This window comes from Lacerta agilis, chromosome 11 (genome assembly GCF_009819535.1).
Source record: "Lacerta agilis isolate rLacAgi1 chromosome 11, rLacAgi1.pri, whole genome shotgun sequence".
Lineage (NCBI taxonomy): Eukaryota > Metazoa > Chordata > Lepidosauria > Squamata > Lacertidae > Lacerta > Lacerta agilis.
This window is the reverse complement of record NC_046322.1, coordinates 15,967,333-16,090,712: the sequence shown is the minus strand read 5'-3', so window position 1 is coordinate 16,090,712 and position 123,380 is coordinate 15,967,333. Positions and strand designations below refer to the sequence as shown.

At 44.2% G+C, this 123,380-nt stretch overlaps 1 protein-coding gene and 1 long non-coding RNA gene across 3 annotated transcripts; one reads left to right on the top strand and one right to left on the bottom strand.

The window, feature by feature from the left end:
• Window positions 1-2,764: 2,764 nt before the first annotated feature.
• RAI14 (retinoic acid induced 14) lies at window positions 2,765-89,580 on the bottom strand. Of its 2 annotated transcripts, XM_033164685.1 has the most exons (18): window positions 89,321-89,580; window positions 77,930-78,008; window positions 37,111-37,241; window positions 22,984-23,072; window positions 21,839-21,903; window positions 20,493-20,550; window positions 19,382-19,452; window positions 17,318-17,424; window positions 16,077-16,255; window positions 15,231-15,259; window positions 13,020-13,109; window positions 12,380-12,466; window positions 10,842-10,902; window positions 9,479-9,597; window positions 7,436-8,974; window positions 6,582-6,731; window positions 4,282-4,347; window positions 2,765-4,011 (listed from the first exon to the last, which is right to left on the bottom strand). In XM_033164685.1, the coding sequence occupies exons 2-18, from the start codon at window positions 77,963-77,965 to the stop codon at window positions 3,910-3,912; spliced, it is 2,979 nt and encodes a 992-aa protein (XP_033020576.1). In that variant the 5' UTR covers window positions 77,966-78,008; window positions 89,321-89,580; the 3' UTR covers window positions 2,765-3,909. The 2 variants fall into 2 exon arrangements, with proteins under 2 accessions (XP_033020576.1, XP_033020577.1); XM_033164686.1 differs by lacking the exon at window positions 13,020-13,109 and having other exon boundaries at window positions 89,321-89,579.
• On the top strand, window positions 89,556-100,893 carry LOC117055243. Its single transcript, XR_004427590.1, has 2 exons — window positions 89,556-89,635; window positions 100,821-100,893. It is a non-coding gene; the product is annotated as an uncharacterized LOC117055243 (long non-coding RNA).
• The last annotated feature ends 22,487 nt before the right edge of the window (window positions 100,894-123,380 follow it).

Here is a 123,380-nt window from a genome sequence, read left to right as displayed (position 1 = left end):
GCAGGGCCTGTACTCACAGGTGCTGCCATTTTAATTATACTGCTGTGCCCCAGATGTGCTTATGACAAGGTCTAATGGCAACACAGGCCTGTGAGACTGTAATTTTGCTTAGTGTTGCCAGTGGGCTGTCATCAAAGTCCCTTATGGACTCCCAGAGGTGATGAGCAATATGGAGTGGCATCTAAACTCACTGGGGCTGCCATCTAAGTTATCAAAGTTCTTTGCTCTACTACATGACAAACTTGTGGCAATAGTATTAATTAATATAGAGCATGCATCCGCCACAAAAGCCAACATCCACGATGTGAGAGAAGACACCAGACACACCAACAAGCTTACATCTAAGCTTGATTTCAGATTAAACCCCTGAATCACCACAGCATAGCCATTTTATCCAACTCCGTTTCCCATTTTAATTATGCCAACCAATTTCAGGAAAGGGGCCAGTGTGGTGCTGGTGATTTAAGTGTGCCCGATGGGGGCTCAGCTCCACTCTATTGTGGCACCCAATTGCCCGCCCTAATCCTCCCTCAGCCCAAGCTGAGCTATGGGAGTTGTGATTGTCAATGGTGGGCCCTGGCATTTTCCCCAGGTGCATTGCATACTTACACCTGGTCTGCTCCAGAAGGTTGAGTGGGGAAAGAGAACCCAAGGAAGGGCCTCTTCAAAGCAGCAGCTGGGGGGGGGGGAGAGACCAGTTCCAGGCTAGCAATCCTTTGGAAATGAATTTAAAACGAAACTGCTAATTATATGGATGCCGTTCTACAAATCCATGGAGCAACTGCACTTGGAACAGTGTGCCTGGTTCTGGTCGCCTCACATCAAACAGGATATCAGAAAAGGGCAACCAAAATTGTCAAGGGAGTGGAGAAAGGTTACAAGATTTGGGGCGTATTGTTTAGAGAAAAGGTAAGAGGAGACCTGACAGAGGTCAATAAAATGATGCATGGCATGAAGAAAAGTAGATAGGAAGTTTTTCTCCCTCTCACATGGCCTTCCAGTGAAGATGGTGGATTCAAGACAGGCAAAAGAAAGTGCTTCCTCATACAGCACACAAACTATGCAATTTGCTCCCACTAGAGGCAAAGATGGCCACCAACTTGGGTGGCTTTCAAAGAGGATTCGACAAAATTCATAGAAGATAAGGCTATGTTCTCTCCCCACTGTCAGAGGGAGTGTGCTTCTGTACACCCATTGCTGGAAGAGAGTTGTAGTGTTCAGGTTGCAGGCTTCCCATGGGCATCTAGCTTACCACTGTGATAACAGGATGATGGGTTAAGTGGGCCATTGCCCTGATCCAGCATGTTGTTCTTATGTTCTTTAAATATTTGAGTTTCTTCCCTTGGGTTCACTACAACGTCCCAATCGCCGATATATTTTGGAAAGCAGTCTATCTGTTTGCTGGGCATTCAGACACCTCTTAACAGTTTCTGACATCAAAGAGCAGTTTTTCATCTATGGTTGGATAATAAAATTGGACACCCGTTTGAGTTTAGATGGCAGACCGAATCTTTCAAAACTGCAGATATTTATTTTTGGTTTCTTAGAATACCCGAACAAAACTGAGTACAAGGCTGCTAGTACAAGCATATTAGGCAAAAATAAGAGGCAGATTTTTAAAAAAGGAAAAAAAAACTGTTTATTTGCGGAATGAAACGTTTGTAAAATTACATACAAAGGACAATCACTAAGCTATAGTGTACAATTTCCAATGTTCCACAATGATAATTGTAATAAATACACATAACAAAACAAGGTAAAAGCTAAGGTTTTTTGTCAGGCAACCTACAAAATGGTTCCTCAAGTTTTATACTTGGCAGCATTTCTTGGCATATTTTAGACCTGTTATTTTTTTAATCTTTTTGTAAGTACTGCAGCAAAACTTTCACATTTCTTTGGAACTTTTTAAAAAAGGTATCTAACTATGAAATATTGTCCAAATTAATAGGTATTAGTTAAACCAAGGAGACTCAAATAATAATAATAATATTAATAATATAAAGACCCAGGAGATCCTATGCTCTTAATCCATTTAAATTTGGCTGCTGTATAAAATGATAGGCTACTATTTAATGCAGCCTTGAGTCCCTAGGTGCTGGAAGACTACAACCCTCATTATCCACAGCTAAAATGGCAATGATCCGTGTATGTTGGGAAATGTAGTCCTACCACACCTGTAGCCCCTCAGGCACTGAGTAAACTGCCTGCCTATAGACTTCACTTATTGAAGAGCTCTCGGAATCTCTGCAGCAGATAATAGGAGTAAAACCATGCTGTAAGTTGAAGACACATGACAATCAAAATGGTTATTCCCTTTAGGTACAATGTAAGTTGTTTAGGCTTCTGGGTCTCTCTGACACACAAAACCGCTGTTGCAGCACATGTATGGTATTCCCAATTCTTCTTAAAGTCTTTAAAGAAGCCCCGCCCCCCCTGATTCTTATAGGAGTACTCTTGCAAACTGATTTAAAAATTTTGAAAAACTGCTATGGCACATGGCTATTTATGTGCAGGTCTCCAGCAAAAAAAGAATAATCCCCCAGAAAGTTGCAATTCTCATGGTAGGCTGGGAGATGCCAAAAATCTGGTATGAAAATGGTTGGTGAAATAGGATAATCACACACTCTATTGCTGGACCCATTCTATCCATACCTGAGTGTTTATCACATACAGAGTTATAAGTGTTTTCTTTTTCTGCTAAAGGATTTGTAGGTATGAAAGCAATTTGCAGGAGCACTCCTATGTCATACAGATGTTACTGCTCTTGAAAATGAAAAACGCAAGATTTCTCTGTGCTTCTTGGTGTTACAACATTTGGCAAGAAAGCTAGTAATCCCTCTCTTGTGCAGTATTTGGGCAGTTCTGCTTCAACAGAGCCTTTTCCCAGGGGATTGGGATACCTCTGCTGCATTTTACAACAGCTGGGCGAAGGGGGGAGAGAGACAGAGAAAAAGGCCTAAATCGTTTGGTATTAAAGGCTACTGCAGAAAAAGTGTTAAACAGGCAAATGGCTTTAATTACAAAAAGACATTTCTAAATTTGAGGGCCAGTAAAAATATATCATAGAGGAGATCTTTTACAAAAGTGAGGTTAGGAACCGTGAGACAACAGTGCTCACTGTAAACATCATGAGTTCATTCGGATCCCTTGTTTGTCGTTTGGAACGCTGGGTTTTCTTCCTCCTGAGCTCCATAGCCAATAGCACTGCAAGGATTTGCATAGATAGCTTGACCTACTGTTTGATAAAGAAACTAGGGTTTTAGCAGAATTAGCCGTGTTTGAAATTCATTAACCTGCATGTTTATGTTTTACGTTATCGAGTTAGTACACATCACTGGTCTTGTAGTATGTAGGGGCCTACATGCTGTGGGCCCTGTCTTATCAAGGAGGTGCCCCCTGCCACACCTTTCAATTAACAAGGCCAAAGGAATTTCAAAATCAGAATTGCATCTACTGTTATCCTGGACGTTGGAGGGTCTTAAAACCTATGAACTGGTTTGTTTCCCCCTCTTTAGATAACTAAGAACTGAAAAATCCATTGCTTCCCCCACCTCCGGAAGATGCACTTATCCAAAATGCAACACTGCAAGCCGAGACTTCCAACGGCTTGCACCAAAGGAAGCTCTGAGCCACTTTCTAATACTGTAGGTCAGACTTTGACCACCCCTGATTTAAAGTAATGGCAATTTACAGAGAGTTGTATGTTTCTGTTCCAATACACAAAAATAGCACTCTGGGAACTTTAGGTTGGGGGCAAGGGGAAGACATGACAACACATTAGCTCATAATACATAAAAATAAAGAAAGAAGAGTGGCAGAGACATGTGACAGCTCCCTCCTGGAGGTGGGGGGGGGGAATGCCTAACAAATCTCATTTTAAGGCAAGTCTCAATCTCTACAGCAGCACCATTAGGGATCAGCAAAAATCGTTTCACTTTTCTTTTGCGATTGACTCTTGCACATTGTTAAGATCTGTTTGAGCACTTTCTGGACGTCCTCATCCATTTGGCCCTAGAAAGAAATGGAGGATAAAAATATATTAGCGGCCTGTTCAAAACATCGGGTGGGGGGGGAGCAGGCTGGGAAAGGATGACTTTAAGAGGTGCTCTTAACATGTGCCATGTTATAAGACACCCTCCCTCACACAGAAGGGAATGCCTTTAAGAGGTTGCACTGGCTGTAGTGTATGCACACACTACTTATTTGCTTTAGTAATATACAGATATAATCTACTGAGTTCTTTGAGCAGGCAAGGGCAATTCCTGAAGAAGGCTCTCTTACCTGCACAGCATACAGCAGATGTGTCCTGTAAACAGATACTATCTCCTGGTGTTGCTTCTTTGTTTCCTGTAAACAAAGGTAGAGAATAAACACGCAGGTACTCTTATCACACACTGCATTGTTAAAGGAGTAGGGGGTTAGTTTTAGGGCAAGGGGATGCTGGTTGCTGTAATGCAGAACACAGCATTGATTCACAGGAGTTCAGGTGGTGGCAAACTTTTGCGTCCAAGCTGGTGGGATAAAATACACTTTGCGTGGTGAGAGCTCTATGGTCTCTTCTCTATCGCAAATGGTACAGCTGTTTCCCCTTCCGAAGCTTCCCTTAGTGCTTGGTGTTTTAGAATACAGTGGTGCCCCGCTAGACGAAAATAATTCGTCCCGCGAAAATTTTCGTCTAGCGGGGTTTTCGTCTTGCGGAGCGGCAATGGGAGCCGCGCTCCTCAAAACGAATAAAAAAAAAAAAGACGAAATTTTTTCGTCTTGCGAGGCAGCCCCATAGACTTTTTCGTCTAGCGGGGCAGCCTCCCGCTAGACGAATGCTTTCGTCTAGCGAGTTTTTCGTCTAGCGAAGCATTCGTCTAGCGGGGTACCACTGTACAAATCCCATAAACAGTAACAAGCACAGATGTGCTGCTGAGAGTTGTAGTTCAATGCATCTGGAAGGTACCAGACTTTCGAAGGCTGCCACAGCTACTCTCTGCACCTACAAAGGGTTCCAAACTTACTTAAGCAATGGTGCTAGAAGTTTCTAAGTGAAAGTGGAAGGTGAAGCAGCTCCATCCATCCCATTCCACTCCTTTGTTGCAAAACATCCCCATCTAAGGGATATCACACTACTACAATATAAATACTGGGCTTTGGCCCTGTATACCTGAAGGAGCATCTGCACCCCTCATTGTTCAGCCCAGACACTGAGGTCCAGTTTCTGGCAACTGCCCTGTGGCACACCCTCCCATCAGATGCCAATGAAATAAACTTTTATCTGACATTTAGAAGACATCAGAAGGCAGCCCTGTATGGGGAAGTTTTTAATGTTTGCTGTTTTACTGTGGTTTTATAATTATTGGAAGCCGTCCAGAGTGCCTGGGGCAACCCAGTCAGATAGGCAGCAAACAAACAAACAAACACATACATAAATAGTTTGATCACTCTATATATCTATTTACTATAATTCTCTCCCCCCCCCCAACTTTCCTCCAAGGAGCTCAAGGTGAGCTCTCTGTTTACCTTCACAAGTAGATTTGGCTGACTGTTTCTGACCCATCCTCACCCAGCGAATTTCATGGCTGCCTTATCTGAACCTTGGTCTCCCAAGTCTTAGTCCAGCACTCGTAACCACGACACCACATTGCCTCTCTAGAGCAAACTCTACATATGGACCCAATGCACTCCTGGTGTGATTTCCTTACCTCTGATCCACCAAGTTGGGTATCAAGGCAGGAACTCAGCGCTAGAGAAGGAAACTGCAGTGGCTGCAGCAACAGCAACTCAATACTTCTGTTGCAAGTTGTCTCAATTAGATTGGGGGCCGGGGTGGGGTGGAGGCTTTATGTCCTAGATGTCGTTCCGTGTTTCTCAAACCGGGGTCCCCAGCTGTTGTTGGACTAAAGCTCCCACCATCCCTGTCCACTGGTCCTGCTAACTAGGGATGATGGGAGCTGCAGTCCAACAACAGCTGGGGATCCCAGCTTGAGAAACACTGTTATGCGGTGGTTACGAGTGTTGGACTAGGGCTTGCGAGACCTTGGTTCAAAACCCCACTCAGCTATGAAGCTCACTGGGGGACCTTGGGCCAATCACTGCCTCTCAGCCTGACCTACCTCATAGGGATGTTGTGTGGATTAAATGAGGAGGCAGGGCACAGCGGGGGACCATGTGTGCCACCTTGAGCTCCTTGGAGAAAAGGGTGGGATATAAATGCAATGAACAAATAAGCTTAGAATATTCCCTGAAATGCTGCTTGCTCAGAGAAAACAGAAACCTTATGGAATCTGGCACTTGTGCCATGAAAGAACACCACATTCTATTGCAGATATAGTAACCAGGGTCTACTGTGCACTCACACTCAATTTACATTGCTGTAATGGGCCTACATTCTCAGAAATGCACTCCAAAAATTCTACATGCAAGCTCCTCACAACTGATTATATTTTGGGGGGTGGGGATACAACAAGGGTGAAATCTCTGCACCACTTTAAACGACTAAAAATATAGATAACACCCACTTTCCCACCTCCTGTCAAACCTTGGCAGATGCAGAGAGCTACTTATTTGCACAATTACATAATCTATAAACTTACAGTCAGCTGGTTCTGTAGTTGCTTGATTTGTTGTTGCAATAGCTCCAGCTGTTGGCTTTGTCTCTTGGGTGTGCCAGTTGAGTAGGAAAGTTGGGACAGGCTGTTCAGTGCTTCCTTCAATTTACTAACTTCCTTTGTCATGTCCATTATCTGGTATGGGAGGAAAGAACAGGGGACAGCATGCTAAAGGTTGGAAGAAAACACAGCTTCCCAAAAGCATTTGGCTGAGAAGAAGAGTTTGGATTTGATATCCCCCTTTTCACTACCCGAAGGAGTCTCAAAGCGGCTAACATTCTCCTTTCCCTTCCTCCCCCACAACAAACACTCTGTGAGGTGAGTGGGGCTGAGAGACTTCATAGAAGTGTGACTAGCCCAAGGTCACCCAGCAGCTGCATGTGGAGGAGTGGAGACACGAACCCGGTTCCCCAGATTACGAGTCTACCACTCTTAACCACTACACCACACTGGCTCGCCTTACTTAACGCCAACCATAGGTTTGTTTGTTGCTTCAACCCTGGTAAATGATTCCAAACATGCAGTGAAACTGCCAGAAGGCATGTTTAAGGAGACACTGGTGAGACCAACTCATGCTTGGAGTAGACCCCTTGAAATCAAGGGAATTAAGCCCACTGACTTCAATGAGTCTACTCCACACTGAATATTTCGCCTTTTACTCAGATTCATGGGCTTTAGTCTTTTAGCCTCAGTTTGCCTTCTGTGACCAGAGGTATGAGTGGGCATACCTCTGCATGGCAACTGTTTTTGATCTATGATGCTTTCTTATTGTTCCAAATGTGCTCACCCAACCCCCAAAAAGACTGAGGACTCCTGCTTAAGGCATCAGATCTACCAACCTTCCTGTCTTTATCCTCTTCTAGTTTCGAGGAGCTCTCAGAGGCCTTTTTCATTTCAAGCAGCTCTTCTTGAGCTTGATGGTACTGATGAAGCAGCCTTTTGACTTCCTGTTCCTTGGCTTCAAGGAGAGTCCGGAGGCTCTCTTTCTCCCCTTTCACTTGTGAGATTTCCTTCCTCAAATGAGCAAGATCTGCAGACAGATTTTCCCTCTCTTTTGTCAAGTCCTTCACTTTGGACAGCATGGAGTTGACTTCTCCCTCTGAAGTAGATCGGAGCTCTTCATACAATGCCCTGGGCACCATAGCTTCGCAGACAGCAGCTTCTTCTTCCAAGAGCTCCCTCTGCAGTCGCTGCACCTCGCTTTCCTTGTGCAGAACCTGCATTTTGAGCTCGCCAATTTCTTCTTCCATTTCCTTCAGCGAAGCCCTGAGAGAAGTGACCACCTGGAGATGCTCCGTTATGGAGACAGAGTTCTTTTTCTGTGAATCAACCAGGTTCTGGAGCTGGGTTGCTTCGCTCAACACTTTTGCATACTGGGCCTTCATTTCCAACAGGGCACCCTCAGTTTGCTCTCTCTGCAAGACGGTGACCTCCATCAGCTTCTCGTGTTCCTCCAGAGGTATGCATCCTGAATTGGCATCCTCTGCAACACCTCTTTTCTTGCAGTCTTCAAGTTCCGCCTGGGCTTCTTTGTACAGCTGAGAGAGCTTGCTGACCTGCCTGTTCAACTCTGTGATCATTTGGTTCTTTGCATCTCTCACCTCCTCAGCTTCCTCACCATGCCCAGACTCCATCTGGCCTCTCAGCTTCTCTTGGAGCTTCCTGATCTCCTCCTGTCCCTCCTTGTACCTCTCAATCAGAAGCGCCTTCTCCTGGTTGATGTTCTCAATAACCAAGCAATAGGAGCTCCTCATCTCTTCACATTCTTCTGCTGACATCGTGCCGGCCGCATCCCTCTCTCTCTCCGCCAGCTTCTCCTCCAGCTCTCTCACTTTTGCTCGGAGCCTCTCGCCTTCTTCTTGCACCTTCTGTAGTTCTTCCTTCAGTGCCTCGACTTCCTCGCACGTGGCCCTGAGCTCCTGCAGGTCCACCTCTTTGCTTTCGGAAGCCACCAGGCCTAGCTTCATCTGCCTCTGGACGTTCAGGACTTCCTTCATCGCTTCTTCATACTTGCTTTGGGTTTCTCTCAGTTTCTGGTTGAGGTCGGAGCCATTTTCGGAAATGTCAGAGCTGTTCAGCAAGCAGAGGGTATCCAGTGTTCCGGACTGAAGCTGCGTCTCCAAATGCCGCCTCTTTGCTTCTGAGCTGTCCAGCCTCTTTTGTACCTCCTTTAAGTTGTCTTGCAGCTGTCTGATTTTCACTTCGTTACTGCTGGCCTCTTCCTGAGCTTGTGCTAAGCTCAGTGGAGAGCAGCTGATCTCCTGAGCTGCTGCTGCCGAGCTCTCACTTAGCCTGTCCGTTGAGTGATCAAACTCCGCACAGGTGGAACGAGAAGAATCCAGTGTGGCATCCAGGTCTTCTGTCTTGAGTGCACGTGCCTGTAGAGACAGCAGATGGCAGTATTTAAACAACTACTTTTTTTTTGTAAACTCTTGTTGTCTTTTCTCATAATAACTTATCCTTTTTGCAGAGATTTGAGAAATAGAGATGGCTGCAACAGGAACAAATTAACAGAAGGAACAAAACAAGATTGCATGCATGCACCAATTTCCAGGAGAGCACTTGCATCTTTCAAAGATCGCAGATTTGATTCTAATGTCATATAATGAATTTCAAACCCTCTTCCCTCATCTCTCAAGCAAAGCCCTCTTTGGGTATTCTTTTCTCCATGCAATTAATATGAACACTGTACGGAGAGAAAGCAGGGCTGTCAGGGATGCACTTTCTGCTGTGAACTGCCCTGAGATCTATGGATGAAGGGCAGCATACAAATTTAATAAATAAAAATAATTGGGGCATGTCTACATGGAGGAGATCTGCATGAGCTGGAGCCTTCTGCAAACATGCCCCCAATGTGTTATTGTTATGGTGCTAATACATACCTGTAATTTTTCTTGCAGTTTCTTATTATGCAAGGTCAAAGATGCAATTTTTGCTTGTAACAGTAAAAGCAAGTCTTGCTGGTCTGTTTCTGAACTTACATCCAATAAACTATCAGCACCTTTAAAAGTGAAACAGAAGGGGGGAGGAGAGGGAATACAATACAATTTATCATTCTAGGCTTTCAGTCAACACATGGTTAAGCAAATCTGGAAAGGGAAGGGAAGTGGAGGGAGGAGCGAAAAAGAAAGCAAAGGAATACCTCTACTTGCTAGTCTCTTTTTGGTGAACTAGCCTGCAAATTTTCAAGTTAACTATTGGACTAGGGATGGTGAACCTTTCCCCATTCTCTTGTGGTATTCTGTTATGGGTTACGTGCTGGCCGTGGGTGGGGCTCCCCCTTCTCCCTCCCTGCCCAGTGGTTGCTACTGAAAAGGATCTGCACTGATCTCTTGCAGAGAATGAGCTACGGGCTCACAGCTGTGTCACTCTAGGTCTTGAGATTTCTATGGTGAAAATCCCATGGGTAATGAAAGTTAGCCTTGGAAATCAGTTTCAGACCAGAACAGCCAATAATACCTCCAGAGATGTGCACCTGATTGTGGAGGCGCTTGTCTATGGAAACTTAAGACTCTTGTGCCAAAGGACACACTGATTGATCAAACGAACACAAAAATCTTTGACACTGAGAAGGTCACCTGTGTAAAGCTACTTATGAATTTTAAAGTAGATGTTATTTATCCACCTGATTGGGAAAACCTTGGGGCATGAAATTGCTGGGTAGGGGTCAGTGGTTGGCACTGGATGGCACTGCCTGGCTGCTGTTTTGTTTATTCTGGGGATGATCTTAAATGGAGGTTTTTAACGTTGTAACTGCCTGGAGACTTTGGTGAAGACAAGCATAAATATTTTAAATAAACAGCGTTTCTACCCCTTCCTTCTTCCAAGGAACTCAGGATGTTTTATCCTGACACCAACCCTGTAAACTTGGTTAGAATATGAGCGTGTGCATGAATGGCTGGGTCCAATACCCCTAATAGTTAAGCAATTCCAAGTGGGACCCCCCTGGTCCAAAACAAAATGCTACTTTTGTACACTATGCATAGTTTTTTAGGAAGATGGTGGAGCCTCCTTCCATGGAAATTTCAAGGCAAGGTGGGTCAAGATGTTGCAAGCATGCTTGAAAAACAATGGGGCAGTGGTTCAACACTGTAAATTTTACAATCCTAGCAAAACAGACCATGATGCCAAATGGCAACTTTCTATGAGAGAAGGCACCTTTTTTTGGTTGGTAAGTTGTTTGGTGTGGGTGAGTAAGGAAGGAGGAAGTGACAGGCCAGCCAAAACATCTGTCTTACACCATACCTGCAGTACTATCGCTCATCCCATCCTTGCCATCAGAGTGAATGGCACTGATTTCATCCTGCTGAAATGCAAAATACATAAACATTTGTTTAAAGAGAGGGCTAACAACATGGCACTCTTCATCAAAAAGCACAAATACTTGCACATCATAATCCCGCCACCCTGTGAAGTAACGGCCAATACATTTTAGTCAGGAACTGTCACTCAACTAGAGCTTTCCCAGCTTTTGGAATAGTTAAAAGGCAGGTGTTTGATTAAAAGCAAGCAAATACATTTCCCTATCAAAGGTGAACTTAATGGGCTGTATTCAACCGAATTCAACTGTACACCCACCGTTGGCCCTAAGTTAGTCATGCGCATCAGTTTCAATAGGTATCCTGAACGCAAGATGTTCAGGGCATTGAAACTAGCCTGGTAGGACATGGGCAGCCAGTGCAGATGTTTCAGCAGAGGTATCACATGCTATTGGCTGTCTGCCTCCATCAGCAGTCTTGTGGTGACATTCTGCACCAGCTGGAGTTTCCAGACCAGGCCCAAGGGCAGCCCCACATAGAACGCATTGCAGTAGTGCAGTCGGGAGGTTACCAATGTTTGGACTACAGTGGCCAAGTTAATCTCAATCCAGAAATGGACGTAAAAGGCACTCTTCGTTCCTAGCTGACAAAAGGCACGTCTATTGCTTAAACAACTGGTATGTTCTTTGGTTTCAAGAAAACCACTGGCGGCCTAATAACACAGGATGCTAAATGGGTCACTTGGGAGCAACACAACTGTCTTTTATTAAACAACAGTACTTTTAGGGGGGAGGATTATTCTTTTATTTTTGTCAGGACCACAGCATGGGGGGAAAGAGGGAAGCCTCCCCCTGCTGATGTGCTGCAGCCCTAATATTGACTGCCTCCCCAAAGCTGCTATTTAATAATAAAATAATAATAATAATAATAATAATAATAATAATAATAAAACAACTTTTATTTGTATCCTGCTCTCTCCCCGGCCGAGTCTGGGCTCAGGGCAGCTAACATCAAATATATAACATTGGTATAAAATCAAACAATAATTAAATTACCTCCTAAAAACAAGTCAGGATCAAATTAAAATCTAATTAGATGGCTTTCCGCAGGATTAGGGTTGGGAAGAGTAAATGTTCATCAGGCCCAACTGTTTACGCTGTTCTTATATGGGCCTGTGAGAATGCTGGGAGGCCTCTTTCATACTAGTTCTTATACAAAAAGAGAAGGTGAGTCAGGCTGAGCCCTGACCTGGCAGAACAACTTCCGTCTTACAGGCCCTGCGGAAAGATGTCGAAGACCTCAAAAAAGCAAGACGCAACACCCAATGATACATTTCACATCGCAAGCCCCTGGGCTTTACTGATTTTCAGCTACACTTCCCTTTGGAGAGCTTTAGGTCACAATTGTGAAGCTTTGCCCTCCTTCCTTGGGGTGATGAAATCTTTTTGTCACCTTAAGCAACTCACTACAAACACACAGGGTTTACATATAGCCAAGAAGCAAGAGTTGAAAAATGGAGTATACCTTGGATCCGTGCTCAGCAAATGAAGACTGGCCTTTCCCAGACACTGGGGTTGAAGTTGTTGAATGTGGAGAGGACAGGTCACTAAGCTGCAAAAGATGAATGCATTTCAGAGACACAAGCTGCCTCTTGCTAGCAGAAGTCATCGCTCTCTGTTAGTTCAATACAAGCAAGACAACACGGAAGTTGTCTTTAGCTAGCGGCAGCCATGCAGTCAGACAATCACCCGAGCAACGTCTCAGTTTAATATTAAACTTCTTGTTAAGATGCTACGTGCTCCTCATGTGCAAAGCTGGTTTGCATCCGTCCAGGGGGAATCTTAAAGCTGATTGTTAAAAAGCAAGACTGTCACAGAGTTTAATGCATGTAGCACCTTTATAAGCCCCACTGCTCTAAACTTAGGATCTGGTCATATTCCCAATGGCCCTCCTGCAAAGCATAACCAAGATGGGTTTTCAAACAACAGACCGTCCTATTTCTATCCTTATGAGAATTTGCCCGTGATACATGAGACGCACATTTTTAAAAAAGGATTTGCACAAAGCAAATTTAACCAGCTCTATTCCCGACAGGACATTCCTCACCCGCCCATCCCCGTCTAGACATTGCAAATGTGTTCAAGTTGGACTTAAGCTCTTTTACCTGGATAGGACTGACAGGAGGTGGTGGTGGGGCTTTGCGTTTTTTTGGAGTTCCACTTCTTTCGGAACTTAATCTACAGACTTGGTCATGCTGGAAGTGTCACAGGCCAGAAAAGGGAGGTCTGTTAGTTTGGTTAGTAAGGTCTGCGTTAAAAAAAAGTTCTTCTTTTTTTCTTTTAAGGTACAAGAGATTTTTTATTTTTTTAAAAAAAGCATTCATGCCTCAACTCATTCAAAGGTACTTCCTTTATATGCAGGGATATTGCACATGCTCGACCCTGAGCTCACCATGCCCTGTTTTGCAACATGCTTCATTACATTAGATGGAGTGAATAAAGCGAACCCTTTCCCATGGAGCAGTGATCTCAAAATGCACTGCTCTTCACAGCCTCAAGCAATTTGTTAACATTTCTCCTAAACGCCTCCCCCCCCCCCGGGAGAGAGAGTTTTCCTTTTCCTTTTCCTTTTTGTTTACTTCTATTTCAGGGTCACTCGTGTTCAAAAAATTGTTTAGAGCAGTGGTGAGGAATCTGCCACCCTCCAGATGTGGGACTACAACTCCCATCAGCCTCAGCAGGCATAGCCCAAAGGTCAGGGATGATGGGAGTCGCTGTCCCTGGTTTAGAGACCTTTTAGACCTGCCCCCAAACTATTTTTTTTTTTTTTGCAACAAGTAAACACCCTGTGAATGTCAAAATCATCTGCACCACTCACTTTCCTTCTCTACTTCTTGATTTGCCTGCATGCCACTCAGATCATCTGTAACTGCTAAAATCCATAAAAGGGGAATTCACACTTGGGCCCAACTGGGTGCTCAGGTGAACATCCCTTTCCCCCTCCCTTATTATGGAAGGTGCAAATGACCACTGAAGCAACAAAGCCATTTTTTCATGCTTACTCTTGCCAAGCAATTCCTTAAAACCCACAAGACTCAGTTAGCTATTTCAAGGCATCAGGAGGCCACACTGAACTTGTTCGGATAAAACAGTAAACTATGGTTTGGCATTACATGTGCTGGCTTGGGGCAGTCATGAAATCAGAAACTTTCGCTTGTGATTTCAATTAACCACAGAGACTCATTAGAGCCAACCAGGAACTATGGTTAATCTTAACCAAACAGCAGAGTTAGGGAAGGGCTAGAGTTGCTGAACTCCAATTCCCATCAGCCCCAGCCAGCATGGCCATAGGTCAGGGATGGTGGGAGTTCTAATCCATCAACATCTGGAGAGCTACAGGTTCCTTATCCCTGGTTTTGGGGAAATCAGCTAGCATTGTGCAAACTATGGGCTGAAGTTGACTTGTTTCCCTACGCCTTAATTAAAGTTAACTACAGATTGCCCTATTTCAGATGTAACTAGTAACTGAGGTTAATTTTAAAAAAAAAAGGAATCAAAGGCTTTTGAACTGCTCCCCATGGCTGTGTCAGAAGAAGGGAGGGAAGGAGTTGCTCATAAGCTCAAGGATTGTTCATGTAATGCCAAACCACAGTTGAACATTATGTCCAAGTGAAACCAGTGTGAGCCTGTTTCTTTTGAAAGTGAGTCAGTTTCCCACGTCCACCATTAGACCCTAGCCTACCATTGGACCTGCAGCTCTGACGCAAGGCTGTGTGTTAACAGCAGCCATAGAGTGGTTGGTGAGCAAGCAGCCCATGGTGCTGGGGGAGGAGGAGGCTGTAATGCTTCACTGTGCTATTCCCCGCCCCCCAATCAAAATTGCTCCATGGTGGAAAACATATAGGTACCTTATGCATGTCTGCATATTTACCCTTATGGGCAAAGCAACTTTGGATTGGAGGGGGATATTCAGGGAAACGGTGCACAGAAAAGCATTAAACCTTCTCCCTCCAGTACTTCAACCCTCATCTGATTTGCAACTGCTCCATAACTATTAACTTATTTTAGGGAAATGCTGGAGATTCCCATCACAGACATGTCATAACAGAGCGAGTTTGGCCCTGTCTTTACAAAGGATATGGGAACATTTGGGTTGGAGATGAGAGGAGACAGCCATCCCACCAATACCATACAGATATCAATGAAAGGGAAATATCTATTGAGTTTACTAAAACTGCATATGCTTCTGGAATCTCTTAACAAACCAAATCACTTCCATTATTACTTTTTCTAAGCCTTTATTTCTTTTTTTCAGATCTTGAGGCTAATTGTTATTATGGTAATAAAGCATTTCTGATTCTTTTTTTCCTTTTTACCTGCTTTGGCTTTGTTGGTGACTTGACATCTGTAGATGAAAAAACAAAACATTGCCATTTAATCGAAAACCTGAGATAACTTCTTTCTGCTGAAGAAATTTCCATTTGGATCCTAAACTCACAGCTATTTAGGAAGCAGGCCCCTTTCTTCATATGGATTCAGATGCAAATAAGAATACTTGAGATCATAGGCTGGGAACTGGGCATTTACTAAGGACTAATCAGCTAAAGCCAATACATCTTTGAAGCCTAGCCTTCTTCCACAATGTAATAATCTTTTTTTGTGCACATAGAGACATGAGGGCACTTTCAAACAAGCAACCCACTTTGGAGAGACCCAAGATGGCACATTCCTCTGACAGTCCAAAGACCAGGCTGTGTGCCAAGCTCAGTGCTCGAAGCAGCTCTACCAAGGGTGGTAAAACAGAGACTAGGAGAATGGACAGAGTAGCTCAGCTGGTAAAGCATGAGACTCTTAATCTCAGAGTCATGGGTTTCAGCCCCATGTTGGGCAAAAGATTCCTGCATTGCAGGGGGTTGGACTAAATGACTCTTGTGGTCCCTTCCAACTCTACAATTCTATGAGTCAGCATCCTGTCTTCTGGCATAGACAGTCCAGAAAGTTTGAGTAAGAACCTCATGCCTCCCCAGGTAACCCCTACAGCAGGGGTTGGGAATATGTGCCTGCCCCCCAAAGATGCTGATGGACTCCAACTCCCATCACCCCCAGGCAGCATGGCCTATAATCAGGGATCACATAGTCCAATATCATCAGGGGGTGGGGCACAGGTTCCCCATCCTTATCATAGGGAATCCTACCACATAATTTAAGAAGTGTAGACATACCAGCTTCTTGAACAATTTTCAACTGAAGGAGATTCTGAATCCCTGTATTTTCAGAGACTACAGCATAATGCAGGGCATTGTGTCCAAGTGCATCCACCAGGTTTATGTCTGCACCTTTTCGGACGAGGACTTCTGCAATGCTGAGGATTCCTGCTTCGCACACCAGCATCAGAGCCGTTCTAGAGCAAGTTGGCAAACAGACAATATAAGGAGGAGCCACGGGCATGAGAGTAGCAAAGCAACAACACCCCCTCAAGGTTGTGAGTTTGCTATCCTTTCGTTATCCTACAGGAGGCGAGTGCCTACAGGTTCAAGCAGCAGAAGAAGATTGGGCAGTCAGTTGAGTCCAGGAAGTGAAAAAAGCTGACAGGCATTCCTCTGATAAGATGACACTTTGCTACTCCTGCAGAAAGTAATGGTCATTGTGCCATCAACAAAATTTGTCCTGACTTGAATTTACAGCATATCTATAACTTGATCTACAGTAAGAGATCACTGCAAGACAGGGGAGGCACCTGAGAGTGAACCAATAAAGCTTTCCCTAATGGTCCAATAAGAGGTTGAGCCATTTATGCATGCTGCAAAGGGCTGGATGAGGTCAAGTCCCATCTAGCCCAGCATCCAGCAAACAGATGCCTTAAGGGAAGCCTGCAAGCAGGACCTGAGTGCAATGGCACTCTGCCCAGTTTTGGCTCCCAGCAACTGGTATTCAGAAGCATACTGTCTCCGACAGTAGAGATATGACATAGCCAGCAGCTACTGGCGGACAAGATCCCTGTTGACCATATAGCCACACAGAATTCTGCTTGACTGTAATTTTGCCAGAAGAGGGTTTTTTTATTTCTTTTGGCAACAGCAGCCTGTGTCAACCCAGTCTAGAATTTTGTATCTCACTGTAACCTGCCTCTGGATGGAGAAGAGGCTTAATGAGTGCTTGCAAGCAGGGGAAAACATCAAAAAGGATACAGCTTTGACAACTTTATTAGGCTGTGCCTCAAGATGTCAAACGCTGCAAAACAGCTTCTCTGAAAGTCACAGAGAAATCGGTGACTTTAGAAGAACCAGAAAAACATGTCATCTCTTGCATGGCTTTTTGTTAGCTTTCAAGCTAATAAATATAACCAAGAAGTTCAGTGACAGCTTAATTGGACCTAAACCACAACGTAAGATATTTAGTGGTGAAGAATCTAAAAACCTGATCTCTGAAAAAGTTTGTGAGTACTAAGTAATTTTATTTGTACCTTCCATTTTTGTCTCTGGAATTGATGTCTGCTCCATGCTCCAGAAGGTATTTGGTTACTTCAGTGTGGCCATTTTGTACGGCCAGTAACAAAGGTATATTCCCATCCTAGTTTTTTTAAAATAAATAAAAAGGAGGTTAAACACTATCAGTTATTCAGTAGATTTAAAAAAGATTAACTTCAAAGAATGTAACCCTTATGGGAAAACAGGTCGCTGTGTGCAACATCCTTTAACAGGTGCTCAAAACCTTGCTATCCAAGGGACAATAGACAACAGCTAGCCATGCAGCAGTGCATGTAAAACCCCACTGCATTACCTTTGTTGAGTTCTGAGCTCCTTTTACTCATAGGCTCAACACAGCGCCTATAAGCCCTTTGCTGCTCTCAGGATCAGAGTACAGTGGTACCTCGGTTTATGAACTTAATCCATTCCGGAAGTCCGTTCTTAAACCAAAACAGTTCTTAAACCGAGGTGCCCTTTCCCTAATGAGGCCTCCTGCTGCCGGTGCCCTTCCACTGTTTGGATTCCGTTCTTAGACCGAGGTAAAGTTCAGAGGTAGAAACCTGTTTACAATTGTAAAAGAATATTTAATAAAAGTAGGTAAATAGGGGGAATGTGAGATGCTAAAGAAATTATGTAAGGATGTAAGGAAGTCAGTTGGGGGAAGTCGAAGACTTGAGAGAGTCAAAGTATATGTGATGCCAAGTGAAATTGTTAATTGTTTGGTTTTAAAAATGAAATTCAATAAATATTATAATAGACCGAGGTAAAGTTCTCAAACTGGGGCACTACAGTGGTACCTCGGGTTACATACACTTCAGGTTACATACTCTGCTAACCCAGAAATAACGCTTCAGGTTAAGAACTTTGCTTCAGAATAAGAACAGAAATTGTGCTCTGGTGGCGCAGCAGCAGCAGGTCACATTAGCTAAAGTGGTGCTTCAGGTTAAGAACAGTTTCAGGTTAAGAACGGACCTCCCGAACGAATTAAGTTCTTAAGCCGAGGTACCACTGTATTTCCAGTTTTGCGGAGTTTGTAAACCGAATCGCTCTTGAAATGGTACCACTGTATATGATTCTAAGCACTCAACAAACCAAAACTCTAATTTCACTGAATAAGGGATGGCCAGGAACCAAAATACCAAAGAGACTTTGGTAAGTGTTAAACTTTGTGCATAATGGGATGTGCGTGGAGGAAATGGGAGAAGCCAGCTACATATGGCTCCCTCCCCGCTGAACTGTTTCCACTCAAGCTGGTCAATGCAGGAACAAGTGCCTGAGGTTACTCGCTTTCCTCACAGGAAGACTGTCACATGGAAGACGGAGCAAGCTTGTTATCTCCTGCTCTGGAGGGTAGGGCTCAAACCAATGGCTTCAAGCTACAAGGAAGGAGATCCAACGAAACATCGGGAAGAACTTTCTGGCAGTAAGAGCCGTTTGACAGTGGAATGGTGTCCTTTGGGAAGCTGTGAACTCTCCTTCCTTAGAGGTTTTTAAGCAGAGGTTGGCTGGCCACCTGTCATGGTTGACTTTAGCTGAGATTCCTGTATTGCAGGGGTTGAACTAGATTACCCATGGGGTCCCTTCTAACTCTACGATTCAATGATTCCAAGCCTTTCCTACAGTGTAATAAAAAGCTCAACATTAGGCATGCACACCTGCTGTACTTTGAGTGCTGGTGCAGAATCAGAGAGCAATATAAAAGGCTCGTTCATACCTTATATGGGAGATAAATTTGCTACTTATTCACTGCATGTTTCTGGTTAGGACTGTCATGTCTGAATGGGAAATGATATACGTGGGGACATGTGGAGGGGAGGTGCAACCGAGCAAAGTGCTCTGGCTCATGTAAATGTGCTGATCAGGCCTCGCACTCAGACCTCACGCGTGCTAACTGGAAGAAATACAGTGAACAAAGAGGAAAGTCATTTGCTGCAGACAAGAGGGAATCTGCCCTGCTTAGAAGATTTAAAAACGAGGTTTCAGAAACTGAAGTACACTGCATAGCTTTTAAGGTTTGTTTTTTAACCATGTTTTTTAACCATGAGATAATGATTACATACCACATCTTTGACATTAATTGGACACTTGTGTTCACACAGGAGCTGAGCTACTTGAAGGCAGCCACAAGCAGCTAAAAGAAGAAGAAAATGAAAGTTGAAAAATTAAGAGCTGTTACTCTGCAAGAGCAAACACAATGAAGAGTCCCATAGCACCTTAAATGCTCTACTGTGGAATAAGCTATCATAGACTATGCTGTAATAAGTTGTTTTAGCTCTTCAAGGAACTGCAAGATTAGTTGTTCAAAACTCCTGCAGGGTCCATACCACTGGAGAGATTTTTTCCAGCCTTGCTGAAATCATGCGAAACCACATTTCTGCCATGCCTATATAACCAGTGGCCCTCCAGCTGAAGTTTGACTGCAGGTGCTTTGGACTACAACATCCAGCAGCTCGGCCAATGGCCAGGGAAGATGGGGGTTGTAGTCCTACAACATCTGCAGGACACCAGCTTGGAGAAGGCTGATATAGTTCTTCATCCTGTCTCCAACAATGACCAACTAGAATTTCCTGAAAAGCAGTGTATGAGAGGGAGAGGGAGAAAGAAAGTGACAGCCAGCCTTCTACTCTTAATTCTTATGCACTCTAGGTAAGGCTGCCCTTGAAGAAGGTCTGACTAGTGAGAATGCAGCTGCAAGAGTACGTACTTCTAGCTGATGTCATACAAGACCAGCTCTGCAGGGTCTGTACCTATGTATTAACTGGGCTCAATTCAAAGCAATAAGATTAACCTAAAAAGCCCTGAAGGGTTTGGGGCCTAGATACTGGGCAAGATTTAGCGAAGTTGCTGCATGTGTAGAATGAGGTCTGCTTGTGCAATGGGGTGTTTCCTCCTCTCCCCCCACCTGCACTTCCTAAATCTGCTCGGGGGAAGGGGAACGCTGTAACAAGTAGGGTGAGTACAGGGTGGGGATAAGTCCCACTGCATGAGTGGGGCAGGGGAGGCTGCTTACAATCTCACTGATGACCATAGCTCATCACACAGGGACACTAGTTGTGCCTCCCCCCCCCCTTATGGAACTCCCATTGGGAAGGCATGGATTGCATAGGGTGGACCTAACAAGGTCAAGGGGGGGCATGGGAATATGAAAGAGAGAGGGAGTAGAAATATTACCTGCATAGTGTAAAGCTGTCTTCCCAGAGCTATCAGTGCTCTCTGGTGGACATTTAGACTGTAGGATGGCAAAAAAATGAGTCTTTTAGCAAGGCATGGAGCAAAAAGCATTTTGAAGTTCATTGCTATTTGGGGGGGGGGGGAATACTTTTGTGGAATACAAAGAAAATTTAGAGAGCTACCTAAAGCCGCCTTTAAAGACTGGAGAAAAAGCAAAATGAAGGTTCATGGACCAAGGTTTCATTTGGGGTTGTATCCAACAACGATGTCCTGCTCAAACAAAACTTTCTTCTTCCCTGCCTCCTCCCGCATATGATTGTGAGAGTTGGGGAATACCCAGAACTGATTTGTGGGTTTAGGAGGAGGAGGAGGAAAGTCTTTGCACGATCACAACAACTGTCTTGGAGACACCCCTTGGTGGGTGATCAAGGCCTCATGATAGCCAAGTTCTGGGGCAGTTTGTCCTTGACTGGTTAAAATCAAAGTCCATGCAAAGAAAAAGAAAAATGGGATATGAGCAATTATATGAAAAGTATTCCAGCTGATTTTGCATTAAAATCAAATGGCCTTCCTTAAACATAATGGTTTGTTAAATTAATCCATACGGATCCCAAAAACAGGTAAGGAAAAAAAAATATTGGAACTATTCCTACAGGTAGATTACTAGAGGTATTTTGTGTACACACACAGATACACCACTCAATTATTCATTTAACAGGTGCTATTAAATCCAGCCGTGGACAAGTTAGACAAGAATTATTTTTAGTTGGCAGATTTCAGTGCCTCCCACAACAAACATGGGCAACTTTATTTGGGCAACTGCAGCTCTTACATTTGCCAAAGCAATTCTCTCAGATGTTACAGATTAAGCGTATATCATATTTGACCACTAACGACCAGATCATAACAGCAAGAACCATACTCCAGAACTGGTGTCACAACACCACATCACTAGCTTTCATTATGTTGGTGAAAGTGGCTGGAAGGAACATAGCTCAGTGGCAAGAGCATCTACCTTGCATGTAGAAGATCCCAGGTTCAATCCTGGGCATCTTCCAGTTAGGACTGGGAATTTCCCTTTCCCGAAACCCTGGATAGCTGTTGCCAGTCCATATAGACAATTCTGAACTAGATGGGCAAAAGTTCTCAGTATATGGCTGCTTATTTGGGCAACATAGGTTAAGAACCTACTCATACTCCTGGGCACAAAGAAGTCCTTAAATACCAACTCTTCTGTCCTCTTATGTGCTATTAAGATGGCTGCTTTAAATGAGAACTTGGAAGCATGCTAGTGTTTCTCAGAACTTCAGAAGTGGCAGTGAAGAGAAACAGAAAATATACTTCACCTGAAGGAGCCTCTTGACACAATCAGGGTGGCTGTTCTTGGCTGCAAGGTGCAATGCACTGTGCCCTGCACAAATGGGAAATGATTTCAAACAGTCCAAGTATTGTGAAGCACGCTATTATACATGAAGTGATCCTCTGGACTTGGAACACCATGAAACAGGTTCACTGTGAGAGGATGTCCCTCTCCAAAGTTGAAGAACCTGCTTTGTTCCCTGTTAAAAGTATTGATGCAATACGGAGTGGTCCACAATGGGTATATGCTGGTACTTTCCTCTCCCCCCCCCCAGTTAAGTCCAAATCCAGGAAAAGTTGCAGCAAGTAATTTTGCATTTGGCTTAAGTCAAGGATGGAGAACTGGATCCAGCCAGTGGCGTGGATTCTTACCTCTCCACCCCACCCTGCAACATGCAGCCAACTGACAGCCAAGTCCCTGTCAGTCACCTGACAATGCGGGTCTTGTACCTCCAAACGTATCCAAGCACAATTCAAAGTCTTGATGCTGACCTTTAAAGCCCTGAACGGCCTTCGGCCCTGTATACCTGAAGGAGCGCCTGTACCTGCAAATCCCCTTCAGGTGCAGCTATGTCTTTGCCCACCACACCACCTGAGGCCCATTTCCCAATCGTTGGCTTAAGTCCTTGCCTGTAAACCCTATACATATTGACAGTAAGATGTACTTCAGGGCTTCCATAGCTGCCTGGACCAAAAAGCCAGCTAGGCTTAGTATGCAGATGCGGACAAAATGATACACTGGGTTTTCAATACATGTGGAGTATTGAACAAACTAAAAGTACCCGATTTTACAAGGTGTGCACTGCCCAACTGTGAATCCTGCACAAAAAACAGACGGGGGACACACACAGTACAGAAGCAGACTACACACTCTGCAGGAACTATGGTATCATCTCAGATGCAGCACCTAACATTTCAAATTAAACTGAAGAGGTTGGAGAGATCACAAGGGTTGGAAGAGTGCTGCAGACAGTCCTGGGCAAGACGATTCGGCAAAAGGCATCTGCACATGCTCATTTGTAAGCAGAGCATGCAAAAAAAAACCTATTTACATGTGTCGTGAAAGCTTAAAAAGAGCAACAAAAACAAAGGGGATCAAAGGGGTGGGGAAACTCCCCCAGAGTTTGAGTACCTGTCCCATCCTGTGCTGCTACATCCACACCATGAGTCATCATAATCCTGAGACATTCTGCCTGCCCTTTGGAGGCAGCCAGGTGGAAGCTGAAAGAGAGAGAAAGAAAGATTGCAAATCATCTGGTTCAATTCCATTATCTCCAGCTCAGTTGGCATTACTTCACTGTAAGCAAAAAGCAACTGGTAGGTGAAATTTCCTGTAGATCACAGTTAATAGGTTCCTTCAGGAGAAATTATTGTCTTTGGGTTTTTTTACATTTCTACCCCAATAAGAACTCAAGGCAGCATGCTCACCACTGCTCTGTAAGGTAGGCTGGGCTGAGGGATAGTATGACAGACCCAAGATCACCCAGTGAGCTTCAGAAAAGAGACAGGATTTGACCTTGGCTTCCTCAGAGAGCAGATATACACACTACATTGAAAGAACATTCAACACACATTTATTGCATTTATATTACATTTCCCCCCCCCCCAAGGACCTCAAGGTGGTGTACATGGCTCCCTCCCTCCTCATTTAATCCTCACAACAACCCGGTGAGGTAGGTTAGGTTAAGAGACAGTGACTTGCCCCAAGTCACCCACTGAGTTTCATGACCGAGTGAGGATTTGAACGTTGATGTCTTAGGTCCCAAGGATTACCACCTTAAGTTCAGTATCCTGTTGTTGTTGTTGTTGTTGTTGTTGTTGTTGTTGTTGTTGTTGTTGTTGTTGTTTTGTTCCTCTTCTTCTCACCCGTAGCTGAGTAAAATTGTCTTCCATGAACACGGTCTTAACAGTGAGTCCGTAAGTGACAGTGGAGGTCAATTCTGGATCCACATGTCCTTCCACAGTGGAGACATAAGTTTCTGGATAGGAGTTGATCACGGTAAGGGTTTGCCAAATGTGCCTTCCTCTTAGCACATTTCTCCCTTTCATATTGAGTTCGAGCGTCTTCAAAGTCCATCACACCTTTGGTAAAGGTTGTTCCCGAATTGGAGCACTCACAGGCCAGTGTTACCCAATTGTTTGTGTTTATACTACATATTTTTAGGTTTGCCTTGAGAGAGTCTTTAAACCTCTTTTGTTCACCACCAGCATTACGCTTTCCGTCTTTAAGTTTGGAATAGAGTAGTTGCTTTGGAAGACAATAATCAGGCATCCGAACAACATGACCAGTCCAACGAAGTTGATGTTGAAGAATCATTGCTTCGACACTGGTGATCTTTGCTTCTTCCAGTACACTGGCATTAGTTTGCCTGACTTCCCAAGTGATGTGTACCAGTAAATATTTTCAGAGACACCGTTGATGGAATTTTTCAAGGAGTTGGAGATGGCGTTTAGAAGTGATCCATGTTTCACAAGCATACAGTAAGGTTGGTAGTACAATAGCTTTGTAAACAAGCATTTTGGTTTCTCTGCGAATGTCCCAGTCTTCAAACACTCTGCACTTCAATAGGGAGAAAGCTGCACTCGCAGAGCTCAGGCAATGCTGGATCTCGGCATAAGTGTTGGCCCTTGTGGAAAGTTAACTGCCCAGGTAGGAGAAGTGATCAACACTTTCCAACATTACATGATTGAGTTGGATTTGTGGTGCTGCAGAGGGGTTTTGTGCTTGTTGGTGCAGTACTTTGGTTTTTTGGATGTTGAGCGATAGGCCAAGCTTTCCATAAGCTTCTGCGAAGCTATTTAGGATGGTCACCCAAGGCAGTAAAGGTCAAAGGGTAGGAGCTAGACACCTAAGTTTATGAACAGTACCATTAACATCCCCCCATTCCAATTTTAGCTGGCTTTGCAGATAATGACCAAATGAAGTATTTTAAAATAAGCTAAGTCTTTAAAAAGGCAAATCGTTTAAGAAGTTCCGTTACAGCCCACTGAGAGAACACATTTTTGGACGACAAATCTATTTACAAATAACTAAGAACTAAAACTTGCTTACCAAGGCACCGATGAATTGAACTTTATAAACAGTTTGTTCCCAGGAAATGTTCTCTAAACTACGTATACATGGTTGGACTGAGAAGAGGCAACGTTCTAGCCAACAGTTTGGGCTCATAACTTAGTTAGGAGATAGCATGTTGTAAACATTCAAATAAAACTAAATCCATAACACTCAAATAAGTTTACAAAAATAAAGAGATACTTGGGTAGAAACGTGCGAACCACACTTCTGGTGTGTAAACATTTTAACAGTATTTGCAATAATTAAAACACTTGGCGGAACAAGTTGGCTAAAGTGGTGGTGACATTGATGACATTAAACTTTGTGGCCAATTCCTTTGCTTGCATAAGAAATCTGTGCCACAATACACTTTACTTGTAACACTTTGATTTTCATCTTAGAGACAAACAGAAAAAGTCTTCACTGAGAGCTACATATAAGCAGCAGTCCCTATTAGGTGGCATCAAATAAAATGACTTTCTGAGGGGACACATGCTCTCTGTCCAGAAGGCAAAACAGGACAGCACAGTTATCCTGCAAAACTACCTACAATTTCAATAAATAAAAGCAAATAAAACTGAATTCGTAAAAAGCAGGAACCCCCCCCCTTTTTTTTTTGGAACGGAGGAACAACAAAGGATTTGTGCTTTTGACAATATGGGATTACAGTATTCAAGAGCGCAGTATATGCAACTCAAAGCACAAGAAAAGTGCCTGTTCTATTCTGGGAACACATTTAGATATATTTATTTGCAGTGGCGTTGTCTGCAGTACATTCTGAACTTTTTGCACATTGTCTAGAGGCTTGTTTTGAGTGAAAACATCACTTTCCAATGCAAACTATTTGCACCCCCTTTTTCCTGGGGTATATGTCCAGTCTCTTTCAAAACACCATGGCTCCTTTGCCAACAACCCCTTGGTGATTTATGGCTTCCCAGTGGACTAAAATGCCTTTGCCCAAACAAACAAAATTGTTGAAATAAGGATGAAATTATATTAGGGCCTCTCCGGAAGCGGCGACAAATGTAAAGAAACCAGAGGCTCCGAACATGGATTTCTTTAGGCTGCCTATCATTGCTTTTAACCACAATAACTAGGCATCTATCAAGGGATACTCCCTTCCTCAGCTGCTGTGGGGGAGAGGCTGTGATTTCTATGCCCATGGGATTTCGAGTTGAGGAAAAGAACACAATCCTTCCACTTCCTTCCTTGTTCCAAACTCAAGGACTCCTTTCGTTCCTCCAGCTCCCACTTCAACAAAGCCAAGCACATTCCGGCTGTAATCCAGCCCACGGTGAAAGAACCTTGCCTCGGCAACTTTCAGCAGATGTGATTAAATTTGAAGTCGTCTCTTAGGACCAGTTTGCACATGGATGCTCACCGTTCACTGACCACAGCAACAAACTTGGCTCGCAGACGCACAATGAGTCGTCGTAGCTTCCCCACCAGGGAAATAACTTCAGTTCGGACTCAATACCTTTTCACGGGACACCGTTCACATGTTAGCGTGAGGGTCTTCAAGTGGTGAGCATGTGTGGATGTAGAAGTACTCAGAAGCTTGAGGGGGCATTATGTATCTGGCTGCAACACAATACTTTTGCAGTGCAGGTGATCCTTATGGAAATGAGCACATAAAGAAAGAAAACTTTTTATACTTTTAGGGTTACTGGCAGACAAGATGAAAGTAAGGAATCTTGGGAAGGGGGAAGAGATAAGCATAGAGATAAGCACACACCCCTTGCTAATAAAAGCAGTAACAGCAATGGCTACAAATTCATGGAGGATAAGGGCTGCTGATGGCTACTAATCCTAGTGGCTGTGTTCCATCTCCACTGTCAGGCAGTACACTTTTGAATACCAGTTGATGGGAACCAGAGGAAGGGAGAATGCTCCGAGGAGCACCTAATGTAGGAAGTAGCCTTGCAGTGCACCAAGATGGGAAGACTCATTGCTAACAAACAATGGAAGAATGGTTATTAAAACGACTCAACTTAGCTGAGATGGCAAAACTGACAGGTTTAATGAAGTCATTGTCAACATTTACTAGACTGGAAACCTCTCCGACTTTTTGTGTTAAAAAGAAAAAGAAATGGTATTTGGGTTTGAAGGTTGATGATAACGTTGGTTTATAGAAAGTGGTCGTCCTGGTTGTTATACTGGAGTGGATGAGTTGAATAATGCTGACCGACAAAGAATCGAAAGTTCCTTAGTTTCTTAACTTTATTTTCTTTCTCTCTCTTTAATCTTTCTTCTATCTCCATTTCTCTTTCTTCCCCCCATCTTTTTCCTTTCTTTTTTGATAGATCTATGTTTTTATTTTATCTAGATTAATGTTTCAGTCTGAACAAAAAAAGATACTTGATAATGTTTCTATTTTTCTTCTGAATATCTAATAAAATTTATTCCCCCCCCCCACAAAAAAGAGAGAAAGTGGCCTTAAAGTGAGTCAGATCAATGGCCCATCTTGTTCAGTATTGTCTACGATACCTAGGAAAGATAGAAATTGAGCTTCAATCGCCTCAAATCTTGGTTTCTGATCCTCTTTTGCTTCTCTGCACCATAGTTAAGACTAACCACAGTAGCAGGTTTAGAAGCAACAAACCATGATTTGTATAAAATTGAATCAGAATCTTCCAATTTCCTTCCCATGGCCATGCTGCCATTTGTTCATGTAAAGCTAAACCGTAGTTTAGCATTACATTTGAACCAAGTCAGTTTGTGGAACTAAGTACAGTATTGATGGAGTCCATTCTTCTTTGCCAAGAACTCATCTGATTAAAGTGCAACTTTTTTTTAATGTAACATTGGGGAAGTAACACCTTATGTCCATGCAGCTGAACAAATTTTCACACCATTTTAAGGGTTCTCATTCCCAGCTACATTCTTAATTTAGCCTCCTGAATTCTGCTGTGAAGGTGACGGAAAAATAGGCCTAGTGAATTTTTAAATGTTTAAAAACGCCAAGAGCTCAAGTACTCCTTGCGTAGCTTGTTTCCTAGCCAAAGCCTCTCTCAAGAAGCTGGAATGAAACATCAGCACCAACATGCAGTGGTTTTGTTACTTTGATCTACAAAGAAATCTGAAAGAAACCACTTAAGCTAATCTTGGAAGTTACTCACTTTTTATTCAACTACCTCCGCAAGAACTGGATAGCATGTGCTGACACACCACATCAAATAGAAACAGGCACCATTAATAAAAAAAGAGAAATGATGCCCTCCACTCCAGTCATTTAAGAGGCTCCAGATAGGGTTAAAGGGTGTAACTCATTTCTCTATACTTCATTTAAAAAATACACAGGGCAGATTTTAGATTAGGTGGCAGACATTAAGCAGAGTTAAACTTCATTATCTTATTTTTTAAACAACAACAACAACAACAACAACCCTGAAACAAATTAAAAATCAAGTGTGGTCAAGCACGTGTTTGTGTTTGTGTGTGAACCCTTCCAACTTGGATCTGCACCTGCACTTCCCCAAACCTTCAGTAGATGGAGTTGGTGAATGGGTAAGAAAATACACAGTGGACCCTCGGGTTACGTTAACTTCGGGTAATGTAATCTTTGGGTTGTGAAAGCAGCAACCCCGGAAGTGGGTTTGCCACTTCCCGCATGCACAGACGTGCTGCGTGGCGCTGTGTGCATGCGCAGAAGTGGTCCTCAGGTTACGAAATCTTCGGGATATGGCCAGGCCTCCGGAACGGATCCCATTCGTAACTGGAGGTACCACTGTAGCTTTAAAAACCAGGCTGGCAAGTAATTTTTGAGGGCTACGTTTTGACTTGAGCAAGAGCTTAAAATGGCCTGCCACACTGGCTCTTCCCACCTTCTCCCTTGGGAGGCAAGACTTGGGCAGAGGGCTCTTTAAGCCTCTCCATGGCGAATCAAACAGCAACCAAAGTTTGGGCAGGAGGGCTGGTACTATGACATATTCTGCTAATGCCTGAATGCGGTACACCCCTGCACTGCTCCTGCAATGCAATTGTCCTGGTGTCATTGCTGCAGAAACTCAGATAAATAAGCTAGGCGCTAAATGGCTCCTTATACCAAGCTTACTGTGGCCAAAATGAAATATTTAGCTGTCATTTGGGGGCAAGATGGCTCTAAAGTCTTATTTTTCAAATGATGGGTTGGCCGATAGCAAGTGGCCGATGGCCACTTTTAAAAATTGCTAATTAAAAAAATATTTTGAATATTTTAATGTCTGTAAACTGCCTAGGGTGTGGGTGTATCTACAAATTCTGTTAAGAGAAATAAAGTATTTTAACATACTTTCACAGATTATCAGGAATACCTATTTGGTAGCTACATCTTCCTACCCAATCCTTGGTTTATTAAAGAGGCATGATTTAACTACTTTTTATTTTCCCACCATTCTGTAGATGAAGAACAAAAAGGGGACGAAGTAAAAAAACCAATTGACTTTGTGCTGAAGGAAACAATCATATAGTCAAGGGTTTTTGTAAAAAAATAAAACACATATGCATTATGACGAAATTAGGGCATGAACTACTTTCTGGACCTTTCTTGCCTTAGGTAAAGAAACCTGACCTTCTCTTTAACAATTTTAACTAGCAAGAGATCAGCTTGTTGAGTGATTTAAAAAACAAAACAAAACCAAGAACATGCTTTATCAGAAAGGGCAACTCTGTTGTCACGCTCATTCCAACTTAAAAGCTGTTCATCAAATGATCCGAGCTTGTAACAAAAAGGAGGAGTAGAATAATGCTACAGGAGAAAACAAAAACCCACACCCTTTTAGGGAGTTCCAGGGTTTTAATCAGATTAAGTTATAAATAAAATTGTCAGTCATCAAAATAGCAATTATAACATTTCCTGAATTTAGTTTGAAATCTTTGGCAGAGACCCACAAAGGCTATGCATAAAACACCTTTTTAGAGACTATCTGTCCCTCGATACCTCCCAGGGGTGTATGCAACAAAGTCATCCAGTTTGTGCAACAACTTCTGCTTCAACTCCATCTCCCTCCACCCATCACACACTCTAAATCTGTTCTGGGACCTCCTCCAACCCTTTGAAGCAAATCTGAGGGAGATGCAGGGACATGCAAAGATGAAGAAGAAGAAGAAGAAGAAGAAGAAGAAGAGTTTGGATTTGATATCCCGCTTTTCACTACCCTAGGGAGTCTCAAAGCGGCTAACATTCTCCTTTCCCTTCCTCCCCCACAACAAACACTCTGTGAGGTGAGTGGGGCTGAGAGACTTCAGAGAAGTGTGACTAGCCCAAGGCCACCCAGCAGCTGCATGTGGAGGAGCGGAGACACGAACCCGGTTACCCAGATAACGAGTCTACTGCTCTTAACCACTACACCACACTGGCTCTCTCAGATGATATACTGAAGACACCCGGTAAGTTTCATGACAGTAGGAATCTAAACTTGGGGTCCCTGGCTCTGACATCCTAACCATTCCACCACACTAGCACACAGAATTGAGACTGCAAGAAATTGAGATTTGGTTTTAAAGCTCAGCCCAAGCAACAAACCCAGCAGGCTTCATATATACAAAACCTGGCATTACGGAACATGTGGTCTTCTTCATTAATGGGTAGCAGCCTGCTTCAATTTTAGCTCTCTTTTACAGCGTTGTAAATAGAAAGGATTCTGCGGTTGAACGCAAGAGGCATCTGTTGAAGCTTCTTCGGTTTTCCTAATTATCAGTGCAAGGAATTTAAGAGTGCGGGAGGAGCCTGTGAGATCAGGCCAATGGTCCAATGTGGTCAAGCATCTTGGTCTCACTGTGGCCAACCAGATGCTGATAGCAGGACCTGAGTGCAACAATGCTCTCCTCACTTGAGATTCCCAGCAAGTGGCATTCAGAGGCATACGGCAATTTACTCACTACCGGTAGTAGTGAATGTTCTTTACCGTGGAAAAATAGTTATTGTTTCTTCATATCTTTCGGTTCAGCAACATCTATGTTGCTGCACTCAGACCAGAGAACACCAGAATATAATAGCAAGCCCAATATTACTCAGAAGCCTCAACCAAGGAGAACTTTTTTTCTAATAGCTAATCTAGGCGGCCATTCCAGAATAGTTATTTACACAACCAACTGAAACAGGTTGCTTATATCCAAGTTTTCAGTAGCACCTTTAGAGACCAACTAAGTTTGTTCTTGGTATGAGCTTTCGTGTGCATGCACACTTCTTCAGATATGTATCTGAAGATAGGTATCTGAAGAAGTGTGCATGCACACAAAAGCTCATACCAATAACAAACTTAGTTGGTCTCTAAGGTGCCACTGGAAGGATTTTTTTTTTCGACTATGGCAGGCCAACACAGCTACCTACCTGTAGCCACAAGTTTTGTATCATTTATTCATACTGTTAGTTATTCAATTTATACCATACCCTTTTCCTGAAACAGCAAACAGATCAAATAATATTATTATTTTGTTTTTAAAAAAGCCAGTTAAAGACATTCATGGAACCAACAATTTCAGGGTGGCCAGGAATAGTATCTTTTGGCCATCGCAACCCTGGGTAAATAAAATGTTTAAAAATTCTTCCTGAAAGTCCACTTAAGGAGACTGACACATCTCACCAGGGAGGGCGTTCCCATTGAGAAGGCCCTGTCACGAGTCACACCAACTAGGCCAGGGTTGAAGTTGGTTAACCTTGAAAAATTGTAAGGAGGCTCCCTTGCTGTAGAAGATCAGACTATTTATTTTTTTACACTTTGCCACATGCTGCACACTCCTGGGGCACATCTCTACACCCTCCAGCTTGACGCAGCACAACTGGAGTAGGAGGAAATGAGCATAAGCAGGAAAACAGTTGCAGCGACAATGAGTGAGATGTCAGTGGGAAGCTTTGCCTAACAAATTCCTACTCTTGAGGGTTAGAAATCCCCCCAAGGGACTGGGTCTGAATGCTATAAACTTGTTGGATTCGCGACAAAGTCTGTCTCCCGCTCGCCCCTCAAAAGCAGCTTCTCAGTCACTGAAAGGCTCCGGAGATTAGCAACACAACCAAGAACCTACGAAGAGCTCTGTTGGATCAGGCCAAAGGAGCATCTAATCCAGTATCGTGTTCGCAAGGTGGCCAGCCAAATGATTATGGGAAGCTGGGAAGAAGGGCATAAGCACCGCAGCACCCTCCCCTCTTGCGTTACACAGCAACTGGTATCCAGAGCCACATTGCCTTCTATGCTGGAGGTAAAACAGAGTCATCACTTGCTGCAGCATCTTCGAAGAAAGCAGTGAGGCAGAATCCATGCGAACACAGCAACAGAAATGCGGGGAGGGTGTCAAGGGCAGAAGGAAGGGGTTAAATCCTGTGCTTCCCAAACAACTGTGGCCCAGATTAAAATGGGGTGGGGAAATGACTGCTATTATTCATTATTTAAAATGCAGCAGCCATTGGCATATCGAGCAGCTCTCCAGACAGGAGTTTATACAAGACCATCCCGGAAGTGTCATGGATTGAACCCAGGACATTCCTGCAAAGCAAGACACCACAGGACTATGGCTCTTCTGCCAAACTATCCAAACATCCAAGCTGCACCGAGAGCCTTTTTGGCTGATGAGCGGGGCACAAATGCTCTAAATACCCCCCCCCAAAAAAAATCTTGCTCCCTCTTACTCCTGTGTCTGACTGCACCCACACAATTTTAAGTCTGTAAACCAAAGTTTTACCCACCTCCTACAAAATTACCTTAGCTAACCTTCCCAGGTAGTTTCAACTATGTCATCAATCACTGAGAGCAACTTCTGCCCATATCATGCATTAACTGCAATTATCATGCTTTCCCAAGGTGTATCTTGTCCTAACCTCAGCTGAACCACCACCTCCTCCCCTTCCGGTGATAGAAGGAAGATTTGATGCATATAAAGACAAATCTCCTCAGGCATAGTTCTGCGCTTCTTTGAAAAAAAACCAAGGAAGTAAGTTACAACAAATGTTTAATTACTTCTGTGAAAAGCCACTGAAGTCTTTCTAGTCTATGCACAGTTACATCATTTAGTTGATGCTTGCTTGGCATTCGTGAAAATTGCTCAGAATCAGGACTCCAGTTTCTCTCTAAGGCCAGTGAAAATGACATGTACTGCATCAAATAAACTATAGGTAACAGAATGACATGGGAAGGGCCTGTTCCACATAATCGCATCACTCATACTTTTATTACTGATTTAAAGGAATTTCCGTTAATACACCTTTATCCAAAATGGTGCATATAAACATTTTTAAATCGTATAACCCACAAAACAACATTAAAAGCAATATAAACCATTAAGCAAAAAACACAACCCAAATGAATGGAAGGGGACGACGACCACTCAACCATCCATTTCAAATATCTAGGCAAATAAAGACTTTTTAAACTTGGTGCCAGAAGGAATACAGTATAGATGCCAGGCATATCTCTTTTGGTAGAGCATCCCAGAATCGGGGAGAGAGGGCCGCCACAGAGCAGGCCCTCCCTTTTGTATAAGCATAACGTATCTCCTCCATGACCAGCGCAGGAAAGGATTCAGCCCACAGGAATGGCAACATTTGTGTGGAATGCGACCACGAAAAAGCAGAAACACTTCCATACTAGTAGCTAAAATACGCGAGCAAATGTAGTGTAGTGGTTAGAGTGCTGGACTAGGATCTGGAAGACCAAGGTTCAAATCCCCACTCAGGCATGAAACCCACTGGATAACACTCTCACACTGTTACTGTGAGGATAAAACAGGAGAAACACATTGAGCTTCTTGGAGTAAAGCAAAGAAAATAAAATAAAATGTGTGAACTGGGCCAGAGAGCCTACCAACCTGCATATGTTTTATTAATAGTTCTTATCTCAGATGATCCAAGTAAGCTCAGAACTGAGTACATATGTGGTATTTTCCCCTCCTAAACGGAGAATCTCCTTATATGAAAAGGAAACAAACCATATTCACAAGCAATAGCAGCTCCTACTACTCTCAATATCCCACCTATTCTACCAGGTTTGGACTATGATGGTAACAAGCCAGATGGAGCAAAGTTAGCATGAGTGCAGTGCAAAGGATAAACTCCTGTTTTAGCATCAGGGAAGGCTCTTGGAAATGGGGGCAATGCTAATATGTTTCAGTCGCCAGTTGCATTACAATAAAAATACAAAAAATCTACCCCCCTGGGAGAATTAGTTGCATAACAGACTTTGTTGCTGTATTTTGGTCATTGTGTCACCTCCAGACCAATTATGTAAACACACACACCAGGAAGCGAGTCGGTTATGGGATCGATAAATCATTCATCCATGGCTACATCGTAAAATGAGGCTGCACAGACCTAAGGCTGGGAATATCAGCTAAGGCATCTCTAAGGGCAACTATGCAGCAGAAATGAACTTTGCTCTTAGACCTCTTTTATAGCTCCGTGAGACAGATCATTATCAGGGGCCCCTACCTGTCAATCACCTGATATCAGAATGATGGTGGGCGCAAGGTGCTTTGAAGTCACACAGCCAGGTCCTCAAAGCACCTTGAAAGGCAATCCTAAACCAAGTTTGTTCCCTTTGTTTTAGCAGGAGATTCTGATGCAAACCCAGGTAACCACTGTTTCCTGGTAAAACTGATCGTGTAATGCATCATTTTCCAGCTGAGGAAGTCTGAAGAAACACACTCTCTTGGGATTTACAGAGGCTGAAGAATCTAATCTCAGTAAAGAAGTGTGTGCATGCAGCCAAAATACACAGGACGCTTAAATTTCATGTGCTTGAGTGATTTTGGGAACCCAACCGACTGTATCCAATATTAGTCCTGCTCATAGTCAAATGAATAGATGTGAATAACTTAGGTCCATTGATTTTAATAGGTCTACTCTGAGTAAAACTTAGTTGGCTACAGCACACTCAAATTCTTTTTTTTCAAAAGGGATACAGATCCTTTTAATGCCATATTTAAGATGCAACAGAAAAGGATTCTGTTCAGGTCACTTGCAGACAACACCATCGTTCCGTTTCTTCATCTAAACAGAAAACGCCGCTGAACAGAACTAGCAGAGTAAGCAAGAAGCCAAGAGCGTGGCTCCATAAACAAAGCCTGAAGGGCCTTGCTTTTCAGCTTCATAGTGTGCAAGAAGCTGCCCAGGAGTCACTCACTCTCCCTACAAATGGCTCTTCCTCTCTCCCAATCTGCCCACGATTTAAAAGCCTTTTGTTTTTTCATGGGACATGAACCATTAAGCTATTTCTCAACTGTCCAGAAAATTGATTCTCTCTGTGGCTCTAAAAGATTAATGCCAAAAATCTTGTGCTTCTATTTAAAGAAGAAATAGGCATGGCAAACTCTGCATGAGACCATCAGAACTCGAACTGGAACAGGAAACATATACAAATACCTTTGAAGTTTCTGGTGTGTATCATGCGTGAGGGAACCACAGCCCTCCAAATCCTCTTTGACTACAAGTGAGATTGCCCCTAACCACTGGCCATACTGGCTGAGGCTGATGGAGTCCAAACACACACAGGGAAGACCACAGGTTACCCGTCCCTGTCTAGACTTGTGCAGTAATTTTTTTTAGAAAGCTGCCTATCCTTTACTGCATTATTCCACACAAATAGATTACATGGTTTCCTACACATGACAATAGCATGTCTAAACCATGCCTGTCCCAATTCACATGTAAAAAAGGATGGCAATCAGGGTGTGATTTTTGCACAAAAATGAGTTTGTCAAGAAGAGAAGAAGAGGAAAAAGAGTTTGGATTTTATATCCTGCTTTATCACTACCTGAAGGAGTCTCAAAGTGGCTAACATTCTCCTTTCCCTTCCTCCCCCACAACAAACACTCTGTGAGGTGAGTGGGGCTGAGAGACTTCAGAGAAGTGTGACTAGCCCAAGGTCACCCAGCAGCTGCATGTGGAGGAGCGGAGACGCAAACCCAGTTCCCCAGATTATGAGTCTACCACTCTTAACCACTACACCACACTGGCTCTCAAGGAACACTGAACTCTCTCCTGTCCACAATTCCTTCTCTCTAGCTATTTCTCTCCAAACTTAAGGATACTTTGCAATACTGGACCACAGGCAGTCAAAAATTGTCTTGGTAGGACACACTATGGAAGAAAGCAGAAGACGACATACACACAGACAGGCAGACAGACAGACAGACAGGCACCTTGGCATACATCATTTGCACAGCCCTCACTTTACAAGTTATTAAGGCAGACCTGCATTTAATTTAAAACCAATTATGTGATGGATTGTTTGGCCCACAGAAAAACAGGAGTGCTCTTTCTGAACCAATCTCCTAATCAGAGTTAGCAATTTGGGGGCATGAAGCTGACTGGGTCCCTTAACCACAACTCCTGCACAAATTTCTCCTCCTTTCCTCGGTTTGATTAAACCAGTGAATTACATCTGCATCAGCACTAAGGTTCATGCCAAGTAGAACTGCCTTCCTAAGCAGGACTTTGCACTATAGATTTGTATAATGGTATTATAATATGCAAACTTTTTTATTTTCAGCTCCTTCCCTAACAATCCCTAGCATGGCATTTGCCTTTTTCACAGCTGGCACACACTGGGTCGACATCTTCTTTGAGCTATCTATAATGGAAAACTTTAAGGCACCAGCTACATTGTGCTTAAAAGGCAATCTTTATGAAACCTGGGAAAACCCAGGGTTTGAGAAGTACCAGTTTAGGCAGCACAAATCTGATGCAGCAGTGGGAATAGACAAGTGATTTGCAGCATGCTCCAAAGGGCCTTGCATGGGTGTAAATGTCACTGAGTTGAGATCAGTGCAACATCAGCGCAAGGGCCATTGGATTGTCCTGTTTGTAGAACACATAGCAACAGCTGAAGAAACTTCCACTGCACTGATTAAGCATGGAGCAAAGCACACTTTGAATCAATTAGACTCTATTCTTTTAACATGGGGTGTCTGCTGGGTGGAGGTGGAAAATTTGATTTAACAAAAACCTTGGGTGCTCATAGTAAACACTCTGCATGGCTGATTTCTACAGGAAATGCATCTTAACTTGATTTAAAACAGTGGTGCCCGACACAAGACATAATTATTCCAGCAATAAAATGAAGGGGGGGGGGGAGTGTTTAGCGAATGAATTAGACATAGCAGTGCTAGGACCTGGATGACCCAAATGGCATGAAGCACTAACTCGCAATATTGCAAGTTCCCAGCAAATAGGAATTTTGTTTACTTTTTGGGTACGGAATAAAAAATGGTTGCCATCTTAGCTAAGCTACTTACGCAGTCTTGCCCTCACTGTCATGTTTGGTGGCGTTGGCTCCCTTTTTACCCAGCAGCGATGCCACTTTCTCTGCGTCGCCATGCTCCACAGCTTGCAGCAGTCGGTCATCATTCTTATTCCACTCATTGGTCTGGAGAAGGAAGGGGAGAAAGAGAGAAAGAGGAAAGAAACAGCTCACTAGAAAGAAACACTGGGAAGTGCCTTTGTTTCCCTTAAAACCAGTACATTAGCTTGCGAAGGAAAACACACCCTTTCTCCACAAAGAGGGCTATAATGGACCATTCTAGGTACAAGTACTTCACACAAGACCTTGCACAAAGCAGAGCCACTGCACACGCCCACTTTACATTGGATTGCATTCATTTGTCCTCTGCATAGTAGTGTGGCTTCTCCCTCTTGCAATGGGTGCTCCCCTTTGTCAAATTTTTATTTCCGTCTCCACAGGAACATAGGAAGTTGCCTTACACAGAGGTAGACAATTGTGCTAGCTAACTCAGTATTGTCTGACTCTACACTGATTGGCAGAAACCTGCCAGGGCATTAGGGAAGGGACATTCCCACATGCAACAGAGATTGAATCTGAGAGCTTCTGCATGCAAAACAGATGCTCTACCACTGAACTGAAGCCCTTTCCCATCCTCAGTTTACACCAGTGGTGCCCAAACTTTTTTCAAAGAGGGCCAGATTTGATGAAGCGAAGGGCCGTGAGAGCCGACCAAAGGGCCAACCAAAGTTGTTAACCTTTTTTATAGATTGAAGTTGTTGAGTTTTTTTTAAGGATTTTACCCCAGGGAATTAACTGCCACAGGGACACCGGATTGAACCAACCAGCGGGCTGGATTACGCCCCTGAAACAGACTTTGGACATGCCTGGTTCAAGCGGAACTCGAGGCGGCATATATGGAGCTCCCAGATATTTGTCATCTCAAGCCCTGACCAAACCCAGACCTGCTTAGCTTCATCCAAGGACAATGCATTATGTTCCCTCTCACCATGTGCCCTGGGGCCTTAAGGAGCTAAACACCTCGCTACACTTCAGACCATTTTAGGCACCTGAAAATGGTCTCTGGCCCATAGAAGCTTACAATGCCATGATATATTTGTTAGCCTCTAAGGTAGCACAGGACTATGAGTAATGTGCTCAGCCCTTGTAGAAGGTGCATTGGTGTGATCTCTCGTATTGTGGGACACTAGTGCACCAATGCAACTCAAAAAGCAATGCCTGCATTCTGCCTTGTGCAGCAGAGTCCTTGAGAAATTGGCTGCAAAGGACTGTTAGGAAGGAGACTTCACATGTACTCTCACCCATAATAAGCTGGTCCTCATTGAAAAAGAAAGTGTGGGGATGCATTTGCTTGGAAGTATCTTCCCCATCAAAAACATGCAGAAAGCCCCACTGAAACTCCGGACACCGCTATGTGCTCTGAAGCCTAGTACGTTTAAGCTGCAGATAGTAGGTAGAGCAAATCTTTCACATGCATAGAATTCACGAATATTTACAGTAATATTCCCTCCATCACCAAGGAAGACAATGCTGTTTGACAGCTTGGGCTAACACAACGCGAGAAGGGAGTTGCCTCCGGTACTAATGAACTGCGGACACTGAAGCAGCTGCAAGCCAAGCTTGCATCACAGCTTCACGATCCAAGCCAAGAACTTAAAATGAAAAATAAACTTGGAACAAGCTACCATAACCCAGCTGCTGAAATTCAGCTAGGATTTTTGCTCCATTTGCTAGTCCCCATGCAAGTGGGGAGTTCTCTGCTGGCATTCACACTAACCCTATTTGGACATTTCCTCACATGCACAGCTGTCGTCATGCAAGGGGAGGGCACATAGGAGTCCACGCTGCCAGCTTCATCACCGTCCACGTGCTGAGAAAGTGAACTTCAGCGGCACACAGCGTTCTCTACCCATGAAGGCTCCCCCCACTATTTTGAACCCTGGATGATCTGGGTTCTAAATCATGGGAGGATCCTCCCAACAAGTAGAGGCTGCAGAAATCTGCTTTACTAAAACATGGAAAGCAGTGAAGCCACTGACAAAGAACCTGGCAGATATGCAGAGGCAATGGGCTTGTGTTCGAATGGAAGGAGAAAAGTGTGCGTGTGTGTGTGTAGCTTTTCAACAACAGAAACTCCCCCCAAACCCTCTTTTTATAGACCTCACACACCAATGCTTTGTTCAGCAAGGGAACACCAGTTCACAAAACAACAGATGAATTCTGCTCTGAAAGCAAAGCTGCATCCTAAGCAACCTTGAATTTTAACATGGAAGTGGTTAAATAAAGCAGCAATTCACCGTGAAGACATAAAAGGGGGCAGTTGCTGCGACTGCTTAGAAGCATCTGCATTGGATTAAGTCCATGAAAGCCTATGTCATAATAAATGTGCTAGTCTTTAAGGTGTCACAAGAAACCGTTGTTCTTACTTAAAAGCAGTTTTAAGTAAAAAGGTGACTGCAGGCATGTTTATTACAATTGTATCCCACCCTTTCTCCAAGGAACTCACGGCAGATTAGGAGGCATTATTCCATTTTATAATAAATCCTACCCAAACCCCTGTGAAAAGCATTAGGTTGAGAAAATGCGAGCAGATGAAGAACAAAGCTGAACAGATCTGAATCAAGGTTTCCCTTCTCAGAGTTCAGCACTCTATCCATTACTGGATTCTCAACCAACTTTGGCTAGTAAAATCCAAAGGACCTCTAACTTCATGCCCAACAGGAGCCATAAATCCATTTGCCAAGATCCCCAACTTGTGCAGAGCAAGAGAAAGGGGGCCACCCTCTTACTCAGAATCATTCTCATAGCCTAGAGTCCCCACAGCCTAGTGCAAGTCAGAGAGAAGACATCTCCTCATTCCAGAGGGGAGGAGTTGCGAGCAGGAGCCATTTCCCGCGCTGGCAGGGGGGCGGGTTCGGCCCCCTGCCTTAGCCCCTCCTTCCTGCTGCGCAAGCCCCATAGCCAGCCAATAGGGCTGGCTGGGGGGCAGTGCCTGGCTCTGCCATCTTCCTCATTCTGCCCCTGCTCACATCGGATCTCCTGCCCTCCCTCCCTTTAGGTCTTGCTATGCTTCTGACCTTGATATGGACTTCAGTTGGTCGCCTTGGTTGCCCAGGGGGCCTGGTAGGAGTTTTTTATCCATTTGGCAAATTGGCACCGGCCTTTTGGTTTTTTCGCCTACCTCGTAGCAACTTGTCACAACTTGATGGTATTGGCGGTTAGGCATTGGAATATTCAATAGGTGATGTAATATGTGTTGTGTGTTGGAGGTCAGGTTGTGGCCATCACCTACCTCCTAGGGGTATCCCTTTAAAGGGATCTGGCGGTCGTGGACCCTGTCCGATGCCCTGTTAGTAGCTAGGGCCATGGCACGACCCCCGGTGACACCAAGGGAAGCTTCCAGTTGAATTTGCATCAACAAGCTCCTCCCATTAGTGGTTAACCCAAAAGTGTGGCGCTTTTGTCCAATGCCTAAGCCAATACCACTCAAACGCCGTAACCAATAAAGTTGTGGCCTTATTTTGCCCATTAACCTAAGAACATGTGTCCGTGTGTTTTATTTACTCCACGCGGGCGGTGGGTCAATGACTCGCAACTGTCTTTCTTTTTGACAGTCTTTTAGACTCTCATCTATCTGGTTTTGACCTCCTCAATTCCTGGCACAAAGCAATCAGCTTCAGAGAGAACTCAAGCAAGCTTGCAAGTGCTTGCATTTACATGTCCACATTCTGGCACACCACGGCTAACATTACAGTTCTTTCATTTGGCCTTTCCTACAGCAGTTGCACATTTAGGCATGTATTTATGCAGAGTAGTCTGTAATTACAGCTTAACAGCATGATTTTTCTTCCACCTGTATGGGAAGCCGAGAACCACTTGCATTTAATGGTCATTTTACTTTACACCATATATAGCAAAACAACAAAGACAAAGCAACGAAACATGACAAGGTCTAAGGCAGCATGGCCACCTTAATGGTCAAAAACTCTTGGTCATTTATGCTTGTCCTCTGCCTAGAAAGAATAGGTCCAAGCAGCTTGGCTTTGGCCTTTCCCCCAGAAAACCTGCTCTTCAGCAATAACTCAGAACGAATGTCAATCTGCAGAAAACCCAATTGCTGTTTGTTCTAACTCAGTACTAAACCATGGACTTTCCCAGTGGAAAGCAGTGTGGGGCAAATGGAAGTGTGGTTGAGCCCTTTTTGTTAACTACCAATGGCAAGAAAATGGCCTTAGCTCCTTGGAATAGCAGACTGTGGTCAAATATATTGTCAATTAATAGATTACCATTTGATGGTCAAATGATTGGCATCCTGGCCGTAATGCTCTCACTTCCAGAGGCGCAGCCCCCACAAAAACGAGATATATGAATTTTACAGTTTAAGTTGAACTAAAGGCTACACACCAAAGGATCTCAAGTAGGGAACAGCAAACAGAACGCTGTCACCCCATTACAGAAAAGCAGGTCTTGCCACTTTGCACCTCAGACAAGTTGTCATTTGACAACCATTTACCACTGGACTTTGCTCCCTTCAATATTAATTGACTTCTGGAGCAGAAGGAATGCAGTAGGCAACGATACACAAACAGCACTCAAATGCAGTCGCAAAATTCTTAAACACCAGCATGTGCGTGATTTAAAAAACAGTAAGATCCAAGAACCTTAAAAAGTGACCTCAGTAGGAAAACTTTATATTTCCAGGATTACACTTTTGTTGCAAAGTAAATCAAGACTATTAGTCTATCTAGTTCAATATTCTCTGCATCAGCTTTCCGTAACCTGCTTCCCAACAGGTGTTTTGATTGCAGCTCCCAACACTCTTGACCATTGGCCATGCTGGCTGCGACGGATGGGAGTTGTAGTTCAAAATAGTTGGGTTACAGCTGGGCTACAGATGAGCACCCTTCCCAGTTTTATCTGGAGATGCTAGGGACTGTACCTGAGTCCTTCTGCATGCAGAGCATGTGCTCCACCACTGAGCAATAGTTGTATCTGCATACACACCAAAACTGAAAAGGTGGCTTATGGTGCATACTACTAATTTTTCAATCCAAGCTTTCGAGGCAAAACTGAGTCAGGAGAAGGAGCAACCAACAGTAGAGGCCACATAGGGTATGAGGGCCTCCCTCCCACTAAACACAGAAATATCCTTAAATTGCCATATGTGATAATTTTGTTGAATGTGACAGATATAAAATAACTTTGGTTTGTTTTTACTTTTTTCTCTGCCAGAAGAGACTAAAACATGCACTGACATAGTGTCATCAGTGAAGAGCTTCCTACCACTTTTGCCATGCATGTTAATTAGGAGAGGGATCCAAAATGTATTTTGCACAATGGCCCGGAAGTATGGCCGCCACTGGCAACAAATTCTGTAAATGCTCTAACGTAAAACTAGTTAAAAGGAGGAGGAAGATGTTACTTTGGAATCACCAAACCATCTCAATGGATTTTTTTTTAAAGGCATGTGATGTAGTGGCTAGCATGCTGGACTTTGAGCAGGGGCCAAATTTCTGACTAGGTCAATTGCAGGAACATAAGAGCCCTGCTGTATCAGAACAAAGGTCTATCGAGTCCAGGATTTTGCTCCCACCACGATTAGTCAACCAGGTGCCTAAGGAAAACTGAAAGCAAGGCATGAATGCAATAGCACTCTCCCACTCATGTTCCTCCGCAACTGGCATTCAGAGGCATACTGCTTCTGATTGCTGGAGGTAATATATAACCATTGTTACTAGCAGTCACTGATAGCCTTATCCTCCATGCATTTGTCTAATCCCATTTTAGAGCTGTCCAAGTCAGCAACTAGCACTACATCTTTAGGTAGCGAATTCCACAGTTCAACCAGGTGCTGTGTGAAGAAATGCTTCCTTCTGCCTGTCTTGAAACTCCCACCCCTTCCGCTTAATTGGATGGCTCTAGCCTCCTGATCATTTCGGCTGCCCTTTTCTAGTGCCACAATATCCTTTTTGGAGGCCCAATGACCAGACCAAGTGCGACACTCGCCCCCAAATATTTGTGCAAATGCTGTACAGTGGTACGTTGGTTTAAGAACAGCTTAGTTTATGAACAACTTAGCTTAAGAATGCTGCAAACCCAGAAGTAGGTGTTTTGGTTTGTGAACTTTGCCTTGGAAGAATAACATGCTGAGTGTGCTCCATTTGTAAATTGAGTCCCCTGCTGCTATAGGAAAGCACGCTTTGGTTTAAGAACGTACTTCCAGAAAGGATTAAGTTCATAAACCCAGGTACCACTGTACTCTGTTCTCTCCTAAATTGCAAAGATTAGAAGGAATGTGCCTTCAAAAGGAAAACTTCCTCAAAATATGAGTTATGGAAATGAGACTGTCCCAAAACAAACTTTTTTTGGCAGAAAAGCAGCATGTACTCAAGTTGCTGTTTAGGCTTTTTTTTGTTAGTTAAACAATTTTAAAAGCTTAAATTGCATGCTTAAAAGGGTGCTATAGACATTAACTTTTGCTGCATGGAAAAGTTCAAGATCTCTTATAAATAATTAATTGTTGTCAACAAAATGGAGTGCGGGGAGAATGGGGAGAGATAATCTCTTCCAGTTGTAGAAAAGCCTATATATAGATTTGAAACGCACACACAGAGATCATTATTCATATCTCAGCCTTTAGTGCTTGCTCTGGAAAGGATATTTTCCCATCTTAAGCCTCAGCTAAAACAATGGGCTAATGACTGTGTGGTAAATAAGCAAATGCTCAGCCACCTAACCAACCAGGGCAACTGAGGCAGATTCTTGATAGAATAATGAAAAATCTCAGTTTGTATAGAATTAAGATGGCTCTCCAAGGTTCATCATTACCGATAGCGTTATCAACTCTATCAAAGGAGAAAAAAAGAATGGTGATTTGCCTAGAAAGGACTCAAAATATCTGGGTGTGCCAATTTGATGTCCCACTTATTGAAGCTGCTCTTCCAAATGACCTGTGACCAGCTAGGATTGTGCATAATGGTTACCCAAGAGCACAGAAGTCAGTATGTGCTGCAACATTCAGAACTCTATGCTTCCATTTAAAAAACCACACAAACGAAGCAATTTTCTAGCCCTCAAGGCACCATTCTTCCATGCAGCACCCACCATCTTTCCGCTCACTCTCAAAACCACCATCATTTCCATAAACTGACCACAGAGGTAGCAAGAAACTCTCCATACAAGAATACACAGACACAAGTGAATTGTGTCCTGAGGCATTTGTGAAGCAGATCCTCCTCAGACCACAGTTCAAAATTATCAAAATTTTGCTTGTGAACCATTAAGCCTGTAACAATCGTGGCTTTAAAATTCCAAGCATTCATGAGGGCTAGAACCATTCTCCCTTTAAAAGAAACTTCCACATTGGCAATTAAAAACTATAAGAAATCCTTTATTTTGTTTTTGTTTTTAAAAAGAAATGTCCTGACAACCCTAATCCTCTTCCATCACATCCCCCGTCCCACAACAACACCCCAACGTGTGCAGAATTAAGAAGCCCAGCAGAAAGAGCAATGGTAAGACAAAGTGGGGCCATGATCTCAGGCCAAGAGCGGAAACCGAAGTCTAAATCATTGGCAGCATGCAGCTAACGTGTTGGCAAGATGACAGGCTGCCTCTCATTGTTCAGCAAACCTGCAAGTCAGCAATAAAATGACCGGTGATTTATTGCCTGTACTTCTCAAGAGAGGACAAGAGCAATTACCGTCACCACATGCAGCCCATCTATCTCAATACATCAGAAGGTAATTAAGAAAAAAAGTGTGTTTGTTTGTGGGTAAAATGTTCACAAAGAAGGAAGCACTCTGTATAGCTTAACACTTGCATACATATGTGTGGGTGTGTCTAAAAGATTTCGTAGAGACCAATTGACAGTCGCTCATTTCAAGAGTTCTCTTTTCTCTGGAAGTACCTCCTTGCTACACCATCAGTGTTTTCATCTTGCTTTGAAACAGGGGCACAGAATCTGTGCATCTTTAGGTGTTTTGGACACCCACTTCTATCAGCTCCAGACAGCACTGGCCAATCATTAGGGATGATGGGAGTTCAGCAGTATGTGGGAGCAATGCCTGCCCTAAAGGCTTGGAATAGGAGTACACCTGCTTAATTCAGTAAATGCTGCTTAAATGCTGGCACAAGTACAAACCATGAAGCTGTGCATGAAACACTGGAAGCAGGGCCGTCTTTGGGCTATTCGGCACCGTGGTTCAAAGATCCCTCCGCCCGCCCGCCCCCCGCCCCCATCACCTTTTTACAGCGCTGCCAGCAGCTTTACAGGGCTGGAGAAAGCAGAAAGCGGCTGGAGGGCAGCTCCTCCGGCGGGGAAGTGGTGGAGGCTCCAGGCGTGGCACTGCTTCAGCGTGGTGGGCGAGAGCGTCACGCCCAGCCTCCACCTCTTCCCTGGTGCCCGTGCCGCGGTGGCCACAGCAGGCGGAGGTGAGGGCAGTGAACTGATGCCAGGAGGCGCCGCGTCCAGCCTCCGCCTCTTCCCAGGTGCCCTCCAGAACTTGGCACCCTGGTGCCCCGTGCCACTTGGCTCTATGGGCAAGACACCCCTGACTGGAAGTGTGCCACATGCATGCAAAGAGGTTCTCTAGTAACAGTTTTAAGAACTTTTAAAATCCATTACTTAGCTGACGGGTCTCAAAACTCTCTGGGGGGAATTCCCTGCATGCAAAGACAGGCTCCGGCGGATTAAGCAGAAGGGACCAGTAGTGGGTCCAATCGTCAAATAGGCAGTTCTGTACACACTGTAGAGGGAAGTGAGGGACAGATGGGGCTCATCAACCTGGGAATGTAACCCTTGTAGGAGAAGGAAACCTCAGCTGCTTTGCAGGATATCTTTGTAAGTAGAAAAGTCTAAGGAGTGGAGTCCCTAAGATGGTTGGATAGTGTCTTGTATGCCTCCTTCCAGCAACTCCTGCAGCCAAGGTGGTGCAAAACATATTGCTCTGCTTTCTTTTGGACCACATCAGTGAGGCTGAGAGGGGGATCACGTCATCTGGGCAGCCCAGGACTTCCATACACACTGCTCAGGCTTCCACCCCGGGGAGGTCACTTTGATGCTGCTAATGCAGCCGTGTGACTTCACCCCCCAGGGATGCACTCCATTGTCTCTCAAGACAGATGGATGCCAATAATTTTGTTGTTGTTGTTCAGTCGTGTCCGACTCTTCGTGACCCCATGGACCAGAGCACGTCAGGCACGCCTATCCTTCACTGCCTCTCGCAGTTTGGCCAAACTCATGTTAGTAGCTTCGAGAACACTGTCCAACCATCTCATCCTCTGTCGTCCCCTTCTCCTTGTGCCCTCCATCTTTCCCAACATCAGGGTCTTTTCTAGGGAGTCTTCTCTTCTCATGAGGTGGCCAAAGTACTGGAGCCTCAACTTCAGGATCTGTCCTTCTAGTGAGCACTCAGGGCTGATTTCTTTAAGAATGGATAAGTCTGATCTTCTTGCAGTCCATGGGACTCTCAAGAGTCTCCTCCAGCACCATAATTCAAAAGCATCAATTCTTCGGCGATCAGCCTTCTTTATGGTCCAGCTCTCACTGCCGTACATTACTACTGGGAAAACCATAGCTTTAACTATACGGACCTTTGCCAATAATTAGAATGTCCCAAATGATAATCAGGTATCTCCTGAGCGAATGGCAAAATCCCATCCTCCTTGTTAAGAAAAAGTTTTGATTCTCGCAGAGGACTATCTCTGAAATGGCCCACTCAAAGGAAACAGGAAACACAGTGCTGTGCAACTGCTGTACGGTGACACATTGGTGTTTTGGCTCAATGAAGGCTGGGGATTCAGTCCTCCAACTCCACCGGGCAAGATCTTTAAAACCACAAATATTTGCTCTTTAGCATTCTTGATTCTCCAGGCCTTTCTCAACACTTACCTTAAGTGGTTCACAGACCACACAACTAAACTTACCGGAAGAAGCCAAAGGTCACTTTGAAATTAGATCATGAATATGACTGGTTAAAATCTTGTTTTGATACTCTTTGGTTGAAAACAGACCAACTCCGTATCAACTTCCATAAATGAGAAAAATGTAGACATATGGAAACCTTCAGGGCACTTTCAATTCAGCAGTCCCTTCACGTGACCCATTTGCGCAAGCAATCCAACACAATTTTTCAAACTAGGCCTATAATAATTTGTTACTACTTCTGAGCATAGTGTTGCTCTGCATGAGAGAACTTTTACATCCAAATACTATCTACATTCTGCAAGTTATTCTTCACATTGAGATGTTAAATTACACGCAGGTCCTGCTAGCCAAATGCTCATGTGAAAATTCACTTATCCAAACATGAGGAATTACTGTATTTTACGCTCCATAAGACACACTTTTCCCCTCCTAAAATGGAAGGGAAAATCGCTGTGTGCCTTATGGAGCGAAGGCTTCGCTCCCACTGCCTCCCCACATCCCCTGCTGCATTCGGCGGGAGGTGGGGGGAGGCAGCAGCGATGTTGCTGGATCATGCCAGCACCTCCGTTCACCGAAAGAAGCTTCTTTCGGCGAGCGGAGCTGCTAGCACGATCCAGCAACATCTCCGCTGCTTCCCCCGACCTCCCGCCGAACGCGACGGGGGATGGGGGGAGGCGGCGGGAAGCGAAGGGGATGTTGGTGGATTGTGCCAGCAGCTCCGTTCACGGAACTGCTAGCACGATCCACCAACACCTCCGCCGCCTCCCCCCACGTCCCGCCGAACGCGACGGGGGATGGGGGAAGGCGGCGGGGAGCAAAGGGAATGTTGGTGGATCGTGCCAGCAGCTCCGTGAACGGAGCTGCTAGCACGAACCACCAACATCTCTGCTGCCTCCCCCCATCCCCCGCCGTATTCGGCGGGAGGTGGGGGGAGGCAGCTGCGATGCCTGCTTTTGGGATCGGTGGGCGGCAGGGAGGTTGGTAGAGGATTTCCTCCACCACCCCACGCGCTGCCCGCCAATCCCAAAAGCAGGCTTTTGGGATCGGTGCAAGGCATGGGATGGTGGAGGAAACAGCGGGGATGCTGCTGCTTTCTCCACCACCCTGCGCCCCGACGCCAAAAGCAGGCTTATCCCCTGTTGCTTTAAAGGGACATGGGGAGGAGGGGAGAAACCTTCTCCCCTCGTCCCCATGTCCCTTTAAGGAAGCGGGGATGAGCCGCTGTGAAGGGAGAAGGGGCTTCCCCTCCAGCGCTCCCCTCCGTGTTTTTTAGAGGAGGAAAACCAGGAAAATATTTTTCCCTGGTTTTTCCCCTTTAAAAAACAAGTGCGTCTTGTGGTCCGGAGCGCCTTATGGACCGAAAAATACGGTAGTACTCAAATTTCACTATACACTTCACAGATTCAGATATCTAAACAGCTGAACCTGCATGTAATAACAAATCAGCAGCCTGTAAAAAGCCTAACTTTTTGTGTTTTGTTGGTCTGTGACAGCCGTTTTGCCAGAAACCTTGGTGGGTGAGAGGAAGGGAATTCAGACAAGTAAGAGAGCATTTTCTTCCTTTCCTTGTTTGACTTTTGCAAGGTTTCAGAGAGTTTCCCTAAGGGTTCCCCCCCCCAACACACACATCATTTTGGGGTCAAAATTCAGTAGATGGGAATGTATTAGAAATTTCCCCAGAGGAATCAATGGAAATCGTAGACGTATTATGTGAATGCTCACCTAACAAATGATATCCTGAGGATGTATTGTGTTCGGATAGCAAGACCTCCGTGTACACAGATCTGATAATTCACAGAATCAGGTAGCAGTTGATGTGGAAAACCTCTGCCTCAAAGGCTGGAGAGTGACTGTCTAAGCTTGTATTTTCCCATTTACATGGATTTTTCTTTGTGTGTGTCCCCCTTCTCTTTGTTGTTCTCTGTTAATGTTTGAAAACCAATAAATCCCCAAGGCAAACAGCCAGGATACACTTTTTCTTATTTGGTTGCATGCATTTTCAAAGTAGAAGAAGTCTGGAAAAGCCCTCAAAAAGAAACCCCTGAATTAGTAGCCCTAAAATTATAATTTGGCTTTTTGCAGCAGAAAACAATGGGCTCCTGTGTGCAGCTAAGCCAAGTATGAGCAATTCTCTGGAATCTGGGTGTATTCCCCGCCCCCCACCTCTTCATTCAGCAACAAGAAAAAACCTATTCCCAGAAGTCACATATTGTTGATGTACCTCTTAGCTGACTAGTTACCATCCAGTCTTCTAGGACAATTTAATTATAAAAGGAAATGCCTTTTGCATTCCTAAAGACACAAACACAGAAGTGAACACAATATGATGGACGTCTGAGATGTAGACAAGGAGATAGGTGATTCACAAGCTAATTAGTACTTGCTTGTAAAAAAAGAATTGTGAGGATGATAAGTGTCGGAGACAGTAGCTTTGCATCTATCCACTCAGCCAAACACAAATTATCTGGACTAATTCAACCTCTTTAGGTAGACTAAGAACAAGGAACAAAAAGTGTTCAGGAGGTGCAGCTGTTAGTACCTCTCTTCAAACCCAACATCCCAATCCCATTCAGCACTTCTCTTCTGCCTTTTCCTTCCTGGATTTGCACAAGTGGTGGCAGTTCACTGCTGTGAGAAAGTAGCAACTGCTCTGAACAAAGCAAAGGCGGGTTCCTTCACATCTCCAAAAGATGAAGCAACAGAGCCAACTACTGCAAGAGGATTGGTTTAGAAATTGGTTATCATGTTCCCTGATACAGCATCCAACAGGGATAGCTCAGTTGGTAGAGAATGAGACTCTTAATTTCAGGGTTGTTGGTTTGAGCCCCACGTTGGACAAAAGATTCTTGCAATGGACTAGATGACTTGTGGTCCCTTCCAATTCTGTGATTCCATGATCTGTGTTCCTCTTCAGGGGCAGCCACTCATTTATCTATCCAGTTAAGACCAGTGTACTGGTATACTGTATTTCATTCTCCAGGGAATGTTTTCTCCATCCTTCAAGGATTTTCCATCAGGGTACCCATGCCACAAGTCTTCGGGGGCCACTAACCCACCTCTCTCCCTCTCAACCACCTCTTCCGTCTACCATCTTGCTCCCCACCTAATGCTGGGGGAGACCCAGATTGCTTGTCGCGTGAAATTAGCCGCTGAGCCACATGCAAATGGCAAGCTTCAGATCCCCCATCCCTGCTCTAGCAAAGTTGCTACCCAATAAAGTAAATTAATGGTAAAAAATAAAAATAAAAATAGCTGCTTTCTTCAAAGTGTGATCAATATTCAATACTGCAAAATAATGCTTTCCTTTGTCTGTTTTATTATTGAGTACATGCTGAGTGGTCTCTCCCAAGAATGCAGATGTTCCAAAAGCACCAGGAAATCCAATAACCAATTTGAAAATCAACCCTTTTGCACCTATTGACTTTTCTCCACTAGTTACCCCCACCCCCACCCCAACACCAATGACAATAAATTTCACTGATTATACAACAGCACCACCTGTGCTTTAGTGCAACATAAGCAAATGTACGCAAACTTACAAAGCCGCCTGGACCACTGGACCCCTTAAGCCTAGCAATGTCTACCCCTCAAGTGGCAATGGCTATCCAGGGATTCAAGCAAAGGAGGCCATCTCCAGGCCTGAAAAATCATTAGGAGTGTCTAGCAGTTAGAATATGGTATGAAAAGTGCAGAGCCATCCATTTGTACCCTGCTGTTCCTTCCAAAAAAAGAAGAAGCCAAAGGTTACTTTACAAGACAACACCAAAAGGCAAACAATATGAAACACTGAACAATATGCTGCTGCTGCAATGAACCGAGAGGCTTTCAATTCAATATTTGATAAAACAATAATTCCATTCAGTGATTGTTGTTGGCATCTGCCTGTCTCGAGAGAAAATGGAGGAGTGAAGTCAATCCACTGTGTTAGCAGCACCAAAGTGACCACACCAGGGAGCAAATCTGGGCAGTGTGTATGGAGGTCCTGGGCTGCACCCAGACAAGACCACCTTCTTGGTCTTGCTGATGTGGTTCAAAGGAAAGCAGAGCAATGCGTTTGGCACTAGCTTGGCTAAAGGAGTTGCTGGAAGTCAGAGTACAAGGCACCATCCATTGGCTACCCTCACCTGGTTTAGCAGGCAAGTTGAAGCCATTCCCAGGGTGTGGCCACTGTCACATGCTGACAGCTGCTGGAAGCTACAGGTGAAAACTGAGTGCAGGGTGGGGAGCAAAGGTGGACAAACTATCACAGAAGGAGCATGACACGTCCCTCACCAGAGGTGCTACCCCTCCACAAACACCCCCCCACACCTTTGTGATAATCTATAGGTAAAGGTAAGGGACCCCTGGCCATTAGGTCCAGTCGCGGATGACTCTGGGGTTGCGAAGCTCATCTCGCTTTACTGGCCGAGGGAGCCGGCATACAGCTTCCAGCTCATGTGGCCAGCATGACAAAGCCGCTTCTGGCAAACCAGAGCACCGCACGGAAACGCCATTTACCTTCCCGCCGGAGTGGTACCTATTTATCTACTTGCACTTTGACATGCTTTCGAACTGCTAGGTGGGCAGGAGTAGGGACCGAGCAACGGGAGCTCACCCCGTCACAGGGATTCGAACCGCCGACCTTCTGATCAGCAAGACCTAGGCTCTGTGATTTAACTCACAGCGCCACCCGCGTCCCTGTGATAATCTATACATAATTCATAAACATGTTCTGCCACTGAGCCAGTGTTCAAAATTAGTCAGCCACATTTTGCACCTGGCTATCGACCACTTGTGACCAATTGAAGATGCCTGGGCACCAGGATGACACCGGACACCTCCACCACCTGGAGATGCATGCCTTGGAATCGTTGGACCTTGACTGTTTTCACACACTAATACCAAATTCTGTAGAATTCTATCAGTTATATTTTGATCTGCGCAATCAGAATGAATTTCAGGAACCAAAATGCTGTCCCTGTGCAGCCTGAGCAGGAGCAGTCACCATTAAGAAAAAGGGGTTGGAACAGGTGAATACCGGTATATTTGTGGACTGTCCCTGGATCAAGTGACTTTTCTTCTTTAAGTTCTCAAAGTTTTTAGCTCAAGGTTGTCATCTGAACTAGCCAGATGTTTGAGAATCAATCACAGTCAATCCATCATTTGAAAAATAAGACTTGAGAGCCGTCTTGCCCCCAAATGGCAACTAGACATTCTGTTTTGGTGACTGCAACCTTGGTTTAAGGAGCTGTTTGGCGCCTAGCTTATATATCAGAGTTCCTAACATTGCACTGAGCTATGGGCTCTCCCCAAGATACAGGCCTGCAAACTGATCCCTGCCCTGAGAATTTTACAATCTAAAATGTGGCAGTGGAGGAAACAAAAAAAGAGCAGAGGGCGCAGACAAGGCAAAGGTAACAATGGGTGGATTTCAAGCACACACATACTTTGGGCTTGTTTGCAGCTGGGAGAAATGCAATTCGGGCATTAGGTTCACTCTTGCCAAAGCTGCCAATATCATGGCAATTGCCACAATTTACAGCAATCGTGTGCCCAGGTTGCTTTCTTTCCAGGCTAAGCTTCTTATTATCGCACCGAGCAAGTGAGTGAGTTACTGTTTTGAACAGTTTCCAGGAACAGATGGGCGAAGGGAGTGACTAATTTAGGGCTTCCCACTCAAAAAAATTATTTAGTAAAGTGCACTTCTCAGAAAGAAATGAGGTGTTTTTATTAGGAAAAACATACCACACTGAAATACAGTGGTACCTCGGATTAAGTACGCTTCAGGTTAAGTACGCTTCAGGTTAAGAACTTAAGAACAGAAATCGTGCTCTGGCGGCACGGCGGCAGCAGGAGGTCCCATTAGCTAAAGTGGTGCTTCAGGTTAAGAACGGACCTCCGGAACAAATTAAGTACTTAACCCGAGGTACCACTGTAACTGATTTTGGAGAAGCTTTTGGCAGCCTGCCATTGCCTTAAATCAGAAGTCTCTCCCCCCCCCCAACTTCGTTCTTATGAAGACCCACAAAACCAACAGGCTTTCCCCATAATAATGCTAGTATTTGACCCAGTATTTGCTTTAAGCAGGTTACATGTTCTGACCGATACAAGTGGATAGAGTCTACTGTGCTCTAAGAGTTAGTTTTCTTCTGTTATGTTTCATAATCTTTAGAAGCTCCATGTGTAATCCTCCCAAAACCAGGAGATGGAGCAGATGACTCAAACATATGGCAGAGGTCCATTAAAATGCTGCACTGTAATCATAAAATATGCAATGTAGTCAGTGGCCTCAAGAGACAAGAAAGGCGTCAGATATATGTGACATGGACAAGTATTCCTGGAAGCCAGCTGCCCAGCTATTTTTAAAAAGGTATTGCACAAATAGGCATGCTGCATTTTAAAGACGTCCTAAATCCAAAACAAACATTTTGAAGACTGATCTTGGAATATTTAAGAAAGGGGGGGGGGGATTTTGCATGAAGCACAAGTACCACAAATTAATTAATCAATCAATCAGTGTCTCATTCCACATCTGCCCATTTTGTTGCCTTTCTAAAGCACTCTGCCCATATTAGGGAGAGTCGCTCTCTCAAAAGCATCACACTTTTAACACAAACTGGATGCATCATCTCCCTTGCTGGTAACACCAATTTTGAGTGTTAAAATGCAGAAAGCAAGCCTTTGAGTCTTACAAAAGAACTCTTTCATAGGTGCAAATATTCAGACACACACACGCACCCCAGGAAACATTGTGGGAAGATTCTGTGTGACTCAGAGGCACTTCAACCCCCCCCCCCATTTGATTAATATACTCTCAGGCAGATAATGCTGGGTCCTCCTCAGCCTAATGTGCACACATATGTACCCCGACCCCTTTCAAAGTGTAAGTACATGAATGTTCTCTGCTAATCCTTCCCTACAGCTTTCTTCTGAACTGGTAGCCCACCACCAGTGGCATAGCGTGGCTTGCCAGCGCCCGGGGCAAGGCAAGTATCCTCAGCATCACCAGTCAATAGGCAGGAATGAAGGGGCAATAGCTCCATGACCTACCCAAGTGGCAGCTGCGGCCCCATGAGTATTTAGCATGGTGGAGAGCAGGACAGGCTGTTGCCCAAATCTGCCTCTGTCCACCCATGCAAACATTGGGAGAATTTTCTGTGTGATGGGAAGATTGCACTTTTATTATTACTACTTTTTTTTCTTTTGAAATTTTGCACCCCAACCCTCCCTGTGGCACTGCCCTTGCTACACCATTGCACTGCTAAAATGCCTAGATAGGTGGGGAAGGGTGGACTTGCATTTCCTGTGCTTGGTCATATGGAGACCTCTCTGCCTCACATGAATGCTGGGTGATGTGGCGACCTCTCTGCTCCCACCCGAGCAACATGCCTACTTTTTCTTTTTGCCGCAGCTTTCCAAATTGGTGGGGTCTTGTGTGGAGGGGCATGGGGGGGGTCAAAATTAGGCACAAAGGCTGGTGCATGGTCACACCATTTTGACAGGCCTGGTAAGGTCAGATGCTGCAAAGCACCCTCTTCCTATAAGTTAGAAAGGCACTGGCATGCAAAAGGATAGCGTTGAAAGGCAAGCTGCAGAGGGTCAGGATTCCACCCCACAAGATAAAAGTGCTCAAAAGCAGCATGGAAGGGAGCAGATACCCCTTTGAACAAGAAATGCGTTGGATGATGAACACTAAACATTAGCACCATGTGGAGGTGAGGCAGGTACTTCGGAGCGACGATGCAACCCACATTCATAAGCCACAATACAAGGTGTGTCATTCTTGTGACTTCACTGCTTTCTAAAAATTAGCAAGACAATGTTATTTGACTGTATCCACAACGCAACCCTTGTCTCTTTTCTCCCTACCTAATAATCATCTGTCTCTCCCTGGTTCACCCCAGCTTGATACTCCATACAGAAATAAAATAAAAGCTTTGGGAAGGGAAGGAGGCTATTACCAGAACTGCAGCCGACAATGATAAAACTTGCAAATGAATTCCAGGGAGGCAAGTTTTCTGCTCCAACCCCACCTTCAATCATTTTTCTTGGTATTGCTTTGTTTAAAGTATAGTGACTTCCAGGTCAGGGATGGAATGTCTCAGCAGACCAAGATATCCCCCGGCTGCTTCATGTCCCCATTGTTAAGTGTTTGGTTTGCACTCACTCATTCTCCTAAGCAGAAACTGCTCTGCTTGAACCTCATATATAGGCACTACCAAAAGCCAAAAGTCTGGAGGGGTAACAGTGTTGTGAGGGACCAAACACGGGTGTATAAAACCACAATGCAGCTGGTGGTACACTAGCATGACAACAGCTGATCCTGCATCTGTTAAGTGTGCTTTTCTGGGGGGGGGGGGAGTGTCTAAGCAAGGACAGGCCTCCCGCCAAAGTCCTGTTGATGGCACAATTGTATATCTTTCCTCCCCTCTAATCAAAGGGTGCTGCAATATAGGTTCCCTGGCTTTAATCGTGGGATAAGGAACCTCAAGCTTTGAGCTCTACTTGCTTCTTGGAAAAGCAGCAAATATTAAACTGAATCAAAGCCCAAAGCAGGTCCAAGGGCCAAATGTGACCCTCTGGGACTCTATCTGAGCCTTGGGACTCTTGCCAGGTACCCCTTCTCTCCTCTGAACACCCGCCCTCACCTTCCTCAAATGATTTTTGCCTGGCTGGAATGTGGCTGGCTGGCTGAACTCTGATAAGGGCACTTCCTTACCTGGCTAGAGGATAGAGGTACCGGTAGTTAGGCAAGTGCCTACTGTAAATAAGTGACATTTATGTTCATTGTTCTGCCCGCTTTTGCCTCTGGCCCTATCCACCAGGGGCATGTGGTCCCCGGAAGGTGGCCAAATATGAGAATGTGGGCCTCAGATCGAAAAAAGTTATCCACCTGTTTTACCATTTGAAACAGGTTCCTTGCCTCCCAGCCATCCAGTGGGAGATTGATATGAGTTCCCACACATCCTAACTCTGCATTCTGGCCTCCATAGCAAATTGATAGGCTTGAGGAACCGTTACAGGTAATGCAGAGGTGAGCTGGAGGGCAGGCCCAGATAATTCTGCCTTCGCTGCCAGAAGTTAAACACAGACGGAACAAGAGTACAATTAGTGCGGACCCAAGACCTGTGACTGCTAGTAACAAATAAAATATGAAAGAGACTTAAACACAAACAGAAGGAAATGTCTCACAGATGTGTGGAAAATTTGCCACTGCCAGAAGCATCATACACCTGAAACCTTTTTAAAAACAAAAAAAGAAAAGAAAAGAAAAACAAAAAAAGGAAGGATCGAATAAAAGCATCTGAAGGACAAAGTTTATTGGTGAAAATCATATGGCTATTACTTAGTGTTTCAGGTCATGAGCTACTGGAGGTTTGAAACAAATAAGTGTGTTTCGCCTAGGAAAAAACGTACTGGAAAATATTCATTTTCCAATCCAATCTGACTTCAGCAGATAATGCATCGGCTCTACTTTGGAGGTTGAGCAACCTTGCAAAATGCACCCTAAAGAAGTAGTCAATGCTGCTGTCAATGTTAAAAGCGAAGCCACCTCTTCTTGCCCACTTCTGTCTATTAACAGCAGCAACTGACCCCAAGAATCCGGCTGCTCACATGCATACTGAGTGAACAGCAGCAAGCTTCTACTAGCACTTGCTCAACTTTGCACAAAAGGCCGATATAACAGTGTTGCGTCATTACAGGCACCAGCTTATACCATAGCACCTACTACCTAAAAGCACTATTGATATAAGAAACCAAAACAGGTTTTCCCACTGAAAGGGATAAAGCATTGTGACATATCATTAGCAGAGCAGATATCCGATGGCTGCCATTTAGTTGCAAAATCACCCCCAGGATGTTCACGGAGGACAGCAAAGTTGCTAATAGGGTGGAAGCTAAGATACTGTGACATGTGCACTGCGAAACCGCTACAAGTTCAGTCCCAAGTACTTTGATTTGCCTGCAGTATATGCCAGTTATCTGCTGAACTAAGGAAATGACAGTATGTAGCTTAGCAACTCTTCCAGAGGATCTCTATGCTACAGACTAAAACCAACTTAACAGCAACCTCCTCCCTGGTCAACCCTAAAAACGCACCTAGTTTTGTGAGGGATGGTGGGAAGATCCTGCACAGGTGGATCAGCTGAGGCTTGAGATGAGAAAGAGAAAGAAGGAGGTACCTATGAGCCGAACTCTCTTCTTGAGCAGGTATCACCCTTGATCTCACAGGGCTTTGCTTCCAAGTCTCCGGGCCTGAAGCCCAACAGACTGAGCCGTCTACAATTCAGCAGTGATATTTGCTGCAACACCCCAGTGTGCGAAGGGAAAATGCTGAGACATGCACCAGGGTGCCACTCTTAATTTTGTCTCCCTGGCATGTGCCGATTTGCCAGACTGTTGTAAGTTGCGACATCTCCTCTGTTTGCCATAGCAAGCTGAATGCAAACATGTTTTTTGTCAAATCCGTTAATTGGCCCTTAGGGAACCAGGAAGCCACGAGTTTGGAACAGGAAGAGCACAGGTGAAGGATTCAATTAATTTGCAGTAAATCAGGAGATCTGTATTTATAACTGAGATGTAAATGCAAGTTCTGCCACACTAAAAAACTAACCTTTATGTCTTTATTTCAGGGTCTTTGCCTTTTCTTGTCCTGCTCACATAACAAGCAAGTCTTGAGAATCAGCAAAGGGAGTTGTACTATTCCACTGTTTGGAACCAGAACCCATAAATTGGCAGAAGACTTTAAATCAAGGCATCTTGTAAACAGCAGACAACTGAAATGTACAGGTCACGGGCATTTTCTGGAAACAAAATAGCTCATTAACAGCTTCTCTGGCTTTCTTTATATATCCCAGGGTCCTTTTTAAAGTGAATATGTATATAACGCATGCCTTTGAAGAGGGTTTTCCCAAACAGTCAATGTCAAAACAGGAAGATGCAAGTGGAAGATGGATGACAGCCAGTCTCACTGAGCTTTTATCAACCCTCAGCATACATCCTGACATTATATAAAATGACATTACTGGAAGTACTGAAGATACAGCCAGTTCCACTGGTAGCTACTACAGCTTACGGCTAAGTGCACCGAACGCAATAGGGAACTGTGTTTCAGACGAAATATATTATGGGGTTTAAACATGCTTGCAAATAACAGCTGCGTTGAGAAGACTTTCAAGAATATCACTGACAATCTCAGCCCCATATACCAGTAAAGACCTATAAGCAGCTCATGTACCCACCAGTCCATTAAAAATTCTTCCTGCGTTTACAAAGAATCTATTCCCCCCCCCATTCCCCACTCCAAAAATTATCTGAAAGGTGTCACACTGAGTTTTCTTTTACATTTTCTTTCAACAAACAAGAGCAGCCACGAGAAGTTATCAGTTCAGTGGGAATTTTGTTGTGTAATAACTGTTGCTAGCTCTGCACCGCTGTGCATAGATGGGGCTTTAAAAAATTGCATAAATCACATCTGTGCAGCCATGATCTCTCCTTCCAAGAGAGAGGAATGGGAAGAAATAAGATAATTTAAAACAAGGATGGGGAACCTCCAGGTGTGGTTGGATTCCCAACTTCCATCAGCTCAAGTCAGCATGGCCAAAGGCCAGGAATAATGGGAAAGTAGTTCGGCAACATCTGGAGGGCCACAGGTTCCCAGCCTCTGTTCAGAACACGTGTCGGCCTTCATGCTAATTTTCAGCCCAATCCTATATAAGAATTAGATGAAACCTGCAGAGACTCATAGGTGGTGTTTGAAACTCATATATAGATCGTTCAGCTGATTAGAGCATGGTGCTGATACTGCTATGGTTGCAGGTTTGATCCTCATATGGGATAGCCGCATATTCCTGCATTGCAGGGGGCTGGACTAGACGATTCTCAGGGTCCCTTCCAACTCTACAATTCTATGAGTTTATGATATAAGCCAAGTGCCAAATGGCATTTTAAACCTAGGTTATGGTCTTTACAATGGAATGTTTAGGGGGCTTTTTCTGCAGCGAAGCTGTTGATGATCTCATTTCTATACAGCTTTATATTTTCAAGAAAAATCTCAAACTGGTTCACAATACATTAGCCTGGAGAAGAGAAGGTTAAGGGGTGATATGATAGCCATGTTCAAATATATAAAAGGATGTCATATAGAGGAGGGAGAAAGGTTGTTTTCTGCTGCTCCAGAGAAGCGGACATGGGGCAATGGATTCAAACTACAAGAAAGAAGATTCCACCTAAACATTAGGAAGAACTTCCTGACAGTAAGAGCTGTTCGACAGTGGAATTTGCTGCCAATGTGTGGTGGAGTCTCCTTCTTTGGAGGTCTTTAAGCGGAGGCTTGACAGCCATCTGTCAGGAATGCTTTGATGGTGTTTCCTGCTTGGCAGGGGGTTGGACTGGATGGCCCTTGTGGTCTCTTCCAACTCTATGATTCTAAAACAGGCTTCCTCAACCTCGGCCCTCCAGATGTTTTGAGAGTACAATTCCCAGCATCCCTGACCACTGGTCCTGCTAGCTAGGGATCATGGGAGTTGTAGGCCAAAAACATTGGAGGGCCAAGGTTGAGGAAGCCTGCATTAAAACATCAAATAGAACAAATTCAAGCTTCAAGGAAAGTATTTCAGATCCTTCTCAAAGTAACGTTTTGCTCTCCCCATATTTACCTACTTAATTTACAGAGCTGCCCCACAGCAGAAGTACTCTAGGGAACCACTTTGGTGGTGTAGTGGTTAGTGTGTCGGACTAAGACCTGGGAGATCAAGATTCCAGTCCCCACTCGGTCATGAAGCTCACTGGATAACCTTCTCACAGCCTCGTAACCTACCCCAAAGGGTCATTGCAGGGATTAACTAAGGAGGGGTGTGAACCATGTAGAAGAAGAAGAAGAAGAAGAGTTTGGATTTGATATCCCGCTTTTCACTACCCGAAGGAGTCTCAAAGCGGCTAACATTCTCCTTTCCCTTCCTCCCCCACAACAAACACTCTGAGGTGAGTGGGGCTGAGAGACTTCAGAGAAGTGTGACTAGCCCAAGGTCACCCAGCAGCTGCATGTGGAGGAGTGGAGACGCGAACCCGGTTCCCCAGATAACGAGTCTACCGCTCTTAACCACTACACCACACTGTACTCTTTGGAGAGAGAAAAGGTGGGATATAAGTGCAATAAGCAAGCTCCTCTGTTTGGCTGCTTAAGAAAGCTGGAGGGACCAGCCAGATGGAGATATTAGTTGCCAACCTGGCATCCGAAGATCTCCATGTAGTCACAATTGGACCCAAGCCAGTCGCAATACGTGCCTGGCAACTGGGGAATTTCTAACACTGCTCCCAGTTAAGGGCCTCTTCACACAGTTGTTGAGTGTACAACAGACACTGTATAAATGTCATAGGAGCTGTGATAGGCAGCTGGTTGGGCGAATCCACCACTAGGTGCAAACCTCAATCTGGTACCCTCCAGTTACACTGGATTTCATCGCGCCAGCTAGTATGGCCCATGTTCAAGGAGGATGGGAACCGTAGTCTAAAACATCAGGAAGGCACCACACTGGGGGAAACTGCTCTTTGGCAACCTTCAGTGTAAATGTTCCCAGACCGACTTGCACAATAAAAGCAGCCAATCTATATGAACATTTAAAAGGGTTGGCATGCCACTGCAAATGCTTGAAAAGGGTGTTTTGAGGTGGCATGCCAAAAGCCAAGCCCCATTTCTGGCAACATATGTATACAACTGCCTCACTCCAAGATTCAACATGCACATACTTCTCCAAGCAAATGCCTACCACATGCCCAGAGAGTCACGTGAAAAAGCTCCAAGCATCCTTTGGCTTAGGTCAAAAGAAAAGAAAAAGAAGGGGAACAAGATTTCAATTTAAAGCAAATCTACTTTTATGCACAACAGCCAATATTTGTAGGAGAAGGACTCATTTTATGCTCTGGGACAAAGAGGGGGTGAAAAAAAAGATGAAAGATGAAAATTCAATTTATTTGCCTCCCAGAGCCACTGCATGTGTGGAAGTAAGGACGGGAGAATTTATACACACACTAGGGAGTATCCTCAGACTCATAATTGTTTGCTAGATGCTATTTTAAATGCTCTTGGGGACGAGAAACATAAATCCCCATCAGTGTTCATAAATCCTCTCATTCCCTAGTTGGGAATCAATAAGCCAAAAGTCACTGGGTCAAGAGGAACCAAATGCTGCTGTACATAAGAGGTTACATATGTCCTTAATTCCATGTGCATAAACAACTCACTTGTTAAGATAAGGGACCAGGGGCCAGCATTGCTTTTTGGTTACAGAATGACCTTCACTTGCAGATCGTTCATTGCCTTCCGCAGGCGACAACGGAGCCTGGCTGGTCACACGATTCTCTGGATTGCAGCCAAGGTTTTATGCCTTAAATACAAAGGATTTGTTTCTCTGGTTTTCAGTGTCACAGAATGGCCAAAAGTAGCCTTCGTTAAGAGTAGGGCTCACCCTCTCTGCATGTGGGCCAGTGAAGAGTTCCTTATTAGAAACATACCCAAATGTTTCTGGGATGTTTGTAATGGAATCTGTGCCATTGGTTTTCACTTCCTGCCAGGAGCAAATTCCTGCATAGAAGGAATTCAAGAACAGAGCTGGCCACAATACATATTAAGTGGTACGTTGCATTAACCAGCACCACACACACACACCAGATGCACAAGAGGTCATTCTGAGTTGCACCAGGCATCTGGGAAGACCGGATAGAGACATCCTGAGACAGAGATGCTGCCTGAAACTTCCTGGCGTGAGCTGAGTGAGCTATGCGCACCCCCTTCAAAGACTCAAATGCAATGAAATCTGAAGTAGTCATATAACAACGTATTATGCAAAGGCCAGAATCCTGCAAATTTAGGGAGGGCCTCCAGCTCTGTGTCGGAGCCTCAGCTTTGAATGCAGGAGGTTCTAGTTTCAAATCTCAGCATCCCAAGAGAGAACCCACTGGGAGAGATCCTGGAGAGCTGCTCCCAGTCAGTGCAGGCAATACTGAGCTAGATAGACCCTATGGTCTGATGTAGCATAAGAAGCTGCCTTATACTGCTGGTTTAGACTAGTCTTTATGCTGTGGGTGGGTGACATTCCTCAAAGGATAACACATTGGGCTAGCTGCCTCTGTGCCACCCCATCTCTCTGTCTGTGTGTGGCAATATTGAGAAGATGGCAATAAATTAGTCAGGGGCTTCATGTTGCCCCCAGGCCACATGTCCCCTACCACTGGTTTATGCTCACCCAGTGGAGTTTGAGTTTCTTCCTTTAAGCAGCAACAACTTGCCCCATTTTGTGCGTGGGAAATGGCTTTTGGCACACACACAGAAAAGCCAGTTTTAAAAGCAGTTTCCATCCAGCACATTGGGCTGTTTAGGAGAAAAACCCAGCTATAATGTGAAGCTTTTTGGGCTCATAGAACAAGCTCCACAATTCTTTGGATCCTTGCCATCATTTCTTTGCCAAATCCTTCCACAAAATTCAGAGTAGGTGTAGCAATTATTCAAATGCCTATACTTTGCCACCTCCCTGAAGTCCTTCCTCTCAAATCTATCTTGGCAAAGCTTTCCTTTAATTATTCTGGTGTCTCCCTTTCTCTCCCAGCTTTTTTTCAGTTAACAACATTAAAACATTTCAGGGTCTGATGTCATAAAGTAGGCATCTGACCTTGACTGCAGACTCCCAAGAGTTTTGCATGCTATTGAAACTCAAGACAGCTAACATTGATTATCATTGTAGGTGTTGGGTTACAAGACTGGAACCCCTTTGCTTCTCAAATATTTACGGCTGTGCAAATGAAACTTACTTTTGTAAACACTGGTGCTCAATGTTATGAAGGCTTGGCCAGTGAACTCTAGAAACCACACCATCATAAAATGGGTCCAGCACACCCAGACACACCATCACTTTTTACCTGCTAGACACAAATCTCTTTTGCATTGCTCCAAAGTAAACAATCCTAACTATTTCAACTACAGTGGTAGCCCGTGTTACGAACGCGATCTGTTCCAGATCGCCTATTCCAAGTCCCCACACAGCTCCAGCGACTAGGCGCAAGGCCATGAGTGGGAAGCTATGTCCTCCAGGTACAACTTTACAACTGACCACTCTCCGCTCCAGCCTGGCCTGGACAGGTATTAAACCTGTTGCTATGTCAACATATTCTAGCTGGAAGGTAACTACTGGGTTGCTTTTGGAATGCAAACCACATATGTGCATTTCGGAGAGGATTAGGACACTACAGTGTAATCTACATATCCTACTGCTATGTAAGTTACTGCAGCTTTGTTTGAAGCTTCCCTGGAACATCACCAAAGTAACTATAGAGATGCTGATCACCCAGGCTTATGACCTCAGCTCCCTTGCTATAGTGTGAGATAAGGTGTGACTCATGCTGTCAAGAGCAGAAACTTTATACCTTCCATCCCGTATTGCGACCTTTAAATTTTCTACCATGATATCATCACTGGTGAGGATATCAGCACCATGGCCAGTCTACCAAGCACCCTCATTCTTCTCAGACAGCTGCATTAGTGCAGAATAGAACATCAAGGTATATTCCTGACAAGGCTAAAGTAATGTGACTAAGGGCACACTCTTTGGGAACACAGTCATTACCAAGAGACTCTGGGGTAGTCGAAAGCTGTGCTATGAAAGAATCCTTGTATATGTGACCCAAGAAACCGTAACAGATGTTGACTTTGATTAGTGTTATTTGATTGTGCAGAGAACACTATAGTGACACCTAGTAACAAGTATAAGCATTGCAACACATGTTAAACACACTGACCAAGAAAAAAGCATTACTATGCCCAGCTCTTTGTATTTTTCTTTATAAACTCTAATGGTTTTTTTAAAAAAAAAATCATCTAGGCCCAGCTCCAGAGAAGAACCAAATTAATTGTGGGCCTGTTTTAAAAATACAGTAACCTATGTACCAAACCGCCGTAATACAACCACTTGTGTGGACCATGTAGGTTCACCCTAAGAGAACAGCTCATGTTTTGTGCAATTCAAAAACCTACTAACTCCAACACAACAGGGCTCTTAATAAGAACTACTAAGATAATGTTTATAAAGCGCTTTGGTTTTTTTAAATAAGCACTGCATAAATGTATTATTAATAACAAAAAGTTAATGTACAGCAGTTAAAGATGGAGGATAAGCAAAGGACATGCCCCCATGGTACAGTCATACCTCGGGTTACAGATGCTTCAGGTTGCGCGCTTTCAGGTTGCGCACCGCACCAAACCCGGAAGTACCGGAATGGGTTACTTCCAGGTTTCGGTGCTCGCACATACGCAGAAGCGCTAAATCACGCTTTGCACATGAGCAAAAGTGCTGAATCGCGACGCTGCGGGTTGCGAACATGCCTCCCGCACAGATCACGTTCGCAACCCGAGTGTCCACTGTACAGTGTATATTCCAGATCTACAGAGGAACTTGAAGAATCCCCTGAAAAATGAAGTACTCTCCCTTGTCCCCACCAAACAACAACTGAGGGTGAGAAGAACATTTTGCAGGTTACACAACCCATGCACTGGGCCAACAACTGGCGACACTAGACCAAGTTAACACAACAAAATCCAGACGCTGGAGACCCAGACAGACAAAACACTTAAACAGGAAAAGTTTATTTCCCAGCCTTAATGCCAGAGCCACCCTTAATCCTCATTTGAGCTCCGAAAGAGATGTCCAGGTTTTAGAAACTTTACAAAACTCACTTTCCCACTGCCCTTTGAAGCTCTTATTTCTATTTCAGTTGAGGAGAGATCAGTTTTGCCTTCAAACATCTCTTTTCCACAGGGAGATGTTTACTTTCTGTGATATTTGGAAACCTCGCGCAAGACCCCTGATATCCAACCATATATTAACGAATCCCGACACTTTGCACAAAAATATTTTAATTTAAAGAACCCTCTCGGTAAATCAGAACCTGCTACACACGATTCCCATAAATTGTAGCCTCTCAGATTTGGCATGGAAATCTGTAAGCAGCTTTTCAAATTCCCAGGGTTTAGGGTTAGTATTGCTTTGTGATGGAAGAATCAGTGCCCATAAGGAGATTATTCTTGAGAAGGGAGACCAGTTGCTGTTGTTAAAAGGCAGAGAGAAACGAAAAGGGAATGTTAAACATGAGATCCTGCTGCATAAATGTTACTTTGGGAAATCACAATGCTCTTCTCATTTTTATAAATAAAGATTAATTCTAAATCCTGATTAAATACTTTGTTTAGTTAATGCCATGTTCTTCTCATAAATCATGGACATATGCCCAAAGCAAGACTTCCTACTTCAGAGCATTGGCCTGCTCACCCAAATACTTTGAAAATCCAATCTAAATTCTTCCTCAAAGTGCTGTTACCAGGGGTGATTGTTAGAGGGAGAGCAGGGAGGCAAACTGTGGGTCTTTGCCCCTTGATCTCCTGTCCTTCCCTCCTCCAGTGGCGTTGCAATGGGGGGGATCCTCCATTCGCGGCTGCAGCCGCTAGCAGCGGATCCCGGCACAGGTGGCAAACCGCTATGTACAGCGCATGTGTGGCATCGCATGCATGTGCTGTACATAATGACACCGCACATGCGCTGTACATAGTGGTTTGCCGGTGCCGGTGCTCCAGCGCCATATGGATGGCAGTGGGATCCCTCCGTCGCCGCTACAGCCGTGAGCAGAAGATCCCAGCACCGTCCATCCGGCGCTGGAGCGCCGCCGCCAGCAAACTGCTATGTACAGCGCATGTGCAGCACCGCTACGTACAGCGCATGCATAGTATGTAGCAACGCCACACATGCACCCTATGTAGCGACGCCCCGCCCCAGGTGTCAACGCCTTCATTCATTCACCCCTGCCCTCCTCTTTCACTTCCTAATTTGCTCCGAAATCTAAATTTGCATCTACCTGTATTTGTTTAAATTGGCATATGAAAAATTTGCCTTTGCTGTGTTGCTTTCAGTGAGTGCCTACTTAAAACATTTTTGTTTAGATAACTCTATCGAGATGTTGAAGTGTTTAAACCTCTTTTCAGTTTACTGCTGATTTTAATCACTTTTAAATGTTTTTAATTACTTGTTTTAACTGTTTCTATTGATAATTTTAATATTTATTTTAAACCGCTTAGAGGTTTTGTTACAATCAAGTGTAAGTAAAAATAAAATACAGTACAAAAATCATGGGCTAGTACCATGAGTCTTAGGCTGAGTATGCCATACATGGCTTGGGGAACTGCAGTTCATTTCTCAAGACTTGCAATTCCCAGAACCCCTAACAAACTACAATTTCCAGGATCCTTTGAGGGTGGGGAAAGTGCTTTAAATATATGGCATGCCTTAAGAAACTTTCTAACTTCTAGGGGCGTTGTGAAGCCCACACCCAGCAACAGATCCCAAAATGGCATCAAACAACTTGCTTCTGTACCACCCAAACTACATTAAATGAAGCTACTGCTGGTTGTACACACTGGTTGGCTGTTATATAATCTATGCAATGAACCTTTGTCCTAGATATGCATGCCAAAGGGCATACATTCCTTTCTTCATTTTCATTGAAAAGAGGCGGGCAGCGGAGATGACAATCTGAGAGAGATAACACTGCTAAAATTATTGGGTTGTGTGCAACTGCCCCCCTCAAACATGCCACTGCTTTTTCCAATCAATCTGGATAGTATCCAAAAGCAAGAATTTGGACCTTTAGATGTTGTTTTGCCTCCTTCCCTAGGCTGAATATTCATTTAAATTATTTCCATGTTTGCAAAATGCAGTTCACACCTCATATTTGCATAAGCCTAGAAAGAGGGAAGCAAAGCATTTCATTTGACTTATTTCCCAACTAAGAGAGCAAATCTACTTTGGTTTGGTTTGGGGAGGGGAGGGGAGGGGAGGGGAGGGGAATTAATAGGAGCTTTGATTTTCCCCTAGAGACGAGGTCACAGACTAGGCCATTTCCTGTCTGCAGCCAGGCTTGCTTGCTTCTGCAGACATGTGTCTTATGACAAAAAGGCCCGATTCATTTCAAAGATAGGGTCGCCGCAATCACAGGCATAGACAGACCACATTCTTTCCATTCTTGTTTTCTGCTTTATCATTACAGATGATTAAAAAGAGCATATCAGAGAAAGATAGATAACATTTCAGCGGTTTTGGGGTTACCCACATGTGAAACCCCTTGCAAGCTGAAAAGAAGAGACTAATTTGGGAAGCTTGGCTGAGCTCTGATCACATAAGGATGAAAGGAGACATTGCGTTAATAGAATCATAGGTTTGGAAGAGATCCTAAGGATCATCTAGTCCAGGCTTCCTCAACCTCAGCCCTCCAGATGTTTTTGGCCTACAACTCCCATGATCCCTAGCTAGCAGGACCAGTGGTCAGGTATGATGGGAATTGTATTTCAAACCATCTGGAGGGCCGCGGTTGAGGAAGCCTGATCTAGTCCAGTGTTTCCCAAACTTGGCTCTCCAGCTGTTTCTGGACTACAGTTCCCATCAACCCTGACCACTGGTCTATGTGGGCTGCTCATACTTAGATCAGACACAAGGCACATTCTCTGTTATGGGTCAACCAGGTGCCTATAGGAAGCCTATAAGCAGAAGCTGACAGCAAAAAAAAAAAAAAAAACCCCAACTCTTCACACTTGTGATTCCCAGCAAGAAGTGTTTGGATTTGATATCCTGCTTTATCACTACCCGAAGGAGTCTCAAAGCGGCTAACATTCTCCTTTCCCTTCCTCCCCCACAACAAACACTCTGTGAGGTGAGTGGGACTGAGAGACTTCAAAGAAGTGTGACTAGCCCAAGGCCACCCAGCAGCTGCATGTGGAGGAGCGGAGACACGAACCCGGTTCCCCAGATTACGAGTCTACCGCTCTTAACCACTACACCACACTGGCTCCCTGGCAAATGGTGTTCTGAGCCATAATGCCTCCATCAGTGAAGGTAGAACATTACCATTATTACTAGTAGCCATTGAAAGCCTTGTCCTCCATGAATTTGTCCATTCCTGCTTGAAAGCCATCACTTACGTCTTATGGGAGCAAATGTACTGTGTGATGAAGTACCGGTACTTTCTTTTGCCTGCCCTAAACCTTTTCAGCTATGCAAAACAAAAACCCAAATACTGCACTGTAATATGACTTATGCAAACAATATGCAGTTACACCTTTTTTTAACAGTTCAATCCTAGGCTAAGCAATGTTATCAGCTAAATCTGACTTTTAATTTTGCATGGAATTATCTTCAGAGCTGCGTGCAAGAAGCACGTGCAGATCAAAGCCAGAGCAAGGCAACACAAAACGGGGCAGATAGCTAACAAGCACTTTAAACTTCATTTCCTTATATTAAACCCAGTTGGGACACTGTGCTGCCTTTTGCAAGGGAGAAAAACACAGTGGAAGAGATCTCATTCAATATGGGAACCCTGAGCAACTAGTTTCAACTTTGGCTTTGCAAGAAGTGTGGGGACCCACCCACCAACAAGCCTCACCAGAGCTAAATCTGGAAGTTTACTATAAAAGTCATTAAGTAATATTTGAAAGATAGGAGTATTCAACTGTTCTATTTTAAGGCAGCTCTCCCTGAAGTTACCATTCTAAAAGGAATTATTCTGAGGCCATGTCAAAGGGAAGAGGCAATTTAACATTTCAAGGATAACTATGAATTATGGCAAGGTCAAGTAGCGTGATTCACTGTTAAGAGTGAAACACACAGAGAGACTCAATATTTAACTATCCTAAGTTTCCATGCATGGAAATTCCCTGGTATGCAGAGGAAAAATACATAACAGCTGAACAATTGCATTCCTGTGTTACCAGGAAGGGGATGAAGTGTGGAATTGAGAAATGTCAAATTTTCAACAGCAATGTTAACTCGTAAGTTCTCCTTCCAAACGACAGAAAAAAACTATCTCGGGTTCTAGGCATTCCGCACAGTGTTTGGAGGCTGCATGATCTAAACTGAGGATAAACTTTAGGGTTCTAATCTTTTAAATAAAATTATAGTCTTCAAGTTTCAAATAACACCCTTCCCCCAAAATAATTATCAATTTGGATACTGCTATATATTAATGTGCAGAGCCTACAAGCTGAGCGAGGTCGAATAGGGGCTGGGCTGCCCTCCTTAAGCAACACAATGAAAAGTGGGCCACGTAGGTTTCCCCCTAAAAGCCCAGCTGTAAACACACTTAACAGGCCACATCTGCACACATGTCCGCCATTAAAACTATGGCAACAAGTAAACACAGCTCTAAACCATCACCAGCCGGCCGCTTTTTAAAAGAGCCGCACTGAAATTCAGTGCTTAGCAGCCAAAAATTGCCAGAAAGCTTTAATTGAAGGGGTTAGCCAAGCTAAATATTGCTAGAAACAAAAGCTATAATGACCTCTTGACAATCGTAGCATGCTGGCTGGCTACACTTTCACCAATGCGGGCTAAAATAAGAGCCACTCCAGTTAAAATAAAAAAGTTAAGCAGGCTTGAATGTTGTTTTTAACAACACTAATAACAATGGTTTTGTTCTAATCTAGCAGGTGTATATAACCTCGCCTTAATAGTTAAAAATTGAAACTTTATGGAAATCTGATTTTGTGCATTTACACACCAACCTATTTTTATTTTCTGCCAATATGAATTACCACAACGAAGTTGCCTTTTCCAAGGCCAGAGCAAGCTTGGCGCAGCATTCACTCCTACAGGAACTTGAATGTGAAGCCTTGTCCAGCACCTATTGTAGCATAGCAGCGGGGGGCAACGCTATCCTTTTATTCCGTTTGTCATCCTTGGCTAACAGGGAGAAACACAAAAGAGACGGGCCTAGCAGAAAACACACAGTGATAAGCTGTTTGCACCAGTGCTAAAAGTAGGACAGGAAAACCAGCTGGTTAGCAAAATGTCAACAGCCTAAAGGCTATATAGACAAAAATGGGGGCAGAGGGGGGCAGCAGTAGATGCCCATTACAGCTAGCACTAGAACAACGGTTCAAAGTTGCAACCCACTTATATTGATGTCACTTGCAAAATGCCTCTCATTATAATGGACAGGATGACTGCATAGATGGCCCTAGTTATCCATTAGCATTCTCTCACTGAGAATAACCTCCAGAGAAGCCCATGACTCCCCAGAACAGGCTGGACGACATGGTCTTCACACCAAGGAAAACTGCTTACAGCAGGCCCCATCTCCAAGACTTACTGTGGCAAGAGTTTTAATGGGAAGGGAAGGCTATAGTAATCACTATTTATCTCTCCAGGCGCCCACATGCGTGTGTTAAGCAGAGTTTCAAAATCCCATGCTTGGCAGCAAAACCAGGCTGTAAAACCTTGGTTTGAGCAAGTCCAGCTATGAAGCAAGCTGACTCTCTCTCTTACCCCACTTAACAAAAAACCAAGCTATAACCTGGGAATTAAGTTGAAAAATGTAATAATTTCCTTACTTTGAATCTTGCATTGGTTTGCAGCAATAGCGGCAGTAAAAACTATGCAGGTTAAATACTTATATTTACAGTATAACCTACAGCTGGAGCAAATGGGGGCATATCTGCATCCAACACTGTTCAAAGGAAGAGACAAGAACAGGAAGTACTATATGCTCTTTCCTGCAGGATAGGAGGGGAAATGACGTAACACAGAGCCCACTCTACCAACTGCATTTCTATGGTTTGAGCATCTGCCTATCTGCAATGCAGCTCTGTAGCATTTGCCCCTTTTCATGCTAGCTAGCAAGAACATGCACATATTAGGTTTAACTGTTAATCTTCCACAGTTACATCTTCCAGGGATAAGCAATGGAAGGGCAAGGGTGCAGATCTAGAAGACATCTTACAACCTTCCATTCCTACCATGGAACACTGGAAGCAACCTGATACCAAGTCACACTTCTGGGTCTATCTAGCTCAGTACTATTAGCATGGTGGGTGCCTTCTCCCCAGGGGTCTCTCCCAGCCCTACCTGGAGATGCCAGGAAGAAGAAGAAGAAGAAGAAGAAGAAGAAGAAGAAGAAGAAGAAGAAGAAGAAGAAGAAGAAGAGTTTGGATTTGATATCCCGCTTTTCACTACCCGAAGGAGTCTCAAAGCGGCTAACATTCTCCTTTCTCTTGCTCCCCCACAACAAGCACTCTGTGAGGTGAGTGGGGCTGAGAGACTTCAAAGAAGTGTGACTAGCCCAAGGTCACCCAGCAGCTGCATGTGGAGGAGTGGAGACGCGAAGCCGGTTCCCCAGATTACAAGTCTACCGCTCTTAACCACTACACCACACTGGCTCTCTGCCTGGAACCTTCTGCATGCAGGGCATGTGCCCTACTACTAAGCTATGGCCCTTTCACATGCAACAATGGGGAACAAGTGGTGCTCCTAATGTTATTCAGAATCTGACTTCCATCAGCCCCTGCCAGCACAGTTAATGGTCTGGAGAAATGGGTGTTGTAACACCAGCAACGTCTTGAGGGCCACAGTAAAGTCAGGGGCAGGCAACATTTTAGACCTGCAGGTTGTGTTTAGCCTGTCAACATCTCCCTAAATGATGGGCTTGTAGAAACAAAGAAACCATGAGTAGATTCATGTTTCTGTAAAAATGCCAGACTCAACAGCAGTCCTATTCTTTTAAGCAAATCAAAAGTTGCAGGCTTCGTAGTTTCAGCGCATTGTTAACATACCAAGTTGCCTTAAAAAAAAAAGAAAGCAAAGGCTAAATACGACTCAGAATGAAAACCAGACATTTTTCTCAAGAGACCTACAAAACTTGGGGGGCGGGGAAGTCATATAACAGTACAAAAAAGCAAAACAAAACAAAACCCAGGCATTTTCATGGATTCAATACGTTTATTTAGCATCTGAAACCCCCAAACGGCCAAGAGATCTCAGCCTCTGTCTTGAATGGACTACTGACAATCACACTTTCCATAGTGAGCCACAGAAATCCACACCCACAGGTAGTGGTAGGTGATACTTTGAAGAAAGCAGTCTGTCCAAAATAGGAACACAGAACTGTGTATCCCTCATAAGAAGACCTCTGGCTATTAATGTAATTATAATTCATCTCTGCAGCTTACATCAATGTACATGCCAATTCACCATGCAAAATAAGAAAGGGGCAGGCCCCTGACCCAAGGAGTTCACATTCTAAAGCAGCCTTCCACAATCTGGCACCTTCCAGATGTTTTGGACTCCAACTCTCATCAGCTCCAGCCAATATGGTCAATAGACGGGGATGAAGGGAACTGTGGCCCAGCAACATCTAGCAAGCAAGACTGTTGTAAATGTTGATGTCAGGGAGAGGAGAGAATGGAATGGATGTAAGGAAATAGGAAAAGATTAAAGAAGAGCCCATGGTACAGCACAGAATTATGTGTACTCAAGTCCAATGACTTCAACGTACATAAAGCATGCCTACATCCATGCTAGACTGCTTTGAAAAGAACCTACGATGGACCAACCCATGGGTTTATCTAGTTGAAGGATAGTCAATGTGGTACCCGCCAGATGCTTTGGACTGCAACTCCCAACAGCCCCAGCCAACATGGCCATTAATCTGAGAGAACAGGAGTTGTAGTCCAAAGAATCTGCCGGCTACCATGTTGGCGATCTCTGATCCACCTCAGTACTGTGTGTGCCAACAATGGACAGCTCTGATGTCCTAGGAAGCACACAACCAAAACAGGATAAACAGCCCTCGATGGAGGTTTGCTACTGGCACCTGGCAGCAACAGTATTACCACCTAATTAAAAGAATAAATGCAAGACAAATATAAGAAACATCTGTTTGTGGATTTTGCTGCCGCAGGATGTGGTGAAAGCTACAAATTCAGACAGCTTCTAAGGAGAATTAGACAAATTAATAACAGGGAGGTTTATCAGTAGCTCTGAGGTTATTATTTTTGTAGAAATTAATAAACAATGACAACAACAACAACCCTCTAGGTTCAGAGACAATACTTAATCTCAGGGCTGTGGGTTCAAGACCCACCTCGAGCAAAAGATTCCCGTGTTGCAGGGTTTTGGACTAGATGATCCTTGTGGTCCCTTCCAACTCTACAATTCTATGATCATTGAACACCAATTGATTGGGGAGCAACTATGGTCTGCAACCCTTATTTATGGGCTTCCCAGAAGCTTTCGGCTGCCAGTGGGAGGAGGCTTGTCTACATGGAGCTTTGGTCAGACACATCAGGACTTGTGCTCTTTCAGCAGGGCCACTCCTACCATTGGGTAGGACAGGACAGCCATCTCAAGGCAGCAGCAGCCCCTTGGTCCCTCCAGAAGTCCACAGCCATTTTCAGACTCCTAAGCTAGCAGCCCCAGGTGCACCCTAAGCTACCCTGCTACCATCAGGTGTACAGGACTCCACCCCATTGCCAGCACTGAAGAAAGATTTAGTGGTAAAGCATCTGTTCTGTATGCAGGAGGTCCTTCGTTCAATCAGTTTTCCAGATGTTTCTGGAATACAATTTCCATCATCCTTGACCACTGACCATCCCGGCTGGGGCTTCTGGGAGTTGAAGTCCAACAACTTTTTACTGCAAACTGCCTTGTGATATTTGGATGAAAGGTGGTATAGAAGTTTAATAAATAATAACAATAATACCCAGTATCTCCAGGGGAGAGACAGACCAGTGTATGCCCACAAAGAACTGCTGCCTGTCAGTGTGGGCAATAATGAGCTAAATGGAGCAATGGTCTAACTTGGCATAAGCAGTGCTTTTTCTTCTTCTTCTTCAGAAAAAGGTGCCAGTACTCACCATGAAGTAGTTACAGAAAGTGCCACACTTAACATGTGAAAAAAGAGGTGCTGGTACTGTGTACCCCCAGAAAAGAAGCACTGTGTATTAGCGTCTTATATTCTAAATTGCATAGTTGTCTCCCTGCTGTGTTAAGATACCTTAAAGATATCCAACACAGCAGGGAGACAACTATGCAATTTAGAAGAAAAGACACTTAAAAGAAAAGAAAAATGTGGGTTGCTAAAGACACAGCCCATCCTCGGTAGGGCCAATCTGAGCAGCGTATGCTGTACTTTTTAACTACTCTGCATAAACAAGGTTTAAAATAACTGTGCCTTAACCTGACTTGAATCAACTGATTACTGAATTGCTTTCAGCCACTGCCTTCAATCCCATTTTGCCTTCACTGACAATAGAGTTTCTAGAGGCTTTGTTTTGGGACAGACACAGCCAGCCTCCTCTAGTCTCTTCTGTTCTCTATTCTAGGAATACAAATTTAGCCTGACTCCATGGAATGAGGATCCTTAAGGCCAGAAGCTATTTTTAATAAATCAAGCCCAACCTCCTGTAAACAAAAACAAAGGAATTTATCCTGCTTGGATTAAAAGGAAGTCTTTTATAAGAGGTGTCGATAAGATCAGAGCAAGCTGTCCTTCAGACTCCTACTTACAAGTTAAGCCTGGAGAGAGCGAAAGCATTTGTTTCGCCTACATGGCAAAGAATGTTTTTCTTCCTTCTACTACCCATCAGTTAAAAGTGGTCATTTAAAAAATTACAGCGCAGAAACAGAGCTTCCATCTGTTAAGCAGAGTGTGCCATTTTATTAGCTAATTCTCTTGGAGTGGAGTGTAATGATTTTTTTTTTTTTAACATAACAAGTTTCCCTCCATGTGGATGACAGCGACCATGCCAGGGGTGCCCAGTGCAGTGCCAATGTCATTAGACTCCAACTCCCAGCAACCCAGCATGGTCAATGATTAGAGATGGTGGGTGTTTTAGTACAACAGCTACAGGGCACCATGTTCACTACCCCTGCCATAGATTGAACCCACACTAGGCTTGCCATACTTTTGGCAGGACATTTTAGCGATGCATCTGACTACAAGTATTCCGGATCTGTCTGGCCCCCTGTCAAAGAACACCCAACCCTCTGCATGTTACTATAACAGGGCTAACATTTTACATTCATCGCCCACAGTGGTAATTGTTAAAGCAGTGATGAGTACGGTAAGCAAGGCCCTCTCAAGGCAGTTTTGCCATTTTCAGATTCCGAATCGATTTTTCTCCTGCAAAAGAATACAGCGGTGAACTGGAGTTGTAGAACTCGCCATTGGAAAGCAATGTGAAAAGGTCAGAAACAAGGAGGCAGGTCCACTGTATTTTTCAGCTCAAGATTTTGAAATTCAGCAAGTGGGCAGAGGCTTCTTCGCCCTCCCTACCCAACCCCAACTGGATTGAGCTTGCTTGCTTGCTTGAGGATTGTATGAATTGGGCCTTGCTTGCTTTTCTTAAGGGTTTTATAAGCATAACTAGGGGGACCTGCAACAAAATGTTGCAATGTGCAGTGCTCCTGTTCCAGTTAGCCAAACATGCCCCCCTCCACAATATTCCATTCTCCCTCCTGCCTCATTTTCCATTCCTCACCCATTGTCAGTCAGCGCAAAGATTCTTCACTGAGCTGCTCTGCAAACCTTGCTGATCCCCTCAAGTCTGCCAATACTTCACAGGCATGAGGCTTGGCCAACATTTAATATTTAGTTATTGCATTTCTATCTCACCTCTCCTCCAAGGTGTTCAAAGCAGCGTACATGGTTCTTTCTTCCTCCTTTTACCTCACGACAACCCTGTGGGGTTGGTGAGAGAGTGTGATCGGTCCAAGCTCACCCAATGCCTTTCATGGCTGAGCAGGGATTTTCTGAAGGCAAGAGAACCTTGGGGCTCTAAGACCCTTGAGAGCCGTAGTGGAAGGTAGAAGCTCTCACAATTACATGCAAGTAAAATTAGCTGCCATTGTTGTTTACACCCAATGAACTGCTCCATATCAAACAAGCAGTCTGCTGCTTCATTAAAAAGACAGTGTGAGCAGCTGGTACCTAGAGTGTGAAACTACTGATGAGGACATATGCCTGCATGTTGCCAAATCAGCAATGCACTCAGCAATACATATCTGTATTATGCTAGCACACCTCTGTAGCTGCTACCAGGTGAGTGGCAAGTTATATACTGCAAGACAGCAGGCCCACATACAGAGACCTCTCACTCACTCACTCTTCTAGCCTCAAAGGACCACTAGGCTATCTGAGAAGACATACTGCATGTGTAGCCTCCTCGGTTCTACACTGAGCTGAAGGCATGCATGCCTGAAGAGAGACAGACAGACAGGCGTCGTTGGCTACCAACAAGTCAAGCTATATTTGTGGATCTGACCATCTCCCTCCAGAACAGCCACTGGACCTACAAAAAGGCAGAATCAAACAATGCATTACGGACCTTCTGCAAAAAGCTGCCTTATACTGAGTCAGACCACTGGTCCATCTAGCTCAGAACCACCCTGTGGTCTTCGGATAAAGGACAGTATACAATTTTAATAAATGATAACAGCGTGCTCATGCCTATTAAGCCACAAACACATTTCAGGCCTTGTGATCACCGCAAAGACGTAGCAGCACCCCAGCCGTTGAGTCTGTAAATCCATTTCCCAGAAGTAGCTTAGGAGGGTTTGAATTAACAAGCTTATTACAAAACCCAACATGAGGCTTTATAGCAATTGAATCATGGAAGTCGTTCCACAGCTGCTCTGAAGCAGAGGAGTTATCTGAAGGTAGCTGAAAAGATTTGCTACAGGCATCAATCCAACTGTAGGGAGAAATTTTAAAGATTTTTTTTTAAAAAATCAATGATAGCTAATTACCCATCATTATAAAGCTCTGAAGTGTGAACTTTTTCTGTTAAAAAAGAAGAAGCAGGGTTAGATTGGCTCCAAGTACATGTGCATGTAATACACACACACACATATAAGGGTTTCGACTTGCTGTTGAGACCTGTTTAATTAGATAGCACTCCAGTAAATCAAAAAGCTCTTTGAATGAAGCCTACATCATACTACTTTTCTATTTTCTGGAATGACGTCAAACCAGTTAAGTAAAGGATAGGCTTGATCTTAAAATTTTGCTGAGCACGTAAAAATCACTGAGAAATACTAGAGTGAGCAGAATAATGCCAGCTTCAATCTTCTTATCCATTTGTAAAAAAGAAAGAAAAAAAAGCCACAAATCCTCCCATCATGTCACTTCTATCCCACCCTTTACACATAGAAAGCATTTTGTCCCTTCCTTAACTCCATCCCAAGTTATATTCCCTGAAAGGATGAAACACACACACCAACCAAACACTATTGCATACAAACAATCCTAGCAGGGTGCATTAGTCCCCAAAATGGCTTATGCAATACTGGCTTAACATCGTTTAGACATCATTTCATCCAAAGGAGAATGTGGCAAATGCAAGCTTCATATAGAGTCACCCATCAACAAGCAATAATTGGCTGCAAAAGCTCCCTGTCGAGTGTACATCTGAAAAAGACTTGCATGTGAAATGGCCTTTCCCTAGTCTCAACCTGAGATTCTCTAATCATTAAAGTCAAGAATTGGAGGCAGAAGCTGAACCAACCGAAGATTTATTTATTTTTTTAAACATTTCTACTTATATATCTACTGATATTAATATGTTGCTGCTACTGTTATTATAAACTATCCTAAAATATGACTGAATGTCAATACAGAAACTTATTCAAAACCTGCAGTGTGTGTATTTATTTCTGTGGTGTCATCAGTGTGCATGGGTGCATGACAGAGTACAAGTATGTATTTTTAATGTTTCATTTATTGTTTACATGACTGCTTTTGTTATGCATTTCCTCCATATTTTCCATGTGGCAAGCTGCCTTGAGCATCATCAGAACTGCAGAAAGGCAGCATACAAGTAACATTATGTACATATTATGTTAAAGTGACTCAGTAAACACCACGCAAGAACAGAAACAATTTTGAGTCCTACGGTTCTCTCCTGCTACATTTCACAAGCATTATCATTTCCGCCCTCGTAGTTCATTAACTTAACGGCTTTATCAAGGTGGGACTGAAGGAATGCTTCCACAATACAGACAAACTAATATGAGTCAGCCACAGTGAGCTGCCGAATACTTACATCGCTCTTCCTAAACTTTGCTTTCAAGCTCTTCATGCTTATTCCATTCAAAGTTCTAAACCTTGTGCGTTTTCAACACCTAAACAAAAAGGAGAGTGGAAAATAAGTTCCATTATACGTTCCATATACATGCAGCAGGCACCAGCAACACACTCTTTAAATTGCAGCATATGGGTAGGTTCTGAACAAAAGATGCCGTCTGATAAATATTTGTGAAATTCCCCTATTAAGCAGCACCGGTGGACATAGTAAGTACAGCAGAGCTCCAATGACACTTTTGCAATCTGTTCCCCAGGCACTTGCAGCCCTGATCCTTAGATTGCAAGGAAAGCACTTCCGAAAACTTACTGGATGAGAGGTTCCCAAACTGTGAACTGCCAGTGCTCCATAAACTTCAGTCAGGTAGTTTGCCATGTGTCTGTGGATTTGTGGTTGAAGTTGGGATCTGCGTATCCATTGCACTGAATAGTCATATCGATTCTGAATTGTATTTGTTGTTACTTCTTTTAGTTCTTATTGCAATTTGAATTCTGTGGAATTTCAATTGCTACAACAGGCAGAAAAGTAACTAAGTGGTCCACTAATATCCCCAACAACTTCCAAGAGGTCCATGGAAGGGAGGGGATGTTTAGGAACCACTGGCTTGGAAGCCAATCCCTCCAAAGAAAGAATCCCACTGGGGAGGCGGTGGGAGCCACAGCAATGTTGTGCAGTACTGTGACACTACACAAGATTATCTGACGCCCTACGAGTGGTCAGAAACCGCAACCTCCAATGCTTGCACTACTTGCCAAGTTCAGCTGCAGATTGAATTTTATACAATGGATACCAAGGAACATCAAGGAACCACTGTGCAGTTAGATGTGGGGAAGAGGGTGAGAATGGAAAAAAGACCTGAGTTGTTGCCCACTAAACTAAAAAGAATTACTGCCTAATAAGGGGACAAACAGCCACCACTTATTAACTGGAGAGCTGAGGGCCAACCTAAACTCTTTGATGAGAGTATGTGCATGACACAGGTGTTCACACCTACACCTAAAATGTGACTCTTCCCAGGGCTGCAAACCAGTGATGGCTGTGGCGAAAGCAACAGGTGCAACTCTTACTTTTGTACAGTGGGATACATTCAAGCCATACAAAATTCAGAGGTTTATACACATACACCTCTCTCTATCCAGGAAAGCAAGAGGCATTATCGCTGAACAGGACACATTCCTCCCAGGCAACAGCATGGGGTGCAGGGAGGAGCAGAGCCTCCAGGTCCCCCAGCCCTGATCCAAAACATGTAGCATAAGAAACACCTGTGCAGGTCTTCAGAAACTAAGGGATGCCCGACAGGAAGCCCTATGCAGTCTGCTGAGTCATCCTTAAGTAGTCACACTGCCGGAAAGACGGCATCATTGCAGAGTCAGAAATACATACACACACACACATCCATCACAGAAGTTTCATTTAAGTGTAAACCTCCATGCCAAAAGAATAAAGGAGTGCATTGTGCAACCTTGCAAATGTCTTTGCTGAGAGGTTATTCCAGTTCCTCCATCAAAAATAAAACGCCACATTAAGTTAAACACACCAATACCAGTCAAGTGCCACTTGGCAAAGAAACCCCTTATTCATGAACAGCAAAGCTAACTAGGATAATTCAGTGAAACTAAAAACCCAGTAAACTTCATGTGCTGCTTCTTCTTTAAAGGAGCCTCTAAAAGAAGAAAGGAACTTAAAAATATGAATTCTGCGGGTGGGGGTGGGGTGGGGTAAAAGACTGGAGACTGGATGCATGCTGAATTCTCAGGAATGGTTTACACATGCATGTACATACCATAAGTGGATTTCCACTTAGATGTCCTGTTGCTGAATACGCAAAGTGACAAGACCAAGAGGGAGAAACCATGAGCCCTTTTCTGGTGTTCATGTTAAGTGTTCAGCATGGAAAGGGGGCTTGCAAGGGCAAGCTTTGGACCCCCTCCAGAGCCGTTTCTATCACACTCCAACCCATGCAGGCCAGCCACCTGATGCAGAAAGCTCTGGAGAAAGTTTTGGTGCTACTGGTAGGAAATCAATGTGGTGCAGTGGCTAGAACCAGGGAGATCTGGATACAAATTGGGGGTGGTCCCCACAACCTTCACAGACTTTCTCCTTGGGGACAATGAAAAATAAAATAAAGCAGCCCTGAAATGTTTCAAGAGTGTCTTGATGCTTTGGAGAGGAACACATGCTGCTTTGAAGACTAATGTGGCCTGGCCAAATTGTGAATTTCTAAATCAGAGGTAGGGAGCAAATGTTGCCCTCCAAGGCTGTCTATCCACCGCCACCCCAAGACTCTCCCAAGTCCACACCCCTCACTGGCTCTCCCTCTGTGCCCGCCCTGAGTACATGCCTGAAAGGTGTGCTGCAATAATGCCTCCTGCTTGCCTGCCTGGAAGGAGGACAGAGATGTGTCTGTGGCGTTGGTACCTCTTGACTTTTGCCTGACTGGAATGTAGCCAACTGTACAAAAGGAAAGAGTCACATCCTTTCGGCACCTACATTTGCCCCTGGCCACACCCATCAGTGGCAAGCAGCCCCCGAAACATTGTCCAGGAGGGAAAGCAGCCACCTGTTGTAGATGGATAAATACTGCAAGAGTCACCTGAATTGCTGTGGTATGTCCCTTCCGCCCATAGAAAGGAGGGGGGTTTGCAGGCATTCACGACCCCTCCACGTGCGCAGGGGATGGATCCATCCCCTGCCTCCATTGGCTGAGTCCTGGGCGCGGTGCCCTTTCTGGCCGACCAATCAGTGTGGCCAGTGGGCGCGGCTGGATGCATTTAAACCAGCGCGCGGCCAGGGCTCAGCCTCTTACTTCCTGCTTCCCTCGCACGCATTGGATCAACTCTTCGCGCCAGATCAAGACTCCTCTTCGCGCAGGATCAAGCTTCGTCGCGTCGGACCAAGCTTGCCTACGCGACTGAAATCACTTACCGCTGAAATTCACTCCAAAAAGGCGTTTTTAAACGCCAGCGATTTTTCTTTCCAGATTGCTGCTCTGGCGAGGGGATGGCTTGGCTGCTCACTCACCAGGTCCGGTATGGTTTCAAATTCGATGGGGAACTGCACGTTGAGTTTTCTGCACTGCAGGGGGTCGGAATTAGATGACCCTTGGAGTCCCTCCCAACTCTACAGTTCTATGATTCGTAAGTCTCTAGTACTTTTCCCTCTTGAAAGAAAAACTGACTCTGCACTGGATGCCTTTGGATCCTACTGCTCTGGCATGACCAAGAAAACGAACCCAGCATGCGGCACCAAGGGCTACCTTGCATTTCATAGCTCAAGATTACTAGGAACAGGGTTAGCCCTTCCTCCAGGGATCTTCCCCAAGGACATCAATTTGCTGCCTCCCATATAAATGAATGGTTTCCATTCATTCCTATGGGTGGAAAGTAGCCCCACGAAAAGCCCTTACACTGCATGCGATCTGCTAGCCATAAACGGCGGATTTTGCTAGTCAAATAGAAGAGGGTTGGATTCCCATGCTCAAGAATACAGATATGACCTGGACATTTTCCTGTTATCCTCCTAATGCAGAGACAACAAAAACATTCAAGGTTAGAATGAGTGATTCATTATTCCCATGATCTTCCAGCTCCAGAAGACAGACAATAATGGACAGCTCTCTGTGTATGCATTAGTGAGATACTGTATGCTCCTAAAGAATTCAATTCTGCCAGTATTAAGAGAGAGAGATCAGATCAGTGTATTAAGCCTTGCAGAACCAGGGCAAATCCACATTTGCCAAAGAAAATGAAATAATCCTGAATGTTCAAAGAACTATAAAACACAGGAATAGCTACAGCAATTAATCAGGAGGTACTTCTGCAGACTTAAAAGAAGGTCAACAACATCATTACACTTTGGTCAATTTAATAAAGCACATGCAACTTCAGAGGAAAGGAGTAAATGCAGTATGTACAGAAACCCATTGACCCTCTCACATCAAAATCAAAACAACAGTTTCGTTGTTTGCTTCAGTTTTTAAAAATGCATCAAAACCACACTAACTTCCCCTACCAAAGGCAACTAAAACACATTGCTCTTAAAAAAAGAGAGAGCATGGAATACACTCCCCTCTAGGAAAAAGCATAAACTCCGTTCTGCAGTGGAACAGGTTTGTATGCAAAACTAACAAGCATATGACTGTCATGCTTTTTCTTCAAAGAAAGGTCCAGGAGACAAGAAATGTACAAGGGTTTGAAGCAACCCTTAGCGCAGAGCTTTCCAAACTTTTCATGCTGGTGACACACATTTTAGACATGCATCATTTTGTGACACAGTAATTTAGTTTTACATCATTTCGCAACACAGTAATTCAGTTTTACTAGCAAACCAGAGGTTAAACCAACTGCTTTCCAATCCCGGAAAGCAATGTGCCAAGCGTTCACGCAACACACCTACACACTGCAGCCAACACTAACATGTCATGACACACGGTTAGGAAAGCTCTGCCTTAGCGGATCAATGTCCTAAGATGGTTGTTAACAGAAGCCTCCGCAAAGAAGTAACCCAAAAAATGAACTATAGTGAAGCCTCATTTAGCCAGGTAGTTACTGGGTATAGGATGAAGTGGAGCAAGGTTTAAAAAGATACACCTAACCAAATGCCCAGGAACAAATGGAGCAGTTGCTCCTATTCTGTTTAGGAAAGTACTTTCACAAATTTCCACATGTATCTCCAACTGGATGGAAATGAATACTGCATGTACAACTGTACCCTCTCACGTGGCAGGTAGTAACACAAGCACATCATCACTGCAGAGAAGGAGAAGGGGTGCCTCTTCCCTGCCAAACAGTTGATGGGATCGATTGTAATCATTTTAGAAGCGACAGTTCTCTTTCTCAAGCTCCAGGAGGAAGACCTTTCATCGCCTACAGACAGCCACCCAATCCTAAACTACTCCTCACCCACAATAATACCACAACCAGACTTAACATGGACACTGGTACCAGAGCCTGCAATAAACCCAGATGCCAACTTTGCTGCCACATACACCCGGACAACACCATTACTGGCCCCAACAACATCAAACATACTATCTCAGGACAATTTAATTGCACATCTTCTAACATTGTGTATGCCATCAAATGCCAACAGTGCCCTTCAGCTCTCTATATTGGACAAACAGGCCAAACCCTACTCCAAAGGATAAATGGACACAAATCTGACATCAGGAATCACAAGACAGAGAAACCAGTAGGAGAACACTTCAATCTCCCAGGACATTCTATAAACGATCTCAAAGTAGCTGTCCTATTGCAAAGGAATTTCAGAAATAGACTGGAAAGAGAAGTTGCTGAATTGCAACTTATCACCAAACTTAAAACCATAGAGACCTGGTCTGAATAGAGACATTGGATTTTTATCTCATTATACATGACAAAGCTATGTTTAACCATCTCACCCTTTGCTTTTTCCTGCAAGACCAATTGCAGTCATTAACAGTCAACAGGTTTACCTCACCAATCAGCCAATGACCCATTCCCACCACCCTTCTGAGTTATACCCCACCCTCTCACTATATATAAGGGTCTGGTGACTTCTGTTTCAGTGTATCTGAAGAAGTGTGCGTGCACACGAAAGCTCATACCAAGAACTAACTTAGTTGGTCTTTAAGGGGCTACTGGAAGAAAAAAGAAAAAAAGACCAACACAGCTACCTACCTGTAACATTTTAGAAGTGTTCTGTGGTGACAGCTTCAGGTGGCCTGGGCACACTCCTTTGTACAATGGGTGCGAGACAACTAATATGTTCAGTCAGCACACCGCTTGCGCAACAGAACATTCCCTCTCCTCTCCTCACCCCTCAGGCACCCCATGCCCTCACCAAATCTGCTCCAGAGGGTTGGGGCCCCAGAACAGATTTCAGGGACATGGGTGGAGGGAGTTTTACTGCACAAGCAGAAATCCTTGCACTGATGGGACACACCAGAGACAAGCCACTGTGTACAACAGGGCTCATACTGTATTCTATCTATAGAGATTCATTTGCTCACATTTCCTATTACAGTAATTTAAATTAGCATAAAACAAAGGATCTTCACAACTGGCTCCCATAGGTGGAGAAACCGTAGCCCTCCAGATCTACTGGAGAGCCACTGACATTCACAATTCAGACAATGCTAAGCTAGATAACTCTGTGGTTTGACCTGGTATAAGGCAGCTTTTGTATATTCCTACAGGAACTGCTGGATTACAATTCCCATCAGCTCCAGACAGCAGGTCCAATGGTCAGAGGTGACACTGTTAGTTCTTTCAGGGAAAATCCACACAACTATTTTGAAAAGTCGCTGCCAGACACATGATGCAAGCCCTTTGCAGGCACTGCACAACCCATCTCAAGGGGCTGGTAGGATCTTGGTCCTGTTCTAGTTCCCTTCACAAGCAGATTTATCATGCTAGCTGGTTTATGAAAACCACCTTTTGGAAGTACTATAATAATACATTTGAAATTCCAATTCTAGACAATGCATTCAACAATGAGTACTTGTTTGCTTCTTTAACTTAGGGGAGGGGGTGGTACACCACCTGCATCAATTCTCTGTGACACCAATGGGGGGGCTTTTTCCAAAGAGAGAGTCAACTCACTCAGTTAACACAAGGAAAAGTCAACTACCCCCCCCCCTTGCAAAAGGTCAGAGTAAGAATTCTTCCAGAGATCTGCCTTCCCCTCCAGCACAGCTTCTCCTTTAGCTTCATAAAACGTTAACTCTTTTTCTGAGCCACTAACCCAGTTTTTATCTTCAGATATAAGTTTTGCTGACAGTCTGGGCTGCTCCATCAATTAGCCACAGGCTCACTCTAGCGCTGCTTGAGATTACTCTACTGACAACCTGAATATCCAGCCTTGTCCAATCCATCACACAGCCACCCTCCAGTCAAAATAAAGAAGAAACATTCGACCAAAACCTATAAAGTATACTTTATAGTCAGCCAGTGCTCATTTTCACCTTAAGACTGCACAATACCTAAGGGAGGAAGGTAGACCTTGCTGCTTTTTCTCAGCCATTTGCTATCCACCTTGTACTATTAAATGATTATCTACTTTATTTGGGTTTGTTATTTCAGACAATGTTCAAAATCCCCCAGGCGCCAGGCGTGTTTTGCCACTGGCGTGGGTCCAATTGTGACCACATGGAGATCTCTAGATGCCAGGCTGGCGACTCGACTTCGCCATCTGGCTGGCCCCTCCAGCTTTCTTAAATGCTTATTGCATTTATATCCCACCCTTTGGTTCACCCCCCCTCCTCAGTTAATCCCCACAACGACCCTGTGAGGTAGGTTAAGAGGCTGTGACTGGCCCAAGGTAACCCAGTGAGCTTCATGACTGAGTGGGGATTCGAACCCTGATCTCCCAGGTCCTAGTCCAACACTCTAACCATCACACCAGCTCCCTGGAGCACTTCTGCTATGGGGAAGCCCTTTAAATTAAGTAGGTAGATAAATATGGGGGAACAAAATGTCACTTCAAGAAGGATCTGAAATATTTTTCTTGAAGCTTGAATTTGTTTTATTTGATGTTTTAATGGGTTGCAAACTACTTTGAGATTTTCTAAAGTATAAAGTTGTATAGAAATGAAATGATTAATAATAATAATAATAACTGTCCAGACTCCTTGGAAGCCTCTGAAATCAGCTCTCCTGCCTGCTAAGCTCATTAGATCTAGTCCTGTCTTCTTGGGCAGTAGAAAGCAAGACTGCTTTATTTTTTTTAAGTATCCTGCAGTCCAGGGATGGGGAACCTGTGGCCCTCCAGATGTTGCTGGACGAACTCCATCCTTCCTGGCCATCAGCTATGCCAGCCAGGTCTGATGGGAGTTGGGAGTTCATGCCTCTCCCCATCTTGCAGACCACAATTCTCACCCAGTACACAGCTTGGACACAGACACTTAAGATCCATCATTGAGTATTGCAACCCAGCTTGCCAAGGGGAAGGAAGGCTGAAAATCAGCAATAAATAGGAGGCTTTTCTGCAAACCTAACTGAAGCAAGAGTCAAGGGGCCACATCTAGCCCAGAGCACCCCCCCCCCATGTATAGGATCAAGCTGAGCAAATCAAATTATCTGTATCATTCAAATGCCACAGCCCCCGCTTCGCACAGCTTTCATGGAGCCAATTAGCTATCATAATGAACCACAGGTTTCACCTTGACTATTGAATCAAGAGTATGCCTGAAGGATGATGTACCAGAACCAAATTAATGTTTCCAAGGTGGGGGGGATCCAGCTATTTTAACTCTCTCTAGTGCATGAAACCCCTGCGTCTCTTTCCTAGCAACTGGTGGCTTTGTCAGTGATTGTTTGGGAGCAGTCCCAGAACGGAAGATTCACTACTTAGCAGGCTGCATCCTTACTATCCATCTTTTTGCATTATTCTAAAAGAGGGCTGGGGAAGTTCAGGCCCAGAGGTCAAATGTATCCCTCTCCCGAGGTCACGACGCGCACTGACCCCACTGGACACTCCAGGTGTTTTTGCAGAGTTTAAAATGTTCTTGAATTCCGCTAACATCTCTTGTTTGTTTGGATGGAGCAAAGAGAGAGAGGTGTATGCCTAGCCCACTGTCCTGAGTGACAGCGGTGAGCCCTCAAAGTGAAAAGATGTCCCCACCCCTGTTCAAAATTCTGTATCTTAATAGCATGTATGTCAGTAAATCAGTACACTGCATAGTTTGTATTTAGCAACAGTTTGTAACAGTACTCCATTGAAGCTTGCTTTTTAAAATGTATCCATTTAGAAAAGTGTTTCAATAATAGGCTCTGGCCTGAGCACCAATATGGCAAGCGGAAAGGAAATATGGGTGAAGTGCAACAGATTCTCCCTACCAGAAATAAATTTCACACACACACACACACCTGAAGTTACAAGGACCTATTTTGTCTGGCATATGGTTATTCCAAGATCAATGGTAGCTATTAGAAGCCTTGCTCCATTCACAATATTCTTGCAAATGTACTACACTTTTTTAGCCTCACTGTCATTTTAAACTGCTACATTTGCCAACCATGAAGATGTCTGGCTCAGAACCAAAGTGCAAGGTGAAAGGATGGTTGAAAGCCATCCAATCAAGCGTCCTTGTTCCTTTGTATTTCACCGATCATCAAGAATCTGGCTGTCTGTGCAAAATCTTATATGCACTTTCAATGGCCTCTAACAGCCAGAAGGTAGCAAGTGCTTTCTCTTGCACCTTCTGATGGATGCCTTTACATGATGCTGCCATACTTATAGAGAATATAACTACCCAAGTACACCCATTTTAAAGTAATTGAGGAAGATAGTGTTTGCTGCCTAAGTTTTTACTTAACAAACAATACAAAATGTACAGCTAGACTCAGATCATGAAATTCTCAGATACCACAGTAACCTTTGGATTCAACATCTATAGGAAAAGTTCCACATGGAATTACCGGTACTTAATGGGCCTTTTTACACATTACATGCTTAGGTGCACACTTAATATAGTACTTGTTGTTGTTCAGTCGTTCAGTCGTGTCCGACTCTTCGTGACCCCATGGACCAGAGCACGCCAGGCACACCTATCCTTCACTGCCTCTCACAGTTTGGCCAAACTCATGTTAGTAGCTTCGAGAACACTGTCCAACCATCTCACCCTACTTGGCATATGCTCCGAAGCAAATCCAGGTTTCTTAACACATTAATGTGTAAAATGAGACTCCTACTCCTCCAATCATGACAGCCCACAATGCAATGGTTAATTTGAGTTACAACCTGCAACAAATCCCCCCCCAAAAAAAACTTCACTGGTGACACTCAAATCTTGACCAACTGATGCCACCTTTGAAATAAATCTATTCTAATGCACAGGAAGAGCCATAACTCAGAGGCAGAGCATCTATTTTGCATGCAAAAGGTCACAGGTTGAATCCTTGGCATCTCTAGGTAAAGTTGGGAATGTCTCTTCTGAAATCTTTGAGAGCTGCTACTAGTACTTGACTAATTAGACCAGTAGTCCAACAACTGTTGCAGGAATGGGGAACCTGTGGCCCTGCATACGTTGGTGGATTCCAACTCTCATCAGCCCTAATCAGCTTGACCAAAGGCCAAGGATGGCGGAGCTGGCATCCACCATATAGCTCAGTAGGTAGAGCATGAGAATCTTAATCTCCCTTTAAAAAAAACCACAAACAAGCTCACCACATTAGAAATTTAAGCATAAGTACCTTGAAGAGGATAAATCCCCTTAGGAGGTGTGAAAAATCCACCAGCTTACTCTGATCATATCCCTCCAATGGGATCTTTTCTTCCACTCTCAAAAAATAAAATCCTGCTTTGAGGATACCTTGGCAGCAGGAGGTAAACCCAAAGATTTTGATTTCTTTAGCCTTTTCAGCTTACCCAGTGATTATGACTCACATGTAAGCTGCAGAGCTGTCAACTTTCCAAAGCCCTGGTGGGTCTAGACCACAGCAATGAGCACTTATGGGATGGAGGGGGAGAGGAGCGAAGAGGTCTTCCCCTAAAGGTTGCGTTGAGGCACTGGGGAGCTCTTTGGAAGGAAAAAGGCACTGGAGGGGACAGGTTCGGCTTTGTGTTGTCTGCTTGTGGGTAAAAAGAAAGAAAAAGAAAGAAAGAAAAGCTCTCTTTTCCTTCTTGGGACAGGAGGTGTCATTTCCCATCCTTTTCCCCGGAGGAACTTCCCCCCCCCTTTTCTCAAAGGGAAAAAAGGGCTCCCATCTACCGTACAACAGAAACCAAAAGCTGATTTGAATCCTAAGGAGAGAAAGAGAGAGAGAGAGAGAAGGAGCACCTATAAAGCTACCCCCGCCCTTCCAGCAATCACTTCGTGGGCGTGTACTGTAATTGGTTTCTCTATCCTCCACAAGCCCATTTAAACTTCAGGGACCCCAAACGGCAAGGAAATGAGCCGAGGGGAGCCCCCCGCGCGGCATTCCCATACCCATACCCGGACCCTTCTCCAGAGGTACCACTTATCCTCTCTGTTACTGTCTCTTATTCCCTTGAAGCAGACACAAGGGGAATCTCCTCTCCCCGTTCAAACGCACCCCGAAACACGCTTCCCCCCCCCGCTCGCTTTCCATCCCAAACCTTTCCTGAAAGGAGGGCGAGACAATGCTCCCATTCATAGCGCCCCCGTCTCCCTCCTCCTTGCCCCCCACCCGAACTGCCACGACCGGGCTCCGCGCAACAAAAGGAGAAAAGGCGCAAGGAGGAGAGGTGGTGGGGAAGGCGCGAGGTAGGAGACCGAGGCAACCTCGAAGCGGGGAGAGAGGGGGGTGGGTGGGTGGGCGAGAGGGTTCGCCTGGGAAGGGCCGCTTCCCTAAGGAGCAGAGATGTGCGGGGAGGAGCAGGCGAAAAGTTCGAGCCGGGCACTTCACTCACCCCATGGAGGCTCCCCTCTGCACGGCTGGCTGGCTGGCTGGCGCGCGCACCGGCTCGGAGAGCGGAACCGGCCCAAGAAACAAAAGTTGCCTTTTTGCGCCCCTCGAGCTGCCCGCTCGCCAAACAACGGAGAGCGGCTCCGCTGCGTTCCAAGCGCCACGACGGGGCGGGCGGAGGAGGGATTACATCACCACGCGCCCACGTGAACGCTGCAAATGAAGGCGCCGCCGCCGCCGCTTATGTTACTGCTGCTGCCCAGCCTCGAGGGATCGACTCGCGGCGCCGGCTCTGGGGCAAGAACCCAACATTCTGGAGGTGGGTCACGTGGGAAGGGTTCTTCTCTCCGCCTCTCCCCCTCCCCGCTTTCCCTCAGCCAATAACCGCGCGTTCAGCTTGCGCGGCTCCCGGGCTCGCGTGGTTGCTCTCTAGCGCCCCCGGAGGCGGAGGCGGAGGCTCGCGCAGGGAGCTTCCGCGAGGCTTTACCTCCGAGTAGACTCACTCGCCGAGTAGAGGTGTTGGGCTCTATGCGCATTGTATCGCCGCAGCTGCGGGTTTCGCCTTTCGTTGCGATGCCCTCCAGTACCATTTACTCCAGAGTAAAAAAAAAAAAAAAGGAAAAGATGTGTTTGAAATAAATATGAGTAAATAAATATTAAATACGCGGGAAGCTATAAGATTATAGTTGCATAGTTGCTTGGGAGTAAGATCCGTCTGAGTAAACAGGGACAGGAGTTTGGTTGCACAAGGATAATCCCATGCACAATTACCTGGCAGGAGTCTCTCTTCCAAGCAAACATTCTTAGGATCACTTGGCAACATAAGCCCCTTATTTGGTAGTAATTCCCATTTAAATCAACAGGGCTTACTTCTTACACATGCTTAGGATCAGGCTGCACAACATTCAGAGAAGCTTGTGATGCCATTGAGGTGATGTGTTTTGTTTTATTTGGAATAACAGACAAGCGGTATGTTCCATAGATGACAAGAGGTTTGAGGTTTGTTTGCCTTGTACTTGTAAGGCTGTGATCCTGAGCACACTTAAGTCACACCCTCACAGTACCCTTGACAAACATCAGTTTCCAGGATTCTCTGGGAAGAAATCATGTTCTGTAAATATACGGTGTGGGTGCAGGGCTACAATCCTACACACATTTATATGCAAATCCAATGGAATCAATGTGGCTTACTTCTGATTAGAGCACTGCGAAACTCGCTGAATTCAGAGAAAGAAGAACACCCACACACAACTACCCTTCATCATTATAGATTCCAGAGCACAGGATTGGACTATAAGGCAGCAGTGTTATGCACACTTTTGTGGGATGTGGAACATCAAAGTGCAACTTGCTTCCACCTAAGCAGAACAGGAATATTTTCCCTTTTTGTAAACCAGGTTGAAAGAGGATTTAACTGCGATCTTCTCTCAACCGCACTGGCTGCTTAGAGGCATCCAGGCAAGGGAACCTTTGTTACATCCCAGATGGTCAGGTTCCAACATGCTCTTGTCCCAAGCGGTGAGAAAATCGAGGGACACAGCACTTACCTAGTTTTGGTTTCGTTTGGAAGGGACTCACTGGGATCTAACTGGCATTCTGGAATAGTTGCATTTATTTATAAATACACACAGGCAACCAAATCCACTGCCCCACATCATATCCCATGAAAAGGCAACCCACCTCCCATCAACTGTGTGCACTACAAAGACCTACCGTATATTCTGGCGTATAAGACTACTTTTTAATCCAGGAAAATCTTCTCAAAAGTCGGGGGTCGTCTTATACGCCGCCGGGTGGAGAATCTGCAATCGAGTATATCTCAAACTCTATATTTTAACTGGAAAAGGTGGGGGTCGTCTTATACGCCCAGTCGTCTTATACGCCGGAAAATATGGTACTGCTGGCTATATCTTCCTACAAGTCTCTTCTGCAGGAACTGGAAACACCAAGTTATGTTCCACAGAAAAGCAACTGACAGATGTACTGTGATATCCCTATAGACTCACTGCATGCTCCTCCTCATTTTAGAAACCACAGCTCTGACAAATCCTTTATTTTTAACATTTCGTTATGGAAACCCTGGACTCATCGGCTGCTTATTCCGCAAGCCCTCAAGTGTCTCCCACGGGACGTGCCTACCGTAGATATCTTCCCAATCTGCCATTCGGATCGTGTGCCTGCTGAGAAAGCATTTGATGGTCTAATCAGTGAGAACTTCCTCCAGACACCCATGTGGTGACCAGAGTAACCACAATCACTGTACTACGGTGACCACACTCCAGTATCAGAGGAAGTGCACTTACCGACGCATGCACTCTGTATATTACACAGCAACCTTTTGTTCAAACCCGCAAGAAGCCAGAAACTAAACACAAAAGCCAACAATTCTCTCTTCCTAGAAACTGTTATCCTCTGGCATACTAGCCCTGAACACTGAGGCTCTATATATAGACCGTATTTCTCCTAGAAACATGTCCCCCCAGCCTGCTGTTAAAAGAAATGGAAAGACACAGGAGATTCAATTATGGATCTCCAAAGTCCTGTATAGTTTAGCCTTCGTTTCCCCTGTTCATTCCCATTTTTCACCTCCTCTCCTTCTATAAACAGGTGTGTTACGTTCATATTAAACCTCTGAGAACCACCCACCCATCCCCTCCGGATTTTTTCAGCGCTGCTGCAAGCAGGCTCTGTGCTGTAGGCTGCAATTTTGCACAAGGACAGAAATGCACACAATTTGGTTATTGGGTGCAGAAACTAGTGACAGAACTTGGCTTTTTAAAAGAACAACGGACACACAAAAACAATTTATTTCTCCTAGTTTGGGCAGCAAAGACAGTGCACAGGAAATACCTTGTGAAATTCCTTGTGAGATGTTTGAAGCCAGAGGCGCCCCAGCAGCATTTTTTCAGGGTTTGGAGTCCAGCGCCATCCATGAAACTCTTTCCCCGTCCCCAAAGCAGACATGAGTTGCAATCCTATGCATACCTCTTTAGCAGGAATCTCCACTTAAATTAATGGAACATACTTCTCGAGTAACCATGCTGCAAATTATGCAAAATGGTCAAATGTATCAAAACACTTAATTTGCATAATTTCCACCGGTTGCAGAATTTGAGTCACCTTGGTGCAGAATCCTAGGGGTATTTTTAGCTCACACAGTCCTGACTGCAACCATGTACCAAACAAAACGCTACTCAAAATACAAAAGGGAAACCACTGACTGATATTGAAGGATTCTGCTAATTTCTCTTTTCCCCATATAGTCCTAAATCTATATATTGTGCTGTTGGAATGGTTCAGAACGTTCAGTTGCTCCGTTTGCAGTTTGCAGTCTGATTTCTGTGATGGAGGGAAAAGTTGCCAGTTTGGATTGGATTAAAATCACAAATATTATTCACAGGGTAGACCAATGACTGAAAAGGCATCCCACAACTTAGCTAAGGGACAGTGAGCTGCTCAGAGGCAAAGTGCCTGAAGCTAAGGGTGCAGGTTAGGTAATGGAAAGAAATGGGTCAAAAATAAAGAAATTTGAAGGAAAGATTGGTGGAAAAGGAAGGTGATGTACAGAACAGAGGAAATTCTGGCACGAAAGGATAGAGGGAGGACTCTCGACATGGGCGTAGCCAGGATTTTTGTTGGGGGGGGGCAGGACTTTTACTGGGGGAGCAGAACTAACGTGATTGGTCAGTTAAGTATGTGTATTGCTTTACTTGATCTGGGGGGGCACCTGCCCCCCCTGCCCCCCTCTGGCTACACCCATGACTCTCAAGGAAGTTCTCAGTGCTTAAGTTCAGTGGGGGGATGAGGGGTTTCCTCCTGAGGAGACTGGTTTGAAAAACAAAATGGAGTCTGAAGGAAGTGGGACAAAGTAGGAGGTTCCAGAAAAGCAGGAATCTGAGGAGATAAAGTATAGGGAAGGCACATAGCTGAATAAATGAGAAGTCAAGGAGAAAACAGCTCCTGGGAGAAAAGCTTTGCAGAAGGCCCATAAAAAGGAGCGGCTTTTTCTGAGAGGAAGGAAATGAGCAGGCAGTGGAGGAAGCTCAGGAGGTAGTGGTCAGAGAGCTGCTCCATCTAGATTTGAGATCCTGATGGGGATTTTGCCTGTTGTGGTTCCTGCTGTCTGTCACTGCAAAACTGTGACATACTGTACAATCCAGAGGAAGGAGAAAAGGTCGAGAAGCAGTGGGTAGCGGTAGGACTAAGTTTCACATCTGCACAATTCTTTGGCTGTAGGCTCTTAGTAATACTGTGTAACTCCACCAGGTCCTAAGAAGTATAAGATTTGTAATAGCCCATACAAAATAGAGAAACACTCTGAAACTCCTTTGTTGCAGAGCACTTGAGGGAAGCACTCATGCCTGTATCATGTGAGTAATGATGTTAATGCCAGGAACAACACAAAAATCATTTGCGTTAAGTGCACAGCAACAATGGAACCAAGGTGGGGGTGAGGTTAAACCATCAGGCCTGTAAGTAAACTTTCTCTGCAGGTTTCTTGAAGAAGAACAATAGGTAAGGATTAGCAAGACAAGCCATTCATCTTTGGTTTAAAATAATAATTCCTGAACGACCAGTCCAGCAAGAGAGTTTAGGATTAATCAACGAAGCAGAGAGGTTGTGCAAGATTCTGCCCTCTTTTGCAAACATTTTCTAGGACGAGCTGTGATTTGTTTCTTGCTATCTGGCCACAAAAGGAAAACCGGGAGTTAGAAGCAACAAAGAAAGGAATAAAGAAATAACAAATAAGCCTATTTCTGCAATCAGAATAAGAACCAGGTCAGTCCTAGTTGGCAAAACAACTACAAAAATTAAAAAGGAATTGTTAAGGGGAGGGGGATAAGTTTGTTTTATTTTTGAAAATCACAGGATTTGAGAGCATGGGAAGGGATTGTCAGTGGATCCTTTTGGAGACAGATGAAAACCAAGGGTTCCTCCACATTGCCTTGATGGTTGTCCAGTTCTGCCTCCAGGTTTTAAGCAAGATGCTCTCAGTGGGACCAACTTCTTTTTATCATGGTGGTCCCACTGGCAGTGCCCACTCACTTGCCTTCCCTTTCTGGGCTCAACTCGCACAGCTGTCCAGAGGAAGAGGGCAAGGCATGTGAAGAATGCAGCCCTATTGCCTCACCCTTGTTCCTCTTACCAACTGCATGCCCAGACATGGCAGGTGAATTAAGCAGTGACAGTACAGCTGAGGGGCAGGATGGAGCAACAAGGCCTGGAGTCTCTAGAGGTCAACAGGGGTCTACTGCAGAGGTGTGGGCCTTGGCATGATGATGCCTGCACCTGGCACCAGACTTGTGGATGCGTCACATAATATGAGAGCCACCAATTCCTCTGGGTCAGGGAGGGCTTTGCTTGCATTGAGGCCCCAACAAATGCCTGGTCATGCCTCCTTACCTCTGTAGCTGGTTATACATTTGCAAGAAGCAACGTTTTCATAGCTGGATTACATTTTATGGCATCTGACCTGGGACCTCTTCTCATTCTACCACTTCCTTTCAAGCACTTTTACAGCTTTGTCCTAATCGCTTATGCTCAGGAGAACATCTTACTGATTTCAATGTGACTAGATGGTAGCATGCCACATGTTTAGCTTTTCCACACCAACCAATGGATTCAAGTTACAAGAAAGGAGATTCCTACTAAACATCAGGGGGGACTTTCTGACAGTAAGAGCTGTTCAACGGTGGGACGGGCTCCCTCGAAAGGTTGTGTACTCTCCTTCCTTGGAGGTTTTTAAGCAGAAGTTGGATGGCCATCTACCATGGATGCTTTGGTTGAGATTCCTACATTGCAGGTGGTTGGACTAGATTACCCTTTTATTCTATGGTTTCAAGGCAAGAAGAATCTCTAACCTTGAAGGATGGCCGTGCTTTAAAAATCTGTGCACACTTTGCTGGAACTGAAAGTGCTAGCCTATCCAATGCGCAGAAGCACTGAACGCATTTTGTAATGAACAGGAATGCTCATAGACATAGACATAGAATTGCAGAGTTGGAAGGGACCACAAGGGTCTTCTAGCCCAACCTCCTGCAGTGCAGGAATTTTTCGCTCAATGTCGGGTTTGAACTGACAACCCTGAGATTAAGAGTCTCATGCTCTATTGACTGCGCTATCCTTCAGTTTTCTAAAGGAGTCTGCTGGGCTGAGTGTGGCATCAGTGAAAGTTGGAGATTGCTTTAGAGGAGGAAAAACAGGACTGAAAACAAGAACAATCACTCCCACCCACTAGCTTGCTGTTCCCATATTTATCAAAGGACAACCATCTTCACACAACACAAATCTACTCAGTGAGACCCTCCTAGTAAAGCCAACATACCAAACGACTCTTTGTGTGAGGCTTTAAAAATGAACGCAATTTCCCAGGAAAGGACTTACATGAATCTCTGCCAGTTGCAGGGAATCCTCCCTCTTCTCCATAGCAACCGGGCTCCCTTAGAAACTGGCATGCCATTTCTGGCTGCAAATTATTACCCTTGGTGGAGGGAACAGCATCCGTGTGGGGATAAGATGCTGCAATTTTAAATTCCACAGGGAGCTCCTGGCTGAGATCAACTGGATGCAGAGAACCTTGCCACAGAGAGTGTTGGCTCTCTGAGTGCCTACCTACGGCCTGCACATTCATCTTTACCCAGGCGTTTGGCTAATTAAACAATCTATGGCCTTTTAAGCTGTGGGGCACAGTTCATTTTTTTGTTATTATTATTAATTAAATGTGTATACCGTCTTTCATCCAAAGATCCCTGGGCGGTTCAGAACTACATTATGTATTTTTGTGCTTTAATATTATAAATTGCCCTGTGATCCTCAGGTAAAGGACAGTATAGTTAGTTAGTAAACAAACAAACAAACCAAATCAGGCTGCCAGGACTTGGTCCAGAGGTAATGTTTTGTCTCTCTAATACACCAAGAATCTGAGCAGCCTCTCTCCCTGACATCTTGTTATCCCATTGGTCCTTTCACCCAAGCTCCTCCTTCACCTGTTGGAGAAAGACAGACATTACCTTTGCCCTGTGACAGGGCAGGCAAAAGGACCAGGAGAACCACTGGATTGGAAGGGAAGTAGCTGCCCACACTCTCAATGCCTTTAGACCAGGGATGGGGGAGAATTTCAATTCAGTTCACATTTAAAGGCAAACCTACCAAGTCTGCTCTTTCCAGAATAGTATGCACACTTCAACATAACCATCCTTTGGAATTCACACCACTCTGAATTTTGCAGGCAAGTTCTCCAACCAAGTAATGTATACAAAAATGCATATACTGTGGTAAAATGTGCGAGTCTCTTCCTTGTTTTAGCTGCAACAGACTAGCATGGCTACGCCTCTAAAAGATATTACAAAAAATATCCTATGGATGCATCCTATGCATGTTTACTTGGGAATTAAACTGAAATTAGTAATTCTTACTTCTAGTAAGTATGAATAGGGTGGGCCAGAGGAAATATGCATAAGATTGGTTGGTAAGTCCATACAAATTTAATAATAATAATAATAATAATAGAAACATTCTGTCTAGTAACCCTGGGCCTTCCAATTATTTGAGGAAGAAGAAATGCAAAATAGTATGATGGGCATCAAGATTTGCCCTGGTGTAGCCTTCTCCACGTGGTCTAATTTAAAAGGCATTTCTGGCACACATACATGAACACACACATATGCAATATACCAGATGCTCAGTGCCTCCTATAAATCTGAGCACACAGTGCCTCTCAGTTCATGGCACACCAATTGCATGAAACAGCGGCTGTGTACAGACCCAGATTCTTTTGCATACTGCTGCAAACCAACACTTCACATGACCGCCCATGAGGCAGGGAATTAATAACCCCAATTTAGTCATGTACATTCATTTCAATGGGTCTACTCTGAGTAATAGTGCATTGAATTCCAGCCTAATCTTCCTCCCCCCCCCCTTCCTTAGATTCCAAGAGTGGATGTATTTGTATTGCTGTTGTGATTGACAATTACTTTCTTCTAATAGTCGTGCCAGAAAGGCTGGGCAGGCTGGGGGGGATTCTTAACCTTTGGCTAACATCCAAATAGCATCAGTTTACGATCTGATGTATCTTTTCTCTGAGGACTACATTTAGCCCTTGCAGGGAGATGGGGTCGGTAATCCAATACCCTTCTCTGCTCTCATCCTAATGCTTATTCCAAAGCATGTTTCATTCTTAAATTATCTTCAAAGCATACAGAGCCGTAGGGAAATAAAAGGAGAATATCGTGCTCTCTCCCAGAAACACATTAAACCTAAATCTCCACTAGACCCATCATAAGAATTAAGCATCAGAGCAAACCCCCTCAAGGTAGCTTAAAGGAGTTACGTACAAAATTCCAGGTTCTGCTTGGGAGGAAAAAGTTACTTTGGTAGATGATTTCACAACTATTCTAGCACAGTAGAATTGTGTTGCACAGTATCACATAACGTAAGATGAACATGAGGGTTACTTAGGAAGCTGCCTTCCACCAAGTAAAACCATTGGTCCATCAAGTTCATTACTGACAACACTGGCTGACAGCAGCTCTCCAGGATTTCAGACCTAAAGTCCCTTGTGCCCTTGGCGAGGAGCTGTATCAGCAACCCACCCATCCCACTCCACTTTGCTGAAAATTTCACTTTACCACATGGTGAGAAGGATGGGCAGCTTTTCCCACATTTGATCTTGCTGCAACAGCAGCGGTGTGATGTCACACATATATGCACCATACACTCCATAGTCTGATAGGTGCTTTTGTGCCCCTGCCCAGGGCCAATTTCACCAGCCCCTAGGGTCTTTCCTAGTCCTACGTGAAGATGCTAGTGGAGATTGACCATTTGTCTACAAAGCATTTGTGCTTCCACTGAGCTATGAACCTTCCCTGTCTGAGCTTCTGAATGCAGATGGGACTGCATATTCCCACTAGGGGCTGACAGATGGTGCCTCAAAGTCACTCCAGAGGTAGTTTTGGGTGCCCATTATCTGGGGTGCAAAAATTTAATCCATGCTACATAGGACCTTAGCAGCATAGTGCTGGATGAGCAGGAAGTATTTTGGAGGGGCACCCACTACCCCTTGGAGCAATTCTTGTGTTGTGCAATGGCCATGTGCTGGATCTTGGCACATACAGTGGAACCTTGGTACCCGAACAGCTTAGATGCCGAACAAATTGGCTCCCAAACGCCGCAAACCCAGAAATAATTGTTCCAGTTTGCAAATGTTTTTTGGAAGCCAAACATCTGGCACGGCTTCCGTGGCTTCAGATTGGCTGCAGGAGCTTCCTGCAGCCAATTGGAAGTAGTGCCTTGGTTCTCAAACCATTTTGGGAGTCGAACGGACTTCCAGACCAGATTAAGTTTGGGAACCAAGGTTCTGCTGTATGTGGTCAAGTGTCATGGACTGCCTGGAGGCAGAGAAGTGGTTGGACGATGAGTGATCAGGGGGAGAAGAGGGGGCAGACTGGGAGGAGGAGGTGTCAGAAGCTGAAGAGGGAACAGGGTTTAGTGAGCAGGAAGAAGCTGTGGCAGAGAGCAGTCCAGACTCAAAGGCAGGAGAGGAGGGGGGCAGGAGACAGAAATGAGGCAGGCAGGCTGCTGAAGAATCTAGGGAGCCTCCCCCATGTGCTGCTCCTCTCCCCTCTGGTCTCCCAGAATATGCTGAGAAATGAAAAGAGTGGAGCAACAAGAAACAAGATGTTGGCGCCTTGGGCTGCTGGGGAAGGAACCGGGGGAGGAGCCATTACTTCTGCTGCCAATGTTACCATCTGTATTTATGTTTGTTTAATTGACTGAAATTATCTGTCCCTCTCCCAAATCAACGTTGAAAGACCTATGGTCTTTAAATTATTCTGATGTTTCTCATACCAGCATCTTCCATTTAAAAGAATAAACATGCCCCCTCAAAAAAAGATACCATCAACAACAGAAGCAGCTTATCCAAAATGTTGCTTAAAAGGAAAAAGTTGTTCTCATTTCCACTGAAGACCACACAGCTTGCTTTCATTATAGGCTAGAGAGAGGTATAAAGAGGTGGGCAAATGGAACTCCGAGCCTCATTCTTTTTCCACTTTCTGGGAGGATTATGTCTATCGCATGTCCCGAAGCATTACAGGAAAATATCAAAGGGCTAGAAAGTGGGATGCTATCCAAGATGGAGCCTTTGCATTTAAAATTGGGCCTGGGGGACATCTGCACTTATATCTGAGGACAGACATAAACCTTATGTAATCCTTCTCCATCCATGAGGCTCTGCATAAGTCATTTTGCAAAGAGGCATGTAATTGCAACCAGTTACGCCAAAAGGACAGGAAAGGCTTTTCTCCTGTATGCAGAGCAGTGGCGTAGGGGCAAATTCAGAGGTGCAGACTCCCTTCATGAGAGTCACAATCACTCCCTCTTCTCAGATTATAATTAGGGGTGCATTACGACTGGTTCAATGCAGATCATCATGTGTTGCCTTTCCACTACCGGTATTTTCTTTGTACGTACATGGGTGGATGATTTGGAGTGCTCTGATATCTTATTTCAGAGTGACTTAAGCTGACCTCGAAGTTCCATTGCGCTTAACAGAACTTGTGCACAGAAAGCATTTTGTCTTTTCAGTGTTCCTAAATACACTATGAAATACAATATGAGAAATAAAGTAAGCAATAAAATTCAATTAAAAATCAATACAAACGGTTCATGCGATGGGCATGCCATCTCCTGTCTTCAACCACAAATCCACAGACATGTCATGGACCACAGTTTATTTAGATAACAAAAAAAACACATGCACACTAATTGCTTTCACTCCAAAACATCACATCTAGTTTGGTCCTGATAATGGTTAAGATGAAGTGGGGTAGGGTGGAGTGACTCAGATGGTGAGTTTTTATGGAGTCTGTTTCCACTAGAAAAGAGAAAACCCTGGTGGAGACTCTTGGGTGTTGTCACAATAATCTGTTTATTTGCAAAGGAATAAGTAGCGCAGATATTAAGGAAGCTATAAAAACAAGCACAGAAGCAGGTTGTGCAAGCCTCAAAAGCGACAATGGCACCCTGGAATCTTACATGTATTAATTTGTTTTTATCAATTAATTTTCCATACTGTCCTCCATCTGAGGATCACAGGGTGGTTTACAATATAAACATAGCAGCTTTCGCATTTATTGCATTGTTGCTTCATGTGAGCCAGTTGTCCTAACACAGGGCTACACAAGGTTGTGACACACAAAGCTGAATGCAGCCCATGGCAGATGGATGAAGCGGCCTGCTTTCTCTCCCCCCCTCTACCTTCCCAGTCAGCAAAAACAGTGGGTTTCCTAAGCTCCTGAGCAGTCACTATCCACTGCTGGCAGGGGGCTGGATTCCATTTTGTAGGTTACCATTTGTGCAAGCCTGCCTCAACATAAGTTTTTTATTAATTTGCCATAAAGGCATGGGCAGCATCTCCGTACAGAGAAAGGAACATTTCTCATGCTGCTATCTCTCGGATTCCACAGATCAGCTCTAATCGATAATGTCTTTTATTACTCCAGGATGGGTTCCATAAAAAGGGGATTAGACGAGGAATTCTCAGTATTGCAACTGATCGCACTGGACAATACCTTTAAAAAAAATGACGCCTAGTGGATAAAATGCCTCGTCTGAAGGCAGCCCTCCATGCCATCAAGGCTATAAATCTAACAGCTAAGGAACCCATTTGAATGCCAGGTACTGTATACAAATTTAATTAAGTTCAATTACACTAACAATTCACTTCACTGATCAGGCTGTATCCTGGAGCATATACCAGAGGAAACCATTGTACTAAAGCTTCTCGTTGTGATCCAAATTGAATATTTCTGCAAAAGTCTGTGTGATTCTTCTTTGGGGGGGGGTGTTCAGTATTTTGTGGTGCTTGAGAATCAGATGACTGTTATGATGCGTCCCGCGGGGGCAAGTTGTGAGACTGACCCCCAGGTATGCAAAGATGCATACATCTTTCTCTTCCCCATTCCTTTGTCTTTCATATCTTTTCTGTGTGTGTCTCTTTCCACCCCCTGCTTTTGAGTCTGTACTTCATTGCCCACATTCCCCTGTAGCTATTTCCAGGGGTCACCCCACACTGCTTTTCTCTTTTGTTAGGCAGAAGGCATTAATCAATTAATTGGTGTCATTAATTAGGTAACAACAGATTAAAATGGGCTTCCCTTTGTCTCCCTTTGGCAATTCCTTTGGTGCCAACCAATTTTATTTTTCTTTTGCTCTCCTTTTCCTGTATGCAGAGCAGTGCTTTTTGGGTGCTTGCAGATAACCTGCTTATTGAGCGTTCAGCCTGATTTGTTGGTGGGGAGGTTAGATGATGTTGTGTCAAAGCAAGCACACTTTCCAATGCATTTCCCCCCTCACTTTCCTTACCGTAAAAAGTCTGGTTTTGGGGGAAGTGGGTTTGCTGTGCAAGATCTCCCAATCAACTTTAATTGAACAACCTGCTTTTGCAACTGAGTACCACTCAAAAATAGTGGCCATCTGGAAATGCCCTTAGTGTTAGGAATGATAACATGGAAAGCTAACATGCATCATTGCACATAACTTTGTAAGTTGCCAAACTAGACAAAGTAGCAGAGATCTGTGATTGGGTCTCCTGTCTCTTTACATGTTGGTCAGTGTCAGCTGTAGAACAAAAATGAGGGGTGGGGGGCATCCTAACTCCTTCCCCTTTTATCTTGCCAGTAAAAACCACCACCATCCTGAAGCAACTGGTTGCCCAAATAGGGAAACTGAACATATTCAGGATGTGTGCGCATTATGTTTTCCCCAATGGGGCAGAGAGGAAGGAACCTTTTGCCCCCCCCCTCAATAAAAATCAATAAAAATACATGGTTAACAGAGGTTCTGCCCCCCCCCACCAAAAGTCCTGCCTACACCCATGGGTGGGAGGAGGTGATCAGGAAAATTACAGGTGAAAGGGGTAAGCATTCCTCCCCCAGAGCCATGTTCCTGGCCTGAATTATAACCCCTGCTCTTGCTATTGGTCAACACTTAAAAGAAACAGGGGCTCTGGGCTCCAATCTCTGTTGGATTGACTACTTTGGCCCTAGAATGAAATACAACTAGCCAAAGCATAATATAAAACATTGCACTTTTTGTTGGGCTTCCAGGACAGGGCTCTATATCCCTGGCACTATATCCATACTCCCACTTCCTGCACACAAATATCCATGGCCACAGGATTGTTCAGTGTTCATTAGCGACACAGGATTGTTCAGTGTTCATTAGTGACAGGGTTTCCTCCATTGAACACTCACAAGCAGTTCATTGCTGAGCCACCAGTTGGGCCTAAGCTGAGGACTCACACCTCCCCATGTAACCTACCAACCCCTCAAGTTCCTTCCTAGCACCTTTTCACCACTGGGCTTTGGCTCAACCAGAGCTCTAGCCCCACCACTGAACTTCTAACAACCACATCTCCCCAACACCTTCCCTTCCTCCTCAGTTGTAAGGAACTCACTGTCAACAGCTGCCTCTCTTCTCAGCTGTTCCTTATCCAACTTGTCTCCCACCCATTCTCCACCAGGAAGCCCTGCTGACCGGGGTCCTGCTCCTGCAGCCACACAGGAAGGAAGCCCAGGGGGCAGTGAGGTGGTTCTTCCCACTTTTCTATGCATAACGTAGTGCACAGGGCGTTTTGTTATATTACGTTTACAGTTAAACAGTTTGCTGCCATGACCATTTATCGCTAGGCAAACCTGACCTTTTTGTCAGGCACTGGAATTCATTAATAGCCCCTTCCCCCTAGAAAGCAACAACCCTTAAAAAAAAAATCCTTATCCAAGCAGTCATGCAGAATCATACATGGTGATTAGCTTGTGGGCTGCAAATGATTTATTAGATCTAATAAGGCAAGCCACATGTAGATGCTTGTAGGGCAAAAGGGAGGTTGGATTGCATAGATCTTACACAAGCAATGAAACTCAGGCCAGCATTGCATCACTGGTGAATTATGGCATTATCAGATTGGAATTGTGTGTGCAATGCAAAAAATGCAAAATGGGTTTCTCATAGATTTACAAGGCATTATTAACACATCTATAGAAGCTATCTCAGCATCTTAAAAAGCAGAGACATCACCTTGCCAACAAAGGTTCGTATACGGAACTTAAAGCTGTGGTTTTTCCAGTAGTAATGTATGGAAGTGAAAGCTGGACCATAAAGAAGACTGATCGCCGAAGAATTGGTGCTTTTGAATTATGGTGCTGGAGGAGAGTCTTGAGAGTCCCATGGACTGCAAAAAGATCAAACTTATCCATCCTTAAAGAAATCAGCCCTGAGTGCTCACTGGAAGGGCAGATCCTGAAGTTGAGGCTCCAGTACTTTGGCCACCTCATGAGAAGAGAAGGCTCCCTGGAAAAGACCCTGGTGTTGGGAAAGATGGTGGGCACAACGGAGAAGGGGACGACAGGACGAGATGTTGGACAGTTATTTCCGGGGCGCCTGCACCAATCAGAAGCTGCGCCTTGGTTTTCAAACATTTCAGAAGTCAAACAGACTTCTGGAACAGATTAAGTTTGGCACTTTTGTTTTTGCTATTTATTTTGCGTTTTTGTTTTTGAGGCTTTTTCGGTTAATTTGTTTTTGTGACTTGTGTGGAACCCAGTTCAGCTACTGATTGATTGATTGATTGTGTGACTGCGGAAATGGATAAAAGTCCCTCATCCAAAGAATGACTATCATCAGTGCAGGTAAGAAAAAAAAAATTAATTTTAATTTTTATCATCCGCAATACTGTCTTATTTATTTTATAGTACAGTACATTAAATATTGCTTTCATTTTATGGATCAATGGTATCGTTAGATAGTAAAATTCATGTTAAATTGCTGTTTTAGGGGTTGTTTTTAAAAGTCTGTAAAGGATTAATCTGTTTTGCGTTACTTTCTATGGGAAAGCGTGCCTTGGTTTTCGAACGCTTTGGTTTTTGGAACAGACTTCTGGAACAGATTAAGTTTGAGAACCAAAGTACCACTGTATAGGGTAACTGAAGCCAAATGAACTTTGCTATAATAGGGCAGGTGACTAATGTAACTTTTTTTGGCACATCACTTAATTTGCTTCAGATAGATTTCTAGTCTACTTGGGGCCTTAAAAACCCAGATGTTTTCCTCCGTTAGTGTACTAGTCCAAACTAGCCACATTAATGTGAAATTCTGATAAGGGAGGTGGGGAAGCTTGGCTGCTGTTGTTGTGAAAATAGCCTTGCTGTATGTACTTAAAAAAATATATTCCAGGATGCTCTGACATTAAAGTGAAGAAACCTCTTACAAAAGGCAGCACACATGACTTCCCAGGTATCCTGTAGCATAAATCAAGGGCAGCTAATGTAAGATAGTATGTGTCAGCCCTGAGTTGCACTGCCAGATCCTCTGCAATGTTTTTTAGCATGCAATATGAGAGCTGTATCTTGGGGTCCCCTGAATTGTTGGAAAGGATTCTGGTGTACCCTTTAGAATGCACGGTGTTGCACATCAGCAAGGAGAGAGAGGTTCCTCCATGCAATCACAATCCCTGTGGGTGCCTAGATTGCATCCTGCCTCCATTTCCCTTGGCCACCTTGAACCAGAGGGTGAGCTGCTGCCCTTACAAAAACAAATCACACCTCCAGCAATTGCTTGGAATGCTTGTGCGGTCAAGTTGGCCTTGCGCACATCCTGTTAACTGACCCACAAAGCTCCCTGGAATGTTTCCAAGTTTCTTAAGGGAACAGACATATTGTGGGCAACGTTATCAGATTGAATGTGTCCCAAATGAAACAGAAATGAAAACCAAGGGACGTTGCCGGCATCTCCACTGAGTTGTGAGAGCAGGGCAGGGGAGGGAGAGATTTCAGCAACCAGCAGTGTCAGCCTAATTGTGTTTAGGCGATTGTCTGGCCACACTGAAAGTCCTGACCTGCTGGTGAAACAGGAAGCATGCATTCCATAAGGTCCCGAGAAACAACCGAAAGGTTTGTGCACCAGGCCAAACATCTAATCTGACGTACTCTGAGTCCCAGAGCACAGTGTTTAAAGGCAATTATGAGAATGTCCAAAAATGAGCCCAAATAATTATTAGACATGCAAGAGCTGCAAGAACATGGACATACTCCACAACTGTTCTGGTTTAAGCGGGACACCCCACATCACAGAAGCCAATTCTGGCTTCTGGAAGGTCCTGTTTAAGACTGGCACCCTGGTGTGATTCAGTGTGCCTTCTGGGATTGCTTTGGCAATCGTCAAAGGGTCGCGCCAAAGCGGCTTCGCTCTGCTGTGACCTTTTCATGATCACCTTCTGGGAAGGCGCTTTGGCAATCATCAAAGGGTCGTACCAAAGTGCCTCAGGGAGGCTGTGCTGACCACCACAGGAGGCCATGGTGGAGTGGAGGTGGGAGAAGATGCAAGGGGGAAGCAAGCAAGCAAGCAAAGTGGTGGGGATGGTGGGATGGTGCTGGGTGTGTGTGTCTCGATTTCTCCTCCTTAAATGTTGCGGGCTATGGATTGAAAGTGGCATTTAAACACTTCTTTATCTGGCCCAATGCTAATGCCAGTGGTGGACAGCTCGTCATCTACAGAGGAGGAGGAGAAGAAGAAGAAGAAGAAGAAGAAGAAGAAGAAGAAGAAGAAGAAGAAGAAGAATTTGGATTTGATATCCCACTTTACTACTACCGGCAGGAGTCTCAACATTCTCCTTTCCCTTCCTCCCCCTCAACAAACACTCTGTGAGGTGAGTGGGGCTGAGAGACTTCAAAGAAGTGCGAGTAGCCCAAGGTCACCCAGAAGCTGCATGTGGAGGAGCGGAGACGCGAACCCAGTTCACCAGATTACGAGTCTACCGCTCTTAACCACTACACCACACTGGTGAACACTGGTCCAGGTAGGTTATTGCAAGCATTGTTGGTTTACTCCTAACAAGCACAACAAAAGCAGACCAACTTCCCTCACCACAGAATATTTGTGGTATAAAAGGCAACAGGATTTCAGCAGCAATTTACAGAATAGGCGCTGGTAGGAAATGCCTGACCCTGAACTTTAACAGGGGCAAGCAGTATTAAAAGCAGTATCACATGTAACCTCCCTATGCAATTGTGAGCATAAATCGCTATAAATGCACAATAAGGATGGAGCGACAGCACTGAAGTAGACACCTGCAATACAAAGGGAAGACCCATCCAGTCTAAAGTGCAAAAAAAAAGGTTCTGTTGCTTCAAGACCTGCGACTTTTGCAGGCATGTAGCTTTAAGGTCGCCAGCTGGCTCCACTACAAGAGAGGAAATGGGAAGGGTGTCTGCAAGAAACTTGCAGAGAAGCAGACTGCGTAGTTTTACACTGGTATGCAGTGGTCAGAACGTCTGTCAGATCCATTTGATTTGGAAAACACAAACAGCAAAGACATTCCAAGGGACCTGTAGGAAGCAATGGGTTCATCAGCATATCATTTAAATGTGAGTTCACACACAGCCGGGGCACCATTCTTTGCAGTCAGTTCATGGCAGACACTATAGCTGTCACCCAAGTACTGTACAATCAATCTGGGATTCCATTGGAGATCTTCAACCCCTTTGAAAATGGGTTACTACCCTGAAAAAGCTGGCAGACTTATCCAGTGCATTCTTTTTCCATTGGAAAGTGATTGAGCTTTCTCTGATGCCATGCTGAGAGGGATTCTGTATTCTCACGATGTTTTTCTCCCTGCAATATTTTAAAGTTTTAATGCTGCAAATAAGTCTTGCGGAATCACGTGATAATCTTTCCACCAAGATAGCTTATGCCACCTTGAGACTACAAGCCGCACGATGCAGTGTGACTGCGACGGGTACAATGCACATGCAGCCATGACTTGAAGCAATAAGTCATTAAGATTGACGGATTGGCAGCACAAGTGGCAATGGCTGCCATTTCCCCATGAAAATCTGCATAGAAAAAAATGATTTGAAACAGATTCCTCTGCACACAGATGTCACACATCCCTAGTGGGCAGAGGGAGGGCAAGAATCATTCCCTGGAGCCCCTTCTCTCTCCCCTGCTCCCTGTATCTCTTATCTTATCATCATCAATCTCCCTCTCTCCATCAATATATAGACAGTGGAGCTTCCCAAGGGAAGGACAGCACTAGAATTTGCTGATGCAGGAAATACTGTGGCTGACAGATGTGCAGGAATCCCTGAAGCATCAATCAGCATTGCCCAGAAACCACAGTCCAAAGTTGGAGGATGCTTGTATAAGGAACATCACTCTGGAGCAGAGTAGCAATTAACTCTCAAGCCAATAGTACAGCAGCCACACATTACTCTCCCTAGAGATTAGAGATGGCTTCTCACTTCACAGTATACATTCACATGGTCTCTAGGCCAAAGCCAGCCATCATTCCAGGCTAGAGAACGAGCATGTGTTTCTAAAGAAAACAAACAAGAAAGGGTGGTAACCTCCGCAATTATGGCACAATTCCCTCTGGTCAGAGGCTCAGCTAAACATTTACATTTTAGCCATAGGAAGAACCGCACTTGATTTCCTTATGGATAAAACAAACGTCCTAATTACACACTTCCTTGGGAGAAGGAGCCATTCAAATCATATGGGAAGCTGCCTGATCTTGGCTCAGAGCATTAATCTATTTAGCTCAGTAATGTCTACACAGATTGGCAGTGGCTCTCCAGGGTTTCAGGCAGGCATATCCCAGTCAGGCATCCCTGGAGATGCCAGGGACTGAACCTGGAACATGATGCATGCAAAGCAGATCCTCAGCAGGTACCCCTGCTGGTATGCTCTGGCTGGGTGCAGAGTTATAGCCAAAATCATATCTGGGGCTATTCCTTTTGTTGACTCTAGTGGGAGTTTTCCAACTAATGCCATACTTTTTGCAGGAGTGAGAAACATACCTTCACCAGAAGTGGGACATGCCCCCAATAAAGCATTCAGTTCTGACTAAGGTATGCTTCCTCGCCCGCCACCCTTCCCTCATGCTGGTTGGGTTTTGCTAGCATACGCGTTATGTTTGCGTCCTCCTGCCATCCTCAAGTCTGTATCTGTCAGGAGCTGGCTGACCAATGAGGAGTGGTGGGAGGTTTCAGCTGGAGAACCCCCTAGGGAAACCGCAGAAGAGGAAGGTTCAGAGCCAGGGGAGTGGTGGTGGGACACAGGTCAGAGGATGAAGGCAGGTGGGGCAGAATGGTAGCATGCTGAACAAGCAACAGGCTTGAGTGAGAGAGAGGAAGAAGGGGCAGAAAGCACTTCAGACCTAGGACAGCTGAAGAGGAGGAGGGGTCTGAGCCTGCAACAGATGCACAGGAGCCTGCCGGTCCTATGTATTCAGTCCCCATCCTCCCTTATCTCCAAGGGCATGGAAAGATTTGCATGTGGCAGAGCAAAGAGCACAGAGAGCACAGGGGCCCCCTCTCCGATGGCTGGGGAGGAAACTTGGGGGGAAGTGGGAGGCACAGTTCTGGCAACTGCTTTACTGGGGCCAGTCTTGCCATACAGGGTTTATCTGCTTATATTCTGTTTCCTTGAATAAAGAATCAGCTTTACTGCTCGTATCTGAGTCTTCATGCTGACCTACAGCTGAACCAGCCCTGACAATATCCCATGTAATGACAGGATAGAAACTTCTGTTCATACATCCCTGTTCCTTTCTTCTAGGACTTGTTCTGAATGAACTAGACTTTAGGTCTCATTCAGGTATGGCTTCGGATGTGAGGACTGCAGAAAAGTGACAGCCTTATTGGTCAGTCATTGAACCCAAACTCTGCTTTAGCCCTTGTGAAACTGGATGCTGATCTAGACGCTCCACTTATACATACGTGCCTAAGTGCCATGCTGTTTACTGCTGCCAGTTTAGAGATTGCCTCTCATTGGAAAGACTCCAAAGATCATCTCTGATGGGATGGGAAAGGAAAATTTGGGATCTGGCTCTTCCTGAGCATTTGATGCAATACAGAAAGGGTGTCAGAGGCCAAACTAAACACGACCATTTTGACAAGGTATGGTTCCCATATATCAGCTATGTAAACAGAAGTGATGTTAATGTGAGACCTCCAGCCACTCATGCTTACTTATGGTGAGGTTTTGTCACGGATAGTTGAAGTCTTGGCAAAGTATTCAATGACTTAGTTATTTGATAGTGTCCCAGCTCCACTTTTTTTTTCTTGTATGCGACCAATGTATACATGTAACACCCTACAGGTTTTGTTAGTGTTTATTAATGTCATTTTACTATAAAACCAATAAAACTTTGTAAAAAGGTAAATAAAGCAGTCTCAAATTTCTGATACCATTTTTGTGATACAACGTGGGAAGCCATGACTCAAGTATCAAATCCATGGCGAGATCTGTGAGCAACAGGTGTCCTCAGTGCAATGTATTGTTGCCCCCTCCAATCATCACCACTTACTAAACACATTTTTGAAAGTGTTCATTGTGTGGATGCCCCCAGATTGCCAGTATTTTGGATGTGGGATTCAAGTGCATACCAGAAGTTTAGGCTTGCACAATTAAAGTGGCCCAAAGGACTCTGTCATCCTAGCACAACAAATACACCCCCCCCCCAAATGACTTTTAGTGGTTCAGAAAGTGCTGGGGAAATGCACTACAAATTGTGGGATGAACAAATGATTAAAGAGAAGCCTGGTAAACCCTCTCTCTGCAAGCAAATCTCGGGAAGATCTAGAGGAATGCTTGTTGTCCTATAACCATTCCATAAACAAAGAACAAATGCTCAGTTAAGAGTGGACAGAGTCTTAACGACCTTGTAAGCTTTGTCCAAGAAAATCAGGATGAATGTTGTATGGGTGAACAGGCCGTCCAAAGGAGCGCAGAGATACTTTCTTTTCAGGGAATCTAACAGCTCGTGCAAAGAGGGAGAGTTGGTCCAAACATGTGACCTTTCGGTAATTTTATACCACATATCAGGACTTTTGCCAGTCAATCCAGTCAATCCTACTTCTAGTTTTTGGAACTAATGTAGCCAACATTTCAAATTACTGCGTCTGCAAGAATATATTCACTTTGATCCGTAAGGTTGCATAGCAGAGAAGGAAGCACTAAAGAGAAACATCATGCAAACAAAAGCCAATGTCTTGGTCCTATGTGAGGAACAAGAGACTTGCAATGTCTGAAATCAATAAAGTCCTAAATCGAGCTAATCAAGTGATTGTTTCAGAGAAGGGAACTGGTGGATTGGTTTGGATAGTTTAAAGCAGTTCATTTCCCTTGTGGTAAATCACAACATAGTGAAAAGGATCATGTAGCAAATTACTGCACTGGAAACAGGTTACAGTCATTAATGCATATCACTGTAACTCTTGATTAAAGAGGTCCTTTTACAACAGCCCGTGTCTGCACAACTTGTCTGGCTCATACCAAGGACAGCAGTATAATAAAAAAAACAAAACAAAACAAAACAGTATTTCTGTTAATGCTAACATGCAGAAATGTGTTTCCAAAAAGGTTTCCTTTGCCAAGCAGGGAAGGGGGGTAGGATGTATTTCACTGAACAGAAATTATTCTCTCCCAGGCCCAGCCAACAAGATTTTGGATCACTTCCAGATGGAATCTGGACTTTGAAGCAACAATATCCCTGTTGAGAGCACATTGTATATCATAAGGTATTTAGCCAAAAGGGCATGGAAATGTAATTCATAGCCTCAAGTGCACTCGAGTTCAAAGAAGGTAGTTTTGTGGGTTCTTTTGTGGGACCCCATTTGTTTTCCATTAATGTAACCAACACGTTTTCAAGAATGAGATATAACAACAGCATGAATACAGGCATTGATTGAGGTCCTAGATTTTAGGAGATATAGTGTAGGAGTCTCTAAGAAACAGCAACATCTGTGGCCCTATTCATACTCTAGACAAAATGGGCACAATCAACCTGTGGTGGAGCAGCAAGATCACACCTGTTCATTCCGATCCTAACTCTGCCTTGCCTCCAATGCATAGGAAACAATGTACAAACAACGCATGTGCATGTAGCGCTCAAAGTATTTTAGTTCATGTATTGTTTCGGAAAGTGCAGATTTGATAGGTTCAGCTATAAATACAAATCAGATTGAATGCCTCCTCCATCCCTAGGCTAGATGGGCAAATATAATATAATGCAACTTCCTACCTGCTTCTAATGATGCCAACCCAAAGTACAGGTTTTAATGTTTAAAAACCTCCAGCCCTCCAGAAGGATCACCTCCTCCCAAGTATATTTTCCCAGACCTCATGGTCATAATTGGAGGCCCCTGTTTGAACGTCCATGACTAGATTCAGAGGGTGGCTGCTTGCAAGAGAATCTTGTCTGTGGTAGCACCCTTCCTGCAGAACACCCTCCCAAGAGAAGCTCCCCTTTTCAGTGCTAGGTGAAGACTTCTAAAGGGTCTTTAAGAACTTTATAGAGGCTTTTAAGGCGTTGACAGTTCCGATTTTTTTTTTTTGCAAATTTTAACTCTGCTTGTGCTGTGAGTAGTACTGGTTAATTTTAATGTCTGCTGCCATTTGGTTTTATGCTGCATTTGTATTTTTATCATTTTGGGGTCCTTATGTCAATTTCTGAAGAGAGAACTTTGATTATGGGGTGGCTTAGAAATATTGGAAGTAAATACGTAAAGGGCCTTTAATCCCAGCCAATGTACTCAGCAGTTGTTTTCATGAGGAAGGAGGTACAGAGAGGAGCCAGTCCAACGATGGCCATTAGCCAACAGCAGCAGGATTTGACACATGTATTTCCGGCTGCAAAAGGAACCACAACAGCAAACTGGTGTTCCACACGAATATTCCCAGGCTGAAAACATCCCTTCAGGATCTGGAGCTGCCTGTGTAAAAGGGAAAAAGGAAGCCTCTGGTTTCTCATCTGCGACCCTGGACAGATGATCAAAGCCTGGCACTGGTGCTGACAATCTGGTGATGAGGCTTTGAGTGAAACTTTCCACAGAAATGCCAGCCCCCTCCTGTGGTATTTTGCTGTGCCAGCGCAGAACTCCTATAAGGGAGAGGAAAGCATTAGGAGGAGAAGGGTGTGTGTGGTTGGGGCTTGGTGCAACTCCTGCAGCCAAGCTCTTTGTTTGCCGCAGTGCTGCCACTGCTTCGTGTGGTGTTTGCAACCACTCAAGTGGTGCTCCAGAAGTTGCTGGACTCCAGTTCCCATCACCCCTGACCGCTGGCCATGCTGTCTGGGGCTGGTGGGACCTGGAGTCCAACAATACCTGGAGTGCTGCAGGTTTCCCCATTTTTGGACTAAAGATTCAGGTAGGAATGTGTAAAGCAAAGGCCTTATTATGAAGCAAGCAAAAGAGAGAGAAAGGAAGAACTCCAGTTGCTAAACATGTGGTTTATTATAAACCCAGTGTCTTTTTGCAGCAGTATTCAAGAGTTATGCAGTATTTCTTCAGCATGAGAATTGTTGCTAAAAACATGCCCCTAAAGAAATTTCCAAAATTCATTGGGCTTATAATAAACTGCACCTGGAGTTCTTTCTCTTCCATGGTGCCATACCAGTTTTGTGGCTATTTTTCTACCCTTAGTAAACAAGCCATCTCCAAACTCCTCATTCTCCCCCCCCCCCATCTTGGTGCTGTCTGTCTGCATGTCCAAGGACTCAGCTAGACTGGTAAAGAAAAAGCGATTTATATGCGTTGTATATGCCATATAACATTGTGCCACCAGATGGCGATGTTGAGCCCCGTTTTTCTCTACCTGTTTTCCTTGTTAAAATTTGCAACACTTTAAACTGAAACGCTTCTTTGTTGTGTCTAGGTCCAGCCCAAGTCACTGAGTTTTTCTCCCTGCCTGCTACTTCCACAACCATCCCGTCTAATTCCACATACACAGAGGGAAAGCAAGTCACCAGGGAAAGAACTGCCCACCTGCGTTGTTGTTCCTATTATATTAATTTGTGGATAGCTTTCCACACGAGTCTTGAGCCAATTCAAAACAACTAAAATTAGCTTTAAAAACAATACCAAACCCACCCATCCCAGCAAGTAAGATATACAGAATAAACACTTAAGCTGGAAAAGCTGGTAGTATTAAAAAAAATAATGTCTCAAATTGTTTCCAGAAAGGACAAATCTCAACAGGGATGCTGTTCTCCAGAATGGGGGTGGCAGCAGAACTGCTGACATAAACCCTATACTAAGGGTAAAGCACTGTCTGGGGAATCTGTGCCCCCCTCTGATGTTATTGGACTAAACCCACCAGCCCTAGGCCAGTGGTCGAGGTATCACCTGAGTTGTGCTCTAGCCACATATGGAGGACCACAGTTTCCGCATCCTTTAGAACCTCCTCGTGACTTCCTGACATTGAGGGACTCCACAAAGGACCATCCTTCACAGGGACTGGCCCAATATGTAGGTGGCACACACACTTCTCCTTTCCACCTGAGAACGCAGGTGAGTTGAGCAGGGTAGGATGGTGTTCACAAAGCCGATACAGCTCTGGAGGGCTCACATGAATAAGCCAAGCCTCATAATACAGGCCTTGACAGGCAGCAAGCAAGCTTGTCAGCTCCTTTGTCTCACTCCGCAAATGGTCACTGCTTTGCTCTTTCACCCCTCTGCACTGATGCAGGATGTACGCTGGGGACAGGCCAAACGTCTTCCTCTGAGCTACTTCTAGGATGCAATTTTGCCATTTCAGACCTCGCCTTAATCTTGTTTGCACTCCTCTTAGATACCATTCCACTGGATTATCTCCATGGTGATTCCTTAACCATCTGGTGCTCCTTTTGTCGTTTGCTGTGGATTATTTTAGGGTTTGAAGAAGCATTTCTAAATGAGAAGTGTGAGGGGGGTATGTGCTTAAAATAGACCCCACTATCAGATTGTCTCTTACATTTCTCTACTCCTCTTTCCTCTTACTCTAGGAGAAACAATGTCAAAACAAATTGAAAATGCCACAAATAAAAAGATGACCGGCATTTTGACCAAACCACTTGCCGTCCTTTCCAGCTCCTTTCTTTCCCTAGCACACCTTCCATAGGCTTTTCATAATTAAGCAAGCCTCATGTTGCCATCTTTTAAACTCACCCTGCTCCTGTGCCTTTCAGAGCAGCCTGACACCCAGAAATTGAAGTGATGCCAGGGCTTTTTTTCAGCTGGAACTCAATTCTGGCACCTCTCAGTTGGGCACCATTGCCATGATAAGAGAACAAGGGAGGTGTTTGTGGTGAGTTCTGGCACCTCTGTTTCTAGAAAAATAGCAGTGAGCCGACACGATTCTTGGCATGAAGACCTGATGCATTTCTGCTGTTAAATCTATCAGGCTGCTGTTAAAAGGCACAGGAGCATGCCCAGTAAAAAAGGTGGCAAGACTGCTTATCAAAGACTGCTGCCATCAAAACAAATAATGTGTACTCTACCCCACATATTCCTTTTGTCCATGGCATAAGTTTCACTCATCCTTCTCTCTTGGGGTGAACTGACACTGTCACCCATATGAAAGCCAAGAATTTTGTAGCTCAGCTCCATCCTGCCTGTCTCTATAATGTTTTATGTTCCCACATGCAAGCACCTCCTGGTATGGGAGGGGGGGGGATGAAATGCCTCCCTCTGGCTTCTTATCTGGATTCTGGGAGCAACTGAGGCTGGGCAGGGCACCATAATTCAAAACCTCAGTCTCCCCTGCCCCACTCCTTTCCCCCACGCCAGTACTCTCCTGGAAAAGACAGCAGGGCTGGATCTAGACACCTCAAAGAAGCGTTTCAGTCTAAAGTGTTGCAAATTTAAACAAGGAAAACAGGTAGAGAAAAACGGTAGTCCATGTCGCCATCTGTTGGAACAATGTTATATCGCACATACAACACATACAAGTTACAGGTAGGTAGCCGTGTTGGTCTGCCATAGTCAAAACAAAATAAAAAATTCCTTCCAGTAGCACCTTAGGAGATCAACTAAGTTTGGTCTTGGTATGAGCTTTCGTGTGCATGCAAAGAACAAACTTAGTTGGTCTCTAAGGTGCTACTGGAAGGATTTTTTGAAAAAAATTTATTTTGTTTTGACAACACATACAAATCGCTTTTTCTTTACCAGTCTAGCTGAGTCCCAGTTTACATCAAAGTATTAATGGCTACTTTAGGAAGTAATTTACATTGATTTCAATGGAGATTACTCCAAACAAACAGGCCTAGGTTCTCAATGTTAATTACTAGAGCAGACAACAGATCGATCACATATTTCCCCTGTGGTTAGGGATGGGAAAGAAATTTGATTAAGTTCACACTTAAAGGTGAATGTTCTAAATTCACAGTTTCTGAAACAATGCCCAAACTGCATTTGAAATTTGCACTTCTCTGGATTTTGCAGTGTAGTTCTCCAGCAGAGTAATATGTACAAAAATGCACAGACTGAGGCAAAAGGTGCATATATCAGTGAATATAACACAAACATGCATTATTTCAGGGAAATGTGTTTTGGCAAAAGGTGTATATTAGGCAACATTGCATACAAAATGAGTTTTTTTAAGAGAAACACTAATTTCCAAAGCTAATTATTTTTTGGGGGGGTGTTGTGGGGGGACCACAAATTGCTGCAGAAATGTAGAGAACTGAAAAAAGAGAAAGGGAAAGAATTGAAATTGACAGATCCATCCATCCCCACCTCTGGTGGTCCCATTTATATTTGGTAAGGGCAATATTCAAGCACATTAAAACATTTTTAAGGATGCAGTCCCATGCACACCTATGAGACAGTTCTCTCAAATTCAGAGGGATCTACACCTGAGCACACATACTGGTACATGAGATCAGGCTACAGGTTCAGCTGATTTCAGGGGAAGAAAGGTAAGCACATATTTTATTTTCCCATTGAAATCCATTGGGTCAACACCCTTAGCAAACTATGGGATTGTTTGGGGGGAAGCCATGACTGTTAAAGTGGTATAGGATTTTTTAAATGTGCGGTGTGGATGTGACCTCTATGCTGAGTGGAGCCAGAACGAAATGCATTTGGGTAAGGATGTTTTTCTTTTGAACAACCAAGCACATCTTTTGCTAAAATGTAAAAGCACACAGAAAACTACAGCCCCAGAGTTGCTATCACCACCTTGTCTGGCCCTCCCCGTCACTCCTCCTTTTGCCACATCTGCCGGTATAAAAATTTATGACAATCCAGGAGATGGGATTTTGCATCTCCAAGAGTGTGACTATACATACTGCCCTGATGCAAAACCAAGAACGCAGCTTGTTCGGTCTTTGTGACAGACGTAAAGGACTGCTGACAGAAGATGTAAACCCACCATCCCATTCCAAGTACTGGCACTGCATCTGGGGAGAGTGGTTTAAAAAGTGGAGTACATTTTGGAAAATTTCACTGTAGTGATTATAGCAATCATGAACAATAGAGAATGCAAGCTCCAGTGGTGATTACAGCTACATGACATTGCAATTTATATTGTGCATTTACTGAGCAATTATCCATGATTCTAATCCAAGAGACAATTACATGTCCCAGCATGGAGTTTGGTTAGAAATGTATCTAATATAAGTGGTCACCAGTTATTTGCTTCCAGGCAGATTTACTGCTGATATTTAGACATGACTGCCCTCTAGTGGAACTTTCTTTCTTTCTCAAGCCATAAAAAGCTGCTCTTTGTCCCCTAACTTGCAGGAAAAAGTGTGCATCGTGTATACCACTGTGGTTACTGTGAGAAGAGGATACTGAATTAGTTGGACCTTTGGCCTTATCCAGCTGGACTCTTCTGGTGATAAGGGCTGAGAGCCCTAAAGATTAAAGACGTCCTTGGAGCAGGATGCTAGAGGGATGTTGGTCTGCCTGAAAAAGGTACAATGAGGAGCGAGTGATTTTTCTATTTTCCTCCCTTCATATAGAATCATAGAATTGAGCTGGAAGGGACCCTGAGAATAATCTAGTCCAACCCCCTGCAATGCAGGGATATGCAGCTGTCCCATATGGGGATTGAACTTGCGTTATCAGTACCATGATGTAACCAACTGAGCTATTTAGTATTACACAGTTAACTGGATTAACTGGTGACACCCTCCCACTTCCTCCAAAGAATGGTTGTGTCTGTCGAAAATATATTGTAAACACTAGTTGGATTCCATTTTTAGATTTGCTGAAAGGAAATGTTTTGGAGAGGCGCCGAGACTTTCTTAGAAGCTTCTGACTGATGCACCTGGTATACAAGGGGGTTGTACAATATCTGCACCAAGAGGGATATGCAGGACCTGTGTCATAGGTACAGAGTATTATTTCTATCGACAGGAGCATTGCAAAATGTGAGGAGTGCATGTAAACAGGAAGAGATCGTTTTAATAAAACAAGCAATATGTATTTTACTGATTTGGAATTCTTCAAAAGAATCGGTAGATTATTTGCATGGACACACAAGCTATTTTCATAATGTAGAGACAAGGAAAGCAGACACTAAAGAGGAAAAAGACTTTGGATCCACAACAGCACGAAACATTGAACTCAAAGAGGTCAGCACACATGGAGTGCAATGAAGCTGTCCAAAGAAGGACGGAAACACACATCTCTTTTCAGCACAGAATCCCACAGAGAACAACCACCAAGTCAAGCTTGCACTGCTAGCTCTGCACCACAGGGCACCCTCCTGGCACTACTGCGAGTCAGTATGAACTGAACATCAGATGAGCCTTAAACCTGCTCTCACTCTCTCTTCCTTTGTCTGTCTCTCTGCTGTTGACTAGAAAAACCTTCCACCAATAATGCACTCACATTCTCCATACATCTGGGGAAATTGCAGGGGTCCCATGCCAGATCAATTGTAGATAGGGTGAAAAAAGTGAGTGATTGCCATCCCCATCATCATTTTTTAACCTGCCCTGAAGGACACTTTCGATTGCACGGGCTAGGCTGCTTTCAGGTAAGAAGACACATCTCTGAAAAGTAATAAACAAATTTGGGCACACTATTTTGACAGTTTGGAGTGCCAGTGTGGTTTAGTGGTTTAGTGGTTAGAGCAATGGAATGGGACCTAGGAGTTCAAGGTGAGACTCATTGAGTGACTTCAAGCCAGTCGCAGTAACTTAGCATAGCCTCATAGAATCATAGAATTGTAGAGTTGTAAGGTACCATGTATGGAAGTGAGAGCTGGACCATAAAGAAGGCTGATCGCCGAAGAATTGATGCTTTTGAATTATGGTGCTGGAGGAGACTCTTGAGAGTCCCATGGACTGCAAGAAGATCAAACCTATCCATTCTTAAAGAAATTAGCCCTAAGTGCTCACTAGAAGGACAGATCCTGAAGCTGAGGCTCCAGTACTTTGGCCACCTCATGAGAAGAGAAGACTCCCTGGAAAAGACCCTGATGTTGGGAAAGATGGAGGGCACAAGGAGAAGGGGACGACAGAGGATGAGATGGTTGGACAGTGTTCTTGAAGCTACTAACATGAGTTTGGCCAAACTGTGAGAGGCAGTGAAGGATAGGCGTGCCTGGCGTGCTCTGGTCCATGGGGTCACGAAGAGTCGGACACGACTGAACAACAACAACAACAACAAGGTACCATGCGGGACATCTGGTCCAACCCCCTGCAATGCAGAAATCTTTTGCCCAATGTGGGGCTTGTAGTAGCCCTGTGTTTGTATGTGTGCACACGTAAAACAAACCACACTATCCATTTAAAAATCACAATATTTTTTGGCTTCTTCCAGTTTCTGGGCACTGTTGGCTCTCCCTGCCACTTGATAAATAATGCCAGGGCACTGGCTCCTCTTCCTTGGAATAGGCTGCATTTAGTGGCACGCTGCAAGGTCTGCCTTTTCTGTATACCACTGTAACATGCACCACTCAAAACTGTTGCTGAACTACATGATGAGAAAGGAATGCACACAAGTCAGGATTTCTTCAACCTAACACTTGAATTCCCCTCATGGCCGTGACCTGGCAAGAATCCTATTTTAAATCAGTTCTTTTCCCAGGAAACAATTTAAACAGAATCGCTCAGCAAACAGATGGCAAACAAAAAAGCTGACAAAAGGTGGACGTTCCACAGCTGCTGCCTGTTTGAGACTTGTGACAAATAATTTTCATGCAGAAGCAATGTTTTAATGAGAAAAGGGACAAATTCTGCAGGCATATGGTCCAATTCTAGGAGTTGCTGAACTGTTGAAGCCGTGCACTGAGGGCTGGATCAACCATTAAGCAAAACAAGCACATGCATAGGATATCAAGGCAAGGGAGCACCATAGAAATTTTCCATTGCTGGATTTTTAATATTAATGGTCACAAATTGCTCTGCTGAGTGTTCATTTTCTTGGCTGAGGTATATTAAAAATCCCAACAGAGCAACTACCGGTATTCAACAAGGCAGGCTGGATGCCTTATCTCTTCTAAGTAGAAGCAGGTGTATTATGTAAGATTAGTTTTGAGGGTCTGATAAAAGACTTTGCCATTAGAAAAAGTAGGAGAAAAAAATTCAGATATAAATAAAGTGGAAGTATACAAAAACAAACATTGTTTTCCATCTTACAGTAGTTTTTCTTTCATTTCAAAAAATAAAATCTTATTTTATGGTTTACTACTGTTTATATTTTGAATTAGATATATATGGGGGCACCAAAGCCTTCTAAGTGCTTAAAAGTCTTAATCCAGCCCTGGGTACACACAATGCAATGCTGTAGCTATGGTTTGAAGGAGACAAGTCTATCCCTTTGCTCAGTGCTTAGATGCTTTTCCAGCCCTTTGATGGTGGTGGATGCATGGGTGTTTCTCCCACGGTCCTTACTAAACTGACTTCTGACACAAGCACCATTGCTTAACTGTAGTGGGGGTGGAAAGGATAAGGGCAGTCTTTTTCTTTCAAGTAGGAGTTTCCTGGGAAAATATTTCAGGCATAGGAACATGCCAGTCACTCAAGAAGAGACATGCCCGGTTTAAGTTACAGGAGGTCATAACTAGGGAGCCTAATGGGCTTAATCTTTGAAGAGAAGAAGAAGAACAATCTCCTTTCCCTTCCTCCTCCACAACAAACACTCTGTGAGGTGGGTGAGGCTGAGAGACTTCAGAGAAGTGTGACTAGCCCAAGGTCACCCAGCAGCTGCATGTGGAGGAACGGGGAAGCGAACCCGGTTCACCAGATTACGAGTCCACTGCTCTTAACCACTACACCACGCTGGCTCTAACACCAGCAAAGAGCAGTTCGGGAAGAAGGGTGTGGGTGTGCAGTGTGTGGTCTTTTTTGACAAGTTACTAATACGGGCAAGAATTATTATACAAAGGTTATACCTCATTTCCCCCCTTCAAAATGGAGTTGCTTGGAGCAGCTCACAAAATATCAGTACGCCAATATTAATAAATCACTGTGACTTTCTATTTTAAGCCAAAGTTGAAGGCCTGATTCATTTGCACAACTACTTGGGAGCCCCTTCCCCGTTGGTTGGTGCCACAACACTCCAACAATGCATATGGAGAAACTGTGAGAGTGAGATAAGTGACCTAGCATCTTTCCATGCAAGCATCAACATTAAACCATAGTTTAAAATAAACTGTGGTTCAACTATGGTTCAATGTGCACAAGGGCTTTGCTCCTTCCCTGCTCCTGTCCATGCCTTGTATTGGAGGAAACAATACAGAGTTTGGGTTATTGTGATGTGTGAACACAGCGTTGTGGTTTAATTATCTCCAAATAAACCATGAGTGGAAGCCAAAGTTTGTTTTTGGCTTACCTCTTGAATTTTGCATGTCATGATGAGCCAGATTCTGGCTTGTTTACTTCCCTGGATGACACAGGAGCAGGGGAAGGAGCACTCAGGCACATTAATCATCATTGATTATGAACTATGGTTTAACATAGTGTGTGGCCAACGAGAGGAACCACTGAAGGATTGGCGTATCTTCTTAATATTATTTTAATTGCAAATATACATGTGAAACATATTGGACGCAAGCAGACTTCTAAAGAAAGCAGCATAACCAATGGACCTGCAACAGATTCCTATAGAACAACAGTATCTTGCAGCCGCACCACCATTACTAACACCAGGGGGGAAACCTCCCAGCTGTCTGACTCACTCCTTGTTCAAAATCAGACTGCAACTGCTTTCTGTTCTACCACACGTATAGGCAGAAACTGGTCCCAGAGCCCAACCCGCAGGTAGACTGCCCATTCAGGAAATGTCTCCTAATAAATCAACCAATCATCCTTGACCAAGCAGCCAGCTTAGCAAAATATGGCCAACTTTTTCTTGATCGGCGGTTCTGTTGAGCTATATCTGATGCAATAGAAAAAGTTAATTTACCAGCATGCAGCCTTGTTTTCTTTGGCTTTTTGAGGCATTTCAGGCAACTTTCTGAGAAGGAGCTCTGGTGTTACTCACTGGATTTTGTCCCATAATCTGTGGCTTGGATAGTTTCAGGAAGGAACTGAGGAAATTTGCTGTTTGGAAAACCAGGTGTCTGCCCAACACCCTCCTATTAACCAGGGATCTCCAAGGCTCTGTATTTTGGAAATGTCATGATTGCAGATTGCAGAACTGCTGGATTTGAACAGGTTTGCTATCCGTCTGCCTTTTCTTTCCAGGGCCTGACTCCATTTCCTTCACAGTAATTTGACACATTAAATTTAGCAGACAAAGATTTTCCTGGTATGGAGCTAGAATGACAGAGAATATTTCACTCGATCCATTAGTGCATATCAGACTGATCCAAAAGGCAAAGGATCAGAACTACTTAAAAAGTCGCAACCTGACAATGCGTTTTGAGAATTTTTATTGTATAAAACAGCTGATAAACGTAATCAGCAGCAGAAGCAGCAACGTTAGGTTTGAAAATCTGGTGACCTCTGGTGACAGGAGTGGAGAGAGAGAAAACTAAAGCACTGACACCTATTGATCAAACTATATTAGATCTGCACACACACACAAAAACCTGAAAAGTCATTGTTTCCCTACTAAAGAGGTAGAAACTAATAAATTTTCTGGTCTTGGGTTCAGATTGCTGTAAACATCTGGTACAATTTGATCAGGAGGTTTAAAATTTTATAGTTCCCTCTCCCACAATCACATTACTAAAGATCAGAAACAACTGAGGGTTATCCGAACACATGTTTATGGGAAGGCTAACCACATTTTGCAGATGGTGCAGATAAATGTTCAGGAAGTATAAAATTAATAATAATAACAATAATATTGCTGAGCTGTGCAAAAGCCTAAACAGCCTAGGCAATGCTTTTATGGTCCCCTCTCCAGGTTCACATAATTACTGTTAATTTGTTATCAATAATGTATTTATTGATAAAAACACATTATTTTTTTAAAGAAAAAAGCCAAGGGTGGCTCACCTCATTATATGGATAGAGAATTTCACTGGAAGGGAGTCAATTTTAAATCTCCTCCAGGGCAGAAGTCAGAATTATTCACAGAAATAAATGGGGACATCTAACCAACAAAGGGGTGGGGAGTCTATGCAATCTGGAGGTTTCATCCAAACTTTTCTATCTTTGTGACTAAAATAATGTCTGTATTTCTTTGGTGTCCTAGAATTCCCTTCTGCAGCTTATTTCTTATAGAGGCAATAGTTTAAGAGTCACAATCCCATATGTTTTAAACAAAGACAGAACTCAAAATTAAAGTGTCACACTGCTGCCTGATAGCTTCCTTTCTGTTAGTCAATTTGTTGGGGTTTTTTTATCACTTGGGAGACCCAAGGGGTTGTTTTGGTTCGTCATCTGTCAGCTGGGTCAGGGTTAGGACCTGGTAATTCAGGGTGGGTGGGGAATTAGGATTTGGCAGATTTTGGTGCAGGACAGAGAAGACAGCTGGCTTCAGGTTGAAGCTGTACAGAGCAATGTATCTTCTGGTGAGGGTGCCCCCCCCAATATATTGGTGGACTGTGACATGCTCACCTGGCAATAGCACCGGACAGTAGCAGTGCTTCAAGAAGTACTGGGTGCCTGTGAGCTGCCATTTTAATTTCCCAAAGTACCCCAGAGTATAGGCATTGTAGGAAATTATAATGGCAAATATAAAAAACTATAAAAAACTAAGATCATGGCCACTGGTCCCATCACCTCCTGGCAAATAGAAGGGGAAGAAATGGAGGCAGTGAGAGATTTTACTTTCTTGGGTTCCATGATCACTGCAGATGGTGACAGCAGTCACGAAATTAGAAGACGCCTGCTTCTT

Coding starts and splice junctions, on each gene's coding strand:
- RAI14 (XM_033164685.1), bottom strand. CDS start 77,965: ATGAAGAGCTTGAAAGCAAAGTTTAGGAAGAGCGAT. Junction 21,904..22,983: donor AGCAGCACAGGATGGGACAG/GTACTCAAACTC, acceptor CCATTTGTGCAG/GGCACAGTGCATTGCACCTT. Junction 4,012..4,281: donor ATCTGCTGTATGCTGTGCAG/GTAAGAGAGCCT, acceptor ATTTCTTTCTAG/GGCCAAATGGATGAGGACGT.